The sequence below is a fragment of the Chlorocebus sabaeus genome, chromosome X (assembly GCF_047675955.1).
Source record: "Chlorocebus sabaeus isolate Y175 chromosome X, mChlSab1.0.hap1, whole genome shotgun sequence".
Taxonomy (NCBI): domain Eukaryota; kingdom Metazoa; phylum Chordata; class Mammalia; order Primates; family Cercopithecidae; genus Chlorocebus; species Chlorocebus sabaeus.
The window spans coordinates 78260798-78404976 of NC_132933.1; the positions used below are offsets into that span (position 1 = coordinate 78260798).

The 144179-nt window shown below is 43.4% G+C and overlaps 2 protein-coding genes and 1 pseudogene across 2 annotated transcripts; all 3 read right to left on the reverse strand.

Moving 5' to 3' along the window:
• Nucleotides 1-6397: 6397 nt before the first annotated feature.
• On the reverse strand, nucleotides 6398-105597 carry SLC16A2 (solute carrier family 16 member 2). Its single transcript, XM_007992094.3, has 6 exons — nucleotides 104989-105597; nucleotides 19478-19622; nucleotides 15485-15935; nucleotides 14398-14541; nucleotides 10850-11078; nucleotides 6398-8965 (listed from the first exon to the last, which is right to left on the reverse strand). Exons 1-6 carry the CDS (start codon nucleotides 105410-105412, stop codon nucleotides 8745-8747), a joined length of 1614 nt encoding a protein of 537 aa, XP_007990285.1. The 5' UTR covers nucleotides 105413-105597; the 3' UTR covers nucleotides 6398-8744.
• Nucleotides 105598-116182: 10585 nt separating this feature from the next.
• Nucleotides 116183-116829, reverse strand: LOC103232197 (small ribosomal subunit protein eS7-like). Its single transcript, XM_037989459.2, has one exon. It carries the CDS (start codon nucleotides 116778-116780, stop codon nucleotides 116295-116297), a length of 486 nt encoding a protein of 161 aa, XP_037845387.1. The 5' UTR covers nucleotides 116781-116829; the 3' UTR covers nucleotides 116183-116294.
• A 22493-nt stretch (nucleotides 116830-139322) lies between these two features.
• The window catches only part of LOC103232946 (52 kDa repressor of the inhibitor of the protein kinase pseudogene), a 6958-nt pseudogene continuing 2101 nt past the window's right edge, over nucleotides 139323-144179 (reverse strand).

Sequence of the window (144179 nt, forward strand, 5' to 3'; positions counted from 1 at the left end):
AGTGGTCACTCAAGACACAAGGATGAAACACAGGTAAAGGCTCACCTAACAAAACTCCCTGAAATGGTAAATTCTCCATGGAGCTCACTCTACCAACCAAGAACTTAGGGTGATTAGGTGAGATAGCTTCATCCCACAAACAACAGAGCATAAACTCCTTCTATTGATCCTTCATTGGGAGTGTCTAGGAAATTAGACTTACTATATGGGAAGCAGCAATGATATCACCAAGGTCATGTAGGTCATGTTTCCAGGAAAATGTAACGAGCAGGTAGTTCCAGAAAGGAATCCCTGGCAACCGTCAGTTGAGCTTCTTACTATGCAGGTTATAGAGTAGTGAGCAGACCCGGCTTTTCTTTTTTCTTTTTCTTTTTTGGGACGGAGTCTAGCTCTGTTGCCCAGGCTGGGGTGTAGTGGTGCAATCTTGGCTCACCTCCTGGGTTCAAGTGATTCTTCTGCCTTAGCCTAGTGAGTAGCTGGGATTACAGGCACGAGCCATCATGCCCGGCTAATTTGTGTATTTTTAGTAGAGACAGGGTTTCACCATGTTGACCAGACTGGTCTCAAACTCCTGACATCAACTGATCCGCCTGCCTCGGCCTCCCAAAGTGCTGCGATTACAGGCGTGAGCCACCATGCCCAACCAAGGCTTTTCTATAATGTGCCTTTGCCACCCTTAGACTGCATAAAGGACCTTGATCAAAAGTTGATGCATTGCTGGTTTGTGGTCATGCCTGTGTTCCTGTTTCTGTGAGCTCATCTCCATCTTTCTTTCTCTGGTTTTTCTTTTTTTTGGGCCTCCCAGCTTTGTCTGGAAGTTTCAGACTCAACATCGTGTTTCCATTTGCTGAACAGAATAGAAGCAACAACAAAACCCCAAACTAAAGCAATGATATTGGGAATTCTTCCAATTCATTTTACTGGGGTAAAGCCTATATTGTCTTCCAAACATTTAGCAGCCTCTGATGGTTTGTAGAAGAAAATACATAAGAAACAAACATATTTTATGGATATTAACCAAAATCTGTGAAGAAATCAGTTGGATAGACAAAGGTGAATAAGGTATGTTGGTTTGAAGCTCCTGTGCTTTGTCAACAAATTAAAAGTGTTTCTGGATTTCATCAGTTACAACTATTTACTGAACTACTGAAAGGAACTAGCTTTGCATGGAACTCGACTTTCCCTGAAACGACTCCTCCTGTTTTCTAGGCCCAACCATTTGTGGATGACAAGTGAGTCGTCATCTTGGAGGGACCAGGCTTGGATGCTTGAAGCTATTCACCCTGAAGGAAAGGCTTAGGCTAGAACTTACTGGGATCTGGAAAGTTAGAGAACACCAAAAATGTGGTACTGAGGGGTAGGGGCTGCTAGAAAACACCAAACTCCCCTGTGGATATGAAGAGTCTCTCAACTGGGACCAGACAAGTTGAGGTGGAGGGTAAAGGCCACATTTGGGAGGCATATACAGAACAAGTCCACCTCACTGAGGTGTGTGGGCAGGTGTTTATTTATTTATTTTGAGACGGAGTTTCGCTCTTGTTGCCCAGGCTGGAGTGCAATGGTGCGATCTCGGCTCACCACAACCTTCGCCTCCCAGGTTCAAGTGATTCTCCTGCCTCAGCCTCCTGAGTAGCTTGGATTACAGGCATGCGCCACCACTCCTGGCTAATTTATTTTTTGTATTTTTAGTAGAGACAGGGTTTCTCCATGTTGGTCAGGCTGGTCTCGAACTCCTGACCTTGGGTGATCTGCCCGCCTTGGCCTCCCAAAGTGCTGGGATTACAGGTGTGAGCCACCATGCCCAGTTGTGGGCAGGGGTTTAGACATGTTCTTCCCCTTTCTTTTCCCAGGGGCTATCTTGGGAGCTCCCTTACCTTTTTGCATAATAGTTGCTGCTCTTTGCCATTTCCTCTCTGTAGCTTGATGCAGGGCTGGAAGTCTGGAAGAGAGGAAGCCCTGGACTAACTGTGTTGACCTCTTAGACATGCAAATCCTTTCTCATGAAAACAGAGCCTCCCAGGAGCTGCTCCTCACCCTCCCCTCCCCAAATAACCAGTCCAAAGAATTCTTCCTTTGGTGGCCTGTGGGCATCAAGCAAAGCCCTGGAAATTAGCCCTCAGTGATAATTTTATTGAATCATGAGAGAAGGACTGAGGGAGTGGAGCACAAGCAAGCTCATTTTGGAGTTTTTCCTCCATGTTAAGGGGGAGAGGAACCTAGAAGACAATGACCCATACTCCCAGAGAAAGGCAGACTTCCTCTTCCACATGCACTCCTTGGGGAAGTCCAGGGGGTGCACAAGGACTGTGGCTCCGCTTCTGCTGCGCTCCATGCCTCCATCTTGGGGCTGTAGTGCCACTCCCAAATAGCGCCTTCATTGGGGGATAGAGTGGACAAGGGAGGAGCAGGTGCTGACTCCAGGAGCAGCAAGCAGTTTTCTGGAGTCAGGGAAAATGAGAGATTTGCTCACTTCCCTACTTTCTGTGAAGGAGGGTGGAAAGGGCCTTGCAGAAGCCTTCAAAACCCACATTCAATTCCTCCCAGGGCCTCAATCCCCCAACTATAACTCGGCATAAGAGCAATTGCCTCCCATGGTTGCGGGGAGGGTCAATTGTGATGAGGGATATATAACTGTGGACTGTAATTTGTCCACACACAGGTGTTTGGAGGAGATTTCTCAATGTTTTTTTTTTGTTTGTTTTTTGCGGGGTCGAGGAGTGGTCTATGTCCAGATATGCTGTGGGGAAGGATGAAAGGAGTGTGGGAGGAGGTGGCAAATGCGGCAGGGAGCTGGAAGATCCCAGACCGACAGGAGAAAACTCTGCCTTTGCAAGGCCTTAAGGCAGCAGAAGGATCTGCGAGGCTGCCGGTCTCCCAGGAGACTCCACCTTAGGGTACAGAGGGTGTATGTAAAAGTTGGGGGGAGGAGTGAAGGTGGTTGTCCATCCTCTCCTTCACCCCACACTAAGCAAGCGTAGAAGGAAGCAGGTCGGTGGAGACTAGGGTAGAGGAGTGTAGGAGAGGAGCAAACTGAGGAGGGCGGCTTTTCGAGTCAATCTGGTCCTTCTCACCACTCTTGAGGCTCCGTCCAGGATTGGAGGACGGTTCTGAAGCCTAGGAAATCCCGCTTACTCCCCTGTGTGATCAGGAACTGTGAGATTGGGGAGTAAGCCTGAGCTGGGAGCTCCCACCAGCATGGTTGATTCCCCGGAGTTCTGAAAGAACTTTTTATGGAGACTGGGGTAAGGGGCGCTTGAAGGGTGGGCCAAGTCTTTGGCAGAAAGCAGCCCCACTGGGCTGACCCACTGTGTGGAGCGGGAGGCCCCGCAGGGCCTTCCGGGGTTGGAGGTTGCAGAGGAGGGCGGAGGAGGATGGCTGCCCCAGGGGGAGCGCTTCCTGGAGGCCGAACCCGCCCTCAGTCTCTGCATCCTGATGGGCCTCGAGTCTGGGCTCCTGTAGGTCTTTCGCTAGCAGCGGCCTGATCCCGCCCTTGGGACGCTAGGGACGAGGCTGGTCGGGAGAGAATAGCGGGCCGCCGCTTGTAAGGGATCCTCGACAGGCCCAGCCTGGATCACCTCGAGGGCTCTGGACCAAGCGCTGGGGGTGGGGCGCCGTCGCCGCTACGGCCCCTGGTGTCTGGGGCGCGAGCAGGGAGGTAGAGGGCGGGGAATCGAGGAGGAGCTGAGCTCGGACACGCGGCAGCTGCTGTCTGTCCGTCTGACTTGCTGGCAGTTGGCAGGGCCCGAAGCTAGGTCTTCCCGCCCCCTTCCCCTAGGCGGGAAGGGCGGTTGTCCTGGGCGGGCGGATTCCCGTCTGAGTAGCAGAGGCAGATGCATTTCCGTGGAGGGGCTCCCGCGTTATTACCCCTCCCAAATGGGGAAATGGTTGGAGACCCGCAGAGTGGGAGGAGCCAACCCCATTCTCCGCGTCCCCGCCCAAGGTGGCCGGAGGCCAACGGCAGGACCAGGAGCGACCGCCAGGGCCATCTCCATCCCCAGGCAGTCCCGGAGTGTGGAGTGGGCATGGGTACCTGGCGGGAAATAGTGTCGATTAGCACCCCCAGGCCCTGATGCCAGGGCCCAGTCGTGGCGAGGTCAGTGGAGGGTGGGTGTGTGGTGGGAAAGGAGAGTAGAAGTGCAACCTTCTTTTCCCCTCCCCTGGCATTCAGTGTATTCATATTTTGCATGTAGGCTCAGCGCGGTCTCTGCGGGGACGAGAGTTGGGGAAAGATGCTCCCAAGTGTAGTCCCGCCAGTCTGTAGTCCCCGGCCTCTGCGGCGGAGTCCCACGACAGGTGCTGTCTGTCCGCTGGTCTGACAGGCCACGGCGGGAGTGCGGCCCGGCCCAGTGCTGCTGTCCCCTCCCCTTCAGCTGGACGCGAACTCTGACACTTGTTAGTGTGAGCAATCGACTAATTTTATCCGGCTGGGGCTCAGCAGGAAACCAACGCCGAGGCGCGGGTAGTTCTTCCGGGCGACTCTCGCACCCGGGAGGACAGTCGTGGGGAGAGGAAGGGGGGTTGGGGATGGGATTCCTGCCGCCTCCATTTCACTGGGGGCGTGGTGGCTCCTGCTCTGCCTCAGAGAGGACCGAATTTTGGTGCTAAGGTCGGTACTCTCTGGGCACTGGCGCCCAGAGAAGAAAAGCGTATCTTGGAAGTTAGGTAGTACAAACTCTTTGTGTTCTTCTGTTTTTTCTACTTATGTTCCTTTCATTCTGAAGTTCCCGGATTCTAGCAGAGTGTCTGACACGCAGCAGGTCTCTAGAAAAGACTGCTTAAATGGCTTGAAAACCAGGCATGTAACTTTGCGCTTGGGGACCGCTAGAGAGAGCTGAAAGGCAGGAATCAAAGGGACTTTGAAGCACAGCCTCCTGAACCCCTGCAAGAGTTGGGTATCTAATCCCTTTCCTTGTGCCTCTGCAGTCTCTGCTGCATTTCGGCTTATTAGAATTTCTGAACTTGCTTCAAGGGCTCTTATTCTACCTGTCACCCACCCTATCTAGGCACCAGCTATGAGACACTAGGGATTTGTAATCCTTGTCAGCTGGCCTGCACTGCTACTGTGGAGAAGTAGCAGGGAGCTGCTGGCTGCCTTTTCAGACATGAAAAGGCCCTGGAGGAGAGCGTATGCTCATAAAAATTATGGGATTCCACAGCTTTGAAATCTAATAATCCTGAGTGATCAAACACAGACTGGGCCCTTGGAGTTGCTGGGGAAGGGGCTGGGAGGTGGGGGCGGGGCAGACCTTAGATGGGAGAGCCTGGGGCCCTGCAATGGGACAGAGTAATTAGCCTCAGTGGGAGGAGATGAGGAAACCAGCCTGAGGGTGTCTACACTGAGTCTGAGGAGAAACAATAGCCAAGAGCTGGGTGGTAAACCATCTTCTTCCAACAGGAAACCAGTCACTTCTCTTTGCTCCTGCCCTGCCCAGTGTGTGGCCATTTGGAGATGGACTTTTTTGTACCTCTTGGGTTGCTGGAGGTGGAGGGACAGTAGGTGAAACCAGGTCTCCAAGCCAAGATTGCATGAAGGTCTGGAGTGACTGGGAGACAGAATACCAAAAGTGTGTGTCAGTTGCGGGTGAGAGTAATCATGAAGACATGGGGTATGCTAAAAGTTAAACTTTGCTAAACTTTCATTTTTGCTCAGAGCTGGTCCTGCTGACACACTTACGGAAATGGGTTTGGTACACAGTTGTTGAATGAAGTGGGCAAGTCATTTATCCCTCCTAGGGCCAGTTTCTTCATCTGTAAAACCAGGGGTGTAAACTGTATTGGAAGAGTCAATGACATGAGTTCAAGTCTCATCTTGTTGTGTCACTGATGAACTGTGTGAACCTATTGCAGTCTCTTCCTACCTCTAGGCCTCAGTCTCTCCACTTAAATTCAATGCAGAGTATGGACAAGGGAGACTTTAAGGTTACTCTCAGCTTTGTCATTCTTACAGGCCTGTCTCCTGCATCATCCTTAATTCCAGGCTCTGTCACTGCCAGGCTGTGTCAGCCAGCCATGTAAGTCCCTTTAGGTTCCCCATAAATAACATAAGGGAGAGGGAAGGAGAACCAAATAGGATTATTGTTAATGCCAGTTTTCAGTATGGCACATTTGTAGGAAGGCTCTGGCCTTGGTGGGGCCTCCAGTCCATCTCAGCAAGTAAGCACATTTTCATTTTGTGAAGTAACCGCTTTTCCACTTCAGAGCTTAAAAATCCAATCTCAAATAGTTGACCAACTCCAAACCCCTATATAGCTCTTTTTCTAATTTCTGCTCTCACAGAGAGCATAGAACCTGGCAGAAATTTGATTTGAAATGAGACTTCAGCTCTGAAGTCAAACTTCCTGCTATTAATCAGGTTAAGACTATTTTCTCCCTTGTAGGCAACATACATACCCAAACCGAATTTTTAGATCTATTTATTTTGTTCCAAACTCCTTGAGGATTTAAATGTCCCATGTCTTGAGCTCTGAAATTTTATTCATTGTAGATTTAACTGTGGTGCATAAGAGGCTGCATCCTACTCTAAATAATAATACTGTGCCGCTTTTGCCAATCAACATTCTCTCCAAAAGCACACAAGCTCACATGTGCACATCCACATGTGTGGAAGAAGTAAATTGATACCCCACCATGTTACGTGACATCTGAGTGGGCAGATTTGGGACCTATGAATGTTTTTCCTTCATCTGGAGAGAAGAGGACGACTGCCTGATTCTTAAGAGCTATCTGCACCTTGAGCAACAAAAGAGGTCCTGCAGAATCACCCTCTGGTGACTCAGTGAGAGTGAGGCGGGGAGGAATGGAAGCAGGGGCATTGTTGCTCCAGAATTTTCAGTGGTCTCTCCTGGGAGTTACAGGGCTCCTAGGGCCCAGATTATCCTGTTCCACTACTGTTAGAACTGACAGGATAGGAACTAGGCCCTTTCTAGGGCCCCTTCCTACCCACAGAGCTAAGAACCAGTGAGTTTTCCTTTGGGGAGTTGATAAGAGCTGGACTGGGACCAGCGGAGGGGGCTCAGGACTTTGGCCTTGAATGAAATCATCGGTGGCCAACCATGCCCCAGCTGCCTGTTTGTAACGGAAAATCATGAGTGGGAACTATTGTCTTCTTTGGAGCCCCTCAGGACAACCTCATCCTCCTGGCCCTGGGATGACCCTGGCTTAGGGTGGCAAGTTACTGCTGGCTCCAAGTGACAGCCAGGAATGCTTGGCAAAAATGATGACAGGGTGGGTGACAGGAACACAATAGACAAAGGCTCAGAGAGGGGAAAAAGAGACACAGAGGCAGAGTGAGGAGAGAGGCTGAGCTCCTAATGAGGTGAGCTGTGCTAACTGAACACAGCCTGGCAGTGCCCTCTGCCCCTAGCCAGGGGCACTGGGAATGTTCTTCAGTAAGATTGTTGCCAGAGCCTGGGCATAAGGAAGCATCAGTCACCTACTTCAGAGGGATCAAAGTGGTTCAGAGTCTACCTTTCATGGCACCTTTAATGCCTTCTAAGCAAAGTGGCGTAGGATGCCCAGCATGGGAGACACATTGGGTGGTAAAGGCTAGGATGGCTTCCCCTTCCCAAAAGAAATTGTCCAACCCTATGTGCAACTGCTGCCTGTACCTTTTTGGGATCCGGGCTGGGAATTGGGTTTTTTTCTTAAATAGTCCCTTTTCTGGCCTGGCCCAGGTGGAAATATAGACCTGTCATGAAAACTGAGAGATGGGGCTGGTCCACTGCCCCTCCTCCCACCATGGCAGCTCGTGTCATCAGTCCTCCTCCGCCTGCTGAGATGAAAGGAGTTTCTTCACATTTTGCCATGTGTATACAAGAGTGGGGAGATGGGAGGGCATCGAGGTTAATGCCTTGGTCTGTAAAATTTGTAAAAATCAGTGACTAGAACATGGAACACTGTGGTGTTTAAGGTTTCTTCCCTATATATTATTCTACTCTTCCAGTGTGGGATTATATAGCTTGAGCCAAAAAGTGAGATGTGGCTCAGCCTCAGATGAGTGGGACTGATGCTAGTGTTAGGAGTGGACTGGGCCAAGGTAAGGTTGATTGGCCCAAGTTCCGGGTCTCTCCTTTCTCCAAGCACCCATGTGTCTATGACAGTCATACAAAGAAATAGAGGGGAAAGAGTATGGAGAAAAGTCAGTAGAGGAAAAAAAAAGAAGGAAGGGAAGAGGGGAGCAGACTGTTAACCAACCAAACGATAAGGGCGCTGCCTGTACCCAGTTCTTGGGAAGCCACGGCCATCAGCAACTCTAAGGCTAACCAAGGCTACTTGTCTCATTTTACCTCCCTGCCCCTCCACCCAGTGGCTCCCAAATATGGATGGCAATGACCTCCTCAGCAAACAGAGACTTGGGCCTACCCTATTAAGCTCCTGGGGACATGGTAGCACCTTTGGCAGTTGATTATAGTGGGTGACTAACAAGCTGGGGCCAGGAGGTCCCATCCTCCTCCTCCTCCAGGGCTTAGAAAGTATATGGAGAGATTCCAAAGGCCGGGGGTGACCCCAAGCTTTCCCAGATCCTGGGAGGAGAAAAGACCTGGCAAATTTAAAGGCATTCTGGGGTGAATTTAGTTAATGAGTTTGGAACACCTGGAGCTTTGGCTCCAAGGAGATTGTCAGGTGGCTGAAATGCTGTGTGCGCAGGTCTGGGAACAAGTGTGCTGGTGGCAAAAATGTAAATGCTGAGCAGGGTGGGATGAAGGGGAAGAGCTGGGAAAGGGCACACAACTGCAAGAAAGGCATTAGATTGGTTCCTCAGGATTGGGGGAACCTGGCAGTAGCTCCCCATTGGGGTCTGGATCAGGGGCCAACATCTTATCCTTGCTGGAATCTCTCTGCTCTTTCTTGAACATCCTTTGATGCATCAGAGGGACGAAGAAGAGGATTACAGCCCCGATGATGGGGGGCACACCGGCAAAGTAGAAGGCCACATGGTAGTCCCCAAAACAGTTTCGGAGCAGGCCTGAAACAGTCAAGAGAGACAAGTCAAGCTCAGCTTTGCCCTACTGTCCAAAGATGCTCTCAGCCCCTTCTAGGGGCCCTCACAGTGCCTATCCAGATAATCTTGGCCTGTATTGCCTTGACTCAGGAGCTCCCTCAACTTCAAGGACAGGTGACTCCTCCCGAAGGCGCTGGGGCTGCAGGCCCTTGAGTGAATGCTCATTATGAAAGGAGCTTATGAAGCTTCTCTTAAAGTTTCTCCATTTATGACTTTCATCAATCTAAGTTCTAGTCACACCTAGTTACAGAGTTAGGAGGAAACCTAGTTTAAAAGAACACAGAAGATGGCCAAGTATTGTCTTGGTCCACAGTGATATTTCCCAGCCCCGTACCCTTGCCCACCCAACAAATGGTTCCTGTGGTACATTTCAGATGAGTTCTTATTTTCCTTTTCTCTGAAGTGACCCTTCTCTGAAGTTCCATTTGTCCTAGCAAGAGGCTATATGTGTTCCTTTTAGTTACATATATGGTTATCCCCTCTGGTTTTCTCCAAGCTGCCAAACCAAGGATATGTTTGACATGAGATGCAAGGCCTTCCCTACTCATTTCCAGAAGATAATGTGTGGTACCTCATAGTACCTCAGAGCCCAGAAACAGTATTCAGGAAAGGCAAAAAGGCCCTTGGCCTTTTGCTTACTCAGGAGTTAAGCAAATTGGAAAGAAATGTGGATTCTGGGGCACTGTTTGGATCAGGAGGTGAGTAGAGGCCCCCTTCCCCCAACGGGTAGTGTGGCTGTTGCCCGGGAGCCTGAGTGAAAGCTTTTGCCACTGTCACACAGTGCCCTCATATCACCTTGCACATAATTTGTGTTCGAAGAATATTTGTTGAATTAACCCACTTCACCAGCCTAGGGGAAGCTAATGCATGAATCAATGTTTGCAATAAATCCTATAGAAAAGAAACAGAGTTGCCAGGCACAGTGGCTCACACCTGTAATCCCAGCACTTTGGGAGGCCAAGGCGGGTGGATCACAAGGTCAGGAGATTGAGACCATCCTGGCTAACACAGTGAAACCCCGTCTCTACTAAAAATACAAAAAATTAGCTGGGCGTGGTGGCACGCACCTGTACTCCCAGCTACTCGGGAGACTGAGGCAGGAGAATCGCTGGAACCTGGGAGGCGGAGGTTGCAATGAGCTGAGATAGCTGAGATCGCACCACTGCACTCCAGCCTGGTGACAGAGCAAGACTCTGTCTCAAAAAAAAAAAAAAAAAAAAAAGGAAAAGAAATGGAGTTCTCTTGTCATTGGTTTTCTGTTCCCTGTTCCCTGGGATACCAACAGTGCCCTTCTGGGAAAATGAAGGGAGAAACCAGGAGTGCTGAAAGATGGCAAGTCAACACTTCCTGCTGAAGGTGAGCCTCACTGGCTTAATTCTGGTGTGTTACTTTAATCAAATATCTTCTATAGGCTCAGTTCAGAAGCCAGCAGAGGAGGAGGAGGATGTCCCTAGGTTTTAATAAAACCAGAGATTGCTTTCTCTTCTCTTCCTACCCAACCTTGCAAATAATCACATGCCTGTGGAGAGAGTGAGAGGATACTAGATCAGTGGAATTGTCGGAAGGCCAAACTCATTTTTCTCTCCACCCCCCTGGAAGGATCCATGCTGTCTGAAATAAAACCCTATTGAAACAGATATACCGCCATGGAAAATTCATCCCTCAGAATGGATCCGTGCATGTGTTTAATCTCTTCCACCAGTAGTGATAAGGGGTTTCATGCACTCTGACAAAGCTGTTTAAATAGAGGATAAGAGGAAAAGGGGCCTGAAGAGGTGCTCAGGAGAGCCAGTATCCAGGGAAAACAGGACTCCCTAATTCATGCCCTCCCTGGAATATCAGTCTCACCTGCAATGGGGGGCCCAGCAATCATTGGCAGGGCCATCATGCCCAGGAGGTAGCCAATGGCCTGTGAGGCCTGCATTGGGCCCACCAGCTCAAATGCAATGGGGGCCATTATGGTGATGAAGAAGCCATCGCAAAGGCCCAGGAAAAGACAGACGACGATAAGGCCCCCGAAGTCCCGGCACAGGGGAATCATCATGGACATCAGGCCCAGGAGCAGGAAGGAAAGGACCTGGAGAAACAAGGGCCTGAGGTCACGTGCTGGCTAGTCAAGACCACATAGCATCACATCTCCTTTCTCAAGTCTTCATTTCTTCCATCTATACAATGGGGTGATGGGAGGGAGAGGGTGTCAACAGAGAGAGCAGTTGGACTGAATAGTTAGGCCCTTTCTAAGTCTTGCACTGAGGGATTCAAAGTCCAATAAAGGCCCTACTTAACTGTGATTCTGTCGGGATTAAAAAAAAAAAAAGTTGGGGGATACTTGGCCCCTAGCCTCAAGAAGTTTGTCTTTGCACTAGACCCTAAGATAAAAGGAATTGTTGTTTCTGCTTTCTGAGCCTTTATTTGGCTTACCCAGGGATCAGGGTCTGGGATCAGGCCATACTGGTGTTCTCAGATCCAAGTAAAGTATGGAAAGAGGGAAGGGAGGGCATGAGGATGGCTTGCATGATGATCAGATGGGGTTGTAAGTGGAAGGCACAGCTTCTTGAAATGGGGAAGCAGCCAGTGCCCATTTTTGTGGGGGCTGATTTTATAAAATAGCTTGGCATAAAGGAAACCATTGGGATGTTCACCCAGGTTCCTATGCTTTAGGACATGGACTGCACTGCCTAGCTCAGACATCTCAGACACATGGTTCTGGGGGCCTCTGGGCAACTGGACACCCTGAGAAGGCAAAAAAAAGGAACCTTTTAGGGGAACCAAGCCACTGGGAAGGTGTGTGTCTAGGGAGAATGAAGCCAGCCCAGGAACACTGACTAGCCACTGGGCTTTCTTTGGGCTAAGCAAAATGACTCCAAAATGAAAAAACTGCCTTTCCAGAGGGTTTTTTTTTTTTTTTTTTTTTTTTTCCCCTTCTCCACAGAGAAAAGGGCCACTGCAAACACAGCTGGTCTTCATTTGCAACCTGTGTTGGCCAGCTAGACTGAAGACCTGGGCTGCAGGCAGAGAAAAGAACCCTGCCCCCATCCCGCTGCTGCCAACCCCCTGCAGCCAGTAGAGCCAGGTCAGAGCCAGGTCATCCCAGGGTCAGGGCTAAGATCTGATCTCTTTATCAAGGCCTTAATAGGCCCAAGGATTTTCCAATAGTTCACACCAGCAAGCCAACATAGCCAAGAACATACGGAAGGAGTGGGGGACATGGCTATTTGGTGCCCTAAAGATTTTCTATGTTGTTGCTGGCAGTGGGTTTGTTAGGTTGATCAGTTGGTTTTTGGAGAGGATAATGCCATCTGAGGACATCTTTTTGTTGGGAGACTTTGAACTTTGCCCAGGCAGTTTTGAGGTAGCTGGGCAGAAGCTAGGAATAAGAACCCCAGTACCTGAGCTTCTCCTTTAAGAGATTCACACACAACTATAAGATAAAACCAGACACACCTATCAATAAAGCCCATTATGGAAATTGAAAGTTAATACCATTATATAACACAAAGAACCCTATTAACTGATTTTAATCAGGTCTAAGTATTACCTATTGTATCTAGCTGTCTGTTAAACATCCTCCATGAGGCTTTGCCAAGGTTCAGAAATTTGAAATCCCTCTTGGACGTGAGAAACAGGCCTCAAGATTCAGAAATGTAAAATCCCTCTTGGACGTGAGAAACAGGCCTCAAGAATTGGCACAAAGTGAGGCTGTCCTGCAGCCTGTCACTATTTCCTTTCCAGCAGACTGTCCAGGGGCTTGATGCCAGAGACATGTGCCTGTCTTTACCAACAGTAGGAGCCACAGAGTCCAGTAGATACCTCTTCAGAACCTGAAGGTGTGTACACTCCTTTCCTCCCCCAGGCCTGTACTCCTGCATTACATGCAGGGAGAGAGGGAGGCAAATTCCTGTGATGGAGTATCTTAACAAACTCAAGAGAAAGAAGTTCATCCATTGTCTTGTGCTCTTGGCCCAAGACACTGAATTTGTAAAATGAGGAAGTTGAACTACTAGTTGATGAAGATACGTTTCAGCTATAATGTTCTAAGATTATTTTATATTATTGTAAGTGGTAAAACTCAGTGAAGTAAGAGTAAGGAAAAGGGGCAGGAGCAGTGGGTGGGTGGTCAGCAGAGGCACTGGGTCCTAAGCCTATCTTGACCTCTAACTGGCTAATGCCTCCCTGTCCCTTGGAACTCCAACTGTGTAACAGAAAGCAAAAGCTGCTGAGGCTCTACCTTTCTCCTAGGGACTGTGATAAGAATCACATGAGTTATATGACTAGGCAGGGGCTGCTGTCTCTTCTCAAGATAAAGCCCTGGCCCAATGCCAGATTACCCTGATTTCCAGAACTCTTTGGCATCTTGGAGCTGCTAATACTGGCAGGGAAGACTCACAGGGGTGTCATGTGGGTGAGGCTGGGAAAGCCACACATACTACTATGCAAATAGCTACCCAGATAAAGCACTTGCTGATATTTGCACAGGAATTCAAAATTTCAATTGGTTTATCTCAATCACAAGATTATCTCTTGGTTTGACTTAGTCAAGTCACTTATCGCTGAGACTTGGCTCTGCCATCACTTAGGGCAAGGTAGAATATAAGAAGTGTGTTGCATAGGAGTTCAGCTCTGCTACTACTGTCTGCGTGAGCCTTTCCCTCTGTTTCTCCACCATTGTAATGAGGTTGGATTGGATGGACCTTAAAAGCAACCCTGCCTCTGACAAAGCAGATTTACCAACTCTTGCAATCTAACAGCAAAAAAGTTAAGGAAAAGTTAATCATATTTTCATCCAAGATATTTGAGGGTACTTAGGAGAGCACTTGGGGCTATCAGAGACAGAGAAATCACCACTGTGAGTGTAGCCAGGACCCCTTGCAAGTGCTTTTAGGGCTTTCCCAGGAGATAAATGAGTCAGAACTCAATCACCTTCCTGATAGATTATTTGTGACTACTTGATTTTGGGGGCTATCTTTGCCCCTTCACAGGGTTCTGCACTTGGGTACGTCTTCATAAACCCACCTGCAGGATCATAAGTCAGGTAAGAAAGGCAGTACTGCTGCCAGGTAGACAAAGACTGACAGCCTGAACAGTGGCCTGTATTCAGACCGGACCAGAGCCTAGTTCACACAGAAAATAGCCTTGGAGCATGGAGAGCCATTATTAATAAAATCTTCCTTTACATGTGTTCTAATAGGTTCCATATACACTGCTCTCACAGAATCCTCACTCAATCTTGGTAAAAGAGGCAGAACAAGGATGATTTTCTTTGTTTAAAAGCAGGTGAAATTTGATTGACTTTCCCATGCTACACAACAAGCTACCATTCTATACCAAAGGCTGTGGATAACCTTGCATTTGTGGCAGGCTGTTTCTCCTCACAGTGGACAGGTGGTCACACTCACCTGCAAGTAGATCTTCTTAAGTCCAGGGATGGAGTCACTGATGTGGCCTGACACAAGACGCCCAAGGCCTGAGGTAGCCCCAATACACACCAAGAGCACCCAGGTCTCCTTGATTTCTGAGAACTCCTCTTCCACATACTTCATCTGAAAAGCATAGCACAAGGACCCCCAGAAACAGGAGGAGAAAGAGGAGCTGACTGGTTGGTTAACTGTAGGCATATCCAGAATCCTCTACTGGTTACTTTCCTGGAGCAGGACAGAAACCCCCTCTCCTGTAGCCCTACCTCCATGACAAGCTCTCTGGCTGCTTATCCCTTGGTTCTCTGGATTCTGGACTTCTGAGCAACAGCTGAGGAGGGTGGGTACATCCACGCCCCTTCTAAGCCCCAGCAGGACAGAAAATAGCCTAAATGATTGAGAAAATCCAAGGGTTTCTCTACTATCTCCCCATTCCCTTACCCCAAACTGACAGCCTAAGGCAACATCAAATCACCAGGGGAGAAGAATCCACCAACTTCCAGGCAACTCTTCCAAAGTGTGTTTTAAGAAACATGAAGCCTGTGGAGGATAACAGCTGGACTACAACCAACAGTTCTGTAGCTGCATAAGTTTGGTGGATGGTTAGTTAAACAAAGCTGAATGGGTTTCTTTCCTACAAATTTTTTTTAGTCCCTTTAAGGGATTACTACACATTATGAAGTTAGAGAGATCCAGTATATGTTACTTCCTAAACAAAATCATTTGACCACAAAGACCACCATTCCACAGAATCCTGTCTTGGGTCACCCAGGCCGGTCTCCTGCATCCTGGCAATGCGTATCTCCTCAAAATCTATCTAAATTTTTACTGTGGGAGAAGCCATGGTCCATGGGCTTCCCCCTGTGGAATTGCCCCCATTTTCCACTAAGGTCTTCCCTCAACCTCTCTTTTTCCCTCTCTGGATCTCTCCAACCAATATTTTGTTTCTTTTCCCAAAGGTCCCAGCTCTGCCCTTTCAATGTCTCCCACCCCCACCCTCTGGAATCTAGGCAGGTTGAGGGTAGCTTCTTGGGGCCAGGTGGGGTGGGCCCACCCTGGTATTCCTCACCAGGTGTACATAGGGAACAAAGTAGCCAAGGGCAGCAGCAGCAATCCCGAAGGCCCAGATGCGGTAAGTGCGTTGGCGGAACACTCGCATGTTGAAGTACTTCCTGAGCTGAGCCAGAAAGCGCTGGTGCAGGGTGCGGACACCTCTCTTGCTTGGGGTGTCCTGGGAGCTGGGCAGGAGGGGCCGGTAGGTGAGTGAAAGCAGCATAAGAATAAACATGAAGGTACTCAGCACCTGGAAGGTTTGGGCCAGCTTGATCTTATCCCCCAGCATTCTGATGAGGAAGGGGAAGGACATGGAGAAAATGCTACTCCCAGCAGACACCACACCATTGGCCAGACCCAGGCGGCGTTGAAAGTAGTGGCCCAGGATGACGAGGGATGGCTGAAAGGCGAAGGAACAGCCACAACCAAAGAGAATCCCGTAGGTGAAGTAGCGCAGGCTTAGGGAGCTGTGGGAGAAACACCAAGAGCTGTCCTCAGCAGCCTGACCAGCAATCTACCTGCCCTCCCCTGTCAGCTTCCTGAGACTTCCATTCCTCCACATTTTTTTTTTTTTTTTTTTTTTTTTTGAGACGGAGTCTCGCTCTGTCGCCCAGGCTGGAGTGCAGTGGCCGGATCTCAGCTCACTGCAAGCTCCGCCTCCCGGGTTTACGCCATTCTCCTGCCTCAGCCTCCCAGGCGCCCGCCACATCGCCCAGCTAGTTTTTTTTTTTTGTATTTTTTTAGTAGAGACGGGGTTTCACTGTGTTAGCCAGGATGGTCTCGATCTCTTGACCTCGTGATCCGCCCGTCTCAGCCTCCCAAAGTGCTGAGATTACAGGCTTGAGCCACCGCGCCCGGCCTCATTCCTCCACCCTTAACCCACAGCCCCACTTGCCACTGACCCTCAGAGCAGACAAAGAAGAGGGCCTTCTGATCCCTGTGTTGCAGATGGGGAAGCAGAGGCTCAGAGAGGTAAAATAATTGGCCCAAGGTAAGGTAACTGGGAATCAGCAAACTTGGACTTGAATCCAGGTCTGTGTGACTCTAGAATGACTCACAGCACCCCATCAAAGAGGACTGTTCAAAGGAAAGCCAGAACTAGCCCATATAAAAGCTGGATGAGGGGCTACAGGGAGTCATTGTCTTAGAGAGAATAGTCTCACTTTACTATTGGTGGTGGCCAAAGCTTTATCCCAGGTAGCAACAAAGGTCTGCAAGAAGTCAAAATCCTGGAAGACTGAAACCTTCCATGGGACTCTTCAGTGTCTTTCTCCATGCTAAGGCCATTAATATTTCAGAGAATGGCTGATGATCTTCTGAGACATGCGCTCTCCTCAACCCTGCCGAAGGTCTGCATATCCCAAGACCCTTTACACTAGGCCCTGGATGATCTCCGTGGGGATCATTAGGTAGGAGTCTCTTTAACTTTTAGAGTCCTGCCTTTGTTTCTGGATATGGTTTAGATTTGTTCCCTAGAGTAGCCTGGCTCCTTGACAGGAAGTGGAGCCTCAAAGAATTTGTGGGCCTGGCCAAGTAAGACAGGTCCTGGCTTAAAACTCATAGGCCCTGCTGTGGCCATAAGCCACATAAACATAAAGTAAAGGGTCAGAAAGGGAAAGGCAATAGGAAGGTCAGCTTGGCCAGCCATATGCCCCCAGATAATATTGGCACAACTTAGTAAAGAATTTTGTTTTCTTTTTGATGCCTCAATATATTTTGCAATAGTTCTTATCTGGCCACTAAATTACCTAATACTCTTCTTGGTCAGGCAGTTCTTCTCTGGAGATAGACCCAGTCCTCATACTAAAGGACTGGGCCTAAGCTACAGAGAAGATGTGGTGCTAGCACCCATGATTCTAAGATAGCTATCATTATTGCTTTCCATCTGCTGGTATTCACTGGACATGAGCAAGGATTTGGTTTTGAAAGGGTTGTCTCTGCTTGGAACACATAGCTAAGCCAACTGCTCCTCTTCTGTCAGGTTCCTTTGGGCCTGTACCCATTAGATTGTAAGTACCCTATGGGATTGGCCTGGCTTGGGGGCCTTATCCAAGGGGCCTTGTGTTAGACTTTCAGGGAAGGGGCCAGTGGGGGCAAAACATAGGATTTGGTTTAGGGTGCTGTGTGGTGGATCTACTTCTAGCTGGGCCCCAGGACTGAAGACCCATTGTTTGGGTTTTCCAAAGCCTCACTAGCCCTGTCTGCATCCTGCCCCATTCCATGTCATTCGGAGGAACTCAGAGCCCTGAGTGAGACAACAGGAAGGATGATTTGGAGCTCTAACCATGAGCAGAACCATTTTTCCACTGGATGTGAAGCCATCCAGAAAGTTTCTTGGCTCTGAAGATCCTCTTACAGAAAGAACAAAGCGGGTAGAGAAGAAGGTTAGGGGCTGGAGAACAGAACGCCTACTCCAATGTGCCTACAGAAGCATGCCAGAAGAAAACACCACATCTGAGCTCCTTCCCCTCCTGTAATTGAGCCCATGTGGATTGGAAGGGAAATGGGATCCATATGTTGCTAATACGTTTACACTTTGCTCTGCTTGGTCTTAAAAAACAGACCTTTGCTGTGTAGTGCTGAGACTGGAGCTGCTTCTGAAGCCTAGCTCCTCCCCACAAGGAGCCAGGCACCAGCTTGCTGGGGGTGAATGAGGCTGACCATCAGAGGGGTTCTGAAAAGGTTTGGAGCTGCTGCCCTGGGAGTGCTGAGTAGATTCCAGGCAGGACATGGATTTTCCCTTTTCTGTCCCAGTTGGATGGGATGAAGCCAAGAAATGACTGCAGACCAAATCCAAGCTCTGCTGGAGGGTAGGCTGGGCAGCTGGAAATGCTCAAGTCATAAAGTTAGTTGGCTTACCTCACAGGGCCCAGTTAAGGCAAAACACAATTATCATTCTCTACTGTGAGTGGAACCTTAGGCCTAGAGAGCCATGGTGCTTTTCTGGGTAACTCAGCTCAGAAAGCACGTCTCTGACAAGTTAGCTCTGACCTCATCCTAGACATGTCACCATGGCCATTTCTCATTTCCATGTTTCCAGGCTGGCATTCCCCTACAATGGCCCAAGCAGATTGGAAGTAGGAGGTGCCATAACTTCCAAAGTGTCTTTAGCAGAAAGTCAACAGAGTTCTTTAGGAATTCCGTATTCCTCAGGCTGTGGTATAGGGTATTTATTTTCCCTTACCCTACACACATTCTTCTTCAGGCTGGCAGAAAAGAAAGCAGAAAATGAACCTAGAGCCTGCTTCTCGCCTGACACTGCCAAGTTCTGCCAGTGGAACCAGTGGGACTAGGGTTTCCATTTAGCCCAGGCCTAGCTGGGTAGCTGGGTTCTGGGTTTGTACCTCAGTGAGGAATATTGCTAATCATCCTTCTGATGCCCATGATGTAAATCATTTTCTGTCCCAAATCATCCATATGTCAGTAGCCTGAGCTATCTGGAAAAGAGTCAGAAATGCTAAACATCCTTGGGCTCAGTTGACCTCTTTTTCAGCATAAGATTCCTTTGGGAATCCTGTGCTAGGTGTTCACATGGGCTCACTTGAGAAGCTCAGTCTTGGGATGGAAAGTGAGGTCGTGAGATGTGTGGCACACTGAAGGGGAATTGAATAGCAGAGTTGAAAGAGACGTAAAAAGACCATACGGTCAAATCCCCTCATGTTACAGATGTAGAAATTGAGGCACAGAGAGAGCAATGGTACTCATCAGTTGTTCTATTGCCATTCGGTAGCCAAAACTGGACTTGGGCCCAGCTCTATGAACCATCAGGCTTAGAGTACTCCTACCACTTTGGAACTCTTGGGTCCTCTCTGAGGATACTTCCTACCAATGTGTCCTGGGGAACCTACCTAAATGAGTTCACTGGATTCTGAATCCAGGGTGCAGGATCTTTTAGGGCCCTACATGGCCATGGCCACGGGATTCTGCAGTGAGAAAAGTAACCCTAGCTAAAGCCCAGAAAAAACCAAACCTCAGCCTTGGGGAAATAACCACCAACTCCTAGCCTTACCTGGTAAAGGAGCTGGTATGGAGGCCAATGAAAGCAACGGCAGCCCCCGCGGTTGCTGTGATTCGGCAGCCCAAACGGTCAGTGAATATACTCACAATGGGAGAACAGAAGAAGATCATACCCATCGCGAGGGCTCCTACCCATGCTGCAGAGAAAACAAGCACAAAGACACTTTAGCTTAGTGTAGTGCCTAGTGGTACTGCTGGTATCTCAGCTGTTCTCTGGCCTTTCACAGGGGCCATTGCATTGGTCTGCATTGCCAGCTTGCTAGTCCCCAATGATCAGAGAGTTTTGCAAGAAGAGACTAGATACGAAACAGGGGATTCTATCACTGGGGTAAGATTTGGACTAGTCGATATTTCAGGCCTTTCCGGGGATGCTAAGCCAGATCTATAGCCTTAGGTTCTAAGCCACTTGGCTTCACGGGCAAAAAACATTGGGGTTAAGCTTTCAGGAGCTAAGGTCAGGCTTGTCTCCCGCATTAGAACAACCCTGTGAAGATGATAAGACTAAGGAGCAGAGAAGGCCACAGACAAAAGCCTCCTGGAATTGTACTAGGATACAAGGCAGGTTCATGGGCCACCTAAAGATTTCTAAGGCCACTGTGCAAGAGAGTCATGTAACCCTCATGCTGAAATCCATCATCAGAGCCCATGTTTGGCAAATTCCTGACTTCAAACTCAAGAAGATGTTATCCTGTTTCTAAAGGCTCTTAAGTGTCTATAACAATCCTCACTAAGGAGAAAGGAACTTGCCCTTTTACTTAGATTCTTCCAGTCCGTTTCCCTTTGCTCAGGCCTCAGAAGGAAAGTTCAAGCTTTTTTTTTTTTTTTTTTTTTTTTTTTTGTCTGAAGGCTGTTATCAAGTGTCATCTTGAGCCTCTCTTTTCTCCGCCAAATAATCTTAGTTCCCTTAACTTTTCCTCTTAGCTTTAATTTCTAACTCTGAAATTAATTTCAGAACTCTCCTTTGAACACTTCCAACTCTTCATCATCATCCTCAAAGAGCATTCATTGAGTGACACATGAGCTAGGCACTGGGCCAACTTCTGGCTGTCTCCAATTGTGGAGCCCCAGTGGGCCAAAGGAAGTCAGTCTGGGGCTAGTCAACTGGCTGTGTCTCTTACCTTAGTGCCAAATAGGTTGCTCAGCTTCCCATTGGGAATCTTTACTTTGTTGGAGCCCTACCCTGAGCCCTCTCTGCCTGGCTTCAAAAGTACTAGCCTGGGACAGCAGGAGACCTTAACTTTTTATCACAATTTCACCTCTTACCTTGCCATTTCATCTCCTATCAGCTGTGAGATCTTGAGAAGTCACACAGCATTTCTCTAATCCTCAGTTTTCTCATCTGAAATGGAGATTAAAATTTCTGCTTGCACCTGCCTCAAACATTTCTTTTTATTTTTTTCTTTTTTTGAGACGTTGTCTCGCTTTGTTGCCCAGGCTGGAGTGCAGTGGCCCAATCTCTGCTCACTGCAAGGTCTGCCTCCTGCGTTCTTGCCATTCTCCTGCCTCAGCTTCCTGAGTAGCTGGGGCTACAGGCGCCCGCCACCACCCCCGGCTAATTTTTCTTTTTGTATTTTTAGTAGAGACAGGGTTTCACCGTGTTGGCCAGGATGGTCTCAATATTCTGACCTTGTGATCTGCTGAAGATCAGGGCCGGGTGCGGTGGCTCACGCCTGTAATCCCAGAACTTTGGGAGGCCAGGGTGGGCGGATCACGAGGTCAGGAGATCAAGACCTTCCTGGCTGACACAGTGAAACCCCATCTCTACTCAAAATATAAAAAATTAGCTGGGTGTGGTGGTGGGTGCCTGTAGTTCCAGCTACTCAGGAGGCTGAGGCAGGAGAATCGCCTGAACCCAGGAAGCAGAGCTTGCAGTGAGCCGAGATCACGCCACTGCACTCCAGCCTGGGTGATAGAGTGAGACTCCGTCTCAAGAAAAAAAAAATCAAATATAATTATATGTATAAGAGAACTTTGTAAATATCAATAATCACATCATGTTTAAAAATCAATGCAAAATGGATCATAGACTTAATGTAAAACTTAAAACTATAAAACTTCTAGAAGAACATATAGGAGAAAAATCTTCCTGGCCTTTGGTTAGGCAAAGATTTTGTAGATATTCACAAAAAGTATGATCCATAAAAGAAAATATTTGATATATTAGACTTGATCAAAATTGAAAACTTCTGCTTTTCAAAAATAGTTATGAAAATGAAAAGGCAAGCCACAGACGGAAAAATTTTGCAGCACACAAAATCTGACAATAGGCTGGTATCCACCATACAAGAGTGAGTTGAGTCTCACAACTCAATAATAAAGCAAACAATCTAACTTAAAATATGGGCAAAAGAACAGAGATTACACAATTATACATGTGCACATACATTTATGATATGAATAGTAATTAAGCATATAAAAAGATGCTCAACATCACTAATCAGTTGAGAAACACATATTAAAACCACAATGAGACAGCCCTTACCAAGAAAGGGGTTTTTCTTTTCTTTTTCTTTTCTTTTTTTTTTTTTTTTTTTTTTTTTTTTTTTTTTTTTTTGAGACAGAGTAAAACTCTGTCTCCCAGGCTGAAGTGCAGAGGCATAATCTTGGTTCACTGCCACCTCTGCCTCCCAGGTTCAAGCAATTCTCGTGCCTCAGCCTCCTGGGTAGCTGGAATTACAGACTCACGCCACCATGCCTAACTAATTTTTTGTATTTTTAGTAGAGACGGGGTTTCACCATGATGGCCAGGCTGGTCTCAAACTCCTGGCCTCAAGTGATCCACCTGCCTCAGTCTCCAAAAGTGCTGGGATTATAGGCGTAAGCCATGGTGCCCAGCAAAGAAAGGCTTTTAAAAAAATGATAATACCTAGTACTGGGGAGGATATGGAGGAACTGGAAATGTAATACGTTGCTGGTGGCAATGCAAAACAGTACTCACTTTGGAAAACAGGTTGGCAGCTTCCTGTGAAGTTAGGCATACATTTACCATGATCCTGAAAACCCACTGCCAGATATTAGCTCAAGATGAATGAAAACTTATGTTCACACGAAAACCTGTACCTAGATGGTTACACTAGCTTGTTTTCATAATTGCTCAAATCTGGAAACAACCCAAATGTACTTCAACTGGTGAATGGATAAACAAATGAATACACATTAATACAATGGAATACAACACAGCAATAGACAGGAATGAACTACTGAAACTTGAACAATCTCAAAGGCGTTATGCTAAGTAAATGAAGCCAGACTCAAATTATTCCTTCCACTTACAGGAAATTCTGGAAAAGACAAAATTATGGGGACAGAAAAACAAATCAGTAGGTGCCAGGAAGAGGGATGAGGGAGACAATTAACTACAGAGGGGCATGAAGAAACTTTTTGGGGGTAATGAAAATGTTATCAAGTTTCATCTTGAGTCTCTCTTTCCTAAGCTTTATATGTTATATATCTTGATTATGGTGGTGGTATTCTTTTGTCAAAATTCACAGAACTGAGCATATACAAAGGGTGAATATTACCATATGTAATTATATCTCAATAAATCTGATGTTATTTTTAAAGGCAGGGAGAAGGCAGGAAAGCAGAAAGTGCCAGTGCAAGATCTCATTTATGATATATGTATCTTTATTCTGGCCAGAGTAAAAAAGTAGCTCAGTTGTATTGTCAAAGAGAAAAAAATAATTAAATTTAGCAAATCATTTTACTGACATTTTATAACTAGAACTCACTATTACTTGGCCCTTCTGAATGTCTATGATATAATGAAAACTGATGATCATTCTTATAAGGAATTTTTTGTACAGTCAAAGAAAGTTTAAATTATGTTTGATATAGCTTTTAAAAATTAATCTGTTTGATTTAAAAAAAACATTTTAAGTTGTGAAATAATTATAGATTCACAGGAAATAGCCAAGATAGTCCAGAGCGGTGTCTTGAACTCTTCACTGACTTTCCCCTTATGTAACTATAGTATGATATCAAAACCAGAAAATTGGGAGTGGCACAATATGTGCATATAGTTCTATATCATTTAATCATGGGTAGATTCCTGAAACCACCATTGTAATAAAGATACAGAACTATTCCATCACCACAAAGATCTCCTTTGTGTTACAGTCACACTCAGCCCACTTCCCCACCACCCATAACTCCTAGCAATCGTGAATTTGAAGAAAGTTATATAAATGGAATCATACAATGTGTAGCCTTTTGAAATTGACTTCCTTTTTTTTGCCCAGCATAATCCCCTGGAAATACATATTTGAAGTGAGTTTCTTGTAGACAACATATAGCTGTGTCACGATTTTTTTTTCTATCCACTCTGCCAATCTCTGTCTTTGAACTGATACATATAGATCATTTACATTTGATGTACTCATTGATACATTAGGGCAATTTTATTTTTGTTTCCTGTTTGTTTTCTGTTTTTACTTTCTCCATTTTCTTTTATCCTGCCTGCCTGTGGGTTACTTTAAAAGTTTTTAGAATTCCACTTTCTTTATTGTACTTTTAAGTGTATACCTTTTTTAGTGGCCACTGAAAAATGTACTCAAAGAAATCACATTATATGTATATAATGGTATCACATATGTATCCGTTATTGGTGTCAACATTTTACTAGTTTGAGAGGAGTGTAGAAACCTAACCTCCCTTATGTCTCCTCACCCTCCCCCATTTATAATAAAATTGTCTTAAATATTTCTTCTACATCTATTAATAACCACATTAGGCATTATTATAATTTTTCTTCAACTGTTAAACCTAATTTAGAAAACACAAAAGGGGCCAGGCACAATGGCTCATGCCTGTAATCTCAGCACTTTGGGAGGCCAAGGTGGGCAGATCACTTGAGTCTAGGAGTTTGAGACCAGCGTGGGTAACATGGCAAAACTCCATCTCTACAAAAAATTAGCTGGGCATGTGGTGCACACCTGTAGTCCCAGCTACTCAGGAGGCTGAGGTGGGAGGATCACCTGAGCCCAGGAAGTTAAGGCTGCTGCAGTGAGCCATGATTGTGCCACTGCACTCCAGCCTGGGTGACAGAAAGAAAAAGAAAACAATGCAAAAGGAGAAGAAATCTATTTTATTATAATAAATCAATTATTATATCTGTTGTATTTACTTATAATTTTACTTTTTCCACTGTTCTTTCTTTCTGATGTTCCAAGATTCCTTCTTCTATTGTTTCTTTTCTGGTTAAATAATTTCCTTTACTATTCTTTTAGGGTAGGTCTGTTGTGACAAATTCTCTTAGTTTTCCTTCATTTGAGAATGTATTGATTTCCTCATTCATTCCTGAAGGACATTTTCACTGGATATATAGTTCTGAGCTAAGAGAGTTTTTATTTCAGCACTTTGCCTTCCATGGTTTCTGATGAGAAATCTTCTGTCATTTTAATTGTTTTTCCCCTAGAGTTAAGGTGTTATTTCTCTCTTACTGTTTTCAAGGGGTGTGTGTGTGTGTGTGTGCGTGCACGTGCATGTGTGTGTGTTTAGTTTTTGAAAGTTTGACTATGATGTGTCATAGAGTTCTTTGAGTTTATTCTCTTTGGGATTTGCTCAGTTTCTTAAATCTACAGTCTTATGTTTTTACCAGATTTGGGAAGTTTTCAGCAATTATTTCTTCAAGTACCTTTTCAGCCCTGCCTTCTTCCTCTTCTGGGACTCCTCTGCTGACAGAAATGTTAAATATTTTGTTATAACCTCACAGGCATCTGAGGCTCTTTCCATTTGTTTCAATCTATTTTCTCTCTGTGGTTCAGATTGGATAATTATTGTTCTGCCTTCAAGTTCACTGATTCCTCTTCTGTCTTCTCTCGTCCTGCTGTGGGGCCCATCCAGTGGGCTTATTTTATTTTTGGTTCTATATTTTTCAGCTCCAAAATTTTCCATTTATTTCATCTTTATATCTTCTATTTATCTGCTGAGACTTAATATTTTTTTCATTTGTTCCAAGTATGCTTGTAATGATTTGTTAAAACATTTTTTGATAGCTGCTTTAAAATCCTTGCCAAATAATTCAATTTCTGTGTCATCTTCATGTTAGTGTCAGTTGATAGTCTTTTCTTGTTGAAGTCAAGATTTCCCTGGTCCTTGGTGTGATTCATGATTTTCTATTGTATTCTGGGAATTTTAGATATGAGACTCTGGATCTTATTTAAATCTTGTGTTTTAGCAGGCCTCTTCTGATACTGTGCCATTGAGGGACTACTTCATTACTACCAGATGGGGTTGGAAGTCCAGGTTCCATGCTTAGCTTCTATTGACACTCTGAGAAGGAAGGGTACCTTGTTATTGCTGAGCAGGGGTGGGTATTCAAGATACCTACTAGGCTTCTTTTGATATCTTCTTGGTTGGGAGGAGTAGGAGTTCCTTGTTACTGTTTCCCATGTGGTCTTACCTCAGTGAGTGATGGTGAAAGTCCCAGTTTCCTACTTGGCTTTCACTGACACCACCTTGGCACCTTGCCAGGAGTGGGAGAGGTGGTTGGAGGTTATACTCTGCAAGGGTGAAAGTCCAGGCTCCCTATGTGGTCTCTACTGACACCATGGGGGAGGGGTAGGCCTTGTTACTGCTGAGAGGGGAAGAAATTCCTGGCTCCCTACTAAGTTTTCTCTGACACCAGCTCAGCATGGGAGCGGGGAAGGTTGGAGCACCTCGTTACAGCTGGGTGAGTACAGAAGTCTTGGCTCCCCAGTAGGCCTTTGTTGGCAAAGGTCAAGTGGGGTGCATTTTTCCCCATGGTGTTTGGCTGGAGTAGAGGGGTTATTGTTTAAAGGTTTTTTGTTTTGCTAGGCTGCCCCTTTTCCTGTCTTTTGGCTAGACAAATCAAACTTTTTTTTTTTTTGTCTGCTTCCATTGGCATTTCTTGGTTGCTGGCTTCTTCAGCTCCAGGTCTAAGATATGTGAAGCAAAAAGAAAACTCAGGTTTTCTGTTACGTTTTTTATTTAGATCCCAAGTTTCCTAGCCCATCTGCCTTCTTCTCTCCACTTTTCAATATTGTTACATTTGTTTTAGATATAAAGTCCACCATTTTTAGCTGTACTTCATTGGAATTATAGAGAAAAGTGCCTTAACATAGTTTTTAATACTAAATGTATATATTTAAAAATGAAGTAATTCATATGTTATATTAATTTATTCAACAGTTATTTAACATTCTCTCTGGCCCAGATACATGTCTATCCCATAGGCATTCAAGATGTTAAATGAGTGACATATGGTATTTGACTTCAAGGATCTCACAGTAGAGTAGGGAACACATTTTTTTTAAAGTAGGGTAATAAAATTTATGAACCTCATGGTTCAAGAACAGAATGAAATTTTTTATTTAAAGATTTTCAGAGAAGTCAGAAACTCCAAGTGAGAGAAAAATTTTCTATAAAGGGAGAGAAAGGTAATCTAATAACTAGATTGTGACTGAAGAAGAATAGCATTATATAAGAGAAGTGACTTAAGGGACTGTTAGTGGGATAGGTTATCAAAAAATTTTAGTAAGAGAAAAATAATCAAGCAATGACCATATTAAAAAAGAAGAACTAATAGTCATGATAACAATTATGATGACAATTATAACCATATTGATGATAGATGGGTGTTATTGGGTGTTATTGGTTATCCTTTGCCTTTCTTATACTCAGTTTCCCATTTTGGAAAATGCAAAGAGTAGGTAGAGGCTTTCTAGAATTCTAACAATTCTTGGACTCAAAGCTAGGAGTTTCTTTTCTTCCCTATAATTACCCCTGCTCTTACATGGGGAAGACAGAGATTTCAGTGAAGCAGCTAGATATGTGGGAGAGTTGGGTGGATTTCAACAGGCAATGTACAGACTTATCTTTCTAAACAGACTTGGTAAAATCAGAGGTGGAACCCTATAACATTCCATCAGGCAGAAAGCATTATTTTTAACCCACAGTGCATAAGTGCTGAGCAAGTATCTGATTCCTGACTAATAAATTTTGTGTTCAACAGATCCTTGGATTTTGAGAATGAACTATTATAATTCATATAATTCAATGGTATAATTATTATACCATTCACACTTTTCCTCAGTGGTTCCCAGAGTTATTTTCAACCTTAACCTTCCCCTCTCAGCGGTAACAAGGCCTACCCCTCTCCTGTGGTATCATGGAGTGAGACTTGGCCCCAGAAGGCCTGTATCTAAGTGAACATATGTCTGTATTCAGCAGGCACCCCTACTTTCCTCCTCAAAGCACCCATATCTAACTAGATTTCTGTTGGACCTGGGCAGCACAAGGCCAGAACTCTGCTTTTCCAGCACTATCCTGGATCTGTTGGCCCTTGAACTTCCTCATCCTCAAAGTCTTTTTAATCAAATACTCAATTAGTGCCTTGGCTCCTTACCCAGACACTCAGGCTAATGTCTTTGTAGTATAGGAGACTGCTCAGAAAATAATTCAGGTGTGAGACCAGATTCCTCACTCCTTGGCTGCTGAAAGCCAAGCTCTCTGAGCTATCCTCCTCTTAGTTGAAAGAGAGAGATGGGGTACTCCAAGAGCCAAACTCTCTAAATACATTACAAGCTTTCATAAATTCCTGTTATTGTGGGGAACTAACAAAAGCTCAAATAAGGGAATGATGGTGCAAAGTCAAATAAGGGTCAAAGCTAGGTCAAGGGTAGATAGGAAGAGAGATAAGATGAGTGACACAGGGGCAGAGATGGCTCTATTCAAGAGCCTCTACTTCCTGACAAGATGTACAGTACAGTGAAAGAATAGCAAATAGGATTAAGAGGCCAGGTTCTAAGGCTAAGCTATCCAACTGCTATACCCAGTGCTGAGTGGAGAGAATGGCACCATGAGTTGGATTCTGTGTTGCCAGAAATATTCATCTGCTTCTGCCCCATCATCATACCTCTTCAGAGTTCCCAGAACATGGTGATGTGTCTACATCTAGTTTGGAGAAATGGGATAGTTGGAATGGTGTTGGTACGGCATGGGGACAGTGTGCAGTAGGTAGCAGGCAGCTCAGGACTGTGATGACTTATGCTGGCACATCCAGCCAGGTGGTGAGCACACATTAGTCAGATGACTGAAAGAATTGGTGAAACATATTTAAAAGGAGGATGTAGGTGAAAGCACTTCAGGGATCAGCTGGGGAGCTCCAGAGGGAAGAAACCCAACACTCTGTTCTTCTTTGGGGACTGAGATAACAGGAGCCCTTATCTCTGTGGCTCACCAGAAGAGTGACCTCCAGCTGAGCTTCATTTATTAATTATTTCCCTGGCCTTGGGCAGGGCCCAGAGTTAAGTGCTACATAACTGTCTGTCCAGTGAATAGATGAAACACTGTTGCTCAGGGAAGCTTCTTCCAAACCTTTTTCCATTTACTGACAAACACTGTGTTGAAAAGCTCTTTCTTCCAGCACTCAGACACTCTAAGCCCATTTACTTTGGTAACTACATGGCTCTAAAGAGGGTGGGGAGAGATTAGGAGTACAGAAAAGGTTGCAAACACATTTCCACCCAGGTCCTCAGCTCTGAAATCAACACTAAGAACCTGCCAGGATTTGGGGCTAGTGCAGGGGTTGTAGTGACTACGGAGTAATGTAATCCAAAGATCTGGTCAGTCCAAGCAGAAGGCTAACACACATGTAAAGGAAGCCTGTTTGGTGATCCCAAATGCCAGCCCGTGGACCATGCTTGACTAGCTGCATCTGCACCATGTGGGTAATATGAGGGCACTGCCAGGTTTGAGAGGCAATGGATCGGATCAACTATTATTGTCGATTGTCAGGGTCCATTGTGGGGAATGAGAAGAGCAGCAGAAGAAGGTTAGAGGGACCATCTGGCTAGAGTTCTCATTCACAAAAGATCTCTAGTATAGACTTTATCCTGTAATTATCTTGTGAATGCCATCTATTGCATTGTATTTCCATGATATGTGTTACAATGTTTAGTTGTTAAAAGTAAGTATTTCAAAAGTACCACAATTTTTGAGACTGTATTTTGGCATTTCTTCATTTACATATATCCAGAGAACCTCACAAAATAAACATGTTGTGAGCCTTCCACCAACTCCTGAGTGTAGAGATCTTTGAATGATAAGGTCAAGAAATGCACTTGGACCTTTAGGTATTGGAGAACCCACACAAGTCCTAGTGGAATGTAAAACTATGACTGTGGTTATTATATCCACAAGGGTATGGAGGCAGGACTGGAAGCTGCCACTGACGAGGCTGGTGTCTGAATTTTTTAGGGAGGGTAGGAAGGAGCCTGGTCTGGGGACCTACTGAATGGTAGCAGAGGTAAGACTGAATCACATACACAAGAGTTTGCAATAACAACACAGTGCACGTCTAGACTAACCTCCTCATTTTACATGTGGAGAAACTGAGGCCCAGGAAGATTAAATGATATCACCCAAAGTCACAAATCTGTTAGTACCAGAACCTAAAGTAACACACTGTATTTTTCTACTACACAAAGATTTAAGATATCAAAAGAGACAAGAGTCTGTCTGCAGAGGGGAGAGGTGATAGCTGAGAAGGACTACAAGGGTTTTTTTTTATGCTCAAGTTAATATATTCTTTATTATTACTATTATACTTTAAGTTCCAAGGTACATGTGCACAATGTGCAGGTTTGTTAATATGTGCACATGTGCCATGTTGGTGTACTGCACCCATTAATTCATCATTTACATTAAGTATATCTCCTAATGCTTAAGCCTATACCTACATCCCAGATAGTGCTTGAACACAGGACCCCAAAAATGTTTTCTGTACCCTCCCGTCCCTGTGGAGGGCAGACAGGATTTGGGGGAACACTTTGAAGAGAGTTGCTGAGGCCATACCCTTAGGCCTGAGTCATGGAATACCCCAGAAGCACTTTCCATGCAGTGGGCCAGGGGTTGGTCTGGGCTCTGGCTAATGGTGTCCACGTGGTAACTTTTGCTGGCGCAGAGGTGGGGCCCATCAGAAACAGCAGTGGCAGCACTGGGTTCTTGTTCCATGCCCTACCTGCTCCAGGGTTATAGTTACATCTTCTACAACCTCCCCATGAAACTGGCTAGTGCTTTTGTCATCAGTTGCCTCTGAAAAGTCTTTTCATCACCAGGCCTGGGGATTGTAAGCCTTCTGCCCTCCTCCCACCTTAGGCTCTTTGTTCTCTGTACTGTCTGCCAATCTCAGGTAAATATCATGTCCACTGGGGCACAAGTAGAGGCCAAACTGTTCTGGTCATACTACAGGTCTCTCTGGGGAGAGTTTGGTCGACACTAAAGAATAATATGGCAACTGAGTGCCCAGTTCTAGAACCACAAAACCTGAATCAGAAGCCTGGCTCACCATTTACCATTTATATTACCATTTATATTTCTTCAGGCAGGTGACTAAAATGTTTCAAATGTAATTTCCTACTCTGTAAAATGGGAGAAATTGGGCCGGGCGCGGTGGCTCATGCCTGTAATCCCAGCACTTTGGGAGGCCGAGGTGGGTGGATCACGAGGTCAGGAGATTGAGACCATCCTGGCTAACACGGTGAAACTCCATCTCTACTAAAAATACAAAAAAATTAGCCGAGCGTGGTGGTGGGCGCCTGTAGCCCAGCTACTCGGGAGGCTGAGGCAGGAGAATGGCGTGAACTCACAAGGCGGAGCTTGCAGTAAGCCAAGATTGCGCCACTGCACTCCCCCTGGGCGACAGAGCAAGACTCCGTCACAAAAAAAAAAAAGAGAGAGAGAAATTGTCACATTGTAGGGTTATCATAAAGACTATATGAAACAATATAGGTTGGTGCAAAAGTAATTGCAGTTTTCGCCATAATGGCGAAAACTGCAATTACTTTTGCACCAATCTAATATATGAAGAAAAATTAATGGCATATAAATGGGGGGAAACATATTTTATTATATGTACCATGCTAATTTTGAGAAGGACTTTTAATTTTAATAATTAGAATGGGACAATATTTATAAACTGGAACATCCAGTCATTCTATTTATAAAGGAAACCTATTATTAAGAGAACCTTACTTTAAGTTCTGCAATTGATTGCTGTAGAACTTTGTGCAAATGACCTTTGTTCTCTAGAACTCATTTTGTCCAATTGTGAAACAAAGTAAACAGGGTGCAAGGGGGAAGCTCAGAATTACATTGAGGTTGATAATTGCCTCTGAGAGATTCATAAAAACTTGTACCTTTTGGAAAACTAAACATCGTATGTTCTCACCGATATGTGCGAGCTAAGCGATAAGGATACAAAGGCATAAGAATGACACAATGGACTTTGGGGACTTCGGGGGAAGGAGGGGAGTGAGGAATAAAAGACTATATATATGGTGCAGTGTATACTGCTTGGGTGATGGGTGCACCAAAATCTCACAAATCACCACTAAAGAAATTACTCAGGTAACCAAATACCACCTGTACCCCAATAACTAATGGAAAAATTTTTAAAAATGTACATTCTATTCCAGATAATAGCCCTGCAATAAGCACTGTTTTAAATTACTAGCAACTGAGTAATACAGGAGTTTCCAGCTTTCTGGTTCCTGGAAGAGGGTCAAGTGCCCTGTGTTCCCTGGACCTCAATTATCAGCTCTGAGAAATAAGGGACAGGATGTCACCATACCCGTGTTTCCTCCCTCATTCAAAGTCTGATGGGGGTGGGCAGACCTTACGCCAGTTTTAGCCAGTTTATAGAGAATGTGCACAAACTGTCTTGTGTCCCATAATTTAAATTTTGACATAAAAAGCCAAATTCTACCTCATTTTAGTGCCAAAACCTCACCCCACATTGAACATGGGATGTATGTTACATACATGTTTAGCCAATGTGCATGCACTTGGCTCCTCTCATAAATATGTATAGCTTTCCCCTCAAACCTACTGAATATGTAAAATATCAGTCCTGTGAGGCATAAGACCCAATTTGTCCTTCCGTTCTTTGGAGAGAGAATGCCTTTGAGCTCTCTCTTTGCTGGAGACTTTCTCTTCCCAGCTTGCAGACCGATATTTCTAATAAAGTTGTCCTTTCCACTATTTAGCCATCCTGGTGGTTTTTTGGATAATACCAGCGAAAAATATTTTATTCAAAAACTATTACAAGAGACGATGGGGTGTGGCGGCTCACACCTGTAATCCCAGCACTTTGGGAGGCCAAGGTGGGCAGATCACTTGAGGCCCAGAGGTTGAGACTAGCCCGGCCAACATGGCAAAACCCCATCTCTACTAAAAGTACAAAACTTAGCCAGATTTGGTGGCGCATGCTTGCAATCCCAGCTACTTGGGTGGCTGAGGCACAATCATTGCTTTAACCTGGGAAGTGGAGGTTGCAGTGAGCTGAGATTGGGCCACTGAACTCCAGCCTGGGTGACAGAGTGAAACTCTATCTGGGGAAAAAAAAAAAAGAAAGAAAGAAAAGAAAAAAGAAATTATTACAAGAGAAGAAAACCTCAGTATGGAACTGGGCCCAATTCTGAATATTGAGGAAGAGCTGAATATTGAATTCTGTGGGGCTGGGAATGCTTGGTCAAGGAGAAGAGTAGTGATGGGTGCAGCCAGGGGGTGCAATTGATAAGAGACATCAAGGATAGGGAGGATTCTTGTTAGATTGACCAAACAGGACTCTTTCTGAGAGCAGACTAGAGTAATTAGATATTAAGAATGAGGGGATTCTCTCTGAACTGACTTTGCTGGATTACTGCAAATTGGGGCTATGCAGGTGTGGCAAGGATGAGGGCAAGGTCCAGATACAGTCAAGAAGAGGACTTAGAAGAGCCTGACTAAAATTTGATTCCAAAGAGATTTGTTGCCAATGCCACCATGCTTGTGCCTTCTCCCTCATCCAAAGTCTGACTGGGGTGGAGTCTGGCTTAGGAGAGAGAAGGGAGGTAGAACCCTGAGCCCCAAAGGACTGGAGACCCACTGTTTTCCATGGGCACAGGCCCCTTACCTGACCCAGTAGCCAAGAGCAAAAACCCTCAGGTGGATGAAGAGTCAGTGAAGGAGCGGGTCATGCCGGGGACCAGAGGGCCCATCTGCTCTTTTGAGAAAACATACAGCCCCTCAATAGCTCAGGATTTACAAACCAGCCTTGAAAAGAGGAAGACCCAGAAACCCAAACAATGGGACTCAGCAGGCAGCTAAAATAAGGCATTTCCTTAGTATTTCCTTGAAAGTGCACTCAACCAGTGGGTTCTTCCTGCCCATTGCACAGACAAAACCAGTTCACTGAGACCATGCTATTGCAGTAGAGAAATAAGCTTTATTAACACAAGGTCAGCCATGCAGAAGACAGAGTTATTACTCAAATCAGTCTCCCCAAAGGCTCAGAGGTTAGAGTTTTTCCAAGGATAGTTTGGTGGACAAGGGACTAGAGAATGCATGCTGCTGACTGATTTGGGATCCAATCATAGAGGTGTGGAAAACTATGGTCATGTGCTGAGACTGCCTCTGGTTGAGGGGGTTGCACAGGATCAGTTAGGTCATGAGTCTCGAGTCCACTTCTGGTGGAGTCAGTTGGTTGTCAGAATGTAAAAGTCTGAAAAATATCTCAGAAGACCAATCTTAGGTTCTACAATAGTGATGTTATCCACAGGAATAATTGGAGAAGTTACAAATCTTGTGACCTCCAGAACAATGGTTGGTTATTGTCTAACCATACCCTACATCTTAGCAGAATTCAGGCTCCTCATAATCCTAACCTTGTGGCCTTTCATTAGTTTTACAAAGGCTGCTTAGTTTTGGGAAAGGCTATTATCATCCTTGCTTTAAGGTTAAACCATAAACTAAATTCCTCCCAAAGTTAGCTTGGCCTATACCCAGGAGTGACCAAGGACTGCTTGGAGGTTAGAAGCAAGATGGACTCAGCTATGTCAGATTTCTCTTACTGTCATCATTTTGCAAAGGTGGTTACAAAAATCCCACTTAAACGTCTCTGCATGTCACTGAAAACATTAAATATAGAATCCACAGGACATTTTCTCATTCATTCCCCCTTCCTTCCAGTGTCTTTCCACCCCCCCACCCCCATACATAGGAGAAGAGCAGCAAGGATGTACAAAAGGGGCAGCCTTGCTCAGGGACCTTTATGTTCATTATCAATGTCAATGAAAGCTAAATCACAGACACTGGTTTGAAAAAGGTAACATTTTGGCCCTCTGCATCAGCAGGGAGGAGAAGAAAATATTTTACATAACAATTGACAGAAATTGTGCCATTATCTGAGGCCCTATAGCCCATACTTTACATCCCCACAGCCAGCAAGAGAAAGGGCATCCAGTTTCAATATGCAATTTCTGCTTGGAAAAACTACTGAAGCTTTAACCATGAGCTTTGGGGTACCAACCCCAAAAAGTTGAGAACCAAAACCAAAAAACTTTGAGAACCTCTAGTCTAAAGAAGGGTAGCCTCAGCTCTACTCCAAGCCCCAGAAACTGTCCAATTCTCGCTGAGATGACAAAAAGCGCTGGAAGGTCATCCACATCCTCAACCTTCTTTGTCCTGAAGAGGGGAGACCAATTGCTCCCTAAGGCTACCACCTCTAAGCAACCAGAACTGACTCCCCCAGAAATGAGCACAGCCAGTGATATGGAAGTGCTGAGAAGGAAAGAGTGTGGACCCTTTAAATGATACAAGGGGTTAAGGGCCTCGTCCCTGGCTAAGGCTCCACCCCGGACCTGTGCCTATGGACCTAAGAGAGGACAGGCATTTTTGTTTACCTGCCCAAATGTTGCATTTCCCAAGACCGCCCCTGGCCTGCCATGCCCCTATCCTGTGCCTATAAGAACCCTGAGACCCTAGCAGGCACAAGCTGCGGGACGTCAGAGGAGCAGATCAGCAGAAAAAGACACAGGCAGCTAAACACAAAGAGGAGCACATCAGCAGAGGAACACATCGGTAGCTGGATGTCCAGAGGAATGCACCGACAGGCAGTGGCATACCGGCAGGCCCCGACCAGCCCTGACCAGCAGAACAACACGGAGTTTGACTGGGACACTCAAAGGAGAGCCCAGGCCACTAAGTGGCCCAACTCCAGGGGAAAACCCTCCCACTCTAGCTCCTTCTGGCTTCCCCCATCTGCTGAGAGCCACCTCCACTCACTAAAACCTTGCATTCATTCTCCAAGCCCAGGTGTGATCCGATTCTTCTGGTATACCAAGGCAAGAACCCAGGACACAGATAGTTCTCTGTCCTTTTGACAAAGCAGAGGGTCTAATTGAGCTTCACCAGAACACAGCCTGCAGCACAGGATGGTTCTTGAGCACCTGAGATGGGCTGTTCTGGGTTCCCACAGTGCCCTGGCTTACTTCAGCCTGGGGTAGCTCCCTGGGTCAGAATCCTCTCTTGAGCACCTGCCCCCTGCCAAGCTAGGCTGCAAGTTCCTGAGAGAGAGGGCTGAGACCATGTCCCTCTTGTTTACTGTTTGATGTCCAGTAATTCAGTCACCATTTGTTGAATACATGAAGCTGCTGGGAGACTCATGGCCCCTGGGTGGGATGGTCAAGTAAGAGTCCCATCTCAGGTGCCTGGTAGTCAGATATGCTTGTAATCTCTTCTCCTGTGTGGGGTGTGTGTGTGTATGTTTTCTGTTTTCCCTGAGGAGGACCCAGGAGCTCCCTGAGGATGTGTTTGATAAACTGGTTTTAGTTAATGCCCCAACTCTGCTCCTTAGGTGACTGACTCTCCTCTTCACCATCTCCACCCCTGCCCAGGAAAGATCCCTCCTGAGGGGTTCCCAACTATTCCCTTCTCCGGCTCTGTGTTTCCTGGGGAAAGTTCCTGCTTCTTTATCTGGAAGATCGGGGAGTTGGGCTCCTTGAAGAGCAAGGAGCCAGTCGGTTCCATGATCTCTCATTTATCTGTGGCCTGAACACTGCCCCCTCCTGAACACCTTGGGGATCGGGAGCAGGGACTTGACGTGGTCTAGACCCCACTCTCCCTCCATGGTGACTTGAGTTGTGGGGATGAAAATGCTTGTTGCCCACCCAGGCACTTCTGGGACAATAAACATACTTATCTAGACAAGGGCCTTGGCCAGAGGAAAGAAGGCTCAGAGACAGAAGGAAACAGGCAGGAAGACCTTCCTGACAGTAAATGTATTTAAGACCAGAAACCATTTACCAAGGAATGTATGGGTCTCCTTTTCCTGGAGATTATAGAAACCTGGAAGTTAGTGGGCCCCCAGAGAGCAGCTGGTCCAGCCCCGTTATTGTATAGATAAGAAAACTGAGACCCACAAAAGAAGGTCCCTGCCCAGGGTCACGGAGCTGCATAATGTAAGAGCAGAGACCAAGACCTGATGCTAGGACTCCCTGGCCAGATCAGTTTCCATTACTCCAAGCTGAGAGGCTTCCTTCAACCACAGGACAGCCCGGCTGATTTTCTCAAGTGTCTTTGCTGTACAGATGAGAACTTCTTGTGGCCCCCAGAGGGTAAAAGGCCTATGGGAGGGAGAGGTGAGGCCAAAGCCCCTATCCTCAGGATGCTCAGGCCCAGGATGTTGCCTGGACGCTCCCTTGCCCCTGCTGAGGACAAGAAGGACACGGTCACTCTGGGGTGTCTGATGGCTGGCTCCCTGACTGGGGTCTGGGATCTCTCCCCAAAGACTTTCCTGTACTTGCAGTGCACCCTCCCCTGCCACACACACACACACACACACACACACACACACACACACACAGAAGGCCCCTCACTCAGGCAGTCAGCACACCTTTGACGAGCTGCTTCCAAAGGGCTCACCTGGGGTGTGGGGCACAGATATTTAGGAATCAAGGCTTCTTCCGGGTGAGGGGGAGACTGAGGTACACACACGCAAGGGCAGTCACCTGAGAGGAGAGAAATGGGCCAGGGAGATCACAGAAGGTGGGATTGCACTGGTCTTGACAGATCCCGGGTAGGACCTGGACTAGTATGAGGGTAGGGGCAGGAGTGGTGGAGGCCTTTACTGCCCCCTTCCTAAAGGCTTCCCTCACCTTTCTGGAGGTAGGGCAGGTAGGGGTGTCAGAGTGTGGTCATCATGGCACACATAGGAGTTTGGACTCCTGATATGAGTTAACAACCTGACCCAGTCCCTCAGTAGCTGGTTGACACTGAGCTCCTCATTTCACTGTCTTGAATCTCAGTCTCATGTCAAAATTTGGGAACTAACAATACCTTCTGTAACTCAAAGTGGAGCTCACAGGGGTCTCAGGAAGAGCCTGCAGGTCAATGGTTTCCAGGACAATCCTAGTTCCTTGTAATTTCAGGATATTCCTGAGGAGGAACACGTAGATTAATGTGTGGACTTTATTTACATCCTGACTACAATAAAGTGGAAAAAACACAATAACATAAACCCTCCATAACATTGATGAGACATGAAACATTTAAAGTTTAGACATTCCCTGGGTATTTGATGATATTATGAAATGATTACTAATTACTTTAGGTGTTGTAGCGACACTGTAGTTATGCTGAAAGGGGTCCTTATCTTTTAGAGCTCCATACTGAAATACTTATGGATCCAATGATGTGTGACTAGCCAGGCGCTGATAATTGCTGAAGCTGGATGCTGTGTATAGAAGGGCTCACTATGCCCTTCCACTTGTGTATAGGCTTGAAATTTTCCATAACGATATGTTTTAAATATGAAATAGCGAATGGTGCAGCAGTTTACCCAACTGTGGCATGACTGTCCTTTGGAAGACTTTTCAAATACACATAACACTGGCAAATATAAGAAAAGCCTTGTATCCAATTTGTGAGCACCAGCGCCATTGCCGATGGGTGCTTGTGACTGGAGGCAGCAACTGTGCCCCCTCATTTCAGCCCCTCATTGAGCAGCATCTGTGCTGCTCCTCTCAGCCTGTGGCAGCTGGTTTGGTTGCCAGGCAATGGAAGGCAGAGACCAGAAGCCCTTTTCTTGGGAGGAAGAAAGGGGAGAGGGAGGGGAGAAGCAAGAAAGAAGCTCACAGTCGGAAGGCTTGTTCCCGCCTGAGAGTCTGGCCCAGGGGTGAGGGGAAGGGAATGGGGGTAAGGTCCTCACAACCCCCACTTTCCGTGGTTTACTCCTAGGGAACAGCCCCACTTTCAGAGCTTGAAGCCCCAGAGAGACGGAGAGGGAATGCACGCACCTGCACCTCCTGTGAAGGTCAGGGAGATCTGTGACTAAGGAAGATGCCAATTAGCACCAGTCCACAGAGAGCTCTGGACAGACCTCTCCTGGGTACTTCTAAACTCTTATTATTTCAACAATTCTAGGAAAGCAGCTCGTCAAATGGAAAAATCTGCATTGGTGATCACCCTGAACTGGGGCCATCCCAGAAGGCAAGAGGGCAGGGGTCTTCTTAGGCAGTGGAGAAACGTGTTCTTCCTGTCCTTCGGGGACGGGAAGTAGAAGCCTCTGGCACTGCACAGTGGGCTGACAGTCTCATGGGTGCTGACTAGGTTGGGGAGCCCCATGTTCTGGCATTGCTTCAGACCTGGCTGTCACCGAAGGGCTGTGTGGGCCCGAGCCTGTCCTGACTCTCAGTTTCCTGATCTCTAGCAGGGAATTATCTTATATGGTCTCTTGCCTGTCTTCACGCTCAAATGCACTGGATTACAACATGCTTCCCAACCACCACCCTGGGCAGGAACTGCTCTCACCCAGGGTTATAGAAGCCTGTGTGGCACACCCTACTCTCATCCACCAGGCCAGACTTAAGAAACCAACACAGTTGGTTACCTCTGTCCCTCTTCAGTGAGGGCACGTCCCAGAGCCACCCTGTTGTGATCATGAGCTGCCTCCTGGTGGCCTGGGAGGTGGGATTCAGAGGGACTTCAGGCAGTCTGGTTGTGGGGTGAGGTCAGCAGCTGCCCCAGAGATCAGCTTTTCAAGAACAGGCATCTGAGACAGAGTGTCTGTGCTGAATGAGGAAAACATCGGGGAGGCCAGCTGTCTATAGCTGAGCAAGAGCAGGGCCCAGACAGCCCCCTCTTTCTGCAGCATCTTTGAGGCTCCTGGTTGCTAGGAGCAGGCGCTTCTGTTACTAAGCAACGGGAGCCTGTTGGATTAAAACCAATTTCCTGAGCTCTCTAAAAGCAGGAGGGAGAGAAGGTGGAATGCAGATGGTCTAGGGAATCTCATGTTTGCCCCCAAGCTTAGCTGAATGTCGTGGGTGGGGAGTGAATATGCACCAAGTACTCAGTATAAAGACTGAGAGTAAGACTGGCAATTAAGATGCTGATTAGAGCAGTAATGAATGAGTAATGAATGCTAATTCTGCTCTTTTGCAAAACCCCAGGAAAGGCCTGTGGTCCCTGGGGTGTTTCTGAACTCTTATTATGTCAAAAATCCTGGGAATCACCTGACTTGGCTAGACAAAGCTGGGCAGAGTTCCTTCTCCAAACACAGGATCAATGCATTTTAGGGTCAATGGTCTCCCAAGGGTCCTCGGATTCTAACTCTAGATGAATGATAGAGGGTCCTGGACATGTGGCCCTCTACCTTTTACTTAGATAACCTCAGTGATGACAGGGAGTTCACTTCTTCCTGACGCAGCCCTTTATGTACTTTACCCTTAGAATGGACTTTTGATTGTGAAACCCAAGTCAGCCTCCCTGAGGCTCCTTGCCTAGGGGACAAATGGAGCTACTCCAGTCTGCTTTGCTATAGAGAGCTGTAGCCTCTCTCTTCTATGAGTCCCCCTCCCACCACCTCTATTCATCTCTTAGGGGAGAGACTCAGGTTAGGGAGTACGGGGTGGGCGGGGGTGGCCTCACTTGCTCCCTTCTGATCCCCTGTGTCCCACCTTGTGTTTAGCCTTTTTAAATGGCAAGTCACTAGGATAGATACATTTGCCAAGAATGTGTAGACCCAATTTGGGCCTTAAATATTCCAGGCTTCTGCCACTGTCCTGTTTATGTAGGGACATCCTGTCCCAGGGCAGTGTTTTTGGGTTAGAGAGATTGAAGAAATCTGTGTTTGGGGGGGAGGAAGTGTTTACAAACTTAACAGAGAGGCTTCCAGTTCCAGAATAGGAGTATGAGGAGCCCTGTGGACCCAAAAGGAAAAACTGCAACTGGCAAAATTCATTTAAATATCAACTACTCAAACTCTCTGGAAATTGTCCTAATTGTCTACAGCAAATGAAGGAACATTTATTCAAGAAACTCTAATAAGTCTCGGTAAGAATAGCAAGAGTCTCTGGTATTTGAGCCATAACCTGCTCCCATCTGTAAACCAAAAATAAAATTCTAACGCTCCCCAACCATCTGAATGGACTTCCTCCTCAGTCAGGGCTCTTTTAGAATTTAATCTGAGAGACTGTTTCAGGTCATGATGGGAAGTGGGAGTCAAACATGCCTCATTATACCTATCTGGTATTAACATCAACACAGACTTTAAGTCTGATAAGAAACATTTACAATGTATTCTCTCTGAAGCCTGCTAGCTAAAAGCTTCCTCTGCACAATTAAACTTTGGTCTCCACAATCCTTTATCTTAGCCCAAACATTTCCTTTCTATTGATCACAAGTCCTTAAGCACAATTGCCAACCAGGAAATTTAAAAATTTACCTATAGCCTGAAAGCCCCAGCTTCAAGTTGTTTCACCTTTCTGAACCAAACCAATGTATATCTTAAATGTATTTGATTGATGTTTCATGCCCCTCTAAAATGTACAAAACCAAACTGCACCCAGACCATCTTGGACAAATGTTCTCAAGACCTTCTGAGGGCTGTGTCACGGGCCCTGGTCACTTATATTTGGCTCAGAATAAGTCTCTTCAAATATTTTACAGTTTGACTCTTTTCATTGACAATAATTTGGCACCCAACGTGGGACCTCAGAGAAGACTCAGGACCATGAAGGAAGTTGCCCAAACCCAGAGCTAAGGTACCAGCAGAGGCCCATTGAAGCCTCCCTGACTTCAAGCTTCTCCTCTGGTGGAACTGGTAAGTCCTCCTGAGCCTTGACCCTCCCTTTGGTTAATGGTACTTGATTTATTCAGAGCTTTTAAATTTTTCTCCTAGGAAGTTGTTTAAAGATCCCACTTCTAGTTCAGAGGTGCATTCTAAATAATCTTCTCCATTGCATTTTCTCCCAAAATTAATCTTAATTTGGCTTGTCTGTGTGCATTTGCATGATAAATTATACTGTTGTTTTCATAGGTAAATGAGAAACTGTTGAAGAGAAAATACTTTTGCTTCTCCCAGGTAAAAGGTGCCCCTGGGTGACCAGGGGCCTCATGGGAGTGTCTGGTGGGGGTTAACCCCCATGATGTGCAGTGGTCCTACAGGGAACCCCCAACAAAATTAGTTTTAAAAAAGGCTTATTCAGGAAACACCTATAGGAGCTGGTCACTCCACGATTTGAGCCCTCCTGGAGGGGCTTAGACCTCCAGAGAGGAAAACTGAGATAAGTAAGAGGGCACAATGACTCAGTGGTGACACACTGTGAAGTCCTGCCTGCAAGCAGCTCACTTCAACCCACTCCACACTAGCCCCAGGCCATAGCTCAGTTCCTCCTTTCTTTTTAAAAAAAAAAAGAAAAAAAAAAAAGTGTGGGAAACAAATAATCTAAGAATGAGGAGAAAACAAGAATTACTCCCTTTGGGGCACTCCATTGGTTTTATGGCACCTCTACTTGCTAAAGTTTATGTAAAATGAAAATAGTATGGTCGTTGTGCACATTTACGTTAAGGAAAAAGAATCCTAAGGTCAACCTGTAAACTGTAAAGTTCCTAAGTTCTCTTTTCCTCTATTTTCTTTTCTGCCTGCTTTAAATCTGCTGTTACCTTTCTACTGAGATAACAACCACTACTTGGATCTAACTATTTTTTTTTTTCTTTGCAAGCCAGAGAATTTGTATTTATTTCATGGCTAAAGTTCTGAAGTAAAAGCCATAGGATCTTTGTGTGTGTGTGTGTGTTTGTGTGTGTATGTATGTGAATATGTATTTTAAAAGACCTTTATAATAGACTTCTATAATTTTATGTTTAATTGGCAAATTAAATCTGTTTTAATTTTCCTCTAGCACACCAGGCTTTCTCTCTTGGTACCTTGAGATGTAAATTTTGCTATTTGATTTTTCACCTAAGAGTTGTTTCCTTTAATAGGCAAATGTAGGGCTATTTAGCTGACAACTGTCTAGGTTGATGAAACAGGTTATCAAGAATTTAAAAGTCTAAGTTAGGAAACAGTGAGGTCTTATGAATCTATAAGATGTACTTCTATTGGCATGCCTAATACATCTATGTATTTATATGTTGTGTAAACAATGTTCCACTACTAAAAATATATATAAGAGCTCTAATTAATTGGCTTAAAGAAAAACAAATGCTTAAATAAAATATTTTATCAAAAAAGACTAGTCAAATGCTTTTTGAAGTTCATATCACTTGAGTAAAATCTTTAATAAATAAGCTGGCTTTAAAATTATTGGTAAAATAATATTAGAAATGTTTTAAGAATTGTTAGCAATTTTGTTTGTGTTTATTGATCAAGTGCTTTCATGCTTATTCCTCCGGAATACACGATTAGTTATAAGCGTTATAAAACTATAAAACCCAGTCAAAGACAGAATGATCTTTTCTTGTATAATTTTTGATAAGTAAGATGGAATATTGCTGGTTTAATGAAAACAACTAAATCCTGAGTTATTGGTAAAAATACCCTTATATTTAACCCTAAGGTTGTTACTTAAGGAAACACCTGAAATTCACAGCTATCAAAAAGGTTAACCGGGAAGTAACTTAAGGAATGACTGTCACAGTTTTTGTAAATAATCTAGGTAAACTATTAAATCAATCAACCAATCAGGTAAAGATAATGAAAGAAATGCTTGTAAACAAACGTCATATAATTTAGGATCTAAGGTTATTAATAAATATTAAGTATCTGGGTCATTTCCAATTTAAAAACTATAGTAAAACATTTTTTAAAGTGTTCTTATATAAAGGTAAATATCTTGATGTAATTCTAAGTTTATTTAAGGGTTATGTATAAAACAAGGTAAAAGGAACCAGAAAATAACAGATGGAAAGAAAGTTAAAGATATAAAGAGGTATTTTTCAGTAAAGAAGGTAAAAATGAAAGTAATTTTACATAAGAATCTTGTATGGTGAGGCCAGGTGTGGTGGTTCACGCCTGTAAACCCAGCACTTTGGGAGGCCGAGACTGGTAGATCACAAGGTCAGGAGATCGAGAGCATCCTGGCTAACATGGTGAAATGCCATCTCTACTAAAAATACAAAAACTAGCCGGGCATGGTGGCGGGCACCTGTAGTCCCAGCTAGTTGGGAGGCTGAGGCAGGAGAATGGCGTGAACCCGGCAGGCGGAACTTGCAGTGAGCCGAGATCACGCCACTGCACTCCTGCCTGGGGGACAGAGAGAGACTCCGTCTCAAAAAAAAAAAAAAAAAAAAAAAGAAGCTTGTGTGGTGAATTTTTGTCCTAAAATAAAATTACTGGGTTGTTCAAGAAAGAGAGACATGTAGGACAAAACAGAAAATCCAAACATGTTGTGAATAGTCTATGCAAGTCGTAATAATGTTAGTAAAAAGGAATTTTGTTTAAAAAAAGGGTTGTATAATTTAGTTGACTACGATTAAGAAGAAATTATAATAGTCTTTCTAGAGATGAGTCTTTGGTATTAAAAATATATACACTAATGCAAAACTAAATAACTGGTTAAAACAAGATTTTATTTAAAATATTGACTTATTCTTAATGCAAGAAGTTTTTAGTTTTTAAGTTCTATAATCTGTCTGTTTAAAAGTCTTCAGAAAACATCTCAAAGGTTCAACTCTTTCTCTTTTAAAAAGGCCTTGGATAATAGCTCTCTCCTTCACCTTTTGTTAGCTCCTGTAACTTTTATTAATTACCTAAAGTAAGGGAGATAATTTTTTTAAAAACAGGCAAATAAAATATATTTTGGACCTGCCTTTTTATTCCGCATGCCTGTTATATCTCTATCTTTATATGTGTCATACAGAAGTAACATTTCACTACCAAACTACACGGAATAACTCTAATCAAGTAATTTTTTTGAAAGTAAGTGCTTATTAGACTGGTAGAGGCTAGCTCAGATGCCTTTTAATTCACGTGACTTTGGTAATCTTTGGTAAAATTAATTTGGTAAATTTAATCTCAACTCTCTCCAGTAATTTAAAATCTGAAAGTCATGTTATGTTAAAACATAACTGAGAATTTTCACTGGGAATTTTGGTTACTACGAGTTAAAATAGTAAATGCATAAAATATGTTTTTGGTGAAGTTTATAAAACACAAGGATGTTGATTTTTCTTTAAAAAATGTGTTTGTTTCTAAACTATTTAAGAGTTGCTTTAAAATGAAGGAAAAATTATACAGATAAAACTAAACGGAAAAAAACCCCCAACAATTATGCCAGGGCAACAAAAGTTAACTCTGAGACCTGTGGCTACCAAAAAGTCGATGTGGAGGAAGGGCAAAACCAAGTCACTTTTAAAACCAGAGAGTATAATGTAAAGGGACTGTTCCATTTTGTAAATTGGTATCATCTACTTCTTAAAAAAAACTTTACTATAGTGGATTGTAAAAATAACCACTTTAAGGACAAAATCCTTAATTTTAAATGCTGCAGAAACTAAGAGCTTGTTTGGGTTAATGCAGGACCCACAACTCACTATTAAACAATCACTGATAAGTATATGTGATCCGAATGCACAGGGGGTTATTTCTGAGAGAATGACCAGCGTAGTGGGCCAGATAAATGCCACTGTAAGGTCTGTTTGCCCTGTAAAGGGGACTACCCAGCTCTCCCTATAAAACACGAAGTAGAGCACCCCAGATGAATCAGTTAATATGTTTCATATGGTAGCCATGTGGAACTAGCTTTATAATGACTGGGATATCCTCCCACCGAACAGGCCTGTTACCCAGGTCATGGTAAATTTAGGGGTTAAGGGACCCCTTTTTACATGGGTGCCCCTCCCACAGAATCATAGAACAGTTTGAGAAGCCTTATAGAATTTGTTGTCCCTCAATGGGTCTTACAAATGCAACTCTCTGCTGGGAACAATGATCTCAGGGTAAAAAAATAAAATAAAATAAAATAAAGTTCCTGGGACCAGAACATAAAAACCTACAGGTTAATAGAATTACAACATTTAAGATGTTTAAACAAGCTTTATGTAACGTAGTTGCAACCCCTTTACCTAAATGGGTACTGCATCTGACTGGGGGATGTTTCCCGTTTTCTACTATAAACTGAAGGCATGTAAATCTCCTCTTTTGAGAAATGGTAATTGTACACACTAAATGGGAACTAGTAAAATTGCCTAAGCCCACAAAATATAGAAGTTGGAGTGCTAGTCCAGACAAATCCTCCACTTTAAAGCCCTTCGTGGAGCATTTCCTGGGGGTAATGGCAAAAGACTGAGTACTTCCCAATGACAATGACTAAACTAGAGAATTTCCATTAGAGGGGCATTTACTGTCTGAATCTGGAATGTTAACGGAAGCTATCCCTATTTTAATGGAGATAATGTTGCCCAAAAGAGTTCCATAATAAAATAAAAATGGTTTACATAGAATCTTGCTACCTGGGAATATAAAGAGGTGTTACTGATAAGAAGGGAGCCTCTTTCCTAGGACTACTAATTCTAACTCTGTGAGGAGTTGCTAGATTTTACAGTTCCTGATAGACAGCTCTCATGAACTATTTGGCTTCTGAATGGCATTTCCAAGATAAACAAACATCTTGTTTGAAAGCTGCTGCTCTGATTAAAGAAGAGTCGAAATTTTTTTTCTTTTGAGTTATCTGGGTGAAGTATGTTTTTGTAACCAGATGTACCTTTCTAAGTTCCCCAAAATTCAGATTGTGATTTTATAACAATATACTTATTTGCATACATTCAATAAAAGTCCTTTAAAACAGAACAATTGGAGATACCTGTTATTTTACCAAAACTTTAATTAAAATAGTATATTTTTAGGTAAAGTTCCAGCAAAGCCAACCTAAAACCTATATGGACAATCAATTCTTGCTGCATTTTATGTAAATAATCAGGCCAAGTATAATAAGCCTAAAACTTACTTTGCACACAAATTGGTCTTACTATAATTTATCTTTAATAGACAAAAGAGTAGGGGGGCTAGGAAAATTGTTTCAAAGGAAGTGTAAAACTTTCAACCCTAACTTTTTTTTAAAGTGCAGATTGAATCATGGATTATTTCTTGGCTACAATAATCCTAGAGAGTACCAGATCATAATTTTTCTTCATATTTTTAGTTGGTACCCTGATATAATAGATTCCTTTTTCTGTTCTGACACACAAATACTCTTTTAATTGTCAAACTATAAATATTACTTATCTCTCCTTGTTTTATTTCCAAGGAAACCAAAATCATTGTATTCTAAAGACCAGAGATGCTTCTCCCTCATTTGGTATTCCACTGGGCCCGGATCTGTTATTCACTGCAAATGTCCAGCTGCTAACACTATACAAGCACCCTCCCTCTAGGCCCAGGAACTGTCATGGAAGAGGTGGGCACATGAAATTTTTTTTAGTGTAATTTATTATTATTATTATTATTGTACTTTAAGTTCTAGGGTACACGTGCACAACGTGCAGTTTGTTACATATGTATACATGTGCCATGTTGGTGTGCTGCACCCATTAACTCGTCATTTACATTAGGTATATCTCCTAATACTATCCCTCCCCCCTCCTCCTCACCCCACAACAGGCTCCGGTGTGTGGTGTTCCCCACCCTGTGTCCAAGTGTTCTCATTGTTCAATGCCCACCTATGAGTGAGAAAATGTGGTGTTTGGTTTTCTGTCCTTGTGATAGTTTGGTCAGAATGATGGCTTCCAGCTTCATCCATGTCCCTACAAAGGACATGAACTCATCCTTTTTTATGGCTGCATAGTATTTCATGGTGTATATGTGCCACATTTTCTTAATCCAGTCTGTCATTGATGGACATTTGGGTTGTTTCCAAGTCTTTGCTATTGTGAATAGTGCAGCAATAAACATACGTGTGCATGTGTCTTTACAGCAGCATGATCTGTAATCCTTTGGGTATATCCCCAGTAATGGGATGACTGGGTCAAATGGTATTTCTAGTTCTAGATCCTTGAGGAATCGCCACACTGTCTTCCACAATGGTTGAACTAGTTTATAGTCCCACCAACAGTGTAAAAGTGTTCCTATTTCTCCACATCCTCTCCAGCACTTGTGGTTTCCTGATTTTTTAATGATTGCCATTCTAACTGGTGTGAGATGGTATCTCATTGTGGTTTTGATTTGCATTTCTCTGATGGCCAGTGATGATGAGCACATGGAATTTTAAGGGCCAGTTTTGAGGGATAAAATTAGGTCAAGGTCACACCCTCCAAATCAAAGAGGATACAAGGATGCCTAAACAGCTGATAAAACAAGCCTTCTAAACTATTATGTGTCACATTTGCATCCACCCCAACCATAAATAATTTTCTGCTTCCTACAGAATTAAAGAAAAATATTTACTGACAGTGACAGACAGGACTAGCTGGATTTCCTAGGCTGACTAAGAATTCCTAAGCCTAGCTGGGGAAGGTGACTGCACCCACTTTTAAACAAGGGGCTTGTAACTCAGCTCACACCTGACCAATCAGGTAGTAAAGAGGGCTCACTAAAATACCAATTAGGCCAAAAGCAGGAGGTAAAGAAATAGTCAAATCATCTATCATCTGAGAGCACAGGAGGAGGGACAATGATTGGGATATAAACCCCAGGCATTCGAGCTGGGAGTGGGCAACCCCTTTTGGGTCCCCACCCATTGTATGGGAGCTCTGTTTTCACTCTATTAAATCTTGCAACTGCACACTCTTCTGGTCCGTGTTTGTTACGGCTCAAGCTGAGCTTTCGCTCGTCGTCCACCAATGCTGTTTGCCACCGTCGCAGACCCACCACTGACTTCCACCCCTCCAGATCTAGCAGGGTGTCTGCTGTGCTTCTGATCCAGCCAGGCGCCCATTGCTGCTCCGGATCGGGCTAGAGGCTCGCCATTGTTCCTGCATGGCTAAGTGCCTGGGTTCGTCCTAATCGAGGTGAACACTACTCGCTGGGTTCCACAGTTCTTTTCCACAACCCATGGCTTCTAATAGAGTTATAACACTAACCGCATGGCCCAAGGTTCCATTCTTTGGAATCCATGAGGCCAAGAACCCCAGGTCATAGAACAAAAGGCTTGCTGCCATCTTGGGAGCGGCCGCCCCATCTTGGGAGCAGCCTGCCACCATCTTGGGAGCTCTAAGAACAAAGATCCCCTGGTAACATTAGGATAAAGATACCTTGTGATAAGGCCTCCTGGGTATAATACTCCCAGTTATAAGTTGCAAAGATAGATATAGATACAGATATAGATATAGATATCCATATATGTTTTTCTAGAACAATGCTTATGTTTTCTTTAGCGAATCACTAAAAGTCTGTAACTAAAACTAAGCTTACTGTAGCTCAACACATAGAAGTTAAAAATAAGTTAGTTTTGTAACTTTGCCTTTTTTTGTTTGTTGGCTTTTTCCTTAAAAAAAAAAAAATATATATATATATATATATATTTTTTTTTTTTTTTTGAGATGGTGTTTCACTCTCGTTGCTCAGGCTGGAGTGCAATGGCCCGATCTCGGCTCACTGCAACCTCTGCTTTCCAGGTTCAAGCAATTCTCCTGCCTAAGTCCCCTGAGTAGCTGGGATTACAGGCATGCGCCACCGCACCCGGATAATTTTGTATTTTTAGTAGAGACGAGGTTTCTCCATGTTGGTCAGGCTGGACTCAAACTCCCGACCTCAGGTGATCTGCCCGCCTCGGCCTCCCAAATTGCTGGGATTATAGGCCTGAGCCACTGCACCCGGCCAAAATAAGAATTTTAAGAGGTAATAAATGCCTGTCCACATCCATTCCTATCTGGCCTAGAATAATTAATCGGCTATAAGTCTTTTGACTCTTAAGGCCCTGGGCCATAAGGAGCCCCACAAAGGGACAGGATGGACCTGGTGCAGGCAGCCATGCCACCCTGACAACGCTATGGGATAAAATAAAGATTTGCTGGCCTTTAATGTTTCCTCTGCCAAATCTTGACCAAAAAGGGGAAAATGTAAACCAAAAATAAAATTCTAAGCTCCCCAACCATCTGAACGGACTTCCTCCCCAGCCAGGACTCTTTTAAAATTTAACCTAAGAGACTGTTTCAGGCCATGATGGGAAATGGGAGTCGAACATGCCTCATTATACCTCTCTGGTATTAATATCAACACAGACTTTAAGTCTGATAAGAAACATTTTACAACCTATTCTCTCTGAAGCCTGCTAGCTAAAAGCTTCCTCTGCACAATAAAACTTTGGTCTCCACAATCCTTTATCTTAACCCAAACATTTCCTTTCTATTGATCCCAGGTTCTTAAACAAACTCAACCAATTGTCAACTAGGAAATTTAAAAATTTGCCTATAGCCTGGAAGCCCCAACTTCAAGTTGTTTCGCCTTTCTGAAGCAAACCAATGTATATCCTAAATGTATTTGATTGATGTTTTATGCCCCTCCAAAATGAATACAACTAAACAGCACTTTCACCATCTTGGGCACATGTTCTCAAGACCTTCTGAGGGCTGTGTCACAGGTTGTGGTCATTCATATTTGGCTCAGAATAAATATCTTCAAATATTTTACAGAGTTTGACTTTTTTCATCAACACACCCCTACCCCCTAGTTTAGCATGATGGAAATTCTATTCTAGTTGGGTGTAGTCAGTAACATGGAGCTCTCTCTTCCTCTAGCTCCTAGTACAGGGCAACAGTTTGACTTTAGGAGGGTAGTCTGCTGGAATCTCTCATCGCCTAATACCAAGCTCCATGTTGCAGAAGTTTTATTCCACTTAGGTGAGGCCAAGAGGAGTGGGAAGCCCTTCCCCCAGTCAGCTCCCATTGGTAAAATGGAATCTCTACCTCAAGCATGGTGGGCCAATAATATTGTGTCTCTGATCACTCTGCCCCAGTTCACTCATAAGGTGCATGTTCAATGCTAGAAAAAACAAGTTGAGAAAAGCCATAGCTACCATTCCTGCCCAGCACCGTGCTCATAGAGCAGGGGTGTCATTCTGGAAGAAAGAAGCTGCTCTCCCTACCTCTAATGTCTAGTGTAGTACAGCAGAGATTCTGTCCATGAGGTGAGATGAGTTTTAAGAATGGAGAGCTCCTTAGCTCTTCCCAAGGAGTCTATCTTTATTTGGAAAAGAGAGTGAAGAAGTTTTTGTCTATGGTATTATCAGGAACAACGACAATCTTGGTGGTGAGCAATCAAGAGGGCACCAGAAGTTCTACAATTCTAGTAGTAGCTGCAGAATGGTTCACCAGCTAGAAGTTTAACAGAGAGAACCAGAGAAAAAACTAAGAAGAACCCTTTTAGGGTCTGGGCAAGCCTTGAAGACTTGAAAAGACGCAATTTTAATGTGGAAATATTTGTATCCCAGGGCATTGTTTAAAAACACTAATGGAATTAAGAAGTGGAGGCTAATAGGCTGGTTGTGATATTATTAGAGATAGATCATCCAGAAACTCAAAGAGGATCTTAGGTAAGGAGACAGAGAGCCCAGTTAAAATCACAGTATCACTGGTGGTAGATACTGTGTACATGCCCAAGACTGTGACCTCTGAGGAGTGACACAGAGGCTGTATGCTGCAGGGAAATAGACTTCATTGAACTATGCCAGATGTTGAACTTAGAGGACAAAGCAGCTACTATAAATATGTTCAAAGACCTAAAGGAAGCTATGCTTAAAGAACTGAAAGAGTCAGGCAGGGTGGCTCATGCCTGTAATTCCAGCACTTTTCAGAGGCCAAAGCAGGAGGATCACTTGAGTCCAGGAGTTCAAGACTAGCCTGGGCAACACAGTGCCCATCTCTACAAAAAATAAAATTAGCTAAAATTAACTGTTTCTGGAGGCAGATGGCTGTGGTCCCAGCTACTTGGGAGGCTGAGATGGGAGAATCAGTTGAGCCCAGGAAGTCAAGACTGCAGTGAGGCAAGACTGTACCACTGCACTCCACCCTGGGTGACCCAGGGTGACCCTGTCTAAGAAAAAAAAGAAAAAAAGAAAAAAAACTAAAAGAATTTGTGAGAAATTCTTTTCATCAAATAGAAAATCAATAAAGAGATCAAAATTAAGAAAGTCTAGTGTTGAAAAATACAATAACTGAAACAAAAAGTTTCATAGAAGAGATCAACAGTAGACAGGAAATAAAGTTAGCAAACTTGAAGATAGATCAATACGTATTGTGCAAATTGAAGAAGATTGAGGACACAGAATGGTGAATAATGAACAGAGACTCAGAGAAATGTGGGGCATTATTAAGCACACCAATATACATGCAATGGAATTCCAAAAGAGAAGAGAGAGAAATAAACAGAAGAAAATATTCTGGCTCAAGCCTGTAATCCCAGCACTTTGGGAGGCCGAGACGGGCAGATCACGAGGTCAGGAGATCGAGACCATCCTGGCTAACACAGTGAAACCCCGTCTCTACTAAAACAATACAAAAAACTAGCCGGGCGAGGTGGCGGGCGCCTGTAGTCCCAGCTACTCGGGAGGCAGAGGCAGGAGAATGGCGTAAACCCAGGAGGCGGAGCTTGCAGTGAGCAGAGATCCGGCCACCGCACTCTAGCCTGGGTGACAGAGCGAGACTCCGTCTCAAAAAAAAAAAAAAAAAAAAAAAAAAAGAAAATATTCAAAAATAAGAAAAACTTTCAAAATTTGAAGAAAGTTATTAATCTACACCTCTAAGAAGCTCTACAAATAACAAATAGGATAAACATAAGGAGAAACACTTCAGAAACACCATATCAAAATGTCAGAAGCCAAAAACCAAGAGAAACTTTAAAAGCAGCAAGAGAAAATTAGTTATCACGTATAAGAGGAATTCCAGTAAGATTTATGGCTGACTTCTACCAGAAAGAATAGAAGCTAAAAGGCATAGAGGGATGACATATTCAAAATGATGAAAGGAAAAAACTGTCAACCAAAAATATTTTATATGAAATATCCAGAATAGGAAAATTCAGAGATACAGAGAGTAGATATTGGTCATTAGGAGCTAGGGTCTGGGGCACTAAGGAAGAAACTGCTATTAGTTACAGGGTTTATTTTGGCGGTTTTGAAATGCTGTGGAATTAGATCATGGTAATGGTTGCAAGATATTGAAAATACATTTAAAACACTGAATTGTACACTTTCAAAGGGTGAATTTTATGGTCTATGAATTTTATCTCAATAAAAAAATTTAAAAACATCTCAAATCAGTAACCTAATATTCCAACTAAAGAAACTAGAAAAAGAAGAGCAGACTAAACCCAAAGCAAGCAGAAGGAAGGCAATAATAAAAACTTCACAGGAACAAATAAAATAGAGCAAAAAACAATGGAGAAAATCAAATGAAATCATAAGTTGGTTTTGTGAAAAGATCCACAGAACTGGCAAACCTTTAATTAGACTTAACGAGAAAAATAATGAGAAGATGCAAATTAGTAAAATTAAGAATGAAGAGGAGACATCAGTACTAACTTTACAGAAATAAAAGGAACATAAAGAAATACTATGAACAATTGTGTGCTACTAAATTAAATTACTTAAATGAAATGGAAAAATTTCTATAAAGACAGAAACTGCCAAAATCCATGCAAGAAACAGAAAATCTGAATTTAACTGTAACAAGTAAAAAGATAGAATTAGTAATTAAAATACTCTGCTCCCCTTAAATAAACCCCCAACTCAAATGTCTTCACTGGTGAATTTTACCAAATATTTAGAAAATAATTATACCAATTCTTCACAAACTCTTCTAGAACAGGAGGGAACATTTCCCAACTCATCCTGTGAAGTCAGCCAAAGATATCACAAGAAGAGAATACTACAGACCAATATCTTTTAAGAAAATCGATGCAAAAATAAAATCATTGACAAAATCTAGCAAATTAACTCCAGTTACATATAGAAAAAATTATAAATCATGACCAAATGGGGTTTATCCCAGGAATGTAAAGTTGAGTTAACATTTGATAATCCACCAATGTAATACACTATCTCAATAGAATAAAAGACAAAGAAGATCACATGATTATTTCAAGAGATGTACAGAAAGCATTTGACAAAATATAACATTCTTTCACAATAAAAACATTCAACAAACTAGGAATAGAAGGGAATTTTTTCAATATGATAAAGGTCATCTATGAAAATCTCAAGGCTAATATACTTACTGCTGAAAGACTGCTTCCCCTGTAAGATCAACAACAAGACAAGAATGTTTGCTGTCATCATATCTATTATTCAGCACTGTACTTGAGGTTTCAGCCAGGACATTTAGACAAGAAAAAGAAATAAAAGTCATCTAGATTGGAAAAGGAAAAAAATAAAACTACCTCTGTTTGCAGATGACATGATCTTTTATATAGAAAAGACTAAGGAATCTGCAAAAACACCTACTAGAACTAATAACTTAGTTTAGCAAAGTTACAAGATAGAAAATCAATATACAAAGATGAATTATATTTCTATATACCAGCAATAAACAATTTTCAAATAAAATCAAAACAATTCCATTTACAAAAGCATCAAAAAGTATACACTACTTAGGAATAAATTTAACAAAAGAAGTATAAAACTTATACTCTGAAAGCTACAAAATATTGTTGGAGGAAATTTAAAAATATCTAAATAAGTGGAAACATTCTATTTTCATGGATCAGAAGACTTAATATTATTAAGATGGCAATCTCTGTAAATTTACCTAAAGATTCAACAATATCCCTATAAAAACCCTGGCTGCATTTTCTTTGCAGAAATTGACAAACTGATCCTAAGATTTGTATGAAAGTGCAAGAGAACTAGAATAGCAAAAACAATCTTGAAAAATGAACAACGGCTTTCTGCCCATGGACGCCGCTGAGGAAGCATCATTATAGTCTGTCTTCTCCCTGCCATCATGTCTAAGTCAGTGTCTCCTAAAGAGCCCGAACAGCTGAGGAAGCTCTTCATTGGAGGGTTGAGCTTTGAAACAACCTGAAAATGGCTCAAAATGGTTGAGCCATTTTGAACAATGGGGAATGCTCACAGACTGTGTGGTAATGAGTGATCCAAACACCAAGCCCTCCAGGGGCTTTGGGTTTGTCACATATGACACCATGGGGGAGATCGATGCAGCCATGAATGCAAGGCCCACAAGGTGGATGGAAGAGTTGTGGAACCAAAGAGAGCTGTCTCAAGAGAAGATTCTCAAAGACCAGGTGCCCACTTAACTTTGAAAAAGATATTTGTTGGTGGCATTAAAGAAGACACTGAGGAACATCAACTAAGAGATTATTTTGAATGGTATGGAAAAATTGAAGTGATTGAAATCATGACTGACCGAGGCAGTGGTAAGAAAAGGGGTTTTGCCTTTGTAACCTTTGACAACAATGACTCCGTGGATAAGATTGTCATTCATAAATACCATAGTGTGAATGGCCACAACTATGAAGTTAGGAAAGTCCTGTCAAAGCAAGAGATGGCTAGTGCTTCATCCAGTCAGAGGTGGAAGTGGTTCTGGAAACTTTGGTCACGGTCATGGAGGTGGTGGTCGTGGAGAAAACTTCAGTGGTGGCGGTGGCTTTGGTGGCAGCCATGGTGGTGGTGGTTATGGTGGCAGTGGGGATGGCTATAATGGATTTGGTAATGATGGAAGCAATTTTGAAGGTGGTGGAAGCTACAATGATTTTGGCAATTACAACAATCAGTCTTCAAATTTTGGACCCATGAAACTTTAGGCAGAAGCTCTGGCCCCTATGGTGGTGGAGGCCAATACTTTGCCAAACCACAAAACCAAGGTGGCTCTATGGTGGTTCCAGTAGTAGCAGTAGCTGTGGCAGTGGCAGAAGATTTTAATTAGGAAACAAAGCTTAGCAGGAGAGGAGAGCCAGAGAAGTGGCAGGGAAGCTACAGGTTACAACGGATTTGTGAATTTAGCCAAGCACAGTGGTGGCAGGGCCTAACTGCTACAAAGCAGACATGTTTTAGACAAATACTCAATGTATGGGAAAAAAACTCAAGGATTGTATTTGTGACTAATTGTATAACAAGTTATTTTAGTTTCTGTTCCGTGGAAAGTGTAAAGCTTTCCAACCAAGGGTTTTAGTGTAGTTTTTTTTTGCACCCATGCTGTTAATTGCTAAATGTAATAGTCTGATTATGATGCTGAATAGATGTCTTTTTAATAAATAAAAGAAAGAAGAAAAATGAACAACAAAGTTGGAAGATTCACACTTCCTAATTTCACATCTACTACAAAGGTACAGTAATGAAAACCGTGTGGTACTTGCATAAGAATGAACATACAGATTAATGAAACAAAATTGAGAGTCCATTAAAAAAACTCTTTATGTTTACTGTGAATTGATTATTAGCAAGGGTGCCAAGATAATTCAATACAGATAAAACAGTCTTTTCAGCAAATGGTGATGGGTCAACTAGATATTCACATACAAAAGAATGAAGTTGAATTCCTGCGTGACACCATATATAGAAATTAGCTCAAAATGAAGTACATACCTACATATAAGAATTAAAAATATAGAAGTCCTAGAAGAAAGCATAGAAGTAAATAGAATAGGCAGTAGTCTTTTAGAAATAATTTAAAAGCACAACCAACAAAAAAAAACTAGATAAATTGGAGTTCATAAAAATTTAAAACATATTTCTGGGTATATACCCAAAATAATTGAAATCAGGGACTCAAACAGACATTTGTCCACTAAAGTTCAGAGCAGCATCATTCACAATAGCCAAAAGGGGGGAACAACCCAAATGTCCATTGATGGATGATTGGATAAACAAAATGTATATGTATACATATGTATGCATTTATGTGTGTATATACAATGAAATATTATTCACTCTTAAAAAGGAAGGAAATTCTGACACATGCTACAACATAGGTGAACCTGGAAGACATTATGCTAAGTGAAATAAGCCAGTTACAAAAAGACAAGTAAGTACTGTCTGATTCCATTTACATGATGTACCTAGAGTCATCAAATCCATAGGGACAGAAAGTAGAATGGTGGTTGCCAAGGACTGAGAAGAAGAGAAAATGGAGAGTAATTGTTTAAAAGATACAGAGTTTCAGTTTGGGAAGATGAAAAAGTACTGGAGATGGATGGTGGTGATACCTGCACAAGAACGTAAATGTACTTAGTGCCACTGAAATGTACAATTAAAATGGTTAAAATTATAAATTTTGTGTTCTGTATATTTCACCACAGTAAAACAATGAAAAACTTGTACTTCAAGCGACACCAGTAAGAAAGTGAAAAGACAACACACAGAATGAGAGAAAATATTTTCAAATCATTTATCTGATAAAGGTTGAGTATCCAGAATATATATTTAAAACTCTAATAATTCAACAATAAAAAGACAAATAACATTTACAAATGGGCAAAGGTTTTCCAGTCTGGCATGTAAAGAGCTTGGAAGTTATCATTCTGTCTTAACAACAAATAAAAAGCTAAACAAACTGAAAAATAAACCACTGTTCTTAGAGCCATCAGAGAAATGAGGTCACAGGATTATAACTGTCATTCATTTCTAATCCTAAAATAACAGTAACAACACAGAGCTTACACCCTTCACAAAAATTCACACAAAACTAATTATAGACCTAAATGTAAAATGCAAAACTCTGAAATTCCTAGAAGATAATATAAAAGAAAATTTCAGTGACCTTGGGTGGTAATTTTTTATATATAACAACAAAGGCGCAATTCATAAAAGTTATAATTTGTAAACTGGACTTCATTAAAATTAAGAATTTCTGCTCTGTGAAAGACACTATCAAGTGAATGAGAAGATTGGGAGAAAATATTTGCAAATTACATATCTGATAAAGAATTGTTAATAACATATACAAAGAACTCTTAAAATTCAACAAAAAGAAAATAACTTGATATTTTAAAAGGCAAATCTAAATGAACACTTCACCAGAAAATATATATGGATGGTGAATATGCATATGAAAAGATGCTCAGTATCATATGTCATGAGGGAATTGCAGATGGAAACAACGAGATACCACTACACACGTTTTAGAAGAACCAAAATCCAAAACACTGACAACACCAAATGCTGGTGATGATGTGAAGCAACAGGAACTCTCATTTAGTGCTGGTGGGAATGCAAAATGGTACACCCACTTTGGAGGACAGTCTGGCAGTTTCTTACAAAGCTAAACATGCTCTTATGATACAATCCAGCAATTATGCTCCTTGGTATTTACCCAAGTGGGTCAAAAACCTATGTCCACACACACACACAAAAACCTGCACATTATTGTTTATAGCAGTTTTTTTCATAATTGCCAAAACTTGGAAGCAACCAAGATTTCTTTTGGTAGGTGAATGAATAAACTCTGGTACATCTAGACAGTGGAGTATTGTTCAGCACTCAAAAGAAATTGGCTATCAGATCATGAAAACACATAGAGGAATCTTAAGTGCATATTACTAAGTGAAAGACACCAATCTGAAAAACCTCCATACTGTATGATTCCAATCAGATGATATTCTGGAAAAAGCAAAACTATGGAGACAGTAAAAGGATCAGTGGTTGCCAGGGGATGGTGAGATGAATAGGTAAAGCACAGGGACTTTTCAGAGCAGTGGAACTAGTCTGTATGATACTAAAATGGTAGACACATGTTATTATATATTTGACAAAACTTACAGAATGTACACCAAGAGTGAACCTAATGTAAATTATGAACTTTGGGTAACAGTGATGTGTCAATGTAGGTTCATCAATTGTAATAAAAGTACTATTCTGGTGAAGGAGTTAATAGTGGGGGTGCTGTGCATGCTGGGGGGTTGCGGGTATACAGGAAATGTCTGCACCTTCTGCTCAATTTTGCTACAAACCTAAAACTGCCCTAAAATTGTCTTTAAAAAGAAAAAACAGGCCAAGGGTTTCAATAGACATTTCTTTAAAGAAGATATACAAATGGCCAGTGAGCACATGAAAAGATACCTAACATCTTATTCGCCAAGGAACTGCAAATCAAAACCAAAATGAGATACCACTTCACAACCACTAGGATAGCTATAAAAAAAAATACAAAAAGTAAGTGTTGGTGAGGATGTACAGAAATTGAAATCTTCATGTGTTGTTTGTAGGAATGTAAAATGGGTTAGCTGTTTTGGAAAACATTTTGGCAGTTCCTTAAAATATTAAACATAAAGTTACCACCATATGATCCAGCATTCCCACTGCTGGGTATATATCCAAAAGAAGAAAAATCAGTATATCCAAGAGATGTCTGCACTCCCATGTTTGTTGCAGCACTATATGCAATAGCTAAGACATCAAATCAACCTAAGTACCCATCAACAGGTGAATGGATAAAGAAAATGTGATAACATATACACAATGGAATATTACTCAGGCATAAAAAAGAATGAAATCCTGTCACTTGCAGCAACATGAGTAGAACTGGAAGTCGTTCTATTAAGTGTAATAAGCCAAGCACAGAAAGACAAATGTTGCATGTTCTTATTCATATATAGGAGTTAAAAAGGTTGATTGGTTTCACGAAAGTAAAGGGTAGAGTGATGGTTACCAGAGGCTGGGAAGGGTAATGGGGAGTGGGGGTAAAGAAGGGTTGGCTAATGGTTACAAAAATATAGTTAGATAGAAGGAGTAAGATCTAGTGTTTGGTAGCACAATAGGGTGCCTATAGTTAAAAAAAATATTGTGTATTTCCAAATAACTAGAAGAATGGAATTAGAATGTTCTTAACACAAATAAATGATAAATGTTTAAGGTGATGGATTTCCCAGTTACCTTGATTTGCTCATTATAGATTGTATGCTTGTATCAAAATATCACGTGTACCCCATAAATAGTGCAACTATTATGTATACATAAAAATTAAATTAAAATTTTTTAAAAATTGAGGTACCATATCATCCAACAATTCTGCTGTTAGGTATATAACCAAGACAAATAAAAATGTTCACCTAATTTAAAAACTTGTACAGGACTTCTCCTAGCAGCATTAGTCATAATAGCCAAAAAGTGAAACAACCGAAATGTCCATGAATTTGTAAGTGCATAAACAAAATGTGGTACAGTTTATCCATACAATAGCTATTATTCAGCCATAAAAAGAAATTTGTTGCTAATACATGCTATGATATAGAAGAACCTTGAAAACATTATGCTAAGTGAAAAAAAGTCAGTCAAAAGACCATTTATTATATAATTCCACTTATATGAAATGTCTAGAACATGCACATTTATAGAAACAGAAAGTGGATTAGTATTTGCCAAGGTCTGTGAGGGGGTGATGGGGAGATTGTGGTGGTAGGGATGCCTAAAGGGTACCTGTTTCTTTGCGGGTGACGACAATGTTCTAAAATTGATTGTGGTAATGGTTATAAAGTCTGTGAATTTACTAAAGACCATTGAATTGTATACTTTAGTTGGGTTAATTGTATGGCAAATAAATTTTGCCTCAATAAAGCTATTTTTTTAAAAGTTTAACAGAATAGAGGGTGATCTTTGAGCTGAGCCCTGAAGGATAATCTAATAATCAAAAAGTAGAGAAAGGCATTTCAAGCTGATAGAACAGCATGAACAGTGGTTTGGAGACTTGAAATGTGAATGATATGGTGTGAATGAAGAAGGTATGTGTGGGTGGTTTAGGTAAGAGTTGGGTGGGAAAAGATGATCCTGGGAAAGTTGCCCAGGAACTTGAATGGCATGGCCAGGAGTTTGAATCTAATCTCACCAGGACTATGGGATTCATGACTGGTTTCTGGGCTGGGCATTGACAAAGTCAGATTTCTATGTCATGGAGCATGCCTGACAACAATCAGTCTGTAGAATATATGGAAGGAGGCAAGAATACCTTTTTCAAACTGGTAGAATTTTGTGTACTATGTAGTTACAAAGGCTCTCCCTGGGGGTTTTCTTAATTGTCTTTTCTGAGCTGCCTCCCCCAGGGCTTTGTTCCTACAAGGCTTTGCCTATACTAGGATTTTATTTTTTGAAAACTAAATGTGCACAGCCTTCAAGCTCCAAAAGAATTACCCAGAGGTACCATTTCTGTTTCTGAGACGTACTTTAGGCGGGAGTGCTAGGACCCTACAAAGTAACCTTCAAACCAACCCTAGATTGGCCACAAAGTCTAGGTTATGGATCTTGACCTGCTTTTCACATGTTCCCACATCCACCCCAATGCACATACTAACTTGGGATATTCTCTTTGTTTTAGAAGCCCCCCTTAGCCTTAGACCCCCAACTCCAAGCTCTACCGCTAATCTGCTGTGTAGCCTAGGTCAAATTTCTTACTCTTCTGGGTCTTGCTTTCTCTGTCTATATCATGAGGGGTTCTGAAAAGATTATATCTAAGGCCCCTTACCACTTTCCAGCTTAGCTTTCTCTAGATGGAGCTGAGCCTATATGGGCAGAAGAAGAGCAGAAAGGCAGGAAAAGGCAGGAAGATGGAGGAGAGGGGTGGGCCGTTAAAGGGCTTTATACCTCTCTCTCTGGCTGAGAGCTATCTGGGTATATGGTGACATGGTGCTCAAGAAAGGTTTGTTGAATTGAACAAAACTCACCAGTTGTGCCATAAAATGATCTGGGTAGGTAGAATCAGACCAAAAATACCAGAACTTTGACTGAAGGTCTAAAACCTCTCTAGGGCCGCATCACTAAGTATTGAATATTGTGACAAAGCCATGGGCTTCTGGACCAAGGTTGGTAAATTAATTCAGGGAAGGGCAACGTTGTTTTTACAAGACACAAAAGGGCAACTTTAAGGTGAGGAAAGTCACAGAGACTGAGAGCCCTGGAAGAAGCATGGGTTTGCAGCAGACCCCAGACAGAATCTTTTGCCTCCTTATCAGTGGGTTCTGCATCAGTGGGTTTAACCAACAGCAGATCGAAAATGTTTGACAAAAAATGGATGACTGTGTCTGTGCTAAACATGTACAGACTTTGTCATTACTCTTTAAATAATATAGTATAACAACTAGTTGCATAGCATTTACATTGTATTAGGTATCATAAGTAATCTAGAGTGATATAAAGTTTATGAGAGGATGTGTATAGGTTATATGCAAATACTACACCATTTTTTATAAAGGACATGAGACATGAGCATCTATGGATCTTGGTGTCTGCAAGGGGTCCTGAAACTAATCTCCCACATATACCGAGGGATGGCTATTCTCCCACAGTAAAGCAGGTGCTCAAGGAAGATCAGAGGAATGGCAAATAGGGAGTCAGGAAAGGGGGTGGAGAAGGCTGTAGCCTGAGCAGCTGTTTGGCTTTCATAGCTTTTTAGAAGCCAGGTCTAGAAAAAGCTCATAAACACAATAAAAGCAAAAAATTCACACCAGCCACAAGCACCAGGGCTTTGAAGCATTGGTGGGAGAGTATGGAGTCTGAATCCACCGCCCATCCGGACTCCTGAAACCCTGGGGGCCTGGGATGGAGCCTGCCTGCTTCTTTCTAGGCTTTCCCCAAGAATGATGCCTCCTGCTGGGCTTGCAGTTCTCTTGGTTCCCTTCTCTTCTCTCCTTGGAGGTGGTATTGACCAGCCCTCTCCCACCAGATAAGGACATCTTGTTCTTTCTGATCTAGGAGAGCAAAACAGTTCTCATTCCCTGGGGGCTGGGAGGGTCACAGAGGGGAAGTTCTGATGTTTGTAAGCAGATCAGTCAGCCCCAGGGGCTCCTGGTCCCCATATCCTCCACCACCTCCCCCTTGTGTCCCCTCCCTCACAGGGCCAATTTACTACTTTGTTCATCGCCCAGAGGCTAGCAGCAAGTAGAGAACAATGCATCCCATTTCCCTGGAATTGTCACCCCAATTTGGGGGTTGGTTGTGGAAGAAAATTGCAGCGTGCTTCTTACTGGGCCTCTCTCCAACCCTCTCCAGCTCTTTCCTGCCTTCTAGTGGGGACTACCCTGGTACACAAACACTGTCTCCAAGCCACAAAATGGGCTCAGCACCACCCCCAACTCCCTGGGCAGCCCAGAAGAGCCCAGAAGAGCGAAATATTGCTCAAGCTGGCCTTGAGGCTCAGGGAAAGAGTGTGAAGGATGGACAAGAGCTGCAAGAACCTGATTGGCTCATCAGGTTGTAGCAGCTGATGAGCCAATGCTCTCTGAAGGGTTCTGCCCCTGCTTTTCTCTGCAGTAGTTCATTCTCAAGGACACTTGCAGGAACTCCAGATCCCAGGACAAAGCTTTTGTGCTTGGTTCCTCATTCCAGGCTTCTCCTTTCCATACTGTGGCAAAATCTCATACCACACTCTCCTCATGGCCTAAAGAGTCATCCTTGGTTTCCAAATAGCCCCATGAAACCTTTTAAAATTTTATTAAGGAAATATAAAATAAAATAAGAGTGAAATACAAGTATGGCCATTTCTTTGGGGATTACTGGAAGAAAGACATGAGATGGACCTCATATCCTGTTTCATTAACAGTTTTTCACACCATGCAATTTCTCTCTGAACCCCTTTCCTGAAACAACAGCTGTTTGCTGGCCACAGGCCAGCCCAGTACTAGAGATGGGAATCCTCTGTGTTGCCATGTTCCCTGGCTCCATGGAGGAGCAATAGGTCTGTTTGTTGCTGTTGTTGAGATGGATCTTGCTATGTTGCCCAGACTGGTCTCAAACTCCTGGCCTCAAGTGATCCTCCCACCTCAGCCTCCTCCCAAAGTGCTGGTATTACAGGCCACCACACCTAGCCTAGGTCTGAAACAGAATATTTTAGGGTTGTGTCTTTTGTCCACTTATGGACTTCCAGTCACCCCTAGCTGGGTGAAGACTCCAGCCTTTGTCTAGGCCAGTGGGTTTAAAAGGAAATTAATACCATCTTTATTTGGCATTATATTTAGTGGTTTGTTTTAGTAAATATAAAATATTTACAAGGGCTTTTGCCTTTCAGTCCCCCTCAAGAAAACTCCTTATACAAGTCTTATATTATTCAACTGAAATTCTTCTTACACAGGCTTTCAGAAACCTATTCACAGTGCTTGGGGAGGTGCAACTGTAGGATCAACAGTGTGTAATAACATCAAAGGATATAAAATAACAACAACAAAAACTGCCAAAAAATAGCTTGAGTACAAAGAGACACACAAATGCAACATTTCCCAAGTCAGTTTCTGCTGGAAACATTTTGAAAATGGAAGTCATTAGTTAAATTTTAAAAGTACTTGTAAACAACTTGTACATAAATGTTCAGAACAGCTTTATTTGTAACAGCCCCAAACTGTAAACAACCCAACTGCCCATCAACAGGTAATTAGATAAGACAAACTGTGTTATCAACACAATGTAATACTACTTAGCAATACAAAGAATTAAAATGTTGATACACACCTTATTCTGAATCTCAAAATAATTATGCTAAGTGGAAAATCTCTAGACAAAAAGAGTAAATACTGTATAATTCCACATATAAATAATTCTAAAAATGCCAATTAATCTACAGTTACAGAAAGCAGATCAGTAATTGCCGGAGGATGGTGGTAGAGGGAGGGATGAACTAAAAAAGGACATGAAGAAACTTTTGAGGATGATGTACATGCTCATTATCTAGATTACTGCAATGATTTCATGAATGTACACATTTGTCAAAATTGACCAAATAATGTACTTTAAATATGTGCAGTTTATTGTACATCAGTTATGCCTTAATAAGCTCTAAAAAGTAATCAGATTTAGAGCAAAAAATATTAATTGCAGTGGATCCTGTTGAACTAACTCAATATTCTTATTTTCAACCCTCTTCTCTATTTCTATCATCATTACAAAAGCTATAAAAACTACACTCTTACTTTTTCAGATTCACTTGCAGCTAGAAGTTAGAAAGTTAAAACCTTTCTAAATCCATGGAACTCCCTTTCCTTTCCAATTGCAATTTTATACTGAAGTGCATTGCATAAATAATATAAAAGCAGGAATGCTCTGATGTGATGGAGGCACTTGTCAGCCTACTGAAAACTCCACTGATTTTTTTTTTTCTCACTTATTTTGTCCCCCCCATCCTCTCCCTCTGCAGTAGTCCTTGGAAAAATCTGAAGAATCTCTAGAGTTGTGCATATCTCTTCTTTCCCAGGCAAGCTACCTTTTCACTATCCCGAAAGATGATAGAGTCCAGGCCCCTCATTTTATAAGTGGGTAAATTGAACCATAAAGAGATGAAGAGACCTGCATGTGGTCTCACAAGAAAGAAGCAGAAGTTGGTGGCCCAAGTGTTTTGGGCTTCTCAGGCCAGATTCCTTTGTTGAGTCTGTGAGCAGTGTTTCTGAAGGGCTTTTATTTTGATGGGATTTTTGCTTCAGTTTTTTCACAGATGTCTTGAGCCCCCTAATGAATTTCTGCTACACTAGTCCTAAGCACAATTACTCCTCTGTCCCGTTCAATCCTGTTTCCCTTTGGTCATGGTCTCCCAGGGCTGTGAACCTTCCCCCTACCTTCTGGAGAAGCCCATTTTTCAAAGATCTATAGAAGGCTCAGTACAGAAGTTGTGAGATGCTGGGTAAGAACACCAAACCTGCTGGGCGCGGTGGCTCACGCCTGTAATCCCAGCACTTTGGGAGGCCGAGATGGGCGGATCACGAGGTCAGGAGTTCGAGACCAGTCTGGCCAACATGGTGAAACCCCATCTCTACTGAAAATACAAAAATTAGCTGGGCATGGTGGCAGGTGCCTGTAATCCCAGCTACTCGGGAGGCTGAGGCAGGAGAATCGTTTGAACCCAGGAGGCGGAGGTTGCAGTGAGCCATGATCGTGCCATTGCACTCCAGCCTGGGTGACAAGGCGAGACTCCATCTCAAAAACAAACAAACAAACAAACAAACAAACACCAAACCATAACCAAAAACTCTGGGTGAAACACTAGCAGTCAAGCTACTCGAGAAACAAATACTTCAGATCCACTGCTAATGAAGAGAACCTCAAGCCCCAAAGGAGCTTGGGAACCAGAAAGCACAAAGGGCCTTGATTCCAGTTGCTCTCTGGATGCCTGCAAGGGCTCTACCCAAACTCCGAGGGGCATCTCAGGACCCTCTTCAAAGACGCTGGGCCAACAGAGGTGGGATTTCTGCCACTGGAGGGAAGAGGAGGCAGGAAGAGGGAGTTCACAGGGAGGGGCAGTTATTAAGGAGCTGGCCTGGACTGGGCTGAAAGGCTCAGGAGACACTCCAAAGAAATAGGAGAGAGTGGTGGCCACAGCAGAGGACAAGGTTAGATTTGAGGGATTCAGGGGCTTGGAACAAAGCATCCTGGCCTCTCTAGATGGGGATGGAGATGGGATTAAGCCTGAATTCCTCCTAGGAGGAGTTGTAAGTGATTAAGTTTCAAATCTCTGGAGTGGTTTCTGGTAACACAAAGCTAAGAGCTGGAATGCTTTTCATCCTTACAATTTTTAAAATTTGGTAATGATACCAGAGCCACCAATCCTCTGTTCCTTACATCTATAGCTGCTGTTTAGTGGCAGACCCATCCCAGGCAAAGGAGGAAGGTAAAGAAGACTGTAACTCCAAAAAAGAACCTTCTTGCAAAAGTAGGTCACCATGTGTGTTGCCTAGCACTGCGTGTGAGGGAACCGCCAAGCAGAGCTGGGAATAAGCTGCACAGAGATGTCTTTCACCCTCTCTCTCCCTCCGCTTCTTTCCTTCTCTCCAATTCTTCCTCTCCCTCTCCCTCTTTCCCTCTTTTTCACAGACAGACACACACGCGCGCACACACACACACACACACTCTCTCTCTCCTTTTCTAACATACCAATGTCCTTTAGGAAAACTTGAACACTGGTTCTGAGGAATGGTACTGAGGAAACAGAAAAAGTGGTAGTCACAAAAAAATAAGAGCTGAGGTTCAGAAAGGGAAGGTTACAGAGAGTACAGGGACTTGTCCAATATGACATGGTTTGCCACTGGCAAACCTGGAGCTAGATTTCTCTGACTCTCAGTCCAAAATGGAGAACAGGAGAAAATGAGTGCTTCCTGGGAAATACTATAGTTAGATTAAAGAAATATCTTCCATAAGAAGGCATATAAGACACTGAGTTGGTACATTAAATAAAAGAAACTTATTTGTCTGAGATATTCATTCAGAGTAAAGCAGGGCAATACATTTATACCACTCACGAAGTCTTTCCAAACTTTAGGGATATTTCTCCAATGTTTAGAAACCTGCTGAATGTTGGCCAGGTACAGTGGCTCATGCCTGTAATCCCAGCACTTTGGAAGGCCGAGGCAGGTGGATCACGAGGTCAGGAGATCGAGACCATCCTGGCTAACACGGTGAAACCCTGTCTCTACTAAAAATACAAAAGAACTAGTTGGGTGTGGTGGCGGGCGCCTGTAGTCCCAGCTACTCAGGAGGCTGAGGCAGGAGAATGGTGTGAACCTGAGAGATGGAGCTTGCAGTGAGCCGAGATCGTACCACTGCACTCTAGCCTGGAAGACAGAGCGAGACTCTCCGTCTCAAAAAACAAACAAACAAACAAAAACCTGTTGAATGTTTTCTAAAAGTGGCCCAAGTCTAGACCCTGGGTACAGGCCAGGCTCTAGGCCAATACATTTGATTTCATGTTGGTCAGAATTTGTGTTAGTCTGGGACCTCAGAGAAGTAGATAATAAAATGGGATTGCATATGCAGGGATTTATTAAGAGAAATGACAGCAGATAGAGAGGAAGTCTGAGAAAGCTAGGAAAGACGTGAGACTGCAATGTAAGTCTGACCCTGAGTGAAAGAGAGGATCAGGGAAGGTTGGATGGAAGCTTCCTAGTCTGCCCTGCACTCTAAGGAAAATTTGGCAACACCATCATTCATTCATGAAACCAAGGTCAGTTGGCATTCAGAGGAGTTCTGTGTCTCCCAAGAACAGGCCCACCTTAGTATCTTAGTATCTTGGCCATGTAGCAGGTGTGACCTCAGTACAATGCTGGGATGATTTCAGAGTGCAGCAGCCAAGATCCCTGGTCAATTATGCTCCCTGTAGTTGGGAGTCTTCCAGGAACATTCTCATGGGTGCCACAGAACTCCATCTTTAGCTTCTACTGTATTACTTCTTTTCTCAGATGCAGCTGCCTTCCCCATACCCATAGGGACCTTTAGTCTTTAAAAAGGAGAACAGAAGAGGACAGGGTCCAGTAAGCCTCTGCTTGATGCATTGAAGTCAGACCACCTTGAGTCTTGGCTCTTTCCTTCCACGGCCCTGACATCCCAGTACTTGTTCTGTTATGGGCTAACATGCTCATGCCACCCATGCTAGTTGTTGACCAAAGTCATTATACTCCAGAAGCCCTTGCAGGTACCCTGAATGTATGGACCCTTATGTGCTCCAGATATTCCTTATCTTTTCTATCTTCTTAATCACCCGATTCTGGAGAAAGGCCAAGGAGGTGGGGTAGGAGTTGGAGAGAGTGTTAGATGCAATCATTTTCTTCCCACAGTGGGTGTGACTATTGGGACTAGGATAGGGAAGGGTTAGGAAACTAACATTTTCTTGAGCACTTCCCCTTTATATATTTAACCTGCGTTACTACACACAACTGCACTGATAGGTATTAAGTGTACCTGCTTGATGACTGAGAAAACAGTGTATCTAAGCCACTTGCCCACAGTCACACAGTTCTAAGTGGCAGAGCCCCAGTGGGGAGGGGGAACTCAAACTCTGTCCTTCAATGAGTGTTTTCTCTTCCAAAACTCCAGGGACTGGCAGGGGTACAGCCTCTCCCTGCAAGAGGAGGCCTGCACTGGAGGCCACCACTAGTTGGCATTTCTGTCTGCTGACAGCCATGACTTCAGCTCAACTCCAGCCCCTGAGGCGGCACTGGTCTCAGCCTCTTCTTCCCAGGATACCTCTCAGTTTCTAGACTTGATAGGAGGCAGGGAACACTCTTGAGATACACACACACACACACACACACACGTACATATGCATGCTGAGGGCCACCACACCCTGCTAAATAACACGGTTGATCAAGACCAGAGTCATGGCTCAGTTACAGGTAAAGGCCAGAGCAGAGGTCTATAACTGGCTTAAGGGGATCCAGCTGGGCTTTCTGGGCACTCCAGTCCATCCACCACCCACTGCACTGAACAGAATAAGTTATTCTTTCACAACACTGGCCCAAAGGGATTTCTTTATTCCTCTAGTTTTGAAGCCCATAGAATACCAGTCCAGGAGATTTAACAAGGAAATTCCTGAACACTGAGTCATAGATGGAAAGAGGTAGAGGGAAGATTAAAAATCTTACCAAGGGAGGGCATCAAACGACCACAAATACTGTATGATCTCACTTATGTGTGAAATCCAAAAAAGTTAAACTAATAGAAGTAGAGTTTAGAATGGTAGTTACTGAAGGCTGGTGGTTGTGGGGAATGGGGAAATATTGGCTAAAGGGTACAAAATTTCAGTTATAAAACAAGTTCTGGAGGTCTAATGTACAGCATGGTGACTGTAGTTAGTAGTACTATATTGTGTACTTGAAATTTGTTAAGTGTAAATCTTGCCAGGCATGGTGGCTCATGCCTGTAATCCCAGCACTTTGGGAGGCTGAGGCGGGTGGATCATCTGAGGTCGGGAGTTCAAGACCAGCCTGACCAACATGGAGTAACCCCGTCTCTACCAAAAATACAAAATTAGCCAGGTGTGGTGGTGCATGCCTGTAATCCCAGCTACTTGGGAGGCTGAGGAAGGAGAATCGCTTGAACTCAGGAGGTGGAAGTTGCAGTGAGCTGAGATCGCGCCATTGCACTCCAGCCTGGGCAACAAGAGCAAAACTCCGTCTCAAAATAAATAAATAAATAAATAAATAAATAAATAAATAAATAAATCTTAAGTGTTTGCACCACACCAAAACAATACTATTTGAGGTGATGGATGTGTTAATTAACTTGGTTGTGGTAAATTTCAGACTGTATATGTATATAAAATCATGACATTGTATAACTTAAATATATGCAATTTTAATTGTCAATTATGCGCCAATAAAGCTAGGATGAGGGGGAGGCCACTTAAAAAAGCAAAGTGACTATATATTGCCAAACATTATTGATAATCCCCTCTAGCCTGATTATTTGAGGGCAGGTTTATGTAATGCGTTGAAGAGGATGTTTTGTTTCTTTAGTACGACTAATGTTTAGTTTTGTGGAATATTTCAGTGAATCCTATATTCTGAAAAAAGAAAGACCACTGGTGGTGTGGAAAAAGGTACACATCTGTACTTACTCATCCCTGGGCAAGTCAAGTTTATACATAACTATGGGCCCATAGTTAGCAAGACAAGAGGCAAAATGCTGAACAGCATTAGGCGTCCCAGTGCCCAGCGCCTCCCTTCTCTCTGCTTTGTGCTGGCTGTCTCTCAAAGACTGGTTCTTAGGAAGCAAGCTCTATGTGTGGGAATGGCAAGCAGATGGAATGGGGGCTGGCAGGTGGTTCTAGATACTCAGTACAAGCCCCCTGGAAGAAGCCAAAGAAGAGACATTCCTTGTGTGTGTGTGTGTGTGTGTGTGTGTGTGTGTGTCTCCCAAAAAAGGCAGAAGCTGGGGCAAATTGTTTGTGCCTACTGGAGGCAGGCAGTCTCCTCAGAGGCCTTTGTGATGGGTAAAGAAAAAGTAAAAAGTTTGGAAATAAAATACTGCTGAGCTAGCATGAGGGGAAAGGCAATGACAAGAGGGTCAATGGAGCTCAAGGACAGCATTGGTGACCCTGAAATTCATACTTTCAGAATCCTACGTCCTCCACATACCAGAGTTTGGGGACCTACTGAGGTGCAGAGTGGCCCAAAGTAAATGGAGGCTGGGAAGTCTGCTTCATTGGGAGTCTGTCCTTTATGTCTCCTCATAGACATGAGGCTAATTTTCTCCTGAACAGTGATCCTTGATCTTGACTGTACATTAGAATCACCTAGGGAGCTTTTAAAAATATCACTCCATCATTGATGGACATGTATACATATGTAACAAACCTGCATGTTGTGCACATGTACCCTAGAACTTAAAATATAATAAAAAAGATCACTCAATCTCTCAGAGACAATGAATCGGTTGGTCTGGGGCAGGGCCAGGACATCAGTATTTTTTTAAGCTCCCCAGAGGATTTTGATGGGCTACTGGGGCTGAGAACCACCAGTAACAACTCAAGTGACTGAAATTGGTGGAGATAGAGGGATAGGAAGTAGAGAGAAATGGATACTGTGGAAAGTGCATGCTGGCTTGTCAGCTGGGAGACCTGGATTAGGGCCGTTTCTGCCACTGGATTACTGTGTGACCCTAGTCACGTCCCTGTTTCTCTCTGAACCCTCAGGTCTCTATCAGTATAATAAAGGAGTCAGACTTGATGGCCTCTAAGGGTCCTTCCAAGTACTTTAACATTCTAGAAATTTACCAGACAGAAGGGAGCCGGTGGCTTTGCACAGACGAGGCTTGGCTTGCAGGGGGTTGCAAAAGAGCACTTCTAACCCAGCTCACTAGGAAGGGCTAGTCCTAAGGAATTGCCTATGCAGATCCATGATTGAAAGGCATGGAAATAGTCTTCAGGTTCTCCTCAATTTTGAGCCCATGAAGCAGGGGCAGTGCCCAAAGGTAGGCTCTTTAGAATGCTGGCAGCATCACATGAGTTTATTATTATTCTTAGTAGTAGTAGTAGTAGTTGCACAGTGATAATAATTTTAATTTGACATTCAGTTTTCTCATCCCATAATAATGACAGCTCAAGTGTGTCTGCAGCAGCATCCCACGGAGTTGAAATCACCTCAACTGCTCTCTTATTCATTCTTTTTATCTCCTCTGGGCAGATGAAGACCCAGGGAACTAAGGTAGAAAGGTACATGGAAATTCATATTTCAATTCACCATTTTCCAAGCTCGTGCCTGGTCAAGAATCTTGGCCCACACACTGGACTCTAAGGATGGCTAGCTGCCCAGTTGGGAAGGAAGCAAAATGTCTTCTCTCACCTACAATCCAACTCTTAACCTCCCTTCTCTGCACTTTCTTTTCCCCAGCCAGTGCCCTCCTGCCACCTGGCAGTTTCTTTATCTACTTCTTGTCTCTCCCTGATAGCCCTACTTATGAATTAGAACACAGTCCATGAAATATTAATTTCTCCATGCAACAACCATAACTCACACATAATCAACTATAGTCAATTACCTAGACGAGGACTTCCTTGGGAAAGAGACCTTGCTTCTTCCTTCTCTTCAGTTCCCCACAGCCTAACACAACTGAGTGAACAGTGGGTGCCATTCAAAGAGGTCAGCTGGTTCATCTGATAAAGTTGCCAGAGCTAATCAACCAAGGATTCTAAGGGCCCAGAGCAGTAGCCAAATATTCATGGATTTTGTGAATAGGTATTTTGGAACACAGGCCCAAAGCCTTGTCTTGCTACTGCAGGCTCTCGTCTGTCTCCCACACACTATACTCCTGCACATACCACAAAACTACTACTTACTGCTCCCCACATGGCTGCCATGCCCAGATGTCTCCTCTTCAGATTTTTTCTCCTCTTGCCTCTGACCATGCCCTCTATACTGGAAGCGAAATGTAGGAGGATCCACACCCTACCTCCTCCACTACACCTTACTCCACTTGAGCCCTCTCTGACTAAAATTTCTGGATGGACACTTACCAAGGCTGACCCTATCCTGCCCCTTCTTCATTGCTTCTTCATCGACATCAGCAAGCCTTCCCTACCCTTCCCAGCCAGAAGAGCTTCTAAATTCCTAGGGGTCTTTTGCCTTTACTATTTTCTACTTTATAGTTAATCCCCTAATAACCCTGAGACAGCTCACTTATGTAACCTTACACTGTCACTTAACCTTTCAAACATTAGTTACTCATCTGTAAAACAGGGATGACAATCCCTGCTCTAACATTCCCCGAGATAAAATATATGAAAGTATATAGTATATAATCATAATCATAGTTAATATTTATTGAGTGTTTATATGTGTCAGGCACTGTTTGAAGTACTTCAGCTATATCAATTCACTTAAACACCAAGCAAACCTATGCAACACATACTATTGCTATCCTGATTTTGAAGAAACTGAGACATACAGAGATTAAGTAATTTGCACAAGTACACGTAACTACTAAATTATAGAATTGTACATCTGAATTCAAACCCAGGCGTTCTGGTTTTGGAGTGCCCACTTGTGTGACTCAGCCATGCACTTACAATGCAGATAATAAGACATTTGTATGTATTTTTTATAAGAATATATATATATATATTCTTATACAAAACTAAGTGTGATGCAATATACAAGAAATACAGTTGAAATTTACAAATCCAGAGGATAGATCAATATGATCTAGAGCTACTGAATAAAGAATCATGGAGGATATAATGACTTAAGTTGGGTCATGAAAGACAGATTATGGCAAAGAGGGTATCATAAGTGAAGGCTTAGTGTAGTCAAAAGCCCAGTGGTAGAATTGTGTCTCGGGTACAGGAAAGAAAACAGTGAGGACACTGGCTTAGCTTGAATGGGGGCATCGTGGTAGTCAGAAAAATAGTAGATGAGCAATAAAACGAATGGTCTGTCCCCAATAGGAAGAAATGATAAATGTCTTAGGTGACCTAATTACCCTGATTTGATCATTACACATTGTATGCATATATCAAAATATCACAAGTACCCCATAAATATGTACAATTATTATGTATCAATAAAAAAATAGTTAAAAGCCAGGCACAGTGGCACATGCCTATGGTCCCAGTTACTTGGGAGGCATGTGAAGATCACTTGGTGCCGATTGGGTGTCTGCATTAAGTTTGGAATCGTTATGGTGACCTCCCAGGAGCGGGGAACCACTGGGTTGCCTAAGGTGGGGTGAACCTGCCCAGGTCAGAAATGGAGCAGGTCAAAACTCCCATGCTAATCAATAGTGGGATTGTGCCTATAAATAGCCACTGCACTCCAAGCTGGGAAACATAGTGAGACCCTATTTCTAAATAAATAAATAGAAAAAAAACAGTTTTTTTTTTTTTTAAAGGGAATGGTCTGAAAAAAATAAATATGACCTTCTGAGAGAGAGCTATGTGGGGTTTAAATGCAGCTCCCTCTGAGCCAATGAAACCAGATTTACATATGCATAGAGGTGGTCATGGATGGGATGTGTAAATGGATTTTAAAAAGGTGAGTCAAGGTGAAAGGTAAACTCTAACAAAGATAAATGACAATTTCTGTACTAGGATTAAAAAGCAACCTGCCGCCAGGCATGGTGACTCATGCCTGTAATCCCAGCACTTTGGGAGGCTGAGGTGAGTGGATCACTTGAGGTCAGGAATTCGAGACCAACCTGGCCAACATAGCGACACCCCTTCTCTACCAAAAATTAAAAAATTAGCCAGGCATGGCACCCGTTATCCCAACTACTCGGGAGGCTGAGGCATGAGAATCGCTTGAACCCAGGAGGCGGAAGTAAGCCAAGATCGTACCACTGCACTCCAGCCTGGGCGGCAGAGAGACACCCTGTCTCAAAACAAAATAAAATAAAACAAAACAAAACAAACAAACAAAAAAACAAAAGCAACCTGCACAGCAGTAGGATACGGGAGCTCGGGCTTAGCAGTGACATGTGTGAGAGATACCTAGGAGTTTTAGGCAACTGTAAGTTCAATGAGTATCAAGTTGTGAGATTTTACCTTATTGGAAATCTTGAACTGAGTTGTTCAAAATGTACTTGGTCAGAACAAATGAGGAGATAGTCATGTTTTCCTCTGCTCTGAGTAGACTATACCCTGAAGGGCTACTGAGGTTCTGGGACCCCATACTTTAGAATCAACTTGACTGTGTCCAGAGGAGAGTGAACTGTAAACTGAGGACACTTGAAACTATGTCAGTGACCATTAGTGAAGGAAGACCTGTGTATATTTATATATCTGTGTATAGTTATATATGCAATAATGTATATGTATACGCCATGTATGTGTCATGATGTAAAATGTACACATATATAACTGATATATATTTAAAACTATATATATAATCTTTATATATACCTCAAGCAAATTTCACAAAACTAATTATCCCTACTCCGTGTGACAAACTCTGAAATTTTCTAATGCATATTATTTTTAAAATGCCTATTGTGACCTTCTAAATTAATTTCATGGGTTATAATGGACATTTTTGAAAACATTTTACCAGATAACCTTTAAAGTCCCCACATGCTCTAGGCCTTCACTCTTCTGTGTTGCTCACTGCTCACCCTCCGATTCAACAGGGTACCTGAGCCATGGGCATCTCTCTGCTTCTCTTTCCTAGAATGGGCACGGACAAGACTATTCCCAGCAGGATGAGAGGGAAGGCCTGCCATCCTCCAGGCCACTTCCCAAATCCACCCTGCTGAGAGTGTAGTGGTAATGGTTCAAGGAGGAGAGTACACTGGCAATTGGAAGTGTGGTGGAAACTGGCTGACCCAACCTCAATGCATGTCCAGTCTGGAGGGCGCCTTGGGGGCTTGCCAACTCTATTATCATCATTTCACTATGATCCAAAGGGGTTAAGGACCAACCCACTGCTAGTAATTTAGCTCGTATTGTGCTCTGATAGTGAACAGGGTCATTGAACTTTTCCCTTCTCGAAATAGAGGGCCTCTTTAGTTCTTAACTATAGGATCCTCTAAGCCCCTTACTAATGGTAGTATATCCCTTCTCTTTCTGAAAGCATGACATATTTAAATCCAGGCTCATTCCCTCCTATTTATAACACCAGGAAGGCTCAAGTATGCCAAAAGCATTTGATCAGTGTGGCACATTTGCTGTCACATTCTCCTATAAGACATTTGTCCCATGACAGGTGGGGGGACCCCCCCAGGGGATGACATTTCAATGCAAATAGGCACATCACTATAAGCAATTTTCCCTCACGTTCACACTTCCTTCTTGATCTATTTTTGAGCTATTGGGTCTTGAGGATCCAAAGGGTTCTCCCTACTTCATAGTTCATGGCCCATCACTAACTATCAATTTTCCATATTACTTTATGGCCAAGCCTACTGAGGTTTAGCCACTTTACAGTCATTTGTTCCTTGCCTGGAATAAAACATTGAAAGTAACCACAGGGGATTCATTGGAAAAGTGCACTTGCAAGTCTGAATAATCGCACACAGTCAGAGAAAAAACATCAGAACTGGAACAAACCTCAAAGATTATCTAGCCTAAATCTGATGTTTGATCATGAAGCCTAACTGTATGTGTCAAGGAGGAGAGAGGTATGAGTGACCAGTTTCTCAAATTATTGAACACACGTTTTAGGCTTCATACATTCTTTGTGTGATAAATATGCTTGCCTTTCCTGAAATAGCACTTGCCCTCTGAAATTTACCACATACTCACATAGTCACTGCCCAATCCCAGCTTCAGCCTGACTCATCACACTAAAAGAACACACACAAAACAAACCACGTGTCTACTGATTACATATTTTGAATCAGAGAATAAAAGATTTCCAATATTGGAGGTCTCTTAAATGTCATTTTAAGTTTTTTAAAAAAGTATTTAAAGTTCATATGCTTTACCCATAGGGCCCTATGGAAACCTAATTCAGAGAGACGAGAAGGGAAAGGCCAACTAAGAGAGACTGTTACCTTTTCTGGTTTTCTGCCTAGTTCCCTTTAATCCCAGGCAGGTTGGTCTGTGTATATTTTTATGATTGCATAAGATTTTTAAAATCAAGACCTATGTGCTTATAACAGTGGACAAGAATTTTGTTCTGCAATGACCAGGACTCCCAGATCTCCAACAGCCTACTGACTCCAACCACTACCAGAGCCCAGGGGACATTGTTTGGTCAACATACTTCTCATGGGACATCAAAGACAAGGCAGAGGAGGCAAGGAGCGGAGGACTTTAAATGTCGTGCCTTTAAGTCATAGGAATGAGACCTAATCAGCGATCCCCATTGGCATAATGAGAAGCAGTGGCTTCTCTGATATTGGCTTGTTCCAAAACCCCAAGTTATATTCTTTTCCCTATCAACATGATCCCAATACTATCTGATGGAAGTTTATTTTACTTCTTTGGGTAGGGGTGGTGGCGCCAAGTGATATTTGGTACAAGAGTATGGATCACAGAATTATGAACTGCCAGAAATGGAAGACCCCTAAAGGATCACTGAGTTCAGTGCAAAATTCTACAGAGGAAGAGACTTAGACCCAAAGAGAGGAACATGCTCAAGGTTACAAGATGGATTAGTGGCTGATCCAGGTCTCCTGACTCAGCTAGCATTATTTCCTTTAGCTTTTAGGTATGTTTAGTCTTCATCTGTTCAGCCATTATTCATTCAACAAGTATTTATTGAACATCTATTATGTGCCTACCAGCCCTTGTGCTAGGCCCTGGGGCATATAATGGGGGTGGAGGGTCCATAATTTCTCAATAGAAAGGGCTTAGGGAAAGCAATTTGGTTGGAAGGGGGTGACTAAAGGACTTGTCTTGATGCTTGCTAGCATAGCAAGTGCATGAGTTTTGCTTAAATTATCTATTTATTAGTCATGGCTTTGAGCGTTGCTAAAATTCCCCAAGTTAGCCTTGTTGCTGTCAGTAGTGGTGGAGGAAGGATGGATCTTCCTGGTAGTCTGTAGTGCACTGTTTCAAGACAAAGATCATCCCATTATCCCTAGGGGATTTTGAGGGAAGTGGGAAGGAAGAAGGGAAGGAAGGTTGTTGAGGGGAGAAGGGTTAGGCAGAGGAGAAATTCCCAGAGTAAAACAGCTGCCAAACTTAAAAGAGTTCCGCATAACAAGGATGAATCAAGGCCTTTCCAGTCAGAGAAACCACAGCCTGCTGGCACTGAGCCAGTGCCAGTAGGTAACCTACTTAGAGGGGTATGTGGCTAAAGGAGTCAATGCACTGAGAGGCCCCACAGATGCTGCAGAGCTGAACAAGAGAGGACCAGGGAGGAGACCCTGAAAAGCAGAGTTAGTTACATTGTCAGGCTCCCACATCCAGTGGGAAAAGCAGTCTTCAATTGCATCTGACTGCCTTTGAGAAGTTGACATAACCAGAGTGCAGTGGAGCCAGGCTGTGTTGAGACATTGTCAGCACAAAGCCAGCACAGCAGGGTGCAAATATACTATGCAAGTTGCTTTGGAGGTTATATCTTGAGACTTTGGGGCTAACAACATATCTTTTCCAAGACTGGATTCAAGATATGCGATGAATGAGGGCAGGGAATGAGCATCACTCATTAGGTACCCACCCCTGACCCTCCAGCTTGGCTCTTAAATAAGCATCACTCAATTAGAATAGAAAGGTTGTGAGTCCAAGCTACTCATTGCACAGGTGCAGAAATGGAGGCTTAGAGGAGTAAGGGCCTAGTCCACAGCCATACAGCAAATGAACATGACAGGTAAGAACCCAGGTCTAATGACAGTCAATGCTTCTTTCATACTTCCCTCCCCAGTTTGGCACAAGCTCATCTCAACGCACAAAAATGCAAACTACCGAACAGTTAGTCCTGCCTTGCCACCCACAGCCATCTTTTTATTCTACTTCCTATCCTGGCTCCAAGAACAGAAGACCAAGGCTCCGGACAGGCCTGCACAATTAGGCAGGGTGAAACACAGTGCTATGAGAGTGATAAGCACAGCTAAAGATGTGGGCATGAAGGAACAACTCCTAGGGGCTGTCTCAATGCTGGGTAATTGACATTTGCGGCATTTTTCAAAGCATGCCATTATCCTTGCCCGTAAGGCTGCTGCCAGTGATAGTAATGGGAATGACGCCAAAATTCCCCTGAGATCAACACTCAGCCCCAGCCCAAACTTCAGGTAACCTGGTGCCACTGGACATTCCAGCTCCCTCGGCACAAAAACTGGCCTCCCACACAGCTCCCACACAGCTCTGGACAGATCTGTCAGCACACATACTTCAAACTTTGCAGCCTGCCTTGCTTTTTGAAGGAAAGGGGACACTATGACTCCTGCCCCAACCCATAGTCCCTGGAAACAGAGGCATAGGGTCTAAGAATGTATACCTGCCTAGTAAGTTGGGAGCCTAGTTTTAAGGATCAAGCTCAAGGACTGAGTCCTCAGAGATGGATCTGACATGGTCCTACCATCAAAGTACTCACAGTTCTAGAGATATGGAAGGACAAGTAATTGATCAGAAAGGGTGAGAGAACATAATATAGGTGTTCTATGCAAAGAGGAGATGATGCGAAGCAAGGCAGACGTGCTCTTCCCTTACTTTCCCGTCTGGCCACTTTGCTGTAGGCTCCTGCCCCTCTGAGGCTGCTTTCCTCATTAAAAAAAAAAAAAAAAAAAAAAAAAAAAAATCCAAAGGATTCAACCAGACAAATAGTTCCCAAACCTGTCCTATTATCAGAATCACCTGATGAGATTGTTTGAAATACAGACTTTGGGGCCTTAACTCAAAAATTCTGATTCAGTAGGTTTCATGAGTCCCAGGGAAGCTGTATGTTCAACATACTCCTTACATGATTTTGATAGTCAGCTAGGGTTGGGAACTGTTGGGGTGGATGACTGCTGAGAACTTTCTAGCCCTGTATGGCAGGTTTGGACCAAGTACTTTATCATATCAATGTCACTGTCACTGTCCAAAAGGTTTTTTTGTGTGTTTGTTTGTTTGTTTGAGACAGAGTCTCACTCTGTCGCCCAGGCTGGAGTGCAGTGGTGGGATCTCAGCTCACTGCAACCTCCGCCTCTGAGGTTCAAGTGATTCTCCCACCTCAGCCTCCCAAGTAGCTGAAATTACAGGCATGCACCATCATGCCTGGCTCATTTTTGTATTTTTAGTAGAGACGGGGTTTTGTCATGTTGGCTAGGCTGTTCTTGAACTTCTGGCCTTAAGAAATCCACCCACCTCAGCTTCCCAAAGTGCTGGGATTGCAGGCATGAGCCACTGTGCTTGGCCTTTTTTTTTTTTTTTTTTTTTTAAATACATAGAAACAGGTTCTCACTCTGTTGCCCAGCCTGGAGTGCAATGGTGCCTTCATAGCTCACTACAGCCTTGAATTCCTGGGCTCAAGTAATGCTCCCACCCCAGCCTCCTGCGTAGCTAGGACTACGGTGTGTGAGCCACCATGCCTGGCTACTTTTTAAATTTTTTTGTAGAGACAGGGTCTCGCTATGTTGCCCAGGCTGCTCTTGAACTCCTGGCCTCAAGTGATCCTCCCACCTCAGCTTCCCAAATTATTGGGATTACAGGCATGAGCCACTACACCAGGCCTCCAAAAAGCTTTTTATCATGCGACTCCCTTCATATGACTTACGTCTGGGTACTTTTTTCACACAGGGAGTTAGTGGGCCTCTGTGAAAACTCACAAAGATTGAAATTGACCACGTGTTCAGACTCAAAGAACATACTTAATGTCTCTTTAATATTGGACAATCTGTTATTTGAATAAGTCAATAACTTAATAACCTTATTTAGGAAGAGAAGGGCAAAAGCCTGTTGAGGGGTGGCAAAAGGAAAGATATTCAATTACATGTTGGGGCAGGACAGGGTGGGGAGGAATGCATTCTCTGTTGCAAACAGGTAACTCCGTCATTCTGTCATCCTCATCTTCACCCAGGCCTTAGGCCAAAATTTGAACTTCCCACAGAGAACTTCATCTCTCTGGCGTGGCCAGAGGCAGAAGGTTGAACCCAAAGGCTTAAGGAGCACTGTATCTGTCACAGTGCTTTAGAATCCTAAGTTGAGAAGTTCTTTCTTTTTCTTAATTTTCTTCTGCTGCAAATTTACTTCATCAGTACCCTGGTCTTTGCATAAGAGGTAGGTAAGCTTAAATTATTGAATCCTGGATAATTATGTGGCAGAATCTACTGGAACTCAAGATTCTATCTGCCTGACCTATCCAAAGATGGCAGTGGGCTAGCAAGAGAGAAGTTTGTTCACCTTGCCAGCTTTTCTCATGAAGGGGAATAAAGCAGAGAATTTTGGTTTGTTTATTTGGTTGTTTTTTTGTTTTGTTTGTTTGTTTGTTTGTTTTGAAACAGGGTCTTACTCTGTCACCTAGGCTAGAATGCAGTGGTACGATCATGGCTCACTGCAGCCTCGATCTCCCAGCTCAAGAGATCTTTCCACCTCAGCCTCCTAAGTAGGTGGAACTACAGGCATGTGCTGCCATACCTGGCTAATTTTTGTATTTTTTTGCAGAGATGGGGTTTCGCCATGTTGCCCAGGCTGTTCTCAAACTCCTGGGCTCAACCCTCAGCCTCCCAAAGTCCTAGGATTACACATGTGAGCAAACGTGCCCAGGCTTAAAGCAGAGAATTGAGTTAGCTAAGTGGTAGTTGGAAGGCCAGGCTTCCTAGGGAAGGACAGGACCAATGTGTGAGAAATGTATCCTGCCCAGTTGCACCTGGAGCACAGATGAGGCAGACCATGCTTTGGGAATTCTAGAATTGGACAAAGGATCAGTGAGAGTGTGGCTCTACCCTGGAGTTCAGAAACCTGATTGGTCCCAGGGGAAGAGGAGGGGGCAAAAAAATCTTGGCCCCCACAACTAAAATCAGAGTCTGTAGACAGGGCAAGGAAGTGGGAGAGTCATTTGCCAGGTGTCTAGGAGCAAAGTGAAGCTTGGAGGTTTCCTGTGGGATTTCTTAGGCAGAGGGGCATGGTTAGCAGTCAAAGGAAAAGCTAAAAATCTGACCTTGGTTGCGAAAAACAATGATGTCGGAAAACAAACCCAAACACAAAACACCGTTAAAGCAGCCTTGCAAATAAGGTCTGAGAAGTCAGCAGTGGATCCTGGCTTTGCCCAGCATGCCTAGAGTGAGAGGCATGAACCACTTGGCCCCTCTTGCCCACAATGCCTTTCCCGAAACATGCCCATGTTCTCCCACTCGTGGCCCTCATTTCATTTCAATACAAATTTATCAAGCACTGATGATGTATAGTGTATTGTGTTAGGTGCTAGAACCACTATATCTCTCCTTATAAAGCATTATACTCAATTGTTAGCTCTAACAGTAAGAGCTAACAACTGAGTATAACATAAGACATACAGACATGAGACATCGTTCTCTATCTCCCCTTAACCCACTCCTATCATAGCATCTAGCAAAATGTGCTATATATAGTGAAATGAAATAAGTCTTCTTGCAGGAACACAAGTCGAATAGAGAAGGAGGCAGAAAGGTAGTGCACAGTCAGTATCTTTTTGAACCATTGCCTAATTTTTATTAGGCTTGCTGCCTGGTTTTATTTGATTCATAGAGACTGATGGTTATCTTAATAGCGAATCCAGATCCCTTGCCTCTCATATGCTTCCAGAAAAACTTCCTACCCACCTCAATGCATGCACACATGTGCACGCACTCACACACACACGCAATTTAGAACTTGCCACTTATTATCTATGTGCCCTTTACTTCACTTCTCTTCGCTTCAATTTCCTTATCTGAAATAATAGGCTAATAATAATATCCAGAGACAAGTTGCATCTTCCCAAATAGATCTCTCTTACTGGTTTGCATAGATTTGAGGTTGTCACTGCTCCTGTGGGTGTGATGACAAGGCCTTTCTGTGCAGAAAAGCCCAGCTATGTTTGTCCATGGAAGAGGAAAGAGGACCCTGTGAGAATCCTGTGTGATTCTCTGTCATGGACATAGACATTACAGAAGCAAATGATCAACTCGTCCTTACAGCAAACAGTGGAGGCGGACAGGACATTAACCAGGTTGAGTAAATTTGCATTATTGTGTATATGGAAGGGCAGTCAGGTAGCAGGGAATATTTACAATAACAACTCCTCCTTTTTGAACAGTACTTTAGGGCTCACCAAGTATTTCAAGGTCATTCTCTCATCTGATCTTCAAAACAAGCAACAGAAATCTCCTAGATGTTTTTTCCATATATTTTCCCCATTTAACCCTGTGTCAAACTTTAAAAACCAGGCTGGTCTTTACAAATGAGAGAACTGAGGTTCAGGGCAGTAAAGCACCTTTCCCAAAGTCAGGGAGGGAGATAGTGGTAAAATTTGCAGATAGTGGTAGAACCCAAGCTTTCTGATTCCTGGTGGTGTGCTCCTTCCCCTGTAACAAATAACAGGGGTAGAGGAGTCAGGGGCAGGATCTGGTGCCAGGACAGCCAGGATTGAAGAGGGAGGCAGTATGGAGAGGGAATACAGAGAGCATGAGGATGAGGGAAGATGAAGAAGGAGTGGTTTTTGTATCTGAACCACAGCCCCTTCCCCATATTAATTTTCTAAGTGCTACTCAGGGGTCTCCCAGGGAAACTCCTTTCCCTCAGATGTTGCCTCCACAAGCAACTTAGCTTACTCCAGATCCTGAGCAGTGCTCTGCTGGAGCCAGCCTAATACCACCACCTCCTCCTGCCCCTGCCCCCAGACACACATGCACACACATACACACCTGGTACCAGACTCTGGTCAGTATTACTCTGTGAGCCAAGCTGCCTTCCTCTTCTGCTCAAGATGCAGAAAGGGATAGAAAATCCATCAGCAGCTTCTAAGAGGAAAAGGTATGATGGGATGGGCAGGGGAAGAAATATTCATCTCAGTCCACCCAGGAGGGCCGTGGACAATGCAGAATCAAGGTTAGCCTCTGTCTGCAAGTCCTCCTAGCTGTATAATGCACTCACAGAAGGATGCACACAAACACAGGCACAATCACACAAGGAATGGAGTGGCTTCTCTGGGCCCATTTTGCAGGAATTTCTCATTTGCCAATTTAAGGAGGTATTTCCTGTTTTTCTCAGGAAGGAGATAGTTATAGTGCCCAGGCCTAGAACCCAGAGCACCTTCTGGATACTGTTACAGAAAGTACCTCACCTGGGTCCTGGGGCCAGGAGTGAGGCAGCTGAGTCAGATCCCCAGGCCAACTCAGCCCGAGCTGACTGGGAGCCACTCGCCCACTCTTCTTCTGCACCACACATGGAGAGAGCCTAGTAGGGAGGAGAGAATGGCAGATTACAGCCAAGGGACCCAAGGCTGCTTGAGTTCATGGGGAAGGATTACCATAGAGTTGCTGACCTCTGGAATGTCAAAGCTGGAAGGGGCCTTAGGAATCATCTAGATATGGAATCAGATATTCAGAGGAGCAGGGAAGAGATGACCCTAGGCTTGAGAGTCACAGGTCTGTATTTGAATCCTGGATCTACTGTGAATACTAGCATTTGACCTTGAATGAGTCACTTAACATTTCTGTTCCTCAATATTCTAATGTTTGGAAAAAAAAAAAAAAAAAAAGGGAGGAATATCCCCTCATAAAGCTATTTTGAGGCCTAAGTGAGATAACCCATGGAAACATTTTAGCATAATGTCTAGCAAGCAGTAGGCTCTCAGTAATTTCTTTTAGTCAAGCAGAGTTAAGACCGAATTCTCAATTCCCCACTCCTAGCTGTTTTACTTTGAGCAAGCCACTTCACCTCTTGGAGTGTCTTTTCTTTTTTTCTTTTTTTTTTGACGAAGTCTCCCTCTATTGCCCATGCTGGAGTGCAGTAGCACAATCTCAGCTCACTGCAACCTCCACCTCCTGGGTTCAAGTGATTCTCCTGCTTCAGCCTCCCGAGTAGCTGGGACTACAGGCACGTGCCACCGTGCCTGGCTAATTTTTTTGTATTTTTAGTAGAGACGGGCTTTCACCATATTGGCCAGGCTGGTCTTGAACTCCTGACCTCATGATCCACCCGTCTTGGCCTCCCGAAGTGCTGGGATTACAGGAGTGAGCCACCGTGTCCGGCTCTCTTGGAGTGTCTTAATGGGACTAATCCTACTTCACAGGGCTATTGTAAGGATTCAATGAAATAATTAATACACGTAAAAGTCTAACATCATGTTAGGTACATAGTAAATGCTCAATAAATATTGGCTGAACCTGAACTGGTGTATCACTAGGGCATAAGACCTGGACTATTTTCTCAGCGTTATGCTGCAGTACCCCACACTCCTTTGTCTCATCTTTTGCGTGACTGGTCAGACAAATGGGTACATCCCAAACAGAGGTTCAAGCAAGATGAATTTGTTCAGATGAGAAATGAATAGTGGTTTTGGATTTCAGCTTCATTAGCAATGGGCTACTCTAACTTTCATGACCAATTCCTCGGCCAACACTAATGAGGCTAATGGCTGCCACCCACCCTTCTCCTGGGGGCACAAATTCCCATTTCTTTTATTTATTTATTTTTTCTTTTTTGGGGGGGATGAAATTTCACTCTTGTTGCCCAGGCTGGAGTGCAATGGCGTGATCTCAGCTCACCATAACCTCTGACTCCTGGGTTCAAGCGATTCTCTTGCCTCAGCCTCCTGAGTAGCTGGGATTACAGGCATGCGCCACTACGCCCGGCTAATTTTGTATTTTTAGTAGAAATGGGGTTTCTCCATGTTGGTCAGGCTGGTCTTGAACTCTCGACCTCAGGTGATCCACCCACCTTGGCCTCCCAAAGTGCTGGGATTACAGGCATGAGCCACCATGCCCAGCTGCAAATTCCCATTTCAACAGCCAACCCTGATACTCCTGAGCCATCTCTAGCCATTTCCCCTGCCCCAGAACCTGAAGTGATGAGGACAGGTACAGGAAGGTCAGAGACTAGGGGTGAGGGGAGGCTTTCCTGTCTCTTATTGCCCAGTCTGGGGACACTTTCAGCTTATGTCTGGCCTGCATCCTGTGAAGGCCTCTAGTGGATCTCTAATAGAGATCAAGGTTTGTCTCCAAGGCAAACCACATCTCTAGGTGGTGGTGTTGGTGAGGTGGAGAGTTGAATATATTCAAAGCCCTGGAAAGTTTCCACTGCTGGGCATGGTCCTTCAGGGAGACAGGCCTGGTGGATCAGCCATTTGTCAAATCTCCTTCTGCTCAAGTCTAGGCCTATAGACACCTCAAGCTTACTCTTAGGCAGCTCCCTCACTCCACCTTGACAAGCACCCATTGTTTGCAGAAACCTTAAATAAATACTGGGCTTTTATTCCAATGCATGGATTAGCAGCTGGTTCCCAATCAGGATTATTGTGACTGCTGCTAGTATACTCTCAATCACTGCCCAGCAAATTGTAAAAGTGTGTAGCTCTCTGCCTGGTGTGGTGGCTCATGCCTGTAATCCCAGCACTTTGGAAGGCCAAGGCAGGTGGATTACCTGAGGTCAGGAGTTCGAGACCAGCCTGGCCAACATGGTGAAACCCCGTCTCTACTAAAAATACAAAAATTAGCCAGGCGTGGTGGCGAACACCTGTAATCCCAACTACTCGGGAGGCTGAGGCAGGAGAATGGCATGAACTGGGGAGGTGGAGCTTGCAGTGAGCCGAGACCATGCCACTGCACTCTAGCCTGGTCGACAGAGACAGACTCCGTTTCAAAAAAAAAAAAAAAAACCCAGGAGGTGGAGCTTGCAGTGAGCTGAGATCGTGCCACTGCACTGCAGCCTGGGCAACAGAGACAGACTCCGTCTCAAAAAAAAAAAAACAAAGTGTGTAGGTCTCATTACACATGCCTTTTACCTCACGTGTAAAATGAAGTGGTCGTCTATGTGATTGCTCTTTGAAAGTTAAGGAGTCCACAACTCAGTGAACCAGGGGTCAGACCTGACTCTACCCTATCCATGCTCATGTAGGTGCACACACACACACAAACACAGACACACACCCTCATTTATTCTTACCACATCCATGTTCACGTCCACACACATCCACATCTACATGCATGCCCATAGTTACACACAATTGGATATACTTATAATCCCATTCATATACATACATACTTTCACAGCTTTGACACAAACACATACACACAATACACAAAACCACACACTACAGTTGACTCTCTCTCTCTTCTCTTCTCTTCTGAAGTTGACCAGGAAATAAACACACTTGGCTAAGAGCTCCATTACATATTTATGTACAGCAGCAAAAAAAAAAAAAAAGAAAAAGAAAAAGAAATTTATATTCAGAGTAAACAATCTCCAGTCCCAAGGCTGAAAAAGCTGAATAATCTCCCTGCCCTACTCTCTACTGCCCAAACCAACACACACACACATATACACACAAACAAAACAAAACACATACGCACCTTTTTAAAAGACGTCTTGTGAGGAGCCCTTATAGTCTGCCCTTTCCTGGCAAGCTGGAGCAATTTGTTCTAAACTTACAGTGAACACACATCTTGGTTTTCCTGGGACAATTCTAGTTTATGCCTGTGGTTCCAACAAAAATATTAATAGTGTTCTCTTTTACCCTCAAAAGTGTCCCAATTTGGACAATAAATGATATGATAATCCTACTCCCTCTCTAAAACCCTCCTCACCCTGGTCATGGCTGGGCCATCTAAGATGAGCCCATTACATGAAGCCCAGGCCTCTCTCTTCCTGAGAAACCATCTTGCTCTCTAACCATGCTTAACTTTTCAGCTCTATCACTAAGAATTCTTTTTTGTGCCAACCTTGCAAATAAGCAAAACAATTTTCTAGCCCACATTCTAGTGATTGAGGGGAGGCTGAAGGACTCTGCCATTTGGTTTGAGAAGTTATCCAGCCACCAAAATTCTAGTTGGCCTCAAAGTGGGTATAACTTTTCTCCTTTTTGTCTCACCTCATTTAATGCCCCAACTATGTTCCTCTTGTTTATAATCCTCAATACCCTTACTTTTCCCTCTTTTTTCCCTCTTCCTCCTCCCTGTCTCTCCAAAACATTAGGCTCTAATGACCCCAGCACCTCTTTGAAGCAAATATACTTCATGGTACCACCCCCCACTCCGCTACCACACACACCGTAGGCTTAGAGATCCTTAGAATAAAAAGCAGTGGCAAAGAGAGGGCAGGAAGGGAAAAGAGAGAGAGAGCACAAGAGTGAGGCTGGGTGTGGTGGGTGCCACCTGTAATCCCAACACTTTGGGAGGCTGAGGCAGGAGGATCACTTGAACCTAAGAGTTTGAGACCAGTGAGACCTCATTTCTACAAAAAAAAAGAAAAAAAGAAAATTAGCCAGGCATGGTGGTGTATGTCTGTAGTCCTAGCTACACAAGGAGGCTGAGGTGGAAGGATCACCTGAGCCCAGGTGATCAAGGCTGCAGTAAACCATGATCACACCACTGCACTCCAGCCTGGGGGACAGAGTGAGCCCTGTCTCAAAAAAAAGGAAGGAAGGAAGGAAGGAAGGAAGGAAGGAAGGAAGGAAGGAAGGAAGGAAGGAAGGAAGGAAGGAAGGAAGGAAAATAAAAGAAAGAGCAAGCCAGAGAGAGAGAGAGAGAGAGAGCTTGATTCAACTTCAACTTCATTGAGGCTCTGTGACTAATTTTCATTAGGCATGCTGCCCAATTTCTTTTAGCTTTGGGGCATGTGGGCCAGTGACTATTTTTGTGGCTGGATTAACAACGTTTTGAAAAAAGTCTGAAAATGCTGTCAGCTCTTTGCAAACATGGCTATAAATATGTTGTGCAGGCTAGAATCGTAGTGCTATTCAAAGAGCAACTGGACAAGGATCCATGTTCTCCAGACATGTGTATGTCACATACTGCAGCTTGAATTTTTGCAGCAGCTGTGCTACTCTGCCAACAAAGTGGAGGCAGAGAAGAAGCATCAGCAAGGGCAAAAGGGACATTATCAGTATCAAGTGGAGGAATTTACAAACAGGGCCTTTGTCAGACCCCCAGAAAATTGGATTGTCTAGGGAGAAGCTGAAGGGTATGGTACGCTCACGTGTATACCTATGAGGCTGTAGATGTATGCACATATGCACGCACACACTTACAGAGATACATATACATTTGCCTGTGTGAGTATATGTGTGTGAGAGAAGGAGAAAGGATATCCACGTGGATAAATGTGTATGTGTATGCACTTTTAATTGTCTATGTCATGAGTTCAGGCTTAAGATCAGATGTATGTGTAGTTTTGTACATATAAGTGGTTGCTTATACATGTGTGTCATGGGTGGTATATCAATCTGGCTATACATGCATAAGCACATGTGCAAGTCTACAGATAAACTTATGTATGTGGTAATCATGATGATAATTCAAGCTGTTTTCCAAGGGCTTTCACATCCATCTTTTCATTTGAACCTCATCATAAGACTGTGAGGTAGGGATTATGATGCTCCCATTGTCCCTTTTTCACAGATAGGGAGTGAGGCTCAGACTTGGTCAAGATTGCAGATCAGGTAAATGGCAAATCCAGGACTCTAATACTGGTGTGTCTGTTATAAGATCTTGTGCCTTACCTTATACCACAAAGCATGTGGAAAAGTGAGGCAAAGGAGAGTTGAACGTTGGGGTCTTCTTTATGACTTCCCACTCCAAGGCCAACTTTTCCGTTAGTGCTAAAAACAGATTCCATTTTTAAAAAGAGAGCCTCAAGGCAAATGTTAGTCTCTGTTGAGCCATGGCCTGGAAAGTAGCCTTTAGGTTGGGTGGTCTCACCTGAAGATAATAACCAGATGTACTCATGGGACACAGATGAGCCATTGCCTTCTTAAGCAAGTGATATGCTGGAGCCCATAGGTGTGTGATGGGGGTAGGGGTCCTGTGATTAGGAGCTGGAACAATACGTTTTTTACCTCCCTATTCTCTCTTCTGGCTGCCTGTGGATCTATCTATCTTCTCTTCCTAAAAGCTGCAGGCTCTCAACATCTGGTCTGACCGGTTTCACTTGAGCTTTCCATGTTTGAGATATTCTGTGAGGAAGGCAGGCCTGAATGTAAGTGGCGACATCCCTGGGCAAGGCAGCATAAACCTGTCTGGAGTCTTGCTGACCTCCCTTATCCAGGCCACCAGGTCCCTGCAGCTATTTGGTCAGTGGATCTAAGGAAACCTTGCTTTTGACTAGTTTTTCCATAGGCAAAATATCTAGGTTAAGGCAAAAAACACTGGCTCTTGGAACATAAAACTGTGCTGTTCGCCATTTGGATGGTTAGAACCTGGCCAAGATGCGTAGGGTAATGAAGATACTGATAGTGACTCCAAGTTTTCCAGGAACACTGATCTGAAATCCTTGAACAAGTTAGGGTTCAGGGGAGAAGCTTGATCTCCTCATCATGTGGAGGCAAAAGAGCCTCACACATTCCTCTTTCGTATCATGACCATGTTCAGTCGTCTGAACTTGTCACTAGAACTTTAACTTGCTAATATTTAGAGCTTCCTGCAGGGGACCTTATTTGGACTTCCAGGCATTTGTCCTTCTCTTCCCCTGGCCCCAGAAGATAAACCATCCTTCCAAGTAACAGGATGGGAGGTCCCAACCGGCAAGAAGGTCACGAGGCTTGGCAGGTTAAGCTCTCAGAAGCTGGGACGCAGGGCATCCCGCTGTGGATGGAGCTGCTTGGGTTCAAAACTGTTCTTTGTGAATGTGTAGACCCCTCTTAGTCATTGGTTCCCTCCAGAGCATAGGGAGGAGCATACAGGCTGGCGTGGCCAGTACAGGATTATCCAATAGATGGATGAGCATGAGCTTAGGGCACCAGTGAGGCAGGACCACCATCAAATGAGAAAAACATAGATTTAATTATTTCAGAATTTGGCCATCAGTAAAACAGTATTTAGAACCTCTAAAGATCTTAATCTGGTCCTAGGTGTGGCCAACATCAGAACAACCCAGAAGGTACCTTGATAAGCAACCCTCAACCCTCTAAATTTCTGACTGGGTAATACTGAGCTCCTTTGGGCTCACTTGGGGGTCATACTTGCTCTCTGAAACCCAGCTGTATAGATGCATGAGGTGTAGTCTACTCAGTAGATAATAAGAATAGGAAACATTTACATAGTACTTTGCATATGCCGGGCACTGTTCTAAGCTAGCTAGCTAAAGATACATATATAGATATAGATATCAACTCATTTAACAACTCTACACGGTAGGTACTCTTGCTATCTTCCTGTTACAGATGAGGAAATAGAGGCACAGAGAGTTTAAGTGCCTTACCACAACATACAGCTAATGAATGGTGGAGCCAGGATTAATCCAGACAGCGTGGCTCACTCAAGTGGGCTCCATGAAAGGGGGACTTTCAATAGTATCTTACCCATAAGACACAAACGTCTTTCTAAAAGTAAAACCAACATCTTAGAAAAGTGATCTTAAAGTGGAAATTATTAAAGAGAGATTTCCAGAGATATTGACTCAGCATATCACAATCTGTCCCACCAAATATCAGCTTCACATTGAGATTCTTGCTCACTTGCACGTGCGCATGCACACACACACACACACACACACACACACACTTTCTTTTTCCCCTCTCTTGGATAGAATTCTCCAAGGATATAGGATAGAGACTATGAGATAGATACCCTTTCCAAAACTCACCTTTGCTCAAATTTGAGAGGATCTATTTTCCATTTTCATCAGAGAAGTTCTCTTCCACTCACGACCTCACCACTCTCCATCACCCTCAGCCCCTTGTCAGGAAGCTCCCAAGGCCTCCTTGGTTTACAGGTACCATTGTTTCTAAGTGTCACGAAGTCTCTGGGAAGTTCAACTTTCCCAATTCATAAGTGGAGAAGTTTGAAATTGAGAAAGGAGAAGGGACTTGGCAGGGTCAGAAAAATAACCAGTAACAGAGCCAGAACAAGAACCCAGGTCTCCTGACTCTTAGTCCAGTGCTCTTTCTTGATCCCAGCCAGCAGGCATTATTTATGCCCAGATCTTTCCTTTCATGAGCCCCTGAACTTTTAGACTCTCAGTTCTTTGTTTCATCATACTATACTGCTTCTTACCCATACACTTAAACTTTAAGCTACTACTAAGTTTAGGAAAAATTTTATTACACTTTCAGGTAGCTTCTACATTTCTTCCTCCAATAGAACATGGAATTGGGAAGCCTGGGTTGTAGTCCCAGATCCAATATTAGAGATGGGATCTTGCTCTTTTGTCCAGGCTAAGGTGCAGTGGCATCATTAGAGCTCACTGCAGCCTCAAACTCCTGGGCTCAATCTGTTAAATATTAAATGTATTACCTCAGGTCACTCACTTGCCCTCAATGAAAATGCTATCCACTTTCTGCAACCGTAAAGTAGGAATATGAATCTCTATACAGTCCTTCACTGCAGTGAACTTTTTCCTAATTAATACAAACCACATTGACTTTTCATTTTCCAGAAACTCCCAACATAGCACTTGATGTGACCAAAGATGTTGGCATATAATGAAATTCAATTGGGTATTTTATTTCATAACTGCCTCTGTTGCAAGTATCATTGCAAACTAAGATGTAAACTACAATATCCCACACACAGAGGGGATTATTATCATTCAATAGTCTTTCCTCTCCTAGGGCTTACGGGTCTGGGGACCTGTTTGGGACACAGAGTGAGGGGTTGAGAGCTGCTGCTACTTATGCTCTTCTTTTCCTTGGACCTCTTAGAAATGCACTTGGGTGGCTGACATGGAAGAGCAGGTGGTGTGGGCTGAGTGGGCTGTGCCACAAACCAGCTGTAGGCACCTCATTCTGTGGCCCAGTGCCCAAACATTCCCCCTCCCCATGTCCTTCTCCCCAAATGTCCTCAGTATTTTCCTCTCCTCATGCCACTCCACCCCACCTGCTGGGTAAGGCCTAATGGGGAACAGTGACTCACTAGGCTGCCAGAGGGCAAAGACCCAGAATCCAAGCAACAGCCGAACTGTCCAATTCTCAGCCCCGACTCTGCCACTGCCCAGTTCTCCACTTAGCTAAATTCTATTTCAAATTCCAACTCTATCAGGGCCTTGATGCCTCATGCCCTCACAATCATTTCTCTTTTTCTAGATCACCACATGAAAATTGCATTCAATGTAATATACACACTTTTTTTTTAACTACTTAGCACAACTGTAGTTGTTTGGTGTGTTATGTCTTCTCAAAGGAATCATACACTTCTTGAGGGACCCTTTTCCTTCTCTGGTGCATCCAAGGTCCAGCCTAACATAGAACAAAGACCTATTGACTTGAATTGAACCAATATTAATTGAATTGGAGGTGGAGGTATAGGGAGGGCTTGTGAGCAGGGAGAGCACAAACACTTAGTGAACACCTAGTACATGCCAGGCTGTATGCTAGATGTTTTACATGCCTCATCTCATTTAATCTCCACACCAGCAATGACAGATGGTATTATTATACTTATTTTATGTATGAGAAAGCTCAGACTCCAAGAAGTTTAAAAACTTTGTCAAGGCAAGTCATTCAGAAAGTAAGCAGAATCTAGCACTGTTTGACACTAAAGCCCCATAGTCAAAGGTTAGTAACAGCCTGAATGTAAGGTGTTGATTAAATAAATTGTGATATGGCCATAAAATGGAATATGGTACAATCATTAAAAAAGTGAAAACTTTATGAACTTAATGTACCAAAATATAGTTCAAAGTATGAAAAGCAAGCTGGAGGATAAGGTGGATGGTAGCCTACCATTTGTACTTTAAAAGTAGGGCACACCACATGTTCTTATAAGTGTGAGCTAAACATTGAATACACATGATCGTAAAGATGGGAACAACCGACAGTGGGGATCACTAGACAGGGGAGGGAGGGGTGCATGGGCTGAAGGACCACTTGTTGTGTACTATGCTTATGGCTTGGATGATAGGATCATTAAGACGCCAAGCCTCAGCGTCACATAATTTACCCACGTAAGAAATCTGCACGGGTACTTTTTTTCTTTTCTTTTTTTTTTTTTTTGAGACAGAGTCTCGCTGTGTTGCCAAGGCTGGAGTGCAGTGGCACAATCTCAGCTCATTGCAACCTAACCTCCGCTTCCTGGGTTCAAGCAATTCTCCTGCCTCAGCCTCCCAAGTAGCTGGGATTACAGGTGCACACCACCGTGCCTGGCTAGTTTTTATATTTTTTAGTAGAGACAGGATTTCACCATTTTGGCTAGGCTGGTCTTGAACCTCCTGACCTCAAGTGATCCACCCACCTCGGCCTCTCAAAGTTCTGGGATTACAGGTGTGAGCTACCATGTCTGGCCTGTGTGCTCTTTATAGTAAAAGTTGAAAGTATTAAGGGTAGAGTATACACACACATGTGTGCACACACACAATTACTTGTACATATACAGAGTATCTCTGAAGGGACACACCAGATAACACTGGTGGCCTTTAGGGAGGGAAACAAGGTGGCTGGGAGATAGGACTGGGAAAGAGACTTTTCACCATCATACCTTTTGAATTTTGTCTCCATCTCTTTCCACAAAGTAGTGCCTGGGGATTGATTTTGAAAAGTTCAGGGAGAGAGAAAGGGAAGAAGAATGCCAGTGATTGAGTTGGGGAACACCTAATGTGACAGCAGCCTACCCCTTATTCCCCAGTCCTCTGACAAACCAACCTCTATTACAAGCGTCTACCCACAGTGCTGATTAAAGTCACGTATTTCCAGATCTGTTTTCCACCTTTAAGATGGGAACCAGAGGGAGTGAGATTATGTGATCTCTAAAATGCCTTCCAGATCAGAAGGCATTTAAATTACTGAAAATCAATATGGTGAGTCCTAGTATATTTGAAATCTTAGTCTTAAAGACGGGTTTAGGAATTTTGTTTTGTTGTTTGCAACAAAAAAGCAAAACATTTTTGTTCTGCTTTGCCTACTAGCTTGTCTTAATGAAAACTCCCTTAGTGGCCATTGAAATGCTTAATCAAAACTGCTTTTGCAGTCCTTCTTTGTGAAGGCCACAATTCTGTGGCCTCTGTTCTCTGGGGCTATCCTGTTTAGAACACAAGGAAACTGGCCCACTCCAAAGCTGAATACAAAGGAGCAAAGCTCCTTCTATGCTTGATGTCCCCTGGCCCAGACCTTCTGACCCTAAATATCCCTTTCCTTATTCTTCATTACCTGCAGGAGAACAGAGGCTCTGTGAGAGATCCTCGGGAGGAAGTGACACCCTAACTCCACCCCACCATCTGCCCCCAACCCCTAGCAACTCCTACTAAAAAAACTCAGTCCTTGACTTGTAAGGAGGTTTGTGAGCTCCTGCCAAGTGCTGTAAATATTTCAACATGCCTTGCTTCCTTGAATGTATATGACCTAGGATCTGGCCCCTCCTCTCCCTGGGCTCTCAGAGAACTGAGGAACAAAGAAAACAGCTAGTATTTAGCTACAGGACACAGGGGTCAAATTGCAGAAGAATACAGTGGGGAGATGGAAAATATGGAGTGGGAAGGTGGGAGATGGGGAGGAAATACTTAGAGAAACACTTAGAGAAATATATAGGGACTCTGTTTTTAGAGGCTGGAAAAGGATAATAATAATAATAATAACCACTTCGTAATTTACAAAGATCTTTCACATACTCACACTTTCATTTGACCTTTCATAGTCTTATTAAAGTAGATACTGTTTGTCTTATTTTGTAGATAAGAATACTGAAGCCCAGAAAGTTATGTGACTTGTTCAGGGCTAAACAAGAAGAGACAGTTTCTTTTTCCACTTTTATTTTAGGTTCAGGTGTACATGTGCAGGTTTGTTACATGGGTAAATTGCATGTTGCTGAGGTTTGGCGTATGAATGATCATGTCACCCAGGTAGTGAGCATGGTACCTGATAGGTAGTTTTTAAACTCTCATCCCCTTCCCAACCTTCCCCATCTAGTAGTCTCCAGTGTCTATTGTTCCCATCTTTATGTCCATGTATACTCAATGTTTTGCTCTCACTTATAAGTGAGAACATGCAGTATTTGGTTTTCTGTTTGTTAATTTGCTTAAGATAATGGTCTCTGGCTGCATCCATGTTGTTGCAAATGACATAATTTCATTCTTTTTATGACTGCATAATATTTCATGTTGTATATCTACCACAATTGGTTTATCTGATTCACCATCGATGAGCACCTAGGTTGATTCCATGTCTTTGCTACTGTAAATAGTGCTACAAAGAACATACGTAGGCATGTGTCATTTTTGGTAGAATTATTTGTTTTCCTTTGGCTATGAACCCAGTAATGGGATTTCTGGGTCAAACGGTAGTTCTGTTTTAAATTCTTTGAGAAATCTCCAAACTGAGGCTGGGTGCAGTGGCACACACCTGTAATCTCAGCACTTTGGGAGGCCAAGGAGGGTGGATGGCTTGAGTCCAAGAGTTTGAGATCAGCCTGGGCAACATGAAGAAACCCTATCTCTACAAAAAATACAAAAATTAGCTGGGTATGGTCATGTGCACCTGTAGTCCCAGCTACTTGGGAGGCTGATGTGGGAAGATCCCTTGAGTCTGGGAGGTCAAGGCTGCAATGAGCTGAGATCACACCACTGCACTCCAGCCTGGGCGACAGTGAGACGCTGTCTCAAAACAACAACAACAACAACAGCAGCAAACTCCAAACTGTTTCCAGCTGAACTAATTCACATTTCCACCAAAAGTGTATAAATGTTCCTTTTTCTACACAACCTTACCAGTATCTGTTATTTTTTGACTTTTTAATAATAGCCATTCTGACTGGTGTGAGATGGTATCTCATTGCGGTTTTGATTTGCATTTTGAAGAGAGTTTCTATGGACTTTTTGGACTCAAGAATTATGACCCTTTGCATACAAATCTGGGTAGAGTAAACTGGGTAGTTAGAGGAGTATGCCATGTATCATGAGACTATCAATCTTTTGATTTATTAACCCCTTCTTGGTCATCTCTTTTTATCCTTGAGTCATAAGGATGCCGGAAGGTACAGGAATGAAAAACTGCAACTCCCTTGGTAGTTGCCCCCTACATCTTCACTATGTCTTAGGTGAGGTCTAAAAGCAGGAGTTCTAAACTCAGACTGACTGGGTCCAAATCCTGGCTCAGCCATTATCTGCTATGAGTTTGAGCAAGTTACTTAATTTGTGTGCTTCTCTTTATCTGTGAAATAGAGGAAATAATGGTACCTACCTCATAAGGTTGTTGAGAATTAAAATGAGTTGGTACATGTAAAGTGCTTAGTATAGTGCCTTGCACAGACTTAATTGCTAAATGTAAAATAAATGTTAGCAATTATTATTACTATTACTACCACCACTATTATTATACTTATTAGAGTGCATATTAGGCAGATGTACGGAGGTAAATGTCAGCGAAACTCCACTGTGGAATGCAGCAGAGCAGCCATCATTAGGCTGTGTACTTCACATTTTTTTCCCAGTAGTGGGGAAGGCTTATAAGAAGTCATCTCTATTCTTCTACCTGGTCTCCCCTAGCATTAGTGACAGCTCCACACAAGTGACATGGGCCATGAACAAAGGAACAAAGGAATAGCTCTTTTCTTTGTATGAAGCTCAGTTACCTGAACAAGTGACTGAACCTGTGACCTCAGTCTCATAGGCACCATATTCTACGTAACTGCTAATTGGCTTGGACAGACATCATACACCCTGCTGTACACACACACACATAGGTCTGGACACATGAGTGCATGCATATATCCTTCCAGTCTGGATAAGCGGGTGGGTGAGCAGATCCATGGGTTAAGTTGAGGAAAAAGATGGTGTGGGCACTGCTTGTTTGGCAACATTTCCCTTTCTTTTCCCCTTCAGCTGTGTAAAAGCAGAAGAGCAACTAAACTGGGAGCTTCGCTCCTCCAGCTCCACCCTCCCTGAAGGCACTTTTTTTTTTGTTGGACAGGGTCTCACTTGTCACCCAGGCTGGAGTGCAGTGGTGTGATCATGGCTCATTGCAACCTCAACCACCTGGGCTCAAGTGATCCTAGTATCTCAGCCTTCCAAATACCTCGGACTACAGGCATGTGCCACTATGCCAGGCTAGATTTAAAAAAAAAAATTGTAGAGACAGGGTATCCCTTTGTTGCCCAGGCTGGCCTCAAACTCCTGGACTCAAGTGATCTTCCTGCCTCAGCCTCCCAAAATGCTGGGATTACAAGCTTGAGTCACTGGGCCCGGATTATTTTTTTCTTTTTCTTTCTTTTTGTTTTTGAGACAAGTGCAGTGGTGTGATCATGGTTCACTGTAGCCTCAACCTCCTGGGCTGGAGCAGTCTTCCTGTAAAGGCACTTTTGACTCTAGTTAGGACTTAAATGTCTGTCTTCTCCCTTCTCTGACCCCTCTACAACCAATTGTGCAGCAGTTTTGGCAAGAAAATAGATGTCGGGGGCTCAAAACAGAATGAACCAGAAACACTGAAGCTACCAAAAACCAATATGAAATCTCTGGAAGTTCAGTTGGCCCAGGAGATGGGGGACAATGATAGTCAGGATTTGAAAAGAAAGGAACACAAGTAACGAGGACATTTGTTGGATATTATTGAGTAAGACTTTCTACAATACTATCTCCTGAGCTGGGTTACTAGGGCTGTGGAAAGAGGTGTGGAAGTGACAAAAAGGGTGTCATAGCAGCTATCTTAATGCAAAAAATCCAGAGGTGATGGCTTCCACACTCTTGAGTGCTCCATCAAAAGTCACCCTTCACCCAGAAAATGGAAAGTAAGAGAGGAAAGGAAGGGGAAAGGGGGAAGGGAGGCCTCTGTAGGATGTGTAGGAGTGGGCCTGTCACTCTGGCAGGAGTTGGGCCTATACAACATCCCAAACCCCAATTGTTCCTCTAACTGAGCAGTAGGAAGAAAAAGAAGAGAGAGAACAATACTGGGAGAAAAGGGTATGGCACATATAGCAAACATGATAAAAAATGCATTGTGGAAGTAGGAGAAGCTGAGAAAATATGTGATTGGGACAGCCAATTTCATCCCTTCTCCCACCAATGCTGGAAACTGGAGCGAAGCAGAGGATAAAAGAGGGTGAGACTCCTAGGGTGAAGAGGCTGCACTTCCTCAGGCCACCCAAACAGGCCACATTCCCCACCCACAAGGAGGTGTCAAGTGATTTCACATTATCTACTGTAGCACCCAACTTCAGGCAGGTGATGAAATCTCTCTAGGTTTAGTCTTCTGTCACCCCTAAAGCCAGAGAGAGCTGGGGTTGCCTAAACCCGCTTCCCAGTAATCTTTGAATACTGGGAGAGATACAGGAGGATGAAGGCAGAAAAAAACTTGCAATAAAGTTTCCCAGTCCCACTGCTGGGGAGTTGCAAATGGGTCTAACTCAAGAGGTACAACCCAGGCTGGCCATACTCTTCATCACCCTCACCTAGCAAGCTTCTTAGTCTGGTTCCTTTGCACTAGTACAGCATAATCTCTTTTTTTTTTTTTTTTTTGAGATGGAGTCTCACACTGGCGCCCAGGCTGGAGTGCAGTGGCGCGATCTTGGCTCACTGCAAGCTCCGCCTCCCGGGTTCACGCCATTCTCCTGCCTCAGCCTCCTGAGTAGCTGGGACTACAGGTGCCCGCCACCACGCCCGGCTAATTTTTTGTATTTTTAGTAGAGATGGGGTTTCACCATGGTCTCGATCTCCTGACCTTGTGATCCGCCCGCCTCGGCCTCCCAAAGTGCTGGGATTACAGGCGTGAGCCACTGCGCCCGGCCTTTTATTTTATTTTTTTATTTTTTATTTTTTATTTTTTATTTTTTTGAGATGGAGTCTTGCTCTGTCACCCGGGCTGGAGTGCAGTGACCAGATCTCAGCTCACTGCAAGCTCCACCTCCCGGGTTTACACCATTCTCCTGCCTCAGCCTCCCAAGTAGCTGGGACTACAGGCGCCCGCCACCTCGCCCGGCTAGTTTTTTGTATTTTTTAGTAGGGACGGGGATTCACTGTGTTAGCCAGGATGGTCTCAATCTCCTGACCTCATGATCCACCCGCCTCAGCCTCCCAAAGTGCTGGGATTACAGGCTTGAGCCACCGCGCCCGGCCCCAGCATAATCTTTATAGAAGCCTCTGGTACACCTAATTCCATGAACAGATGAGAAATGACTTATTTCAGATAGAATATTCATAATCTGTGGCTTAGGGTGTAGGGCATAGGATGTGTATGTATGTGTGTGCACGTGCACACATGTGTATATGTGTAGAACAAAGCCTTTTCTCTAGGGTTCAATCATTCAATCTCAGGTGAGACAACTCCTTTCAAGACAGGACGTCCCACTCCATAGTTCACACAATCTGAAAAGAATAGTTTTTACCTTTTCAAAATGCAACAAAACCATAAAATGAGGCTGGTGGGAAAAGCAGTGCATCTTCCTGGGAAACTGCTCTGCTCGAAAGGTTGAGATGGCATGCTTTATGTAATTCTACAAATGTTGACAGTCCAGCTGCTTGTTTACTCTTCATGGGCTTGAGGCAATACTGCCAATGACATCCAAGGAAAAGGAAAGAGAGCTCTGTGCCTACTACTTCCCTAAGCACACTCTCAGCTAAGCCCTGACGCTGCAATTGACCAGGGATTGTGGACATCTAATGGGGCCTTCTCCAGGATCATAGTAGCAACCTTCCCCAACCCCACCACAGCAGGATCCAAGCAGTGGCCCTGAGCCAGCTAATAAAATGCCCTGTTTGAAGACCTCTGAAGGGAACCCCATCTAGGAATCCGTTTCCTCTGCTAGCTGGAAGTAACAGCAAATCAAGGTCACACTGACTATGCATTTCTGAGAAATAAGACTGTGCTGTGAGAAATTAAATTTCAGAAGAGGGGTCCAAACAGGCTTGAGGAAATGTTTATAATGTAATGCTTTTGAGGAACTGGTTCAAATGCTGGAAAACAGCAGCATACAGACCCACCCTGCTTGCCTGTAGCAGGCCAAATTGAGGGAGTTCTCTTGGAGACCCAGCTCCATACCAACCAGGACACTCTAGAAGAAGCAGCTCCACATGCAGGGTTGCCCTTACATACTGAGTAAAAAGGAATGGGTAAATTTTAAACACATCTATACCCATGGGCAGACCCATAGTCTTTAAATACAAATGACGTGGGGAAATGATGGCTTTTCCTTGCTTTCCCAGTCTTCTCCCAACCCATCCTCACTGTCATTCAGGCAGCTTAACAAACTTTTATTTGCTTAAATGAGTCAAAATGTATGACATATGAATAGTAAAGAATAAGATATCACGTAATTTTAGAAGGATAGAAAGTTTATTTAGTCAAACCCTCTCATTTTATAGATAGATAAACTGACATACAGAGAGGTGAAGTGCCTGTCCAAAGTCACAGAACAAGTTAGGGGCACAAGTTGTCTAAGTCATAGTTACTGCCTAGTTGGTATCACTGAGACCGCCAGCTTTGGGGAGTCCAGATTTGGCCCTGGGTCTTGCTTTTTTAGACTTAGAATGAGCATTTGAGGCCACTGGACAGTGAGCCAGGCATCCAGCCTCAACCAGCTACCCCAACTCAAACAAGCATCCTCCTGGTTGGCCTCCAAATGACCCAATCTCTTATTCTCATCCCTTTCAGTATGAGTCATGGTCATAGTTCAAGATCCCGTTTGGTTGGAAAGGAGGCAGGGGAACAACTTGAGAGATGCCTGGCCAAGGGCTGTGTGGCTTGAAGCACCACAGCAGGTGCTAAGCCAACCTGATCTAGCTCTGCTGGACAGTAGTCAAGAGCCTTCAGCTGAAGTCAAGAGATGGGCAGATTTGCTCAAAATATACTTTGCTCCTAAAGTCAGCAATTTAGTGTTACAGTCCAGTGAGACACTGAGCAATGAATCCCTAAGGTGGGAAGGAGAAAGACAGCCTGCTCTACCTGGCCCCACCCATCCTTGGGACCCTTGGTTCACCCAAAGGCAGTGTGTATCATTCTTCCCCATGCCTAGAAAATTCTGTTTCCATCAGAGTGGAGCATCAGCCTGAACTATCTTGTGCCTAGCAGTGAACCTTCCTGACCATTGTCCCTTTCTCTGGTAGTGAAAGCCTCAGCCTTGACCCCCCTTGGGAGCTTACAAGGACCATGCTTATAAACTGCCCAACAACAACAAAAAAATGCCTTCCATATTTTATGGCTCAATGGTGGACTGGCAGTCAAGTTTTACTCTGGAGTACTTTTAAAAAGACTTAAGCATAGAGCCAATGTTAGCAACTCTGGCTTGTTCTTCCTTGTCTTCTGAACTCCCAATCCTAACCCTATTGCAGCTCCAACTCACTCAATATTGAGCTGGGGCCTACAACCAATGGCATCTTGCTTCTCTTTCCCCTCTTTTCTCCAAAAAGGCCCCCCTACCACCCTAGGAAGCTATGCTTGGGCCTCTACTTTCCACGGAATTGCCTGGTTGTCTCCTGTCCTGTCTGCTATTTGGTCTGGGTTGGGGAACTCCCAAATTTCCCATGATCTTGGCAAGAAATACAGGCTCATTTCCCTCCTGATCTTTTCCCTTTTTTCACTAAACCAGACTTTGATTACTTGCCTCCCTCTCAGGAACCTTTTGCCTGCCAATCCACCCAAGTCTAGGACCCAGGGAAAGTGGACTTTCCTCCAAAACTGGTGAAGAGAGGGGACAAGATATACAGCTGGTGACACCACAAAACTGTATACATCAAAAGATCCACAAAAACTGCACATTGTATGCTCTAGTAAGGCCTGAATCCCATTTCCCTTCTAATTTCTGTGGCTTTTTCCCATGCCCAGAGGCACTCTGATGTGGAGCTATTCCTCAAACATCAAAACTACCTTTCTTCCCAGCTACTTGGGAGGCTGAGGCAGCAGGATTGCTCGAGGCCAGGAGTTTGAGACCAGCCTGGGCAACACAGCAAGAGTCTGTTTTTTAAAAAAATAATAACAAATAAAAATTAGCCAGGGGTGGTGGTGCATGCCTGTAGTTCTAGCTACTTGAGAGGCTGATGTGGGAGGATTGCTTGCACCCAGGAATTTGAGGGTGTAGTGAAATATGACTGTGCCACTGCACTCCAGCCTGGGCAACAGAGCAAGATCCCATCTCTAAAAATAAAGTACAAAAAACTACCTTTCTGTGGGGCTTCCTCACAACAATCCCAATCATCTGCAGGACCTTCCGCCCATTAAGCCAATCAACACAGCTTTAGGTCTGTGAAGATATTAGGCCTAGTCAAAGAGAATTGGGTTACGAGGTGCCTCCAAACGCTAAATTCATAGACTTTTAGAGATGGAAGTCATATCAGACATTAATAAAAATGGACTACACACCAAATTCCTTGAGTGTGGGGGTGTACATTCTGTTTCTCCCAGAATGGCTATTGGACAAATACTGGCTGATAAAAATGATACAAACTTCGATTAGCTTCTTCTATCCCTTTAAGACACCAGTGCTGTGGCACAGATGGCTGGGAAAATTTTGAGTAAACAGCAGAAAGTGTCTTCAGGCAAAGACACATTCAGAATCTCCGGATCTGAATGGTTGCTTGGGAAAGTTGAAGGGCTCAAGAAAGGTAGTACTGAGGATGAGATTTTCTAGGAGCTCCATAATGTGGTAGAGTGTTCCTGACTTTTCCGAAATAAAAACTGTGGTGTCCCTGAGAGCCTCTAGTATCAAAAATAATGTCAGTGAGTTCAAGATACACTACAGCAAGGACCCAAGTCAAAGTATTTTGAGACCCTAGGGACATACCAAATTCCTTTCTGTTTCTTCCTGACATATACTCACTATACTTTAAACCAGTGACCTCAGCCCCTCAGTGGACCTGGTCTGTGTCAGAGTATGCACTAGCCACACCTCTGCATATCCCACTGCACCCCCACTACCACCCCCACCCTCTAGCTGCACTGTGAGGTCTTGACCGGAAAGTCCCAGCCAGCCCTCCCCCTGAGTCCCCTATGATCACCTACTTTGAAGTCTGTTCCCCAGCAGTGAGCCTCTTCCTGGTAAAATAGTGGTTTTTCCAAGTTTTATTATACACTCCTAAGATCACAGATCTAGGCCTCCTCACACCATATAAATGCCAGGGCCTAGCTTCAGCCTAGCCTCTACTGCTTCTCATCAAGTTTCACTCAGACTTTGCCACTCACCGATCCTGAAGGCCAACAGCCTGCCTTCAACCACAGGGCAATGCTCAGCAGGTGCCCTTGGCGGTAACCTAGGCAACAGCATGAGTCCCTACACTGCCTGCTTTCCCAAGGGCCCCTGAACTGCATTAAAGCAGGAAAAAAGGTGATCCCAGGGGTGAGTGTGGCAGCCATCTTCCCTGCAGAAGTTGCTCTACACTGGCCCAGGACCCCTCCACTCCAGCATCACAGTGGGCCTGGGTAGTCAAGAGACTTCCTTTGACAGCCACTGACGCACACTTGAACTATCTTCAGCGGGGCCTGCACACTGCTGCTGTGCCAATGAATCAACAAGGTCTGAGGCACCAAGATCCCCAAAGCCCCTTCCGCCAGGGAAGTCCAGCAAAGCTGCAAACTAAAACCACAAGTCCTCAGTTGAAATTGGTGGGAGAAGGCCCAGGGAATCCACAGGTGGACACTACAGAATTCAAGGTTTCTATGTTCACTTAGTAATTCCCAGGTCCCCTCAAATGGCAGGAGAAATACGTGGAGGTTGGAGGTTGGCGAGAGGAAAGAACCCCTCAGTCCTAGGGCAACACTACGAAAAGCCACATATTCTGAGTTGTGAAGTTGGGGCTGGTGGCAAGAGTCGAGCTGTCCTGAGGAGCCACGAGAGGGAGCAAGCCTTGCCAGAGAGGGCATCCCAATCCCCCGTCTTCGTCTGAGTCCCTCACCAGAACTGCTGAGGGATTTCGCCAGCGGCTTTGCTGGGAAAGGGAGATGGTTCCTCTGACTTCTCCCAGCTCACAGGCGGCCTCAATGCGAAGAGCACGCACGCCTGGGGTCTTGCGTCCACTGGCCTGGAGAGCGAGGGCTATGCCCCCCAACTCTGAGATCAAGTCAGCCCCAGGCGAAAGCTGGAGTGGCGGGTCCGGCATTCAGGCTGTAGGCCGAACGAGGCACCCCACCGGTAGCAGAGAGGCACGGGGTGCGGGGAAAGGCAGGGCTGAGGTTGGGGGCGGTGCGGAGTGAGCAGCAGGGCCCAGTCTGCCTGCCGCCTCACGCCTCTCTGGCAGGAGACTGCCGAGACCGCCTCCCCGCCCGCTTTGGGGCTCGGCTCATAGGGCACGGAGATCCGTTCACTCCCGCCGGGCGACAGAGGACTGCCGGGCACGGCTGGGCCGTAACTGCAGCAGCCAGAGAAGCACGCACACCCCCACTCTAACTCCCTCCCTCCCTTTCTCTCCTACAGACACGCACGCCTGCCATGTGTTTGACTCTTCGCTCATAGTCATCAGGATTCCTAAAGTGTTTTTAACAGAAAACACCTCCGCTTCCCCAAAGGAACCGGGGGGTGGGGTGGGGGGCTGCTGCGGAGATCCGCGTTACAGTGCTTCTCTCAGACCCCGCCACGCCTCTCAACTTTCTCCTCTCCTCATGACTTCTCCCCACCTCCAAAAAAAAAAAAAAAAAAAAAAAGTCCTGCAAATATTTTCCCCCAGCACACACGGGCAAAGGTACGTTAAACAAACCCGAAAGGTGCATCTGGATTTGTCCCAGGGCCAAAAAAGCCCATTGCTTGCCAATGATCAATGAATGTCCCAGTTCGTACCCCCGGGAAGCCTTGCACCTAGTCTCCCCAGTCGAGGCTGCCCAGAGCCCCGCAACCCGCACCCTAGCAGAGTCATGGGAAAGGGGAAAGGGGCAAGGGGCAAGGGGTAAGGGGAGGAGTCGGAGAAGTGCATTGGAGGGGCGCCTTGGACCGGGAGGTATGGGGTCGGTGGCAGCGGGAGCAGCTACCTTTGCCCAAAATGCCAAGTGGGGTGTGCGGGGCCACTCACCTGCTTGGAACTCCACTTGGCGATTTTTTTCCTTTTCCTCCTCTAGCAGCATGGAGTAGAGGATCCCGACAGAGTTATGGATGCCGAAGATGGAGCCGTTGCACCAGGTGGCAGCGAACACCACCACCCAGCCAAAGCCACCTTCGGGAGGCTGGAAGCCGCGCGCGGTGCCGCGGGTCTCCACCGTAGGCGTGGGCTCCGGTTCGTGCACCCGCTCGGACTCAAACTCCAGCTCCGGCAGGGGTGCGGGGTCCGGTAGGGGCTGGGGCTCCGGCTGGGGCTCGGGCGGGGGCACCGGCACGGGCTCGGGCTCAGGCTCGGGCTCAGGCTCCGGTTCTGGGCTACCCACCGGCTCCGGCCGTTCCTGGTCTGCCTCCTGCCAGGGCCCCTTTGCTTCCTCGCTCGCCTGGCTTTGCAGCGCCATCGCGGCCGGGGGACTGTGGCTGCTTGGGCCAGAGGAGCCGCTGTGTGGCTGGTACTTGTTTCTGCTGCTGCAACTGCTGCTGCTCGGAGGGCTGCTGCTGCCGCTGGCGCTGCCTCCTCCTCCAGGCTCCGCGCCCCAGCTGGCCAGCCCGTCCCGCGACAGACGGTCCCTCGAGCCCTCTCCTCCTCCTCCCACGTCCAACCCCCTCCTCCTCTCCCCATGTCATCTCTCTCTCCTCCCCCTCCTCCACACCCCCCACCTCTTCCTCCCTCAACAGGCAGCCGCTAGAGCCTCGCTCTTCTCCCCAGCCCTTCCTCCTCCTTTTACTCGCGTACCTACTCCAGCCGCCACTGCCTCTCCGAGCTCCCTTCCCAAACTACTGAACCCTGTTCTTGCCCGGACGCCCGTTAGAGGAAAAGTTAAAATGGAAAGAAAGAGCACAAACTATCCTGTTCTCCTGCCCTCTTTTTCCCGCAAGCTCTAGAACCGACATTGATCAACCCCTAGCCTCGGGAAGACCCCTCCTGTTCTTTGCTCCCATTCCCTCCTTCCTCACAAGCAGCCCGCAACTGAGGTGGCCCCGGGGACCCTAGGACGACAGCTGGCCTGCGAGGAACCCCACCCTGCCCTCAGGAGCTCCCATGTCCCTCCTTGGACTTGAGGAGGACGACCTGAGGGGACAGCCTGGGCCTCGGACAGCGGGTGAACACAATCTTCTTGAGTCGGAGGACTCGGCCCCCTGCGGTCCTGCGCACCCCCGGGAGTCTCCCCCTGCCCCCGCCCTTCCCGGCAAATCCCTGGCGGCCTGGGAGGGGAGGAGGCGGCCATGCAGCGAGGCCCGCCCCTCCGGGCAGTCAATCAGGGCTTTGTTTGCGCCAACCTGGAGCCCAGAGGAGCCGCAGAGGGCCGGGTCTGGGCCGGGCCAGGGCCGAGTGTGAGCCAGGAGCTGGGCCAGGAAGGGAGGGAGGTTCAGTGGCACCAGTGGGAGCCGGGCCCAGGTCCAGTCGGGAGCCGAAGCTCAGTTCAAGCTCCTCCCGACTCTCTGTCCCGGACTGGGGAGGGACGAGTTGGAGCCGGGTCCAGCCGCCAGTTTGGGCTTGGGCTGCCCCGCCCCCAGTATATCGGCTGGGCTGGTCCCTCGGGCCTTGGCCGCGGCTTTTCAGGTGCTGGAGACTCAGCGGAGCTGCAAGCGGACGGATGTCTTCCCAGCACCCACCGCCCCCTTCCGCCCACCTCAGGCATGCAGACATAGGAGTCCCACTGTATGTCGCAGACTGAGGCCCCAGCCCCGCTGAGGGTAAGGGAGAGTTTGTTCCCCAGGAAGGGCGCCGGGTCAGGAAGAAGGAAAGGTGGGGGATCTGTCTTTCGGGTGGCCAGGCTCTCAGCAGGGGTGTGCAGGGGCGCCCAGTCTCTGCACTCAGGGCCCGCTCGGCGATACCGGGAAGCTCTGCCTCCCCTAAGGGTCTGCGCGTCTAATGCAGTAAACGTGAAGTCGTGGTGTGGTTACCAATTTACTCGGCTTCCACGAGCGGGGGGGCGAGTGGCAAGACCTTTCTACCCTGCATCTCATTAACACTCCTGATAAGTGAAAGACTGCATAGCCAGAGGTGATGCAGCTCTGGGGATGCGTGGCTGAGCTAGATGCCTGTAAATACAGTCATTAAGCACCTGAGGGGTGGCCCAGCTGGGAGGAAGGATATAGATGTCCTGAGGCACTTGCGGTGCTGTATAAGAGGAATCAGTCAAATTCGCAAATCACAGGGCCACGCTACTCAGCAGGGAAGGCATCGCCCAAATAGAGCACGTCCCTTATTGCCCTAAGGTTTATTATTGCCTGCTTTTTTTTGCACGAAAACTGAGGCTCAACGAGGTCAAGGCATTTATTAGCCTAAGATAATGGGCCAAGTCAAGGACAAGCTAGAATTCAAGGCAGGTCTCCATATAACGAAGCTTCATGCTCCCTGTTTCACCAAAGGACTCTAAGATTTGAGGCTCCCTGGGAGGAGACAAAGGAGGGAAGGCAGGATCTGGCAGAACTATCACAGTGGGCTTCTGGAGGAGGTGATGTTCAAGATGGGCTTGGAAATTTTTTTTCTTTTTGAGACAGAGTCTCGCTCTGTAGCCCAGGCTGGAGTGCAGTGGCATGATCTCGACTCACTGCCACCGCCGCTCCCTGGTTCAAGCGATTCTTCTGCCTCAGCCTCCCAAGTAGCTGGGATTACAGTCGTGCGCCACCACACCCGCTAATTTTTGCATTTTTAGTAGAGACGGGGTTTCACCATGTTGGTCAGGCTGGTCTCAAACTCCTGACCTCAAGTGATCCACCTGCTTCGGCCTCCCAAAGTGTTGGGATTACAGGCGTGAGCCACCGTTCCAGCAAGGCCTGGAATGCTGAGTAGGATTTTAAAAGGCCAAGGGTGGGGGAAGGTGGTCCCCTACATCAGAGCATGCCTTGAGCTCAAAGCACGGAGCCATAGACTCTACTCACAGAAAGAGGGAAGTGAAGGCTAATCAGGCCAGAAAGTTAATATGTATGGCGTCTGCCTCTCCTAGGAAACATTTGCATTTTAATAAAAATCCATAATGCTTCAGCTACGAGGAGTGACAAGCACCAGGGCTTAAGGTTTGCTTTTTGATCAGGGATCTCACCATACATATGACCACCTGTTGCCCCAGGAGAGCACTAGTTTGGTATCCACTTGCAGAGAACCTGATTGAGACCCTAAAAATAGTTATTTCCAACCCCAGAACCAGGAATAGACCCTGGAATCTTGCACCCATCTAGATTCCTACTATCTTAATTCTACTTCCCTCACTATTTAAACTGGTTTTTAGATCACTGGAATGGGAGTATGGGTGGGTGATGACCCTCACTGAGAATCTCCTATGAATCTAGCACTGTGGTAGGCCCTTTATATATGAGATCTTATATAATCTTCATAACATTACTATAAGATTGGGATGGTTTGTTCCCATTTTATAAATGAGGAAACAGGCTCCAAGAGACTAAGTTACTTGTTTTAAGTCTACAAAGCTAGTAAGAGGTAGAACAGGGATCTTTGCTCATTTGTGTGAGTTTCAAAGTATGTGCCTCACCCAGAAGACAGAATTATGTAACTGCCATTTCACCATTCTAGTAACATATACAATACCTGCCATTTCTCCCCTCTTCAGAAGGTGCTTTATAATGGCTAAATCACTGGCATCAGGAGACCAGGGTTTTAACCTTGGTTCTACCACTGCATGCCTGTATGATCCTAAGCAATTTGTTTTCCCTTTCTGAGCCTCAGTTTATCTACAAACTACTTTGCAGAGTTATTAAATGCTATGCTAAGAGGTAAAGGCTTTATTCTTGATGTATAATGCAAGATCACCACTGAAGATTTTTGAGTAGGAGAATAACATCAGAACTGCATCTTAGAAAGAACATTGTGGTGATAGTTTAGCTCAGGGGTCCCCAACCCCCGGGGCCACAGACTGATACCAGGTCCATGGCCTGTTAGGAACCAGGTGAGCGGCAGACAAGCAAGCATTACCACCTGAGCTCTGCCTCCTGTCAGATCTGCCTCAGCATTAGATTCTCATAGGAGTGCGTACCCTATTGTGAATTACACATGCAAGGGATCTACGTTGCGCATTCCTTATGAGAATCTAACTAATGCTTGATGATCTGAGGTGGAATGGTTTCATCCTGAAACCATCCCCCTCAACCCCTGTCCCGTGGAAAAATTGTCTCCCACGAAACCAGTCACTGATGCCAAAAACGTTGGCGACTGCTGGTTTAGATGATGGCATGGAAAGACAAGATGTAAGGAAATGAACCAATAGACTAAGTAAAAAAAAAAAAAAAAAAAAAAAAAAAAAAAGGCTGATGATCTGGAATGGGCACAGTGGCGCATGCCTATAATCCCAGCACTTTGGGAGACCGAGGTGGGTAGATCACTTGAGATCAGGAGTTCGAGACCAGCCTGGCCAACATGGTGAAACCCCATCTCTACTAAAATTACAAAAACTAGCAGGGCATGGTGGAGGCTGAGGCAGGAGAATGGCTTAAACCTGGGAGGGAGCCGGGCGCGGTGGCTCAAGCCTGTAATCCCAGCACTTTGGGAGGCCGAGACGGGCGGATCACGAGGTCAGGAGATCAAGACCATCCTGGCTAACACGGTGAAACCCCGTCTCTACTAAAAATACAAAAAACTAGCCGGGCGAGGTGGCGGGCGCCTGTAGTCCCAGCTACTCGGGAGGCTGAGGCAGGAGAATGGCGTAAACCCGGGAGGCGGAGCTTGCAGTGAGCTGAGATCCGGCCACTGCAGTCCAGCCCGGGATACAGAGCAAGACTCCGTCTCAAAAAAAAAAAAAAAAAAAAAAAAAAAAAAAAAAAAAAAAAAAAAAAAAAAACCTGGGAGGGAGAGGTTGCAGTGAGCCGAGATCAAGCCACTGCACCCCAGCCTGAATGACAGAGTAAGACTCTGTCTCAAAAAAAGAAAAAAAAAATGCTGATCATCTGAAATAGGGCACTGACTATGGAAATGGAGACAAAGGGATATCTCTGTCCATCATGGTTATGGTAGAGTTGACAGAAAAGATTTGTGTAATGAGAGAAAGGGAAGAAACTGATGTTTTTTGCTTGAGTAAAGGAAAGGATGGTATAGTGTTAATGGAGATTGGGAATTAGGAGCTGAATCAGTTCTGAAGTGCCTGTGGCCTCCTGTCTCTTTCCCCCTGGCCCCCAAACAATCCTGTCAATTATAACTCTAAAATACTATTTTAATCATGACACTCCTCTACTTTACAAATCTTCAATGATTCTCCGTTTGACTTTCAAGTTTAAATTCCTCAGCCAGGCATGAAAGGTCCTTTGTGCTTTGGGACCAACCTTATTTGTTCATTCATTCATTCATTCATTCATTCATCATTTACTGAGAACCTCTATGTGTCAGGCTCTGTACTGTATACCAAACACAAACATAAAAGACCTTGTGCCTGTTTCTGATAGGCTCATATTCAACCACTCTAGCATTACTCCCTGTCATTTTCTTCCCATCCTTTTCTCCCTTTCATACCATGCTACAACACACTGGTTAGCCACCATTTCATGACTTATGGGCACCTGCTGGTCTCTCAGCCTTCACCAACCATTCCCTTAACTATCTTCCAGTTGAGATTCTATACCTTTCTTGACTCTCCAGAGTAGGTTAAACAAAACAGATAGCAGAGTTAGTCTTGAACTGAGGAAGCATGTCACTTGCCTTTCTCATACCACTCAGCCATTCATTTCCCAAACAGTTATCAAGCAACTATGTGTACCACTCACTATATTAGGCACTGGGGACGTACAATGGTTCTTGTCCTCATGGAGCTTACGTTGTAGTAGAAACTACTAATAATTATAACTGCCATTTATTGAATGTAACTCTACTAAATTGGGTGAAGACATTTTGAGATAGAAGTATATAAAAGATGAGACAAGGTTGAGAGTAAAGTTGTAGAAATAGGGCTAGTGTCTTAAGATGCATGAAGTTTCCTCTATAAATCTCTAAATCATGCTTGATCAATAAACATCATCAACAACAGATCTTTAGAGAATACTACTACCATGTGTAGATTAATCAGCTTGGCTCATGCTCACAAGTAAGTAAGGCATGGTTTCTGTAGCCCTTTACATTATTTTACTTGTCTGACTGTGGACCTTGGAAAAACCCTAGCAGATGTCTCTCATTCATATTGCAGGTTACAGAATGTGCTTTCCTTCTGTCTCTAACAGAAATGAGCCCGCAATGGAATCATTCCAATTACTTATGCCCTTGATTATTCACTTTAGAGGGTGAAGCAGAGCAGTGGTTCCCTAACCTGGTTACACATAAAAATCCCCTAGAGACTTTTCTAAAAGCACCAGCTACTAGGTCCTACTCTACCCTTGCTGAATTGGAATATCTTGGGGTGAGACCCAGGAATACATAGTTTGGACAAGGCCCCTAGTAATATTAATGCACTGCCAGGTTTGGAAATCAGAAAACCAAAACAATGCTTCCCCAAAATTTCAGTCTGAAAGACCAGTAAAATTTCTCTAAAGTTTCCCCAGAAACTTTGGGGACCAACGTAATGCCAACTTTCTGTCATGTAAAGACATGTTTCTTCACTATCATGTTATTACTGAAATGATGTTTTAACATCAAAATCTAGAAAATGTGGAAAGAACAGTCTTTTACTTAGAAAAGGCTTTCTCAAGATATGTCAGTTGATAACAATTTTTCTCGTGGGTGTCAGCACACTGATGAAAATGTCACAGACTGTCATGGGTATGCAGATTAGTGCTTGGGATTCCATGGACCAGATGACCTCTGAAAGTCCTTTCTATCCCTGAAGTTCTCTATTTTAGGCAAAAGGCACATCTTTGCTTTGGGCCTCTCCTATTCTCCAATAGGATTTTCTGGCTGGAATGGAATTCACTAGATCATTCAAATCATCTCCCTGCCCTGTCCCTAAATCATTCTAACTACTTGAGAAGGGATGATGAGAGCATTCTCAAGAAGGTGAGTACATAATATTTCTATCCTTTACTCCTTTTATTGATTCATATTTATAAGGGTAACTTAAGAGTTCTGATGACACAGCATCACCTTGGATTCAAGAGCCAAGTGGGATGGATTGTGAGAAGGAGCCAGGATGCTCTGATAGTGTCAAAAGAAGTCCAAAGACAGAGAAGGCTTTGGTTTTGTTACCTGTAATCAGGAAGAGTACTGATAGGAACCCACGTTACTGGGAAATGGATTCGAATGTCAACACCTTTAGATGGCCAAAGTGGAAGCATGGAGGGTAAAGGATATTGGACATAGTTGGATTTCAGCTTGAGCCAGAAGCCTATTCATAATAATAGGTACATTAAAAACAAATCAATTGGCTATGTGCATGGAGCCTGCTTCCTGAATGCCAAGGAAGCAGTCTGCTTAATAGTTTGTCTATTATTAGAGCAGGCATAGAGGGGGAAAGATGACGGAAGCAGCAGGAGCATTATGGAAAAGAAAGAGATAGAAAATACTTAACCCTCTGAGGGTAGTATAGAACAGCAGAGCTTGAAGTGAGAGAAAATGTGTGATGTATTGGTTTCTTGACCCTATCCAAGGGAGAAATTTAATGAATTTTATTTTAGCCTTTTATTAATTCATTTCAAAAAATAATTTCAGCCGGGCGCGGTGGCTCAGGCCTGTAATCCCAGCACTTTGGGAGGCCGAGGCGGGCGGATCACGAGGTCAGGAGATCGAGATCATCCTGGGTAACATGGTGAAACCACATCTCTACTAAAAAAATCCAAAAAATTAGCTGGGCGTGGTGGTGGGCGCCTGTAGTCACAGCCACTCAGGAGGCTGAGGCAGGAGAATGGCGTGAACCCGGGAGGCAGAGCTTGCAGTGAGCCGAGATCACACCACTGCACCTCCAGCCTGGGTGGCAGAGTGAGACTCCATCTCAAAAAAATAAAAATAAAAATAAATAAAAAATAAAAAATAATTTAAGAGATATTTATTGAAAGCCGATTATGTGCTAAATATTGTGCTAAGAATTTCCCCATTCTGAAAAGTGGAACCCTTGTAGGACTAGAACAGAGGTGTCTTGGGTACATGGTTATGATGCAGTATAAAGATGGGCTTTGCCCTTACTACATCTCAATCTCTTCTGATAGACTGACCTTGGGCATAGAATCAGCATTATTTGCTTTTGTATCCTTAGCATTTAACACGATGCCTTATACAAAGAAGGTGTTCAATATGTAGATAAATAAATTGATGTCGCTACTTGATGTAATAAAGCCCTGGTTTCTTCATCGAGAAACAAGAGAGATGAGGCCTATCTTTTAGGTTTGTTGTGAGGATTAGAAGTAAAGTATGGAAAGCACCTAGTACAGCACCCATCATGTAGTAGGTGCTCAATAAATGTTAGCGATAAGATAGTTTGAAGATAGCTTTTATTGAAAAGAGAAAGGAAAACCTGGTATGTTCTTTGGCATTGGTCCAATTCCAAAATCTAAAATAGTGCATCAGAGCTGGAAGGGACCTTCTACAAAGTCCAAACTCCTCATTTTACAGATGGGAAAACTGAAGCCTAAAGAGGGAAAATGATTTACTTAACGTTACATCTAAATTATCTACACTTTTCCTTGTAATTACCTCAAATCATTGTGGAAAGTGATACAACATACAGACATATATATGAGCTAGGGACATCATTTTATAAATGAGGAAATTGACAAGGAAAAAAGTTAAATAATTTGCCCAAGGACCTACAATTCACACTATAGCAGTCTGGCTTCAGAGTCTGTGATTTTAACCATTATACTTCTCTATTACAGCACTTATACAATTATATTAAAATGCCCCTTTTGACATGTCTCCCCACAAGAACTTAAGCTCCTTGAGGGCAGGAAGTGTGTGATTTCCACTGTGGATAGTTATTTATTTATTTAACAAATATGTATTTGGCACCTATTATACACCAGGACTTGCTAGCCCCAGAGAGCAGGCCTTATCTTTGAAGCTAGGTTATCTAGCTCTGTAATGCTATTAGTGTTCATTTGCCTTCTGTTATCGCCTTCTCTTTACTAATGTCTTATTTAGTGTTTCAGCTTAGTCTTTTCTTTTCTTTTTTTTTTTTTTTTTCCTAAGACAGAGTTTCGCTCTGTCTCCCAGGCTGGAGTGCAGTGGTGCAATCTCGGCTCACTGCAAAGTCCACGTCCCAGGTTCACACCATTCTCCTGCTTCCACCTCCTGAGTGGCTGGGACTACAGGTGACCACCACCACACCCAGCTAATTTTTTGTATTTTTAGAGAGACGGGGTTTCGCCATGTTCGCCAGGATGGTCTCGATCTCCTGACCTCGTGATCCGCCCGCCTCGACCTCCCAAAATGCTGGGATTACAGGCATGAGTCACTGCGCCCGGGCTCAGCTTAGTCTTATCTGTTCTAAGGAGCATGAGGTTCTGTGCCCATGCCGGGGCCAGGCAGTTAAAGGAGAATAGCCAGTGAGAAACTTCATGGGGAACGTAAAGTGCCAGAGATATGATAAAATCTGGAGTCCCTCACCATCTGGAGAGGTTTCTTTTAGTAAAAGCCTTGGGGTATTGCATTTGGCAGGATTTTTTTTTTTTTTTTTTTTTTTTTTCAATTTAGGAAGTATCCTGGCCTTACAATACCCTTTTGCCTATTTCCCACTCATTTGGCCTTCTAAGAAGTCACAGTCTAAATAAAAAGATCAGTCATTATATACATCTAGAAAGATAACTCCCCTGGTACCAGGTCTTCGGTAGACACTAACTGCTAAACAGGCCATAGGAGGGAACGATGAGGGGAGACCTGGGGATGGGGCACGGTGGGGCTCAGGATAGCTGAGGAAAGGCTAGTAGTGTATGTACTTTGTGTGCCTGCATTCTCAGACCCTGGCCCACCCCTTTAAGGGTGACTTCTCTGGCTCTAAGACAGTCACAGACCTAGGGCCTGAGGAACCCCAAGACCCTTGCACAGTAAGTTTCTAGACAGCAAGAGCTAGAAGAATGAAACATTGCTGGGCCTTAAATCTAGAATCAGGTATCAGTAGCTGAGCTGGAGTAGAGTAACTAGTATGCTCTGTCCCAAGGGCCATGTTTCAAGTCCAACTTGCTGATCCTGCAGATGAGGAAAGCCAGTTAAAGGGCAAGAAAAATCATTCAAATGGATCGGGGCAAGGGGGCAAGGGGCAGGGGCAAGAGAGTCGCGTGGAGCGGAGGGACAAGGAGGAGGTAGTTTATTTTTCTCCTTCGGTATATATTTACAAAGTTCCTCCTGTGCCTAATTAAACTTAGTTTTTCCAGGGCCTCTTTTTGGATGGAGGAGGGGACAAAGGAAGAAGAGTACATTTTGTTGAAACCTAGAGATATTTATTGACTCACCCAAGGACATACTGTGAATGGGACCAGAACCTTTGTCTCCTTAGCTCCTAACTGCCTACATTTCTCCATGCCATACTACCTCCTATTATGTCGTACACAGCTTAAAAATCTAAGATGATTTTTCACTGTTAAAAGGTAAAGTCCGAACTCTTGTGCCACCTTGGGACCGTAATTATCCTGACACTGTTAAACTCTCCAATTGGTTCCTAGACTACCTCCCATAATGAGATTTAAGCCCAAGTCTCCCAGAGCTCTCTCCCACGTCACTGTCCCCAAGTCTACTTGGTCTTCTTTTTCTTAACTGCTCCCTCTGCCTCTGCAACAAATTAAAAGAAATTTACAGTGATCACTCATATACTCACCACTGGATTCTACCATTAACAATTTCCTGGCTGGGCGTGGTGGCTTACGCCTGTAATCCCAGCACTGTGGGAGGCCGAAGCGGGCAGATCATCTGAGGTCAGGCATTCGAGACCAGCCTGGCCAAGATGGTGAAACCCCTCCTCTACTAAAAAATATAAAAATTAGCAGGGCATGGTGGCACATGCCTGTAATCCCAGCTTCTTGGGAGGCTGAGGCAGGAGAATTGCTTGAACCTAGGAGGCGGAGGTTGCAGTGAGCCGAGATTGTGTCACTGCACTCTAGCCTGGGTGACGGAGCAAGACTCCTTCTCAATTAAAAAAAAAAAAAAAAAATTCCCATATTTGCTTCATCACATATCTGTCCATCTATCCACCTTTCCGTTGATCCAGCCACTTATTTTTTATACATTTCAAAGTAAGTTGAAGATATCAGCACACATCCCTCCCCCAATACTTATGAATTTTTTTTTACTGTGAATATATATTTTATTTAATCATTTTTTGTTTACAATTGAAACTCTGGGAATTCAAAATTAACATCCTTGCCAATGAGCTTCTTATAGACACCAGAAAAGGTTTCAGCCTTGTGTTCCACATTGTTCTGCTATGCTTTGTCCCAGTGAACCTTTATGAGGTGGCTGCCATCCAGTTTCACACGGATTCTCTTGCCCACAATTTCGCTTGGGAAGACCAAGTCCTCAAGGATGGCATCATGCACAGCTGTCAGAGTACAACTCCTGGGATGCTTTTGCTTATTTTTTGTACAGCTTTTTTGAGTTGGCTTAGGCAGAATTCTCCTCTGAGCGATAAAGAAAATATGCTTCCCATTGAACTTTTTCTTCAATTCGTGTACTAGCCAGACTTGGATTTTCTGGAAAGATTTCAGCTGAGGAACGGGAACAAAGATTATGATAGCTTTCCAACCAACACCAACTTCAATTTCCTTGACTGCAGCAATATTCAGCTTCCTTAGCTGAGCCTTGAGGTCCAAGTTCATCTCCAGCTCCAGAAGAGCCTGGGAGATGCCGGATTCCAACTCGTCCGGCTTCTCACCATTGGGCTTCACGATCTTGGCCCTTGAACTGAACATAATCTTCTCCCTGCTGAGCGCTGGCTTAGGAAGAGTGTATGTATATTGTTAACTAGAGTTCCATTTTTTGCAATTGTTTTCTTTTGAGCTACAATTTACATACACTGAAATACAACTTTTTTTTTTTTTTTTTTTTTTTTGAGACTGAGTTTTGCTTTGTTGCCCAGGCTGGAGTGCAGTGGCACTATCTCTGCTCACTGCAACCTCCACCTTCCGGTTTCAAGCAATTCTCCTGCGTCAACCTCCTGAGTAGCTGGGATTACAGGTGCACACTGCCACGCCTGGGTAATTTTTGTATTTTCAGTAGAGATGGGGTTTTGTCATGTTGGCCAGGCTGGTCTGGAACTGCTGACCGCAGGTGATCTGCCTGCCTTGGACTCCCAAAGTGCTGGGTTTACAGGCATAAGCCACCGCGTCCGGCCTGAAATACACAATCTTAAGGGAATATTTGCTGAATTTTGACAAATGCATACACCTATATAACCCAAACCCCTGTCAAGGTATTAAACATTACCATCATCCTCAGAAACTTCTCTCATGCCCCTTCTCAGTCAAATTCACCCTCACCTCATCCTACAGAGAGAACCACTATGTATTAGTTGTGTGTGTTCCATATAAATGGAATTATACAGTAGGTAGGTAGCATTTTGAGTCTGAGATCCTTCACAGCATAATGTTTTTGAGGTTCATCCATGTTGTGCTGAATACAATTCCATTGTATTTGTTTATCCATTCACCAATTGATGGACGTTTGGGTTGTTTCTAGTTTGGGCCTATTAAAAATAAAGCTGCTAAGAACATTTATATGCAAGTCTTTTAATGGACATATTTTCATTTCTTTTGGGTAAATACCCAAAACTGGAACCATCAGGTCATAGGTAAAGGTGTATGTTTAACTATGTAAGAAACTGCCAGAACTGATTAAAAAGATGTTCCACTTCACACTCCCACCAGCAATACATAAGTGTTCTAGTTACTCCACATCCTCACTAATGCATAGTATTTTCATTTTTAAAACTAAATGTAGTCATTCTAGTGGGGTGTAGTGATTCTAACTTGCAGTTCCCTGATAACTTATAACGTTAAGTATTTTTTTTCATATCCTTATTGGCCATTCATACATCTTTTTTGAAGCATCTGTTCAAATATTTTGTGCATTTTAAAATTGGGTTGTTTGTTTTATATTATTGAGTTGTACATATACTTGATACCATTCCTTTGTCAGATGTTTTACAAAAATTTTCTCTCAGTCTATTGTTTGTCTATTTTAGAAGAAATATATTCAATATTAAAATACAAGGGCTGGGTGCGGTGGCTCACACCTGTAATCCCAGCACTTTGGGAGGCCGAGGCAGGCAGATCACCTGAGGTCAGGAGTTCGAGACCAGCCTGACCAACATGGGGAAACCCCGTCTCTACTGAAAATACAAAAATTAGCTGGGCATGATGGCAGGCGCCTGTAATCCCAGCTACTCGGGAATCTGAGGCAGGAGAATTGCTTGAACCCAGGAAGCAGAGCTTGCAGTGAGCAGAGATTGCACCAGTGCACTCCAGCCTGGGCAACAGAGCGAGACTCTGTCTCAAAAAAAATTAAAATACAGGATAGAAAGTGGCATAGAGCACACAAATACATGAGTAAAATTATGTGAGGAGACAATACAGTATTTACAAACCATGTATCAGACAAATAATTTGTATATAAAGAACTCTCAAACTCAATAGTAATTTTCTTGACAATGTCTTCTGATGAGCAGTCATTTTAAATTTTAAAGAAGTCTAATTTAGTCTTTTAATTTTTCTTGTTTGGGTGTGACTTGTTTAAGAAATCTTTGGCCAGGTGTGGTGGTTCACACCTGTAATCCCAGAAATTTGGGAGGCCAAGGAGGGAGGATCACCTGAGCCCAGGAGTTTGAGACCAGCCTGGGCAACATAGCAAGACTGTCTCTACTAAACATAAAATAACATAAAATAAAATAAAATAAAGAAATCTGCCTATTCCCAAGTCATATGCTCCTATGTTTTCCTCTCGAAGCTTTATGACTTCAGATTTTATGTCTGGGCTTTTATGTTTGGGCTTATGTTCCGTCTCAAATTAATTTTCCTATATGGTTTAAGGTAACAGTTGAGGTTCATTTTGTTCATATGGATAGCCTGTTATTCTTGTACCATTTGCTGAAAAGACTTACATTTCCCCATTTGATTGTTTTCGCTCCTTACTTTTTTATTTCTAGCTCTTTTATTTAGAAAAGTGGATATGTAAGCTCACTCAATTTTCACAAATGGAACACTCCCATTTAATCAATACCTATATCCCAGCAAACATTTCAAGAAATGTAGCATTACCAGCATCCTAGAAGCCGCCTTCCTGCCTACTTACAGTTACAACCTCTTCTGTTGCAACAGTAACCATCCTCCTTATACTAATAGCATAGATTAGTTGTATCAATTTTTATGCTTTATATATGGAATCATACATTGTGTAATCTTTTGTGTCTGGCTTCTTTCCCTCAATATTAAGTTTGTGAGAGTCATCCATGTCGTGTCTAGCAGTAGTTCATACATTTTGATTGCTGCATATTTTTCACTGAAGGAATGTACTACATGGACACGGACATTTGTGTTGTTTCCAATGTTTGACTGTAATGAATGGTGCAGCTATAAACACGTCTTTTGTTGTACATATGTATGCATTTGTACAACAATGCATGTATGTTGTACACATGTAGGCATAAATATACATATGGATGTATATTTAGGAGTAGAACAACTAAGTCATAAGGCATGCATATCTGCATTTTAGTAGATGTTGACAGTTTTCTAAAGTGATTAGTTCAATATGCACCCTCACTAGTAGTTGCTTCGCATCCTTGGTAATACTTGGTATTGTCTTTTTCATTTTATCTATGCTGGTAGCAGATGACAGTGTGGCATTTCCCTGATTAAAAGGTTGAGTATCTTTTCATGTATTTATCAAACATTTAGTTATCCTCTTGGAATTGTCATTTTTTTACTTTTTTACCATTCTGGTAGGTGATTCACCTCCCTTTTTATTTACTAAAAATCTATTCTACTTTCAAGGTCCTACACAAATGTCACCTTATCATTGAAGCTTTCTCCATATCCTAGGCCATATAAGTATCTCCTCAGAGCTCACATAAGCACTTCTCACTAATTGTAATATTTCACTTACTAGACATCTATTTTCACCCATTACTGGGTTAGAATATTTGTTAGAGCAACCCCCGCTTTGTGTCATGGGGCCGATCTCTTTGTAATTATTTCTTTCTGGTATGGGAGCTCTTTAAGGGCTGAAACTCGACCTTGTTTAATTCTGTATACCTTTTCTGTTCATTATCCCCACATTTACAGAGTGATAAGCGCATAGTAGGTACTCAATAAACATTTGTTGAATGAAGGCCAGGCGTGGTGGCTCATGCCTGTAATCCCAGCACTTTGGGAGGCCAAGGCAGGCGGATCACCTAAGGTCAGGAGTTTGAGAGCAGCCTGACCAACATGGAGAAACCCCGTGTCTACTAAAAACACAAAATTAGCCGGATGTGGTGGCACATGCCTGTAATCCCAGCTACTAGGGAGGCTGAGGCAGGAGAATCACTTGAACCCAAGAGGCGGAGGTTGTGGTAAGCCGAGATCACACCATTGCACTCCAGCCTGGGCAACAAAAGTGAAACTCCGTCTCAACAAGAAAGAAAGAAAGAAAGAAAGAAAGAAAGAAAGAAAGAAAGAAAGAAAGAAAGAAAGAAAGAAAGAAAGAAAGAAAGAAAGAAAGGAAGGAAGGAAGGAAGGAAGGAAGGAAGGAAGGAAGGAAGGAAGGAAGGAAGGAAGGAAGGAAGGAAGGAAGGAAGGAAGGAAGGAAGGAAGGAGAAATTTGTTGAATGAAATGCTTGTTGTTGAATACATGCCATACATTACTTTGGATCTGCAAAGGGCCTCAGCAAATTGTTCATATTGTCAAATTAATGCTGAAACAGATTTTGTGCAAAAGGGAAAAATCAAATCACTGAAGGCTTTTCTATAGCCCTGAGGCTCTGAACTGGACATTAGACTGTTTCTTAGGCTGGAGGGACAGGGACTGTTTTTCTTAGGCCCCTGCCATGCTCTTAGAATGTCAGCTCCATGAGGGCAGGGATTTTTATCCCCAGTGCCTAACACCTAGTAGATGTTTAATAATTGGTTTATTAAGTGAATAAGAAAGTTGACAAAGTGGCCCAAGCCTCCACCATAGATCTTATTCTTACCCTGTATTTAAAATGCTGCATTAATGGCTTCTTCCTCAAGTTATTCTCTTTCAAAATACCACTCTTCAAATGTGGGTCACTCACTCAGTCTTTCACATGTGCATTGTGATTGTTTCTTCATAAAGCAATTTCATAGCCAGTATCCTTTGGATCTGTATAGCAATTTTCCGAGGTAAGCAGGTCAGGGATTACCATGCCTATTCACAGAGGGGAAATTGAGGCTCAGAGAGGTGAGATTATTTTGTTCCACATTACTTGGCTAGTAGATGGAAAAGCTAATACTTGAACCCAGGTTTTCTTATCTCCATCCAGAACTTTTCCTACCACAAATGAATTTTTCAGATTGTTTAGGGTAGGGGGTACTTGAGGGCTCCGTGGATGGGGACGGAGTGGGAAGGAACAAGGGAGAAAACTACAAACTGGTAGAAGGATGTTAAAGGGAGAGGTAGGGACAGTTGAAGATTAATCTTGTGCTGATGTGGCTTGTCCGCCTCTTCCCCTGCTCATTGCCTCATGAGTACCAGTTTTGTCATGGGGGCAAAGACAAACCTGTTATCTCAATCAGTAAAACTCCCTCTGGGAGAACACTTGCCAGGCTGGGAGGGGTCAAATCCAGCGGGTACTTGGGAAAGAAACAATATTTCCAGCCTTCTTTGCATTAGAAGATTTAACTTTAGGGGCTTCTGGGTTTCTGTTTCGTAGGTGTGGGGCAGAGATGGTGGTAAAAATAGCCCTCGGGGCCCTACTAGAAGCAACCAACCAGCAACAAAGTTCATGTGTCCAGATACCTGGGGAAGCACATGTGTGAAGCAGGTGGCAATGGGTCTCCTGTTCCTCACCCAACTAGGGGAAGTCAAATAGAACTACCACAATCAGACAACACTGTCCGGGCATGGTGGCTCACGCCTGTAATCCCAGCACTTTGGGAAGCCAAGGCGGGCAGATCACTCGGGGTCGGGAGTTTGAGACCAGCCTGGCCAACATGGTGAAACCCCATCTCTACTAAAAGTACAAAAATTAGCTGGGTCTGGTGGTGTGCGCCTGTAATCCCAGCTATTTGGGAGGCAGAGGCAAGAGAATCGCTTGAACCCAGGAGGCAGAGGTTGCAATGAGCTGAGATCGCACCATTGCACTCCAGCCTGGGCAACAGAGCGAGATCCTATCTCAAAAAAAAAAAAAAAAAAAAAAAAAAGATTCAGACAACACTAAGTGGTTACAAACCTATTTCCAACACTTTCTATTTGAAGTGCTTCAGAAACAAGTCTGGGAAGAAGAGGAGGTCGGGAGGAACCACAGCCCAAAGCTCAGTACTGTTGGGGTTAAGTTTCTGGCCATATTCAATTTGCCCATTCCCCTTTGGAGGGTGGGTTCTGTGTTTGCATATGAGATGATGGACCAGGATGGGGGCATTGGTGACAATTGTCAGTAGTTAAAAAAAAAAATAAAGCAAAGGACTTCATGGCCACGACCTCTGGCTGGCAGTGGGTTGCCACCCCCAGACTCTGAAGGGTATTTAACACCTATCAGTTCCCATACTTGAGAGAAGAGAAAATCAAGCCTTTGGACTAGGGCTGCTGAACTTGTGTAGAGTAGGGCTTATGCCTACTGTCCTTCCCTCCTCCACTACAAGCTAATCAGCTATTTGCTGAGCTGTTTTACCACTGGATTGTGAGCTCCTTTCTGTGTGCCCAGGCACATGATGGGTGCTCTAATAAGTTCATGTTGTGTGTATAAGCAAATGAGCCTAGGCTTTGAAAGATGGAGACTTATAAGTACTTTGGTCCAAAGAGACATGGGAAATCATTCTACCCCACATCTTACCTTGGCCCTCCTAAGCTACAGCTTCTGTACCAGCTTCAATTCACTAAGCAAATAGTTCTTTTCTCCCTCCCCTCCCTTCCTTTCTTCTTTCCTTCCTTCCAATTGTAGTCTGGGTGGTGAAGGAGCTTCCTAAGGCCCTTAGAATTTAATACAGTGAAAGGATTAAAGAGCTAGGAGTCAGTAGACTTGGATTTAAATCCCAGTACTGCCACTGTCATTGACTGAGTGACCTTGAGTGAGTCCCTTACTCTTTCTGGATCTCTTGGTGTCTTCACCTGAAAACAAAGTGAACTCGGTTAAGTCCTTTTCCACCTGTGCTCTTTGGTACCATAGAGTATCATTTCTCAAAGTGTGACACAAGGACATGAGACAACATTAGGTGTTGCCAGAAGCAAATTTTAAATTACAATAGCTGTGGATATATTTTTAATATGAATTAGAAAAAAAATACCAAAAACATTAAGTCTGTGATGTTACATAGGGTGACGCTGAATTTATTTAAGAAAAAAATGAGTCAATTTAAAGAAACATATTAAATATGAACACTGAAGGAACTAAAAATATTTTACCCCAAAATATATTTCTTTGACACATTTTGAGATGGCCGTCAGGGGGCCAGCAAATAGAAGTAGCCCCGCAAAGCTGTCCTTTGTGGGGGAGATTTGCACTTGTAGAGAATCTACATTGATGCAGCCAGACCTTCCCTTGTCCAGATCTAGGAAAGACTGAGAGTCTGACACCTTAAAGATCCGAAAGAAACATTTACCATCTATTCTCTCTGAAGGTTGCTACCTTTTAGGTTTCATCTACATAATGAGAACACTTTTGCTAGACAGGCTTCCTCTTCTCTCCCTCCAATAACCTGTTTCGCCATTATAAACTGATTTACCACCATTACCTCTTTTGGCCATTCTCTGGGCCCCATTCTTTCTGTAACCTCAAGATGGTATACAAGCTTCTGCACCCCAGTGGGGGAGTTGGGCAATCACTCTGTAATGCTTACACGTTAGTAAATCATATGTCTTTCCTCCTATTAACCTACCTTTTTTCAGTTGATTTTTCTGCGAGCCTTCAGAGGGCAAAGGGGAAGCTTTCTCTTGGCCCCTACAACACGCTGGCTGGTAGATATAGATATAAAAATCATATGGGAGCTTTGGGCAGAACTGAAAGTTAGGCAACATTGCTTTTGAATTCTGAAACATCCCTTCAGAGCAGGGTTGAGCCCAGGGCCTCCCAATGCCACAAATTAAACTTTTTTTTTTCTTTTTTTGAGACGGAGTCTCACTCTGTCATCCAGGCTGGAGTGCAGTGGTGCGATCTTGGCTCACCGCAAACTCCACTTCCCAGGTTCAAGCGATCCTCCTGCCTCAACCTACCAAGTAGCTGGGATTACAAGCGTGGGGCCACCACGCACTTTTAATTTGAAGAAAGAAATTTGTGGCTAAAAAAACATTTGCAGCAGGCGTGGTGGCTCATGCCTATAATCCCAGCACTTTGGGATGTCGAGACAGGAGGATCGCATGAGCCCTGGAGGTCGAGGCTGCAGTGAGCCGAGATCATGCCATTGCACTCCAGCCTGGGTGACACAGCGAGACCCCATCACACGCGCGCACACACACACACACACACAAATCCCCTGAAACAAAAAGAAACCCCAAAACCTTGGCCCAGGAAATCCTGAAGGTCCCTCCAGTGCTGACATTCTAAGACTCTAAATCACCACAGCACGTCTTGGGTGTTCTTCTGGCCTGAGGGGTAACTTGATGACTCTAAGTCATGTGATATGGAAAGCTGCTCACTTTCCGGCAGTCCACTACAGGCTCCAGGCAAAGTTAGGGGGAGAAATTAGGAAGCTGCCCTTCAAAGTTACTCTTAAGGGTGTGGGTGGGGTAATAGTCTCCAGAGTCCAGCTGCCCCCTAGTGGCCAAAGGCATCAAGGGGTATGGATAGAGTGTTCCTTTGGGTCTAGATTGGTATCCATTTAGGGCAACCTATTCCAGAGCATGGTTTTTCTCAACCAGCCTCAGAGACTGTGAGTTTGTAGGTCGGTGGAAAGGAGGATGAACCTAAAAACCCTCTATGGTTCTGGCCATTATACCTGACCAGGCTATACTCCTTCTTCAACCCAAAAGCAGAATAATAGAAAAAGGCTCAGTAAATTCTGGGCATAACCCCAAATTCAGATCAGTTTGCTTAACTCCAAAGTCCTCTCAAGAAGGGGCTATTGGTGGCTCATCAGGTTCATTTTCCCATCCTGACCTGTAGTCTCAGAAGCAGATTTCCAAACAAATAACCACTTGCTAGTTCAACAGCACCAAGAGGGGTCTGGGAAGGTTTTAACACCTCCTCTCATAATTTACATTAGTACTTACATATCCATGATATCGACAGTTGGTGTTTTCTCAAATTTATGTAATGTGCTTTTGCAAACATATCTTGAAAAATCATTCCCTAATCCCTTCCTCCAACCAGTACCCCCTGCCACCCTTAAAAACTGTCTCTTTGGAAATTCCGAAGCCATTTCAGGCTTCATGTAGCACTCATAACTCTTTGCTTTGGCTAGCAAGGTGTTTTCAAGATTAGGGTATATCAGCCACCAAAAAACAATAAAGTAGGAAACTCCAGGTCTACGTTCCTCCTAAAAAGAAACTAATGAGCTAGAAAAACTAGCAGAATCAGCTTTTGAAGGAAGCTGGAATCTAGTCAAAAACTTACAACAAGGGGAATACTTGGTGAAGAAAGATGTTGCTTTGTGGTAAGAGAGTGTTGCATTTTAAATCACACACTTATCATTCCCCATGCCCCAGATCAGCAGTGGCTGTGAGGACAGTAGATGGCACTCCTGGTGCAAGTTGCTAGTGCCAGAGGGAGCAATATGAACCTTACTCTCAAAGAATTGTGGTATGGGCCTCCACCCGCCTGGAGGCTCCCTCAAAAACTGTTAGGAAGGTTTCCTTAGTTTCACCTGACTAAAGAGTGTTTGCAGGGTTCCAGTGGCTTCCAGGGAGGCTGTTACTGAAAGTATTTAAAGGCACGGGTATTGGCTACAGCAGCCTGGGGTGAGGGATAACACTTGAGACAAATGATATACAGACCTAGAAGCTTGGGAAAGAAGAGATTGGGACAGAAGATGTGTATGGGAAGAAGAATTTTTAAATGCTCCTGTGTACACCAGGGAATCATTAAAGCCACATGCACTCCCAGGGGAGGACACATGCTTGAAAAGACCGGAGAAGAACCTAAGCTTTCACCTCAGGCAGGCCTTCAGGCTCCACATATGTAGGAAGGGAAAGCTGAGGCAGAGTTAGGGCCAATATGTAGAGATTGGGATAGTACTCTTCCCTTTCTTGTTTTTTTGGTTTTTCTTTTTAAATTTTTATTTCAATAGTTTTGGGGCAATGGGTAGTTTTTGGTTACATGGAGAAGTTCTTTAGTGGTGATTTCTGAGATTTTTGTGCACCCATCACCCAAGCAGTGTACACTGTTTACAATGTGTGTAGTCTTTTATCCTTCACCCTACCTCCACCATTCCCCTAGTCCCCACAGTCCATTATATCATTCTTATGCCTTTGCATCCTCATAGTTTAGTGAGAACATACAATATTTGGTTTTCCATTCCTGAGTTACTTCACTTAAAATAATGGTCTCCAACTCCATCCATGTTGCTGCAAATGCCACTATTTCATTTCTTTTTATAGCTAAGTAATATTCCATGGTGTATATATACCACATTTTCTTTATCAACTTGTTAGTTGATGGGCATTTAGGTTGGTTCCATATTTTTGCAACTGCAAATTGTGCTGCTATAAACATGTGTGTGCAAGTGTCTTTTCCATACAATGACTTCGTTTCCTGTGGATAGATACCCAGTAATGGGATTGATGGATCAAATGGTAGTTCTGCTTTTAGCTCCTTAAGGAATCTCTGCACTGTTTTTCATAGTGGTTGTACTAGTTTACATTCCCACCAGCATTGCGAAAGTGTTCCCTTTTCACTACATCCACACCAACATCTATTTATTTTATTTTAAAATTATGACCATTCTTGCAGGAGTAAGGTGATATCACATTGTGGTTTTAATTTGCATTTCTCTGATAGTGATGTTGAGCATTTTTCATATGTTTGTTGGCCATTTGCATATTTTCTGTTGAGAATTGTCTATTCATGTCCTTGCCTACTTTTTGATGGGGTTGTTTTTTCCTTGCTGATTTGAGTTCCTTGCAGATTCTGGATGTTAATCTTTTGTCAGATACATAGTTTGCGAATATTTTCTCCTACTCTATGGGTTGTCTGTTTACTGATAATTTCTTTTGTTGTGCAGAAGCTTTTTAGTTTAATTAGATTCCATTTATTTATCTTTGTTTTTGTTACATTTGCTATTGGGTTCTTGGTCATGAATTCTTTGTCTAAGCCAATGTCTAGAAGAGTTTTTCCGATGTTATCTTCTAGAATTTTTATGGTTTTAGGTCTTAGATTTAAGTCTTCGATCCACCTTGAGTTGATTTTTGTATAAGGTGAGAGATGAGGACCCAGTTTCATTCTTCTACATGTGGTTTGTAGAACCATTTGTTGAATAGGATTGTTTTTCTTTTCTTTTCTTTTCTTTTTTTTTTTTTTTTTTTCATTTCTTAGCCTAGGCATTTAAGGGAACTCTGTCAAAACACCAGCCAAACAGTAGGCTACTAGAACAAAGAACTCAGTGGTCACATACAACAAAAAATACTAAAGTAGTTTGGGAAAGTCACTAAAGAAGCATACAATGACAGCCCACAATAGCCAACAGAGACAAACCTTGGGGAGGGATAAGAATCTGGTTTCCAGAGTTGTCATTTTATAATACCCAAAATGTCCAGTTTTCAAAAAAAAAAAGAAGCATGCAAAGAAACAAAAGAGAAATTAATAGAAAATGTCCATGAAGAAGCATACACATTGGACTTACTAGACAAAGACTTTATTTATTTTTTTGCACTTTAACCATAATAATTTCATTTATATTTTAAAAAACCCTGAAGGTAAAATCTAAAAGAGTAACATTTCTTCCTTCTGTTGGATGTATATACAAAATTTTATAGGACTGTGTAAACTTTGACATATTTTAAGTTTATAAAACAAATAAAATAGAAAATTTACCCAAATCCAACTTACTACACAGTTCAACTTCTATAGTACTAATAGTGCTGGAAATCTACACACCCAATGCTGAAACTGATATGTTCCACTGGACCTTGAAGACAGAGAGCCTCACCAATGCCGCACAAAATGCAAGGTAGCTTTTCCTTTTGGTCATGCATACTGTCGTGGTAGAAACTCCAGCACACTCCCAATTTTATGGCCTCAGTCTCCCTAAGCAAATGCCACTTTGTAATGATATTTTCTTTCTTTAGTCATCAGCTTGTGCCCTAGTGTAGTTGAAGTTTATGGGGCATACATGTATGTGATGGATGCAATTTGATTATAATATAGTATTTTACATGTAAATGGCCATAGTATGTTTGAAATGTAAGTGTGGGAATGGCTATAGCCATATGATTTTATGTTTTTTTTATTTTTAAGTAGACAAAGATTTTAGACCTACATTCTTAATATGCTCAAAGAGATCAAGGAAACCACGGACAAAGAACTGAAAGAAATCAGGAGAATGATTTCTTAACAAATAGAAACCGTTGATAAAGAGAGAGAAATTATAAAAAGAAACCAAATAGAATTTGTGAATCTAAAAAATACAAATTGGCCAGGCATGGTTGCTCACGCCTATAATTCCAGCACTTTGGGAGGCTGAGGCAGGCAGATTGCTTGAGCCCAGGAGTTTGAGACCAGCCTGGGCAACATGACAAAACCCTGTCTCTACAAAAATTACAAAAAATTAGCCAGGCATGGTGGCACACACCTGTAGTCCCAGTTACCCAGGAGGCTGAGGTGGGAGAATCACCTGAACTTGGTAAGTCAAGGCTGCAGTGAGCCATGATCATGTCACTGCACTCCAGCCTGGGTAATAAAGTGAGACCTTGTCTCAAAAAAAAAAAAAAAAAAACCAGGCTGAGCAAGGTGCCTCATACCTGTAATTCCAGCACTTTGGGAGGCTGAGGAGGGTGGATTGCTTCAGGCCAAGAGTTCGAGACCAGCCTGGCCAACATGGCAAAACTCCATCTCTACTAAAAATACAAAAATTAGCTGGGTGTGGTGTCACACGCCTGTGACCCCAGCTACTTGGGAGGCTGAGACACAAAAATCACTTGAACCTGGGAGGCAGAGGTTGCAGTAAACTGTGATTGTACCACTGCACTCTAGCCTGGGTGACAGAGCAAGACTCTGTCTCAAAAAAAAAAAAAAAAAAAATACAATAACTGTAATGAAAGATTCACTGGAGAGGTTCAACATCAGATTTGAACAGGCAGAAAAATCAGTTAACTTGTTAGGTCAATTGAGATTATCTAGTCTGGAGAGTAGAAAAAAAAGAATGAAGAAAGATAAACAGACCCTAAGGGACATGTCAGATACCTACATATAGCCCAAGAAGAAGGTCCCAGGAAAAGAAGAGAGCAAGAAAGAGGTAGAGAAAATATCTGAAGAAATAATGACCATGAACTTCCCAAATTTGAGGAAAGACATGAGTCTATACATCCAAGAAGCTCAAGAAGTCCAAGAAGGATAAACTCAAAAAAATCTGCACAGACACACATTTTAATAAAACTGTCAAAAGCCAAAGGCAAAGAGACAGTCTTGAAAACACACAAACAAAACAAAGTGAGTCAAAACATAAAAGGGATTTTCCATAATATTAGCAGTCAATTTTTTATCAGAGATCACAGAGGTCAGAAGGCAATTAGATAGCATATTTAAAGTGCTGAAAGAAAAAAAAATCAAAAAAGAATTCTATATCCAGCAAAACTATACTTTAAAAACTAAGAAAAGGCCGGGTGTGGTGGCTCACGCCTGTAATCCCAGCACTTTGGGAGGCCAAGGCAGGCAGACTACTTGAGGCCAGGAGTTTGAGAGCAGCTTGGCCAACATAGAGAAACCCCATCTCTACTAAAAGTACAAAAAAATTAGCCAGGCATGGTGGCACACACCTGTAATCCCAGCTACTCAGGAGCTGAGGCATGAGAATCGTTTGATCCTGGGAGGTGGAAGTTGCAGTGAGCTGAGATTATGCCACTGCACTTCAGTATAGGCCACAGAGTGAGACTCCATCTCAAGAAAAAAAAAAAAATAGAAGAAGAAGGAAGATAAAAATGACTTCCAGTTTCCAGTCCAGTCTGTAAGGAGCTTAGAAGTTATCACTTTGTCTTAATTAAAACAATTAAAAAGTAGGCCAGGCGCAGTGGCTCAAGCCTGTAATCTCAGCACTTAGGGAGGCCAAGGCGGGAGAATCACCTGAGGTCAGGAGTTCGAGACCAACCTGGCCAGCATGGTGAAACCCTGTCTCTACTAAAAAATACAAAAATTAGCCGAGTGTGGTGGCAGGTGCGTTAATTCCAGCTACTTGGGAGGCAGAGGCAGGAGAATCATTTGAACCTGGGTGGCGGAGGTTGCAGTGAGCTGAGATCGAGCCATTACACTCAAGTCTAGGGGACAAGAGCTTTGATTTTCTTCAGCTTGAATGTTAAATGCCTACATGTAGATTTTTGGGCATTTATCTGGCTTGGTATTCTCTGAGTTTCCTAGGGTGGAGTTTGTTATCTTACATTAATTTGGGGGAATGTTTAGTCACTATTGCTTCAGATATTTCTCCTGTTTCTTTCTCTCGTTCTCTTCCTTTTTGTATCCTCATTATGCATATGTACACCCTTTATAGTTGTCCCACAGTCCTTAGGTATTCTGTTCTGTGTTTTTTTTCATTATTTTTTCTTTTTGTTTTTCAGTTTGGGAAATTTCTATTACCATATCCTCAAGCTCACAGATTCCTCAGTCATGTCCAGTCTACTACTGAGCTCAGACTGAGGCTGAGAAGCTGAGAAACAAACAAATAAAAAACTATTAAAAAGTAGAACAAACTAAAAACCAACAATTCTTAGGTTCCTCAGAGAATTGAGGTCATGGGGCAAAATGCTGCCCCCAAATTGGAAAGACTGACAGATACAAATTACAGAAACCCTCACACTGAAACCTTCGTGTGAACCAGCACCCATGGGTAGAAAATGCTAAACTTTAATTGGTGAATTGCTGGAGGTTCAGTGAGAAAATTCAATGAGAATTTTTAATTCTCAAACTTGTCCACATTGAGACCCCAGTTTAGGGGGACCCTACACTTTCACTAGTCTTACCTCAAGGAGCCTTACCAAAGTCTCACAGTTAAAACTGAAGAAAAATCTCCATCTGATTCCTATAGGGGAAGGATGAAAATAGCCATTTTGAAATATGCCCAGAATATTCTGTTCTTCATAACAAGTCCTGCCTTCAAGAGAAAATATTTCAGCGGAATATAACCTACTAAAATTTTGTAAGAGCCTGACTAGCCTGGGGAGAGAGAAATACCCAACACCATAACCCTTTGGGCTTTCTGACCTGCAGAGGGAAGGAAAAACCTGAAAAGCATTTGGGAAAGTCACAGTCCAGGGGAAGAATTTCACTGAAAGACTGAGATATAATCATAGGTCCACAGAATGATTCACCTCTCCCCACATCTTACCACCACATCACTCAAGGGCTATTTACACACAATTTTTTTTACAGAGTACATCATCTCCAGCTCTCAATAAAAAATTATGTCATACTAAAAGGCAAAAGTCCCTGCAGTTTAAAGATACAGAGCAAGCATCAGAACCAGACTCAGATATGAAATTTTAAAATAACTATAATTAATACGCTAAGGGCTCTAATGGAAAAAGTAAACATGCAAAAACAGATGAGTAATGTAACCAAAGATTAAAATCTAGAAATGAATAAAAAAGGAATGCTAGAAACAAAAAAATACTATAATAGAAGTGAATAATGCATTTGATGGGTTCAGTAGTAGACTGGACATGACTGAGGAATCTGTGAACTTGAGGATATGGTAATAGAAATTTCCCAAACTGAAAAACAAAGAGAAAAAATAACGAAAAACAACACAGAACAGAATACCTAAGGACTGTGGGACAACTATAAAGGGTGTACATATGCATAATGAGGATACAAAAAGGAAGAGAAAGAGAGAAAGAAACAGGAGAAATATCTGAAGCAATAGTGACTAAACATTCCCCCAAATTAATGTAAGATAACAAACTCCACCCTAGGAAACTTAGAGAATACCAAGCCAGATAAATGCCCAAAAATCTACATGTAGGCATTTAACATTCAAACTGCAGAAAATCAAAGACCGAAAAATGTTTTTGAAAGAATCTTTACCCATAGGAGAACAAGGATACGAATTACATTAGATTTGGCCGGGTGCGGTGGCTCACGCCTGTAATCCCAGCCCTTTGGGAGGCAGAGGCAGGTGGATCACGAGGTCAGGAGATCGAGACCTTCCTGGCTAACACGGTGAAACCCTGTCTCTACTAAAAATACAAAAAATTATCCGGGCGTCGTGGTGGGCGCCTGTAGTCCCAGCTACTCGGGAGGCTGAGGCAGGAGAATGGCATGAATCCGGGAGGCAGAGCTTGCGGTGAGCCGAGATCTCGCCACTGCTCTCCAGCCTGGGTGACAGAGCGAGACTCAGTCTCAAAAAAAAAAAAAAAAAGAATTACATTAGATTTTTCTTCAGAAACCATGCAAGAACAGAGTAGGACGAAATATTTAAAATGCTGGGAAAAAACCATCAACCTCAAATTCTGTATCCAATAAAACTATTCTTCATAACTGAAAAAGAAATAAAGACTTTCTCAGAAAAACAAAAATTGAGGGAATTTGTTGCTGGTAAACCTTCCTTAGAAGAAAAGAAACTCGGAAAGAACAAAAATTATATAGGTTATAAATTTGGATCTAGATAAACAAAGGAAGAACATTAGCGAGGGAATAAGTGATGTTAAAATAAAAACTTTTCTTTTTCTCATTCTTAATTGATCTAACAAAAACTGTTCACAATAATAGCAAAAATGTTCACAATGTTTATTCTTTATGCATAAGTGAAACGAATGACAACAATGATACAAGGGATGGGGGGAAGAATTAGGAATCCTTTTTATAAGGTACTTACACTACCCATGAAGTGGTATATTATTTGAATGAGGACTTGGATTAGTTGTAAATGTATATTGTAAACTGTAGGGTAACCATTAAAATGTTTTTTAAAAAGAAATATAATTGATATGCTAAGAAAGGAGCAAAAATGGAATAGTATAAAATGCTCAGTTAAAACTATCAAAGGCAGAAAAAGACTGGAAGACAAAAATAGAAACAAAGAACAAGGGTAAAAAACTAAAAATAGTAACAAATATCATAAATATTAATCCAGCTATATAGTAATAGTCACTTTAATCATCACAACAGCCAGGTGCAGTAACATGTGCCTGCAGTCCCAGCTACTTGGGAGGCTGAGGCAGGAGGATCCCTTGAGCCCAGGAGTTCTGATCTATAGTGTGCACGGTGATTGAATGTCTGCACTAAGTTTGCTATCAATATGGTGACCTCCCAGGAGTAGGGGACCACCAGATTGCCTAAGGAGGGATGAAACGACCCGGGTTGGAAATGGAGGAGGTCAAAACTTCTGTGCTGATCAGTACTGGGATTGTACCTGTGAACAGCCAATGCACTCCAGCCTGGGCAACATAGCAAGACCCCATCTCTTAAATAAATAAATAGGCAAATAAATAAACAAATACCATCACAACAATGAGACTTGGAGTGGACAAAGAAAAACGAGACCCAACTATATGTTGTTTACAAGAAATCCACCTGAAACATAAAGACAGACAAATTAAATGTAAAGGAATAAAGAAATATATATCATGCTAAAATTAATAAAAAGAAATCTGGGATATCTACATTAATTTCAGACACAGCCAACTTCAAACCAAGGGACAAGGGACATTGTCAGGAATAATGAGAGGCATTACAGCATGATGAAGGGTGATAAAGGGTGATAAAGGGGTCAATTCTCCAAGAAGAAATAACAGTCCTTGATGTGTATGTGCCTAATAGCAGAGCACCAAAATATGTGAGTCAAAAACTGATGGAACTGCAAGGTGAAATAGATGATCTACTATTATAGTTACAGACTTTAACATCCCTCGATCAGTAATAGACTGATCCAGCAGGTCAAAAATCAATAAGGACGTAGTTGAACCAAGAGCATCATCAAATAGGTGTAATTGACATCTACAGACTACTTCATTCAACAACAGCAAGATACACATTCTTTTCAAGCTCACATGGAACATTAATTGCAGCAGACAATATTTTTTGGGAGGCTGTTGTGGGCAAATCACCTGAAATCAGGAGTTCGAGACCAGCCTGGCCAACATGGTGAAACCCCGTCCCTACTGAAGATACAAAAAAATCAGCCAGGCATGGTGGTGAGCACCTGTAATCCCAGCTACTCAGGAGGCTGAGGCACGAGAATTGCTTGAACCTGGGAGGCGGAGGCTGTAGTGAACCGACATCACGCCACTGCACTCCAGCCTGGGCAACAAAGTGAGACTCCATCTCAATAAATAAATAAATAAATAAATAAATAAATAAATATGGTTCATCACATAAATAGAACTAAAGACAAAAACCACATGATTATTTCAATAGATTCAATAGATACAGAACTGAAAAGGCTTTTGATAAAATTCAACACCCTTTCATGTTAAAAACTCTGAACAAACTAGGTATTGAAGTGACATACCTCAAAATAAGAGTCATCTATGACAGACCAACAGCCAAGATCACACTGAAAGGGCAAAAGCTGGAAGCATCCCCCTTGAAAACTGGCACAAGACAAGGATGCTCTCTCCCACCACTCCTATTTAACATAGTGTTGGAAGTCTTGGCTAGGGCAATCAGGCAAGAGAAAGAAATAAAGAGCACCCAAATAGGAAGAGATGAAGTCAAACTATCCCTGTTTGCAGATAACATGATTCTATATCTTGAAAAAGTCCCATAGTCTTGGCCCAAAAGCTCCTTACATTGATTAACAACTTCAGCAAAGTCTTGGGATACAAAGTTAATGTGCAAAATTCACTAACACTCCTATACACCAACAACAGTCAAGCCAAGAGCCAAGTCAGGAATGTATTCCCACTCACAATTGCCACAAAAAGAATAAAATACCTAGGAATACAGCTAACCAGGGAGGTGAAAAATCTCTACGAAGAGAACGACAAAACACCGCTCAAAGAAATCAGAGATGACACAAACAAATGGAAAAACATTCCATACTCATGGATAGGAAGAATCAATATCGCTAAAATGGTCATACTGCCCAAAGCAATTTATAGATTCAATGCTATTCCTGTTAAACTACCAATGACATTCACCACAGTACTAGAAAAATTATTTTAAAATTCATATGGGTTGGGCAAGGTGGCTCACACCTGTAATCCCAGCACTTTGGGACTCTGAGGTGGGCAGATCACCTGAGGTCAGGAGTTTGAGACCAGCCGGGCCAACGTGGTGAAACCCCATCTCTACTAAAAATACAAAAATTACCTGGGCATGGTGGCAGGTGTCTGTAATCCCAGCTACTCATGAGGCTGCGGCAGGAGAATCGCTTTAACCCAGGAGGCGAAGGTTGCAGTGAGCCGAGATTGCACCATTGCACTACAGCCTGGGTGACAAGAGTGAAACTCCATCTCAAAACAACAACAACAACAACAAAAAATTCATGTGGAATCAAAAAAGAGACCAAATAGCCAAGGTAATCCTAAGCAAAAAGAACAAAGCTGGAGGCATCATGCTACCCAACTTTAAGCTATAATACAGGGCTATGGTAAGCAAAATAGCATGGTACTGGTACAAAAACAGACACATAGACTAATGGGACAGAATAGAGAACCCAGAAATGAGGCCACATAGCTGCAACTATCTGATCTTTGACAAAGCTGACAAAAACAAGCAATGGACCAGCCTGAGCAACATGACAATACCCCATCTCTACAAAAATTCAAAACTTAGTTGGGCATGGTGGCACACAGCTACTCAGGAGGTTGAGGCAGGAGTACTGCTTGTGCCTGGGAGGTCAAGCCTGCAGCGAGCCATGATTGCACCACTGCACTCCAGCCTGGGCTACAGAATAAAACCCTGCCTCAGAAAAAAAAAAATTAAAATTCAATTAAAATTTAAAAACGAGCAATGGGGCAAGGATTCCCTAGTCAATAAATGGTGCTGGTATAACTGCCTAACAATATTCAGAAGATTGAAACTGGACCACTTCCTTACACCATATACAAAAATTAACTCAAGAGGGATTAAAGACTTAAAAGCCAAAACTATAAAAACCCTAGAAGACAACCTAGGCAATAGCATTCTGGACATAGGAACAGGCAAAGATTTCATGATGAAGACGCCAAAAGCAACTGCAACAAAAGGAAAAATTGACAAATGGGATCTAATTAAACTAAAGAATTTCTGCACAGCCAAGGAAACTATCAACAGAGTAAATAGACAACCTACAGAATGGGAGAAAATTTTTGCAAACTATGCAGCTGACAAAGATCTAATATCCAGCATCTATAAGGAACTTAAACAAATTTACAAGGAAAAAATAAACAGCCCCATTAAAAAGTGGGCAAAGGACATGAACAGACACTTTTGGAAAGAAGACATACGTATGACCTACAAGCATATGAAGAAAAGCTCAACATCACTGATCATTAGAGAAATGCAAATCAAAACCACAATGAGATACCACCTTACACCAGTGAGAATGGCTATTATTAATATTATTATTATTATTATTATTTTGAGATGGAGTCTCACTCTGTTGCCCAGGCTGGAGTGCAGTGGTGCCATCTCGGCTCGCTGCAAGCTCCACCTCCTGAGTTCACAACATTCTCCTGCCTCAGCCTCCCGAGTAGCTGGGACTACAGGCGCCCACCACCACGCCCAGCTAATTTTTTGTATTTTTAGTAGAAACAGGGTTTCACCGTGTTAGCCAGGATGGTCTCAATCTCCTGACCTCGTGATCTGCCCACCTTGGCCTCCCAAAGTGCTGGGATTACAGGCGTGAGCTACCGCACCTGACCATTATTATTATTATTATTATTATGAGATGGAGTCTCACTCTGTCACCCAGGCTGGAGTGTTGTGGCATGACTTCAGCTCACTGCAACTTCTGCTTCCCAGGTTCAAGTGATTCTCCTGCCTCAACCTCCTGAGTAGCTGGGATTACAGGTGCCTGCCACCACACCAGGCTAATTTTTATTTTTATGCTTTTTGAGACAGAGTTTCTCTCTTGTTGCCCAGGCTGGAGTACAATGTCATGATCTCAGCTCACCACAACCTCCACCTCCCAGGTTCAAGGGATTCTCCTGCCTCAGCCTCCCAAGTAGCTGGGATTACAGGCATGTGGCACCACGCCCAGCTAATTTTTTGTATTTTTAGTAGAGATGGGGTTTCTCCATGTTGGTCAGGCTGGTCTCGAACTCCCGACCTCAGGTGATGCACCCGCCTTGGCCTCCCAAAGTGCTGAGATTACAGGCGTGAGCCACCACACCTGGCCAATTTTTATATTTTTAGTAGAGTCGGGGTTTCACCGTGTTGACCAGGCTGGTCTTGACCTCCTGATCTCAAGTGATCTGCCTTCCTCAGGCTCCCAAAGGATTACAGGTATGAGCCACAATGCCCAGCCCATGGATATTATTAAAAAGTCAAAAAATAATAATAACTGATTCTGGTGAGGTTGCAGAGATAAAGGAATGCTTATACACCATTGGTGGGAGTGTAAATTAGTTCAACCATTGTGGAAAACAGTGTGGTTTTTCCTCAAAGACCTAAAGACAGAACTACCATTTGACCTAACAATCCCATCACTGGGTATATACCCAAAGGGATATAAATCATTCTATCATAAAGACACATGCATGTGTATGTACACTGCAGCACCATTCACAAGACCAAAGACATGGAATCAACCTAAATGCCTATCAATGGCAGACTGGATTAAGAAAATGTGGTACATATACACCATGGGATACCATGCAGCCATAAAGAGGAATGAGATCATGTCCTTTGCAAAAACATGGATGGAGCTGGAGGTCATTATCCTTAGCAAACTAATGCAGGAACAGAAAACCAAATACCACGTGTTCTCACTTATAAATGAGAGCTAAATTATGAGAACACATGGACACAGAGGGGAATAATAGACACTGGGGCCTATCAGAGGGTTGAGGATGGGAGGAGGGAGAAGATCAGGAAAAATAACTAATGGTCACTAGGCTTAATACCTAGATGATGAAATAATCTGTACAACAAACCCCCATGATACAAGTTTACCTATGTAACAAACCTGCACATATACTCCTGAACTTAAAATTAAAGTTAAAAGAAAGAAAAAGTTGAATTTGTGAGTTTTTGTGCCCTAGTAAAATTAGGTACTACTGTAGTTAGTAGTAGTATTATAACGGTCTAGAGAGAGTTTAAAAAAAAAAAAAAGGAATATTATGAGCAGCTTATGCCCACAAATTTGATAACCTAGATGAAATGAACTAATTCTTTGTACAACACAATCTGCAAAAACTCACAGGAGAAGAAATAAACTATCTGAATAGACCTGTCTCTATTAAAGAAATTGAATCAATAATTTTTAAGCAAAATTCACATTTTATTTAGGTTGAAATAAACTATACAAACTTGATTTTCTTCACCAAAAATAACACCAATATTTTCCATATTTTTCTAGATAAACCACAACACTTAGTTTTGTAGGTTTTCCAGGTTTTTCTTATAAATCAAGATGAGGCAGTAGATAAGAGTCATGGAAAAAGACAGAAAAGAAAAAACAGACAAATCAGTTGTCAGTATCCATGGCCTCTGATTCTCTCTTAACCATGAAACAGAAGTGTTCAACATATACCTGCTAAAAAGCTTAGGAAGATGTAGGCTCCACAAAGGAATGTAAGCAGCAACAATGAGATGTGGAAGAACGGCAGGCTCTTCCATTCAAACTTTGTTATTTGTTCCTTTAAGTTCAAGAAAGACAAAATCTACACTGAAATCCTTGTTTGGTGAGCTCACAAGCTTTTCTCCAGTAATTTCTTGTAACTGTCCAATATAGATTTTTAGCATACTTAAAACTCCTATTAGTCAAACATCAATTGTGGGCTTCACTATAACATTTTATAAAATGTATTCCTTCCTCCCACACCTCTTCAAAACATATTTCTTCAAAGAATTCATAATGCCCAACAAGTAGAGAGCCACAGTGACAACAAATGCTATGTCTAAAATGACTTAACTAAAACAATTCCAGAGTGCTGTCAACAGAGATCACACAGAAGGAAACGTGGCACTTTCAATGTTCTCTTCTGGAAGAACAGGTAGGTCTTCAAAGCATGAGAGTTCAAACAGGGACATTTAAACAGGTAGATTATCAATGGCTAAGGTATTCAATGGAGCCCTATAGGCAAAGATATTTAGTGATTAAGTGACCTACATACACTGTATGACTTTTCTTCCAAATATCAAATATAAGAAAGCCTATTTTTAAAAGTCTCTTAGGTGTTTTCCATGTTTCAGAATTATCTGTGGGAAACCCTGACTTACTTGTGTAGAGTTTAATATATGTGTCCACCATTAAATCCAGGTCGTGTTTTATATCAAAATTTATGTTAAGCAAAGCCAAGTTACTCAACCTTTGGTCTGTCAAAATGATCCTCAAATATGCTTTAAGAAGCTTTCATCCATTTTCATACTGCTCATTCTCAACCTTCATCACAGGAAGAATACACAGGACCTTCAGCAACGCATACACATTAGGAAAAAACTTCATGTCAGGAAGGTGGAGGGCTTCATGGATGGTGGATGGAAGCTCTGTATCTTTCCCCCTGTGTTTCCATTTGATTCTCCAACAATGAAGCTCAGCTGACAGTGTGTCGGAATTGGGTAAGTCGCTTCTGTACACATCAGCATAGTGTTCCTCCAATGTATTGAATTTCAGTTGTCCCATGACTGAGGGTACCAGAGATAAGCATTTAAGAGCTCTGAGGTGCTGTTCTGAGAATATATCTTTAAGTTCCTGAATAATGTGCTCCACTGTTGGGACACTTAGAGTTTCATTACAGTAACTCTCAGAGGTTAGCTGAGATTCCTGGTGAGCTCTGCGGAATTTCCCAGGGAGTTTCATTTGAATATCAAGTTTGGTTGCCAAATTTGTGGCTTCCTCAAACCAAAATTCATTATAAACTTCAATATTTTCCATCACTTCGTTGAGTGAATGCAGTACTGCAGTCAAGCTACCGCCTGTAAAGAAGACATCAGAGGTTTGCCCCTGGAGATTTTTCCCAAAGGCTCTTATAAAAGGACATTTTTAAGAACAACAATAGTAACAATGAAATCAAAATCTGTTACTGCGCTGCAGAGTACAAATGCTCGGCCAGCTATACAGTTATTTCATCTAATATTTCTCACTGAGAATGGCAGATTTCCTTCAGTTCTTTACCCCTTTCTTTACTGTTCTGAAAAAGAAATTACACTGTGAAGTTCTAAAAGCAGTTGTGGTGATCGATGGAAAAAAGAACAAACTTCCTCAATTGTTCCTAATGCAACAGATACTCCCATAACAGGTACTGATTTTGCCAACCACATATTTAAGGCACAGGAAGAGCAGAGTGTGTAGATAGCTTGGGGATATTTCTCTAAACATCTAGAGGCAACAACTTTCATTTTGGAAGAAAATCCGCGGGGTGAGGTGGCTCACGCCTGTAATCCCAGCACTTCGGGAGACTGAGGCAGGCGGATCATGAGGTCAGGAGATCGAGACCATCCTGGCTAACATGGCAAAACCCCGTCTCTACTAAAAATACAAAAAATTAGCTGGGCGCGGTGGCGGGCGCCTATAGTTCCAGCTACTCGGGAGGCTCAGGCAGGAGAATGGCGCGAACCCGGAAGGCGGAGCTTGCAGTGAGCCAAGATTGCGCCACTGCACTCCAGCCTGGGCGACAGAGAGAGACTCCGTCTCAAAAAATAAAAATAAAAAAAATAAAATAAAATAAAATAAAAAGAAAAAAAAGAAAAAGAAAAAAGAAGAAGAAAATCCGCTAGACACAATGTAAGCCTGGCCACGACAATACTCCATATTGAATCCCCACTTCTCAGTTATCATAGTGTGAAACTTCACAGCCAAAATTTCTGTATCGGTTTCATAAGGCAGGAAGCCTATAAATTCCTCTCTTAGGTTATGAGATTCATCAACAAACCTCACCAACACAGGTAGGTGCTCTTCCCCTGCTATGTCCACTACATCATCACTGATAATGGAAAAGAAGGGTGAGTCTCTCACTTCCCTGTGAGTTTTTTCTCGAATACAGCTCTCACAGATCTCTAGCATCTGCCTCTGCTGTGTTTTTGAACAAAACAACGTGTTAACTGCTGTTGTCTCAAACAGCTTTCTCAGAACCTCTTCACCAGAATTTATTCGGCACTCCAGCAGTGCCTGAAAGTTATCTGGAGTAAAGAGACCTGGGATTACGTCAGCCTCATGTCCATCCAGAGGTATGTTTTGCTTTCCCATCAGAATCAATATTTCAAATAGAGATTTTAGGTATTCTTTGTTTTCTTTCTCTTCAAGGGTTAGAGGTAAAATGTCCTCATTCTTGCCCTTCACCCTCTTCTTCACTGGGGTTCTGAGCATTGCTATTGTTGGTTTCTTTATGTTTTTGTTCCTGCTCAGAAGTTTCATCAATTTTTTTTCTGTTTCAGTGTCCTGATTTTGTCTTCACTCAGTTCTTTTATTCGTTTTCTGTGTCTACTATGTGGGTTGTTCAAATGACTGGTAAGGTCAAATATTGTTAGTATTGCATTATCTCAAAGAACTGTCCTATAAGGACTAGTTCTGCAGATCATGGAGGTCTCAAAATCTTTGGCACATAATCGATAATGTTTATTTAGCTGATCAGGTGTTTTATCTTCTAAGGCTACTCTCCTACAATTCTCCACCCACTTCTGGCATCTGGTCGGGGTCCACGGGAACCTGAAGAAGGCCAGGTTGTACTGCGTGCTCTTCCGCGTGCACTTGTGGGCAGCGCAGAAGTTTGCCTCAGGGCAGTCCGCCTGCCCATCGGGGCTGTGGAGGGGACTGAATCAATAATTAATAACCTTCCCAAACAGATGGCACTAGGGGTCACTGGTGAATTATACCAAACATTTAAGGAAGAAATTATATAAACTGTCTACAGTCTCTTCCAGGAGGTAGAAGCAGAGGGAACACTTCCTAATTTATTCTATGAGACCACTATTACCCAAGAACCAAAACCATATGAAGATATTACAAGAAAAGAAAACCGGCTGGGTGCGGTGGCTCAAGCCTGTAATCCCAGCACTTTGGGAGGCCTAGGCGGGCGGATCACCTGGAGGTCAGGAGGTCGAGACCAGCCTGGCCAACATGGCAAAACCCCATTACTAAAAAAAATACAAAAAACTAGCCGGGTGAGGTGGCGGGCGCCTGTAGTCCCAGCTGCTCAGGAGACGGAGGCAGGAGAATGGCGTGAACCCAGGAGGCGGAGCTTGCAGTGAGCCGAGATCCGGCCACTGCACTCCAGCCTGGGCGACAGAGCGAGACTCTGTCTCAAAAAAAAAAAAAAAAAAAAAATTACAAGATTTAGCCAGGCGTGGTGGCAGGCGCCTGTAATCCCAGCTACTCGGGAGGCTGAGGTAGCAGAATCGCTTGAACCTGGGAGGCGGAGGTTGCAGTGAGCCGAGATCGTGCCATTGCACTCTAGCCTGGGGGACAAGAGCTAGACTTCCTCTCAAAAAAAAAAAAAAGAAAAAAGAAAGAAAAGAAAACTACAGGCCAACATCTCATGAATGTAGATGCAAAATATCCCCATCAAAATATTAGTAAATATCCATAATGAATAAAAATTATGCACCTTGACCATGTGTGATTTATTCCATGTATGCAAGGCTAGTTCAACATTTGAAAATCAATTGACGTAATCCATCACATCTATAGGCTAAAAAGGAAAAATTGTATGATCATATCCATAGATGCAGAAAAAGCATCTGAGAAAATTCAACACTCATTCTGTATGATGCTATAGTAGTGTATACATTTGTCAAAGCCCATAGAATGTACAAAATCAAGAATGAAAATTTAAACTATGGACTTTGAGTGATAATGGTGTGTAAAGGTTGGTTCATCAATTTGAAATACATATACCACTTCTGGTGTGGAACGTTGATAGTGAGGGAGGCTATGCATGTGTGTGAGAAGGAGTATGTGGGATCTCCCTGTACTTTTCATTCAGTTTTGCTGTGAACCTAAAACTGTTCTAAAAAGTAAAGTCTATTGTTTTTGAAAAATGGAAGAAGTCATTCTGGGTCACACCCTAAATAACTGGTAGACCTGGAACTCAACTCCAGATTTATTTGACCACAACTGTCTTGTCCTTATCCACTGTGCCACAAGATCCACTTTGAATTTCACCCTGTTTAATATTTCTTTGCTGAACACAATTGGCTAGATGGAAAAAGAACTTGACTCACCATTTAGAAAAGCAAGGAACCTAGTTTTTGTGTAGAAATTATAATAATATATTTCTACTAAAGGGTACATTTCAGTAAGAAAAATGAAGGAAAAGTTAAGACATTTCTAGATAAACAAAAACTGATTATATTTATCACTAGTAGACATGCCCTACAACAAACGCTAGAGCCAATCCTTCTTCTGGGTATATACTGAAAGGAGATGAAATCACCATCTTGTAAAGACATCTGCACTCTCAAGTCACTGAAGCATTATTCACAATAGCCACAATATGGATACAACATAAGTGTCCATCAATGGACAAATGGATAAAGAAAATGTGTTATATATGTATATAGATATGTGTGTGTACTTATTTATACAAACCCACATATATAATGAAATATTATTCAGCCTTTAAAAAGGAGATACTGCCATTTGCCACAAAATGGATGGACCTGGAGGACATTATGCTAAGTAAAATAAGCCAGATAAAGAAAGAAAAATATAGCATAATCTTATTTATATTGTGCACTCTATTTTTTAAAAGTCAAATATATAGTACAGAGAGAATGAAACAGTGGTTACCATGGGTGGGGATAGGGAAGAAACAGGAAAATGTAGGTCAAGGGATACAAAGTAGCAGATATGTAGGATGAACAAGTCTAGAGTTTTAACATACCACATTAGGACTGTAGTTAATAAAATTGTGTTAAAGATTCTTGTCAACTAAGTAGAGTTTAGCTGTTCTTGTCACAAAAGAAGTAACTATGTGAGATGATAAATATGTTA

Coding starts and splice junctions, on each gene's coding strand:
- SLC16A2 (XM_007992094.3), bottom strand. CDS start 105,412: ATGGCGCTGCAAAGCCAGGCGAGCGAGGAAGCAAAGGGGCCCTGGCAG. Junction 19,623..104,988: donor CCAAGTGGAGTTCCAAGCAG/GTGAGTGGCCCC, acceptor TTTTCTCTGCAG/CATGGGTAGGAGCCCTCGCG. Junction 11,079..14,397: donor TTAAGAAGATCTACTTGCAG/GTGAGTGTGACC, acceptor TTGTTTCTCCAG/GTCCTTTCCTTCCTGCTCCT.
- LOC103232197 (XM_037989459.2), bottom strand. CDS start 116,780: ATGTTCAGTTCAAGGGCCAAGATCGTGAAGCCCAATGGTGAGAAGCCG.